Consider the following 144,179-nt stretch of genomic DNA (forward strand, 5'->3'; position numbering starts at 1 on the left):
AGCTTAGCTGCTTCATCTGACCACTTTTTTATAGACCGAGTCATTGGTGCTTCCTGCTGTAATTTTTGCTTGTGAGCAGGAATCAGGAGGATAGAATTATGGTCAGATTTGTCAAATGGAGGGCGAGGGAGAGCTTTGTACGTGTCTCTGTGTGTGGAGTAAAGGTGGTCTAGAGTTTTTTTCCCCTCTGGTTGCACATTTAACATGCCCGTAGAAATTAGGTTAAACGGATTTAAGTTTCCCTGCATTAAAATCCCCGGCCACTAGGAGTGCCGACTCTGGATTAGCGTTTTCCTGTTTGCTTATGGCCTTATACAGCTCATTGAGTGCAGTCTTAGTGCCAGCATCGGTTTGTGGTGGTAAATAGACAGCTACGAAGAATATTGATGAAAACTCTCTCGGTATATAGTGTGGTCTACAGCTTGTCATGAGATACTCTATCACAGGCTAGCAAAACCTTGAGACTTCCTTAGATATTGTTAACCAGCTGTTTTTTTTACAAATATACATAAACCTGCCACTCCTTGTCTTACCAGAGGCTGCTGTTCTATCCTGCCGATACAGTGTATAACCCGCCAGCTGTATGTTATTCATGTCGTCGTTCAGCCATGTCTCGGTGAAACATAAGATATTACAGTTTTTAATGTCCCGTTGGTAGGATATATGTGCTTGTAGTTCATCCACTTTATTATCAATCGATTGTACATTGGCCAATAGTTACGATGGCAAAGGACGATTAGCCACTTGTCGCCGGATCCTCACAAGGCACCCCGATCGCCTTCTGCGAAACCTCCGTCTCTTTCTCCTGCAAATGACAGGGATGAGGGCCTGTTCAGGTGTCTTGAGTAAATCCCTCTCGGCCGACTCATTAAAGAATTATTCGTCCAGTTCAAGGTGAGTAATCGGTGTTCTGATGTCCAGAAGATCTTTTCAGTCATAAGAGACGGTAGCAGCAACATTATGTACAAAGTAAGTTAAAAACATCGCGAAAAAACAAACAAAATAGCACGGTTAGTTAAGACCCCATAAAACTGCAACCATCCCCTCCTGCGCCATCTTTCAAGCAAGTCCCCACAGCAATGTTCAAACTTCTCGTGGAAATCTTTCCCAAAAGAGTGGAGGCTGTTATAGCAGCAAAGGGGGTACCAACTCCATATTAACGCCCATGATTTTGGAATGAGATGTTCAACGAGCAGTTGTCGACATACTTTTGTACATGTTGTGTAATTTCCTTCCTCCTCTGGGTACATTAACTTCAACACAAAACATAGGAGGCTCATGGTTCTCACCCCCTTCCATAGTCAAAGTAATTATGACAACTCCCGGAGGATATCCTCATACCTATCAGAGCTCTTGCAACATGAACTGACATTTTGTCCACCCAATCAAAGGATCAGAGAATGAATCTGGTACTGAAAGCATAATCTCCAGCTAGCTAGCACTGCAGTCCATAAAATGTGGTGAGTACTTGACTCAAAGAGAGACAAAGACAATAGTTGAAAAGTTGTGAACAAACACATTTCTTCAAAAATGAAGGAGAAGCAAGAGCGAGAGAGAGAGAAAGAGATAGTTATATTTCATAGTATTTTTTTCACTTTCACTTACTTACCTAGCCAATGCAGCTAGCTAGTTTAGCCTACTAAACACCCGGCTCAAACAGAGGGATGCAATGTTAGCTAGCTGGATATGGCTATCCAAAACTGGAATTCTTCCAAGTCAAGGTAGGCTTTTGTCTTTATTCATTTTTTGCCACCAGGGCCCGCCGATGTAACTCCTAACCCGTTAGCTGATTGTACGCTGTACTGCATCGTTGTAGCGGGTTTACTAATGCGTTAGTTCTTTTTGCTATGTTGACTATGATGTTAGCTAGCTAATATAGGGACAACGATATAAGCTGTGTGTAGCGGTTAGCGGTTATGATATGAAGGTTTGGTTTGTGCACTGAAGTCCACAAGCGAAGGGAAAAGGTGAGAGAGGAGGAGAGCGCATAGTTTTCGAAAAATAATGGAAACGAGCAAATTGATCATGCTATTTGTATGTGGCTGCTATGAAAGTGAACTGTGTTAGCGTGTGATCAGGGGTGTATTCGATGTGCTGATTCTGTTGAAATCGTTTCTTAAACGGAAGCAAACGGAACGAAACGAGGATAAACATACCTGAATTTGTCCAATAGAAACTCTTGTTTGCAATTGTTGGACTAATGATTACACCCTAGATCAGCTAGATGCAGATAAGAGTGTTGAAGGTGGTATTGAATGTGTCACTGTCTGTCACCTTGATTACAAAAAAAGATTGACCTGTGCAACTACATTGTAAACTATTAAATCCATTAAATCCATTATTAAAACATGGAAAGAATATGGCACCACAACAAACCTACAACAAACCTGCCAAAACTCACGGACCAGGCAAGGAGGGCATTAATCAGAGAGGCAACAAACAGACCAAAGATAACCCTGAAGGAGCTGCCGAGATTGGAGTATCTGTCCATAGGACCACTTTAAGCCGTACACACCACAGAGCTGGGCTTTACGGAAGAGTGGCCAGAAAAAAGCCATTGCTTAAAGAAAAAAAGAAGCAAACACGTGTGGTGTTTGCCAAAAGGCATGTGGGAGACTCCCCAAACTTAGGGAAGAAGGTACTCTGGTCAGATGAGACTAAAATTTATATTTTTGGCCATCAAGGAAAATGCTATGTCTGGCGCAAACCCAACACCTCCCATCACCCCGAGAATACCATCCCCACAGTGAAGCATGGTGGTGGCAGCATCATGCTGTGGGGATGTTTTTCAACAGCAGGGACTGGGAAGCTGGTCAGAATTGAAGGAATGATGGATGGTGCTAAATATAGGGAAATTCTTGAGAGAAACCTGTTTGTCTTCCAGATATTTGAGACTGGGACGGAGGTTCACCTTCCAGCAGGACAATGACCCTAAGTATACTGCTAAAGCAACACTCGAGTGGTTTAAGGGGAAACATTTAAATGCCTTGGAATGGCCTAGTCACCTTCCGCACCTCAGGTTCCTGGAGTGGACCACCACCGGCCTGAGGAGAGACACATGGAAGGAGGGATTAATACGGTAATCTGGGGGAAGCTGTAACCTGTAGCATACCTCGTTCAGACTACTCAGGACTTTGAATGGCCCCACATACCGCGGACCCAGCTTCGTGCAGGGCAGGTGGAGGAGCAGGTTTTGGGACTAGAGCCAGACCCGGTCCCCCAGTGCGAACACCGGGGCCTCACTGCGGTGACGGTCGGCGCTCGCCTTCTGAACGCCGCCCACTCCCCCGGCCGGTCCTGGTAATATGACGACAGAAACCTACCCACATCCTGGTTTACTCTCTCCACCTGCCCGTTACTCTCGGGGTGAAAACCGAGACCCCCAGACGTTCCATGAACGCTCTCCAGACCCCAGATCAGAGACTATATCCTCAGGCACCCCGTAGTGCCGGAAGACGTGAGTGAACAGGGCCTCCACAGTCTGTAGGGCCGTAGGGAAACCGGGCAAAGGGAGGAGACGGCAGGACTTAGAATCCCGATCCACAAAGACCAGGATCGTGGTGTTGCCTTGTGTGGGAGGAAGATCTGTCAGGAAGTCCCCTGACAGGTGCGACCACGGCCGCTGTGGAACGGGTATGGGTTGTGACTTCCCTCTGGGCAGGTGCCTGGGAGCCTTGCACTTGGCGCACACCGAGCAGGAGGAAACATAAACCCTCACGTCCTTGGCCAAGGTGGACCACCAGTACTTCCCGCTAAGGCCCTTCTTTGGACACTGTGTTAACAACCCTCCAGACGAGCTTCAATGCCAAACAACTCTCCTTCTGTGGCCTCCAATTGCTCTTAAAAACAAGTAAAACTAAATGCATGCTCTTCAACCGATCGCTGCCTGTACCTGGCCGCCCGTCCAACATCACTACTCTGGACGGTTCTGACTTAGAATATGTGGACAACTATAAATACCCAAGGTGTCTGGTTAGACTGTAAACTCTCCTTCCAGACTCACATCAAACATCTCCAATCCAAAGTTAAATCTAGAATTGGCTTCCTATTTCGCAACAAAGCATCCTTCACTCATGCTGCCAAACATACCCTTGTAAAACTGACCATCCTACCGATCCTCGACTTCGGCGATATTTTTACAAAATAGCCTCCAATACCCTACTCAATAAATTGGGTGCAGTCTATCACAGTGCCATCCGTTTTGTCACCAAAGCCCCATATACTACCCACCACTGTGACCTGTACGCTCTCCTTGGCTGGCCCTCACTTCATACTCGTCGCCAAACCCACTGGCTCCAGGTCATCTACAAGACCCTGCTAGGTAAAGTCCCCCCTTATCTCAGCTCGCTGGTCACCATAGCAGCACCCACCTGTAGCACGCTCTCCAGCAGGTATACCTCTCTGGTCACCCCCAAAACCAATTCTTCCTTTGGCCGCCTCTCCTTCCAGTTCTCTGCTGCCAATGACTGGAATGAACTACAAAAATCTCTGAAACTGGAAACACTTATCTCCCTCAGTAGCTTTAAGCACCAGCTGTCAGAGCAGCTCACATATTACTGCACCTGTACATAGCCCATCTATAATTTAGCCTAAACAACTACCTCTCCCCCTACTGTATTTATTTATTTATTTATTTTGCTCCTTTGCACCCCATTATTTCTATCTCTACTTTGCACATTCTTCCACTGCAAATCTACCATTCCAGTGTTTTACTTGCTATATTGTATTTACTTCGCCACCATGGCCTTTTTTTGCCTTTACCTCCCTTATCTCACCTCATTTGCTCACATTGTATATAGACTTATTTTTCTACTGTATTATTGACTGTATGTTTGTTTTACTCCATGTGTAACTCTGTGTTGTTGTATGTGTCGAACTGCTTTGCTTTATCTTGGCCAGGTCGCAATTGTAAATAAGAACTTGTTCTCAACTTGCCTACCTGGTTAAATAAAGGTGAAATAAAATAAATAAATGAACAAGGCAACGCACCGTTCACCCGATGCCAGGATGACCAGAGGACGGTGACGTGTGGGCCTAATAGATCAAACGGTCGATGACAGCAGATGGAACGTACAGGCGCCCAGCTGGACACTGGGGGGGAGTGTGCTCTGTGCGTAACGCCCGCTCGACGTCCGTGTCCAGCTCCCACACTACCGGTGCCACCAGGCAAGAGGTCGGAAGTATGGGAGTGTGATACATGGACCTCTCCTCTGTGTCATACATCCGGGACAGTGCATCTGCCTTAGCGTTCTGGGAACCTGGTCTGTAGGACAGAGTGAAAACAAAATGGGTAAAGAACATGGCCCACCTTGCCTGGCGAGGGTTCAGTCTCCTCGCCGCCCGGATGTACTTCAGATTGCGGTGGTCAGTCCAGATGAGAAAACGGTTTTTAGTCCCCTCAAGCCAATGTCTCCACGCCTTCAGAGCCTTGACAACAGCCAACAGCTCCCGGTCCCCCACATAATAGTTTCGCTCCGCCGGGCTGAGCTTCTTCGAAAAGAAAGCACAGGGGCGGAGCTTTGGTGGCGTGCCCGAGCGCTGAGAGAGCACGGGTCCTATCCCAGCCTCGGACGCGTCCACCTCCACTATTAATGCCAAAGAGGGATCCGGATGAGCCAGCACGGGAGCCGAGGTAAACAGAGCCTTCAGGTGACCAAAAGCCCTGTCCGCCTCAGCCGACCACTGCAGCCGCACCGGTCCCCCTTCAGCAGTGAGGTAATGGGAGCTGCTACCTGACCAAAACCGGTAGGAGTTGGCAAACCCTAGAAACCACTGCACTTCCTTTACTGTGGTGGGAGTCGGGCCAATTACGCACGGCTGAAATGGGTCACTCTCCATCTCCACCCCTGACGTGGAAATGCGGTACCCTAGGAAGAACAGACATTTCTCAGCCTTGACGTACAGGTCATGCTCCAACAGTCGACCAAGCACTCTGCGCACCAGGGACACATGCTCGGCGCGTGTAGCGGAGTATATCAGAATGTCGTCGATATACACCACTACACCCTGCCCGTGCAGGTCCCGTAAAATCTTGTCAACAAAGGCCTGGAAGACTGATGGAGCATTCATCAACCCGTACGGCATGACGAGGTACTCATAGTGCCCTGAGGTGGTACTAAATGCCGTCTTCCACTCGTCCCCCTCCCGGATACGCACCAGGTTGTAAGCGCTCCTGAGATCCAATTTTGTGAAGAAGCGCGCCCCGTGCATTGACTCGATCGCACTGGCGATGACAGGCAGCGGATAGCTGTACCTCACAGTGATCTGATTGATACCTCGATAGTCAATACACGGGCGCAGACCCCCATCCTTCTTCTTCACAAAAAATAAACTCGAGGAGGCAGGTGAAGTGGAGGGCCGAATGTATCCCTGCCCCAGGGATACATTCGGAGACATATGTTTCCATAGCCACCGTCTCCTCCTGTGACAGAGGATACACGTGACTCCTGGGAAGTGCTGTGTCTACCAGGAGATTTATCCCACAATCCCCCCGTTGATGAGGTGGTAATTTAGTCCCCCTCTTCTTATAGAAGGCGAGAGCCAAATCGGCATATTCTGAGGGGATGTCTGGACTGGACTTTCCACCGTAGTCGCACCGATGGAAACCGCCACACACCTTCCTGAGCACTCTCGTGACCACCCCTTGAGAGCCCTCTGTTGCCACAAAATAGTAGGGTCATGACAGGCCAACCAGGGTAAGCCCAGCACCACGGGAAACACAGGAGAATCAATAAGGAAGAGACTGATTCTCTCCTTGTGACCCTCCTGCGTAACCATGTCTAGTGGAGAGGTGGCCTCCCTAATCAGCCCTGACCCCAATGGTCGACTATCTAGGGCGTGCACAGGGAAGGGCATATCCACAGGAACAAGGGGGATCCCTAAACTATGGGCAAATGAACGGTCAATAAAATTCCTAGCTGCGCCTGAATCTACTAGCGCCTTATGCTGGGAATGCGGGGAAAACTCAGGAAATGAAATAAACACATACATGTGAGCAACAGGGGGCTCTGGGGGAGCCTGGTGCCGACTCACCTGGGGTGACACGATAGTGCCCTGCCTGCTGCCTTGACTCCCTGAGGAACCCCCGCAGCACCGACCAGCAGTGTGCCCTCTGCGGCCACTCCTCCGGTCGCCCTAAGTGCAGCAACTCCCAGCTCTATGGGCGTTGGAGCGGAGGTGCTGAGGGATGGAACTGACAGGCCCCGATCCGAATGTCCGCGGGCAGTCAGCAGGTTGTCCAGACAGATGGACAGGTCCACCAGCTGGTCCAATGTGAGGGTGGTGTCTCGGCAGGCCAACTCCTGATGGACGTCCTCGCTCAGACTGCACCGGTAGTGATCGATCGGGGCCCTGTCGTTCCATCCCGCGCTGGCAGACAGGGTCCGGAAGACCAAGGTGAAATCCTGCACGCTCCTCGTCCCCTGCCTCAGGTGGAACAGACGTTCACCCGTGAACTCTGCGTAATGGTCCACTCCAGGGCTTTGTCTGAGAGGCAGGAGACGAGGGCGGACATGCTCTCACGCCCTGAAGGAGCCGGGTGGACGGTCGCCAGGTAGAACTCCAGCTGTAGTAGAAACCCTTGGCATCCGGCAGCCGTCCCATCATACTCCCTCGGGTGCGCGAGTCGAATCCCGCTGGGACCGGGTGAAAGAGGGGTGGCCAGTGGGACCTGCTGTAGTGGGGCTGGTGGAGGCGCTGAGAAACCTCCTTCTCTTTCCAAACAAACAATCCATCGTGCTGCTGAACGTGCTCCTCCACTGCAACTGGGAGGGCGTCTGCTCCTGCTGACTCCATTCTTCGGGTGAGTGATTCTGTAAGGAAGTCTGTGTGTAGCTGGTGTATAGGAGTCAGGTGCAGCACAGCAGATATGAGTAAATAAATGGATTTTACTCAACATAAATAAATGCAATACAAAAACAGAGCCCACATTAACGGACCTTCCTACATACAAACAATCACTCACAAAAACCCATGGGGGAACAGAGGGTTAAATAATGAACAAGTAATTAGGGGATTGAAACCAGGTGTGTAAAACAAAGACAAAACAAATGGAAAATGAAAAGTGGATCGGCGATGGCTAGAAGGCCGGTGACGTCGACCGCCGAACGCTGGCCGAACAAGGAGAGGGACCGACTTCGGCGGAAGTCGTGACACCAGCGGAACCCATCCAACTTGAAGGAGCTGGATCAGTTTAGCCTTGAAGAATGGGCAAAAATCCCAGTGGCTAGATGTGCCAAGCTTATAGAGACATACCCCAAGAGACTTGCAGCTGTAATTGCTGCAAAAGGTGGCTCTACAAAGTATTGACTTTTGGGGGGATGAATAGTTATGCATATAGCTCCCTTCAGTAACCACGAGCACAACCGTTCCTTGATTTTAACTGGCGGCTTTATTCTGTAGATTTAGTCAGAATTATCACCTTCCGTGAGAACTATAAAGTAAATGAAAATACAGTTAAGCACACTCTTACAACCTTATCTTACGAGTGACTTATTAGCTTGGTACAACTCTGAAGTGCTTACATACAAAAACAGTTTAGCTGGCGCTATAACAGTATTAGATTAAACACATGAATAAAGGAAAAATACCTCATTGGCTGCTTATTACAGAAGGGAGGAAATCAAGCTTCACACTTATTATTCCTGGCATGAATTCACGCTTCATCCTTAATTATTATAACGTTACCGTCCTAACATATACGCTTCAAACTTTATGAACTACACCCGATGACATGAAAACTTAGCTAACACAGCGCGGGATTGCCTTCCCTCCAAAAGTGTGTTGCTACAATAAGGATCCCCGTTACAACAGTTATTAGCTACGTAGTTCCGCTTCTCTTATCATTTCCCCGCACAGCGGACACGTAAACAATTCAAACACAAAACAACGACATAACCTGTAAGTCTAACTGTCAGTTACACAATTCAAACACAAAACAACGACATAACCTGTAAGTCTAACTGGCAGTTACACTCCCACCAATCACCGGTGATTTCTGTGAAAGGGGTCTGCAGGTTTCTTGATCGGCTTCCAGGAGGGTGACTGTCTTATGGATGGGCCTCTCCAGATAGGTGGGTTTGGTGATGCGTTTACCTCTCTCATCCAGGGTTGAGTCGCTGATCAGTAACTTGAATCTTCTCACCCGGCCATCCTGTCTCGGGTACACTTCTGTAACTCAAGTTTTCTGTTTTTTTGTCTTATTTCTTGTTTGTTTCACAAAAAGTGGTAGGCATGTTGTGTAAATCAAATGATACAAACCCCCCCCAAAATATTTTTTTATTACAGGTTGTAAGGCAACAAAATAGGAAAAACGCCAAGGGGGGTTAATTTCGCAAGCCACTGTACATGAGAAATGAGAGTAGCTGCAAAGTGGGAAGATAAGTACAGAAGGTCTTTAATTAGGCCTCTGAGGAGGAGAGGAGAGTGAGAGTCAGTATGGGTGATGAAAGGGAGAGGAGAGAGAGAGCGAGAGAGAGAGTATATAGGATGAGGAAAGGAAAGATGTGTGAGGGTGTAGAAAGTTAGAGAGAGTGGGGTTAAGGGTGAGAGAGAACAGTAAGGTGACATCAGTCAGTGTTGTCTGAGTCTATGTCTGTACAGGATATGGCTCCCCTGTAACGAACGTCACACACACACACACTGCTTACACCGCAAACACACACCAGGGTTCCGCAACTGGTGGCCCACGGGTGGTTTTATTTGTCCATCCCCAAAGTTTTCTGAGCAAAAAATATACATTATATAGATACAGTGCCTTCTGAAAGTATTCAGACCCCTTGACTTTTTCCACATTCTGTTACGTTACAGCCTTATTCTAAAATTGCTTAAATCGTTTTTTTACTCATCAATCTACACACAATACCCTATGATGGCAAAGCAAAAACAGGTTTTTAGAATTTTTTGAATAAAAAATAACAATTATAAACTGAAATATCACATTTACATACAGTTGAAGTCGGAAGTTTTCATACACCTTAGCCAAATACATTAAACTCAGTTTTTCACAATTCCTGACATTTAATCCTAGTAAAAATTCCCTGTCTTAGGTCAGTCAGGGCCACCACTTTATTTTAAGAATGTGAAATGTCAGAATAATAGTAGAGAGAATGATTTATTTCAGCTTTTATTTCTTTCATCACATTCCCAGTGGGTCAGAAGTTTACATACACTCAATTAGTATTTGGTAGCATTGTCTTTAAATGATTTAACTTGGGTCAAATGTTTCAGGTAGCCTTCCACAAGCTTCCCACAATAAGTTGGGTGAATTTTCCTCCAGACATTCCTCCAGACAGAGCTGGTGTAACTGAGTCAGGTTTATAGGCCTCTTTGCTCTCACACACTTTTTCAGTTCTGCCCACAAATTTTCTATAGGATTGAGGTCAGGGCTTTGTGATGGCCACTCCAATACCTTGACTTTGTTGCCCTTAAACCATTTTTCCACAACTTTGGAAGTATGCTTGGGGTCATTGTCCATTTGGAAGACCCATTTGCGACCAAGCTTTAACTTCCTTACTGATGTCTTGAGATGTTGCTTCAATATATCCACATAATTTTCCGTCCTCATGATGCCATCTATTTTGTGAAGTGCACCAGTCTCTCCTGCAGCAAAACACCCCCACAACATGATGCTGCCACCCCCATGCTTCACGGTTGTGATGGTGTGCAAGCCTCCCCCTTTTTCCTCCAAACATAACGATGGTCATTATGGCCAAACAGTTCTATTTTTGTTTCATCAGACTAGAGGACATTTCTCCAAAAAGTACGATCTTTGTCCCCATGTGCAGTTGCAAACCGTAGTCTGGCTTTTGTTATGGTCGTTTTGAAGCAGTGGCTTCTTCCTTGCTGAGCAACCTTTCAGGTTATGTCGATATAGGACTCGTTTAACTGTGGATATAGATACTTTTGTACCTGTTTCCTCCAGCATCTTCACAAGGTCCTTTGCTGTTGTTCTGGGATTGATTTGCACTTTTCGCACCAAAGTACGTTAATCTCTAGGAGACAGAACGGGTCTCCTTCCTGAGCGGTATGACGGACATGGTGTTTATACTTGCGTACTATTGTTTGTACAGATGAACGTGGTACCGTCAGGCGTTAGGAAATTGCTCCCAAGGATGAACCAGACTTGTGGAGGTCTACAATTTTTTTCTGAGGTCTTGGCTGATTTCTTTGAATTTCCCATGATGTCAAGTAAAGAGGCACTGAGTTTGAAGGTAGGCCTTGAAATACATCCACAGGTACACCTCCAATTGACTCAAATGATGTCAATTAGCCTATCAGAAGCTTCTAAAGCCATGACATCCTTTTCTGGAATTTTCCAAGCTGTTTAAAGGCACAGTCAACTTAGTGTATGTAAACTTCTGACCCACTGGAATTGTGATACAGTGAATTATAAGTGAAATAATCTGTCTGTAAACAATTGTTGGAAAATTACTTGTGTCATGCACAAAGTAGATGTCCTAACCGACTTGCAGAAACTATAGTTTGTTAACAAGAAATTTGTGGAATTGTTGAAAAACGAGTTTTAATGACTCCAACCTAAGTGTATGTAAACTTCCGACTTCAACTGTAAGAATTCAGACCCTTTACTCAGTTCTTTGTTGAAGCAGCTTTGGCAGCGATTACAGCCTTGTGTCTTCTTGGGTATGAAGCTACAAGCTTGGCACACCTGTATTTGAGGAGATTCTCACATTCTTCTCTGCAGATACTCTCAAGCTCTGTCCGGTTGGATGGGGAGCGTCGCTGCACAGTTATTTTCAGGTCTCTCCAGAGGTGTTCGATCGGGTTCAAGTCCGGGCTCTGGCTGGGCCACTCAAGGACATTCAGAGACTTGTCCCAAAGCCATTCCTGCATTGTCTTGGCTGTGCACTTAGGATCGTTTTCCTGTTGGAAGGTGAACCTTCGCCCCAGTCTGAGGTCCTGAGCGCTCTGGAGCAGGTTTTTATCAAGGATCTTTCTGTACTTTGCTCCGTTCATCTTGCCCTCAATCCTGACTAGTCTCCCAGTCCCTCCCGCTGAAAAACATCCCCACAGCATGATACTGCCACCACCATGCTTCACCATAGGGATCGTGCCAGGTTTCCTCCAGACGTGACACTTGGTATTCAGGCCAAAGATTTCAATCTTGGTTTCATCAGACCAGAGATGAAAAAATAACTTTTTTTTTGTACCCCTCCACCACTCCCCTTCTTTGGAGGATAAATATATTTTACATATACACTACCGTTCAAAAGTTTGGGGTCACTTTGAAATGTCCTAGTTTTTGAAAGAAAAGCACATTTTTTGTCCATTAAAAAACATCAAATTAATCAGAAATACAGTGTAGACATTGTTTTATGTTGTAAATGACTATTGTAGCTGGAAACGGCAGATTGTTTATGGAATATCTGTCACGGCCGTCGTTGGAAGGAGACCAAAGTGCAGCGTGGTGATCGTACATATTCCTTTTATTTTAGAAAATGACGCCAACAAAACAACAAACGAAGAAAACAACCGTGAAGCCTACAGGGCTAAGTGCCACAAACAAAGTTAACTACCCACACTGAAAGGAGGGAAAAAGGGCTGCCTAAGTATGATTCCCAATCAGAGAAAACGATAGACAGCTGTCCCTGATTGAGAACCATACCCGGCCAAAACATAGAAATAAAGAAACATAGAAAACAAAACATAGAATGCCCACCCCAAATCACACCCTGACCAAACCAACTAGAGACATATAAAGGCTCTCTAAGGTCAGGGCGTGACAATATCTACATAGGCATACAGAAAGAAGCCCATTATCAGCAACCGTCACTCCTCTGTTCCAATGGCACGTTGTGTTAGCTAATCCAAGATTATCATTTTAAAAGGCTAATTGATCATTAGAAAACCCTTTTGCAATTATGTTATCACAGCTGAAAACGGTTGTGCTGATTAAAGAAGCAATACGACTTCTTTAGACTAGTTGAGTATCTGGAGCATCAGAATGTGTGGGTTCAATTACAGGCTCAAAATGGCCAGAAACAAAGGACTTTCTTCTGAAAGTCGTCAGTCTATTCTTGTTCTGAGAAATGAAGGCTATTCCATGTGAGAAATTGCCAAGAAATAGAAGATCTCGTACAACGCTGTGTACTACTCCCTTCACAGAAATGCGCAAACTGGCTCTAACCAGAATCGCCTCTTCACTGTTGATGTTGAGACTAGTGTTTTGTGGGTAGTATTTAATGAAGCTGACAGTTGAGGACTTGTGAGGCATCTGTTTCTCAAACTAGACACTCTAATGTACTTGTCCTCTTGCTCAGTTGTGCACCGGGACCTCCCAATACTCTTTCTATTCTGTTTAGAGCCAGTTTGCGCTAATTAAGAATTTGTTCTTTACAAAGGTTAAACTTAAAAAAAAATATATATAAATAAGGCTGTAATGCAACAAAATGTGGAAAAAGTAATGGGGTCTGAATACTTTCCCAATGCGCTGTATATATATTATTTCTTGTGTGCAATTTTCATTGTTGGACATAAAAGACTATAAAAACACCAGGAAATCAGCTCCAAGTGATTTTATTTTTGAAAATGTGTTCCTAATTATCCACACGCATTATAAATAGAGATGTGATTGTATAGAAATGTAGGCAAGGTTTGAAATGATTATGTTTTAGTCAAACATTACATCTGTTTGGGATTCTTGCGGTCAATTTGCAGTCTACAAATTATTTGTAATTATAGTCCGGCCCCCTACTATCCGCTCAATAAATAATCTGCCGTGGCTGAATCTAGTTGATGATCCCTGCTGTACACAATTCACACACTGGCTGTGGGTAGACTGAGCACCCAGAATGCAGCAAAGGCACCCTGCGCCTCCAGATCTCGCGCCAATCTTTAGTTGAGCATGTGGAGCATAGACTGGCGCACTGAGAGACAACACGGTAATAAGACACAGTGTTCCTTTAGTGTGAAAGGACCAGCAGGTATTTAACCGAACCGAGAATGGGAGGAGATAAGCATGTGACATTCATGACTATAATATCACACACGCAATCAGGGGTGTAAAGTACTACTTAAGTAATTCTTTTGTATCTGTACTTCACTTTACTATTTTTATTTTTGAAAACTTTTACTTTTTACTACATTCCTAAAGAAAATAATGTACTTTTTACTCCATACATTTTCCCTGACACCTAAAAGTACTTGTTACATTTTGAATGCTTAGCAGGACAGGAAAATGGTCCAATTCACGCACTTATAAAAAGAACATCCCTGGTCATCCCTACTGCCTCTGATCTGGCAGACTCACTAAACACAAATGCTTTGTTTGTAAATTATGTCTGAGTGTTGGAGTGTGCCCCTGGCTATCCGTACATTTCTAAAACTAGAAAATGGTGCTGTCTGGTTTGCTTAATATAAGGAATTTGAAATGATTTATACTTTTACTTTTGATACATCAGTACATTTTTTCAATTACATTTACTTTTGATATTTAAGTATATTTAAAACCAAATATTTTTTGACTTTGACTTTGACTTTTACTGGGTAACTTTCACTGAGTCATTTTCTATTAATGTATCTTTATTTTTACTCAAGTATGACAATTGGGTACTTTTCCCACCACTGACGCACTGAGAATTCTCTCACAGAACCGAAACTCCGGCTACTCATGGAGGACTGTTCAGCTCTGTGTAAAAGGGACTAAGAGGTGCAACACTAAAACAGTTCTCTATTTCTCCCTCTCTCTGTTTATCTCTCTTACACACACACACATGCACGCACACACACGCACACACACATACACAGTGCAGCTGTACCCCCATATACACATACACTACATCTGTACAGTGAGAATGTGTTTAAAACATTTCCTCTTTACTTTGGTTGACTGTCAATTAGACAACAGTGTTATATCATCATGCTATTGCCAACAATATTATTCTCACAGATTTGATGTTAGGAGCCTAAACAATAAACAAAGGCACACACACACACACACTCAATATCCTGTGCCACTTTCAGCACCTGACACCTCGAAAACAGGAAAAGCGTTTCCACGGGACACAGATGTGTGTGTGTGCGTGTGGGTTGAGGGTGGAGCGAGTGAGGGAGCAGTGTTGGCACGCCTCACCGGCTATTTAACCTCACCGGGCCGTAAAGAACAGAGACAGAGAGTAAGCTGGCTCCATCATGTCCTATTATGAGGTACGGTTTCATTCAGTATTTAGACCATGTTAACAAACTTTTATGGGACTTTATATTACTGGAACATTTATTTCAGTTATCATGTTATTCACTTATCAGATTGTATCAGATTCTTAGAGTTTTGCACATGTATTTGCAAGTTTACTCAATTATCATCTCTTTCTTCCTCTCTCTGAAGCACTTTGTGATACCAGAATCGGATTATGACTACAATGACACAAGTTCCGGTTTTGGTTCTGGCTTGGGGGATTTCGGCACTGGATTTGAGGAGCCGTGTGACCGTGAGCTGCTGAGCCCAAGTGTGCAGCGTATCTTCCTCCCGGTGGTGTACGGTTTCATCTTCACCCTGGGGATCACTGGGAACGGCCTGGTGGTGTTCGTACTGGGCTGCCAGCGGAAGGCCCGTCTAAGCCTAACGGACCTCTACCGGCTGCACCTCTCCGCTGCCGACCTGCTCTTCGTTCTGGCACTGCCCTTCTGGGCTGTAGATGCTGCGCTCGGGGACTGGCGCGTCGGAGCGGTCATGTGCGTGGGCGTGCACGTCATCTACACAGTGAACCTATACGGCAGTGTGCTGATCCTAGCCTTCATCAGTCTGGACCGCTACCTTGCAGTGGTAAAAGCCACGGTAACCAGCACCACACACACCCGGCAGCTGCTGGCACGCAGGCTGGTGTATGCTGGCGCTTGGCTGCCTGCTGGTCTCCTGGCCATCCCTGACATGGTGTTCGCTCGGACCCAGGAGGCAGGGGAGGGGGAGATGGTGTGCACGAGGCTCTACCCACCGGAGAACGCCCCGCTGTGGGTGTCCCTGTTCCACCTGCAGACTGTGCTGGTGGGGCTGGTGGTGCCGGGCCTGGTGCTGCTGGTGTGTTACTGCGTGATTGTGTCCAGGCTGACCCGCGGCCCTCTGGGTGGCCAGAGACAGAAGAGGAGGGCGGTGCGGACCACTGTAGCTCTGGTTCTCTGTTTCTTCCTCTGCTGGCTGCCGTACTGCATTGGCATTGCCGTGGATGCGCTCCTCCGCTTGGAGCTGATCCCTCGAGGCTGTACGCTGGAGTCAGGCCTGGGGGTGTGGTTAGCGGTGTCTGAACCAATGGCGTACGCTCACTGCTGCTTGAATCCGCTGCTCTATGCGTTCCTTGGAGTGGGGTTCAAGAGTTCTGCTCGCCGTGCCCTCACACTTACACGCACCTCCAGCCTGAAGATTGTCCCACGTAGACGAACAGGCGCCCTGACATCCACAACGACAGAGTCAGAGTCATCTAGTCTGCACTCCAGTTAACAGAGACAATAGGCTATAGCCTAATATTATGTGTGTGTGTGTGTGTGTGTGTGTGTGTGTGTGTGTGTGTGTGTGTGTGTGTGTGTGTGTGTGTGTGTGTGTGTGTGTGTGTGTGTGTGTGTGTGTGTGTGTGTGTGTGTGTGTGTGTGAGAGAGAGAGAGTAAGGAGAAGTCTGCTGGTCAGTCGTTCTTTCTAATGTCCTGAGATTTTTTAGGTAAATATTTTTTGTTTTGTCACCATTCACTGTTGTTATGGTATTTATGTATGCTTTTTTATGGCTCAACATGTTTGTAATAAAATGTACAAAAACATTATATTAGTCTTCACTAGTTTCTCTCATTGAGTGGTGTTATGGTGTGTGCACGTGTGTGTACGTGTGTGTGTCAGAGAGAGAGCAAAAGAGAGATGGAGTTGTACCTTAATGCTCTTGAATGTGAAATGGGGTACATTCCCATGGTGCAGTTGGCCATTCAAGCGCACCTAAAACAACCTATTGTGCGTGTGGGCAGGAGGGCAGACATGAATTGGTTCTCATATGTTGTTATTGGAGCTGTATACCCCCCACCGACATAGGTAAATGGCTAATAGATTTGTGTGTGTTCGTGTGTGATGATGTGTGTGTGTGTGTGTGTGTGATGACGATGGGTGGTCGGTGGGCCTCATATCACGTTATAATCATCATGATACTCCCCTCACTATTACACAGTCACAGCCCCCCCCCCCACACACACACACACTGAAAATGAAACTAGCTGATATTTTAGACATGTGATTTTGGACCAGGTGTGAGTGAGTCACAACAACAGAAAAACATTAGCGCTCACGTGCGTGCGCGTGTGGGAGTTTGTGAATGCTGGTTCGAATCCCCGAGCAGACTTGGTGAAAATCTGTCCATGTACCCTTGAGCAACGCACTTAACCCTAATTTCTCCTGTAAGTCGCTCTGGATAAGAGTGTCTGTTAAATGACTAAAATGTATGTTGGAGGGCTGAAGTGTGGGTTAGAGGCCAAAGCTGTTGACATGGACAGGAAGCAGTAACTTCTGGCAAGTCCATTAGATAATATCCGCATGCTGACACACAAAATATGTAGCAGATTTAGGCTAATTTTAGGCTAATCCTAAATGCTACTAAATTTGCACGGTGAAATAATGCTTCTCTTGACAACACAAGTCATGTCCATGCTGATACTGACTCAAAGGAAGGCCTAAACAGTTATGAAAATGTGTTAATATAATATGTCCTCAATATATTTGCTACTTATTTGATGCGCAGATTACCTGATATACACACCATAGAAATAAGAATGAATAGAATAGGCATCCCCTTCACTATTTACCACAGCCACAAAGTCATAAACCCTGCCTATTTCTAAAATGTATCTTCTTAAAATTGCATTTTAAACCTAACTCTAACCGTAATCTTAACCTTAACCACACTGCTAACTTCATGCCTAATCCTAATTTAAATACATTTTTATTCACTACTAGTCTTCACTAGTTTCTCTCATTGAGTGGTGTTATGGTGTGTGCACGTGTGTGTGTCAGAGAGAGAGCAAAAGAGAGATGGAGTTGTACCTTAATGCTCTTGAATGTGAAATGGGGTACATTCCCATGGTGCAGTTGGCCATTCAAGCGCACCTAAAACAACCTATTGTGCGTGTCGGCAGGAGGGCAGACATGAATTGGTTCTCATATGTTGTTATTGGAGCTGTATACCCCCCACCGACATAGGTAAATGGCTAATAGATTTGTGTGTGTTTGTGTGTGATGACAATGGGTGGAAGGTGGGCCTCATTTCACGTTATAATCATCATGATACTCCCCTCACTTTTACATAATTATAGCTCCCCCCACCCACCACCCACCCACACACACACTGAAAATGAAACTAGCTGATATTTTAGACATGTGACTTTGGACCAGGTGTGAGTGAGTCACAACAACAGATAAACATTAGCGTGTAAGTGCATGCTGGTTCGAATCCCCGAGCCGACTTGGTGAAAAATCTGTCCATGTACCGTTGAGCAACGCACTTAACCTTCATTTCTCCTGTAAGTCGCTCTGGATAAGAGTGTCTGTTAAATGAATAAAATGTATGTTGGAGGGCTGAAGTGTGGGTTAGAGGCCAAAGCTGTTGACATGGACAGGAAGCAGTAACTTCTGGCAAGACCATTCGATAATATCCGCATGCGGACACACAATATGTAGCAGATTTAGGCTTATTTTAGGCTAAGCCTAAATGCTACTAACTTTGCACTATGAAATAATGCTTCTTTTGACAACACAAGTCATGTCCATGCTAATATTGACTCAAGGGAAGGCCTAAACAGTTATGAAATGTGTTAATATAATACAGTTGAAGTCGGAAGTTTACATACACTTATGTTGGAGTCATTAAAACTCGTTTTTCAACCACTCCACAAATTTCATGTTAACAAACTATAGTTTTGGCAAGTCGGTTAGGATATCTACTTTGTGCATGACAAAAGTAATTTGTCCAACAATTGTTTACAGACAGATTATTTCACTTATAATTCACAGTATCACAATTCCAGTGGGTCAGAAGTTTACATACACTAAGTTGGCTGTGCCTTCAAACAGCTTGGAAAATTCCAGAAAAGGATGTCATGGCTTTAGAAGCTTCTGATAGGCTAATTGACATCATTTGAGTCAATTGGAGGTGTACCTGTGGATGTATTTCAAGGCGTACCTTCAAACTCAGTGCCTCTTTGCTTGACATCATGGGAAAATCAAAAGAAATCAGCCAAGACCTCAGAAAAAAAATTGTAGACCTCCACAAGTCTGGTTCATCATTGGGAGCAATTTCCACGCCTGAAGGTACCACATTCATCTGTACAAACAATAGTACGCAAGTATAAACATCATGAGACCACGCAGCTGTCATACCGCTCAGGAAGGAGACATGTTCTGTCTCCTAGAGATGAATGTACTTTGGTGCGAAAAGTGCAAATCAATCCCAGAACAACAGCAAAGGACCTTGTGAAGATGCTGGAGGAAACAGGTACAAAAGTATCTATATCCACAGTTAAACGAGTCCTATATCGACATAACCTGAAAGGTTGCTCAGCAAGGAAGAAGCCACTGCTGCACATTGCAACTGCACATGGGGACAAAGATTGTACTTTTTGGAGAAATGTCCTCTGGTCTGATGAAACAAAAATAGAACTGTTTGGCCATAATGACCATTGTTATGTTTGGAGGAAAAAGGGGGAGGCTTGCAAGCTGAAGAACACCATCCCAACCGTGAAACACGGGGGTGGCAGCATCATGTTGTGGGGGTGCTTTGCTGCAGGAGGGACTGGTGCACTTCACAAAATAGATGGCATCATGAAGTAGGAAAATTATGTGGATATATTGAAGCAACATCTCAAGACATCAGTCAGGAAGTTAAAGCTTGGTCACAAATGGGTCTTCCAAATGGACAATGACCACAAGCATACTTCCAAAGTTGTGGAAAAATGGCTTATGGACAACAAAGTCAAGGTATTGGAGTGGCCATCACAAAGCCCTAACCTCAATCCTATAGAAAATTGGTGGGCAGAACTGAAAAAGCGTGTGCGAGCAAGGAGGCCTATAAACCTGACTCAGTTACACCAGCTCTGTCAGGAGGAATGGGCCAAAATTCACCCAACTTATTGTGGGAAGCTTGTGGAAAGCTACCTGAAACGTTTGACCCAAGTTAAACAATTTAAAGGCAATGCTACCAAATACTAATTGAGTGTATGTAAACTTCTGACCCACTGGGAATGTGACGAAAGAAATAAAAGCTGAAATAAATCATTCTCTCTTCTATTATTCTGACATTTCACATTCTTAAAATAACGTAGTGATCCTAACTGACCTAAGACAGGGAATTTTTACTAGGATTAAATGTCAGGAACTGTGAAAAAATGAGTTTAAATGTATTTGGCTAAGGTGTATGTAAACTTCCGACATCAACTGTATGTCCTCATTATATTGTCTACTTATTTGATGCGCATATTACCTGATATATACACCATAGAAATAAGAACGAATAGAACCGGCGTCCCCATTCAAGTCAATAATGGCATATCGGGTCTTCACTAGTTACCACAGCCACAAAGTCATAAACCAAATCAAATCAAATTGTATGTCACATGTGCCGAATACAACATGTGTAGACCTTACAGTGAAATGCTTACTTACAAGACCATTACCAACAATGCAGTTTTAAGAAAATACCCCCCCAAAAAAGTAAGAGATAAGAATAACAAATAATTAGAGAGCAGCAGTAAATAACAATAGCGAGGCTATATACAGTGGGTACCTGTACAGAGTCAATGTGAGGGGGCACTGGTGTCAAGGTAATTGAGGTAATATATACATGTAGGTAGAGTTACCCTGCCTATTTCTACAATTTATTTTCATAACATTGTATTTTAAACCGAACTCTAACTGTAATCTGAACCTTAACCACACTGCTAACTATGCCTATCCCTAACTATAAATACATGTTTTAAATAGAGCCAATTTTGAATTTGTGGCTCTGGTAACTATCAATCATTCGTCAATCAAATGTATTTATAAAGCCCTTCTTACATCAGCTGATGTCATAAAGTGCTGTACAGAAACCCAGCCTAAAATCCCAAACAGCAAGCAATGCAGGTGTAGAAGCACGGTGACTAGGAAAAAGTCCCTAGAAAGGCCGGAACCTAGAAAGAAACCTAGAGAGGAACCAGGCTATAAGGGGTTGCCAGTTCTCTTTTGGCTGTGCCGGGTGGAGATTATAACAGAACATGGCCAAGATGTTCAAAAGTTCATAGATGACCAGCAGGGTCAGATAATAATAATCACAGTGGTTGTAGAGGTTGCAACAGGTCAGCACCTCAGGAGTAGATGTAGTTGGCTTTTCATAGCTGATCATTCAGAGTATCTCTACCGCACCTGCTGTCTCTAGAGAGCTTAAAACAGCAGGTCTGGGACAAGGTAGCACATCCAGTGAACAGGCAATGGTTCCATAGCCGCAGGCAGAACAGTTGAAACTGGAGCAGCAGCACGACCAGGTGGACTGAGTACAGCAAGGAGTCATCAGGCCAGGTAGTCCTGAGGCATGATCCTAGGGCTCAGGTCCTCCGAGAGAAAAAGAGAGAAAGAGAAAGAGAGAGAGAGAGAAAAATAGAGAGAGAGAGAATTAGAGAGCGCATACTTAAATTCACACAGCACACCGGATAAGACAGGATAAATACTCCAGATATAACAGACTGACCCTAGCCCCGCAACACATAAACTATTGCAGCATAAATACTGGAGGCTGAGACAGGAGGGGTCAGGAGACACTGTGGCCCCGTCCGACGATACTCGTCGGACGGCAGGATTCAAACAGGCAGGATTTAACCCCACCCACTTTGCCAAAGCACAGCCCGCGCACCACTAGAGGGATAACTTCAACCACCAATTTACTATCCACACGGCACAAACCCGAGGGGGGGGCGCCAACCCGGACAGGAAGATCACGTCAGTGACTCAACCCACTCAAGTGACGCACTCCTCCTAGGGACAGCATGGAAGAGGACCAGTAAGCCAGTGGCTCAGCCCCTGTAATAGGGTTAGAGGCAGAGAATCCCAGTGGAGAGAGGGGAACCGGCCAGGCAAAGACAGCAAGGGCGGTTCGTTGCTACAGTGCCTTTCCGTTCACCTTCACACTCCTGGGCCAGACTACACTCAATCATAGGACCTACTGAAGAGATCAGTCTTCAATAAAGACATTTTGGACAAAACCCACTGAGTCGATGATGGCTCCGAAAGCCTTTTGGAGTGGTTTGTGGACTTTTTCATGTGAATATTAAAGTAATCAAAAATGTGAATATTATCTGCCGTGACTACAAGATCCGATATGAATTCAGGGAACTCAGTGATCATAATGAACAAAGCAAAAAAAAGACAGCCAGCTTAACGAATCATAACGTCTGTGGACGAAACCCCACCCACTTCTGGGTCAGCTGATTTAGGAATGTTCGTGTTACAAAACATTGAACACGGATGTTTGGCACTGGAAACGAGTCGCAATCTCAAACAGAGGAAATCCCTACAAATTTTTGACATTTGTTAGGCTACTGCTACAGCTTGTGTATCGTTATCAGAATATGTCATGCTATGGATCCCACAGTAGCGCCAATGCAACACGAAACTGAGACAGAGTAAGTTGTAACTCATGTTGTTTAACTATCCTTCCAGACATATCCTACTGCTTTCATAATCTTTTGATGTGTTGATGCTATACCACCTTTAAATGGTCTGACTATATAATGTCTGTCAAAACAAGTTTTGTTATGATGATGATGATGATGATGATGGTGGCTGGCAAACTATGACATTGAGACTAGGCTACATAACAACAATGTAGGCTACAACGTAGGTTCGATCTGTGTTCATTGAAGAGCAGTGCAGCAGCGACGCTGTGTGGGGGGAACAAGTAACAGTGAGTGACACAGCACTTTTCATCATGTCCCCTGCATTACTTTAATTACTGCCCCCCCACCTGTCAGCTGTTTTTTAATTATAGGGTCAGGAGTTTTCCCTGGTCAGGTTACGTGGTGAGAACTACTGGTTGTATAACTGTGTCTGAGGTCGCTCAAGGAGTACTAGCTTCAGGTGTGTTTGATAGGCTGACGCTTAGACCTTTACCCTACTCTGTGTCTGCACTGTAGTGATCATGTCGTTAGTGTCATAGTACAGTGTTCATGTTCCTGATGGCTATAGTAACACAATGTCTATCATCTCTCCCTCCAGGCCATACTCTGGGTGGGGTTGGTGGCCTTCCTGGCGTCCGACTTCCATGTCCCTCCTGAAGAGCACAGAGGCCAAGATCCTCTCCTGTAAGACCATGTTAATAACTAAACTTCTTTCTATCTTTTCAGAGGAGCAAAATGGTTGACTTCTTGTTTATATAGTAACACTTCACGTGTGTGTGTGTGTGTGTGTGTGTGTGTGTGTGTGTGTGTGTGTGTGTGTGTGTGTGTGTGTGTGTGTGTGTGTGTGTGTGTGTGTGTGTGTGTGTGTGTGTGTGTGTGTGTGTGTGTGTGTGTGTGTGTGTGTGTGTGTGTGTGTGTGTGTGTCAGGTATACAGAATGAAGTGTGGTCCAGGTTTGTCACGTTACCCAACCAGGACAGGATCTGGACCCTCACGTTGACCAACAAGACCACCCACAAACCTCTTGAGCAAAGTATTCTCACTCTCACCGTCTCCTTGTCCCTCTAGGCTTTTGACATATGAATTAGCTTTTGTCTTGGTATTAACTTCTTGTCTGTCTCTCGGTCTGCTTCTCTCTCTTTCTTTCTGTCTGTCTCTCTTTCTATGCCTCCCTCCCTCCCTCCCATAGCCCCTAAGAAGACTCCTCTGGTGATGGTCCATGGGTTTGGAGGAGGAGTGGGTCTGTGGATTCGTAACCTGGATGCTCTGAGTCACTCTCGGCCCGTCTACGCCTTCGACCTCCTGGGGTTTGGCCGGAGCTCCCGACCCCCCTTCCCCACAGATGCTGCCCTGGCTGAGGAGCAGTTTGTCAACTCCATGGAGCGGTGGAGGGAGTCTGTAGGCCTGGAGAACATGATTTTACTGGGACACAGTCTGGGGGGATACCTGGCAACATCTTACGCCATCCAGCACCCTTCTAGGTGAGAGGCCATGTTTTTATTTATGATGATGTCATAGTATTTATGATGGTATTGCCTTATACTGTACGTCAATCAATAGCTTTGTCTCCTTATGTACAGTGACAGTTCAAAAATTGATCTACACTGCACTTTATTATTAATCATTAGGACCATGATTCCAATTTGTAAGTCGCTCTGGATAAGAGCGTCTGCTAAATGACTTAAATGTAAATGTAAATGATTCCTGGTCAGGAAAAACTCCATGACCAATTTTATTATAGTAATGGAATAATAACTTTGATTGTGTCTCCCCTTCTTTAGGGTGAGTCACCTGATCCTGGTGGACCCGTGGGGTTTCCCTGAACACCCACAGCCAGGGGTGGAGACCCCGGCGGGCCAGGGGCCAGAGGTGGTGAAGAGGCCGCCCCTGCCACGCTGGGTCAAGGCTGTGGCCTCAGTCGTGTCTCTGTTCAACCCTCTGGCTGTCATCAGAGCAGCAGGTCCATGGGGTGAGAGACTTTATTCACATTCAGATCACTTATTCAAAGCTTTCACAATTGTATCATGTTATATTAATACATCCATCGTTCCCTTTTTCTCTTTTCCTTTCATTCTGTCAGGTCCAGGGTTGGTAAATAGATTGCGTCCAGATTTCAAGAGGAAATTTGAGGACTTGTTTGATGATGATACCATGACCGAGTACATCTACCACTGTAATGCTCAGACCCCTAGGTATGTAGAGTCACTTCTTGGCTTGCATTACATATCACCACTATTAAGCTGCATACTGCGTTCACATTCTCCTGAGCCCATAGGGACATGGCCTTACTTTACTAGCCTGAATTTGCCACAGAATTACAAAACATTTATTTCTCCTCAAACCTCTTCCTTTATTCCATGATCCTCTTCCCTCTGTCACTCTCAACCCTCTTTGTCCTCCTTCTCTTCCCTATATCCCCAGTGGGGAGGTAGGCTTCAGGGCCATGTCAGAGACCCTGGGCTGGGCCAAGAGGCCCATGCTACAGCGGGTTCACCTGCTGCCCCCCTCCATGCCTCTTACCATGCTATATGGTTCACGCTCCTGGGTGGACAGCGCCTCGGGAGACAAGGTGGCCCAGATCAGGGTCCAGACAGCCACACGCACTGTGGTGAGTAAGGGGGGGATTTATTTCATTTAAGTTTTGAGGTCTTAGATATACAGATTTAGAGGATAAAACGTATCGTACAACAAGACATAATACGATACCCATGTGATCATTCCTGTCTCCGTCTCTCTTCAGATGATAGATGATGCGTCTCACCATGTATATGCTGACCAACCAATGGAGTTCAACAGAGTGGTCCAGAACATATGTAACGACGTAGACTGAAAAAGCATACATGACTGACAAACCAAGATGTCATAATGTGTGTCTTGGTCTGTACCTCGTTAGTGCCACAGATGCTCCAATGTTGGTGGGAGATTTTTATAAGATGGGCCTATTCCACTACATTCTGATCAGTGGACACTAGTTGGCTAAGTGGTTATGATATATGCCATTTAGCAGATTCTTTTATCCAAAGCGACTTAAGTCATCCGTGCATACATTTGACATGTGGGTGGCCCAGGAGTCAAACCCACAATCCTGCGATTACAAGCACCGTGCTCTAACAACTGAGCCATGCAGGACCAATTGGAATGCTTAGGGCCAGGAACTGACCATGTGACCTGACCAGGAAAAGTCCTGGGCAGGTTACATGGTCTGGTGAAGTCCTGGTTCTGCTCCAATGACTGTCAGGCAAACCATACCCTGCACTGAAGGTCCCCTGTCCAGGTTGGGATGATAGACAAGGCCTTGACAATAGAGTGTTTCCTATTCAATCACTTATTCAGTTGTATTTTATCAGTACTGTTCCTATAAGTAGGGCAAGGAGTTTTTCCATGTAGTCTGGGAAACCTCTAGGATCTAGCTATATGTTATACACAGTAATCCATTGTCATTTAGTTCATATTGCAGCCTTCTGACTAAAGCGAAGTTCACAATTCTGTTATTTGAATGAATTATGGAGAGTCAATGCAATAAGAGTTTGGGTGGAACACTCAATGTTCAGGGTATATATTTATGTTTCTTTCTGTAACTATGGTAAATGCCACTGCAGCATGCTTTATCATGTGCCTGAGTTGGAAAGTAAATATGTGATTGTAATTTTCTCTGTGTCCTCTGATCTTCACTATCAAAATGTCTGTATTTTATACTACTACATGGATTCAATAGAAATGTATATGATTAACGTAATGCTTATCTCTGATCTTGTCATTGATCTGTCAGGCGTCTGTCTCTGTCTGTTTCTCCATGTTGAGGGTATTCAACCATCTGATTGATGATCCAACCATTACTATCCATTTTTCGGTAATTGCTCTGCACCTCATTTTGCTTATTTAAAAAGGGTGAAGTATACAGTTAGTAGATTTGTGCTCTCCAGAAGCTAAGGATCTTGTTACTATGACTGCTCTGTATGCTTGAAATGCATGGTAATATGTATTCACATGACCAGAGGTCAGCCTCTTGCTACCTAAGGTACTGTCCTGTGCAGGAGGTTTATGGTGTTTCTTTGGCACGTAAAAGGAGTGGTGCACACTGATCCCAATATCAACTTGTAAATGTACTGTAGAGATTCAATTAGATGCATGACATGTTCCATTTCCACAGGATAAAGTGTGCAAGACACACCTTTCCCCGAAGCCATACAATTTACATTGATAATAACAGGGTAAAGCATAAACCAAGACTTCTGGATTAAACAAAGAGACTTGGCTGCAGATGGAAAGTTCCGCTACTACAAGTATGCAGTTGCTACAGTGAATAATGGCATCTTTCTGATCTCCTCACACCTTTCCATTCAGTCGGGGCTTGTCTTCCAGGGAGTCATGCACATAACTCAATAGGGAACATCACTCTGTAGTTGTTTTACTAGAAAATACATTGACAATACATAAAAAAAGATACATTAATACAATAAAATGTAACTCTTTAAAACAGTTTACTTCCTTGTATTTTAAGTGCAGTAAAAAACACTAGGAGAGCAGAGGTCAACAAAGGCCTTGGTTCCATCTCTTAATGTTCAGGAGCTGACTCTTTGTTTCATAAGAGCCGTTTAAGGCAAGGAAGCACAATGACCAATGAATGGGCCATAATACTGACTTTAGTTATTTCACATAAACACACACATCGAGAAGGTCATCTTTAGGCATAACCCTCATATAAAATCAAACTAGTGCTTCACCTTCAAATAAGCCATATAAGATACAATTTGACCGACATGTTATGCTACATACGTTACACTTCATCCAACATGTTGATAACATAAATACTTGAACACTAACATAATTGAATACTATAATGCATGTATACAGTGCATTTATCAAATGTTTTGATGACAGCACCATGACATTGTTTTTTTTTAAATACAGTAATATTAGATAATGTACAGCTAGATAATTACATTTACCACAGGATTTTTCATAAACCATTTCAATGGCCCCAACAATAGTTTGATGTTTCTTCTTTATAGGTGTGGACAGCCCTTACAGTAACAGCAAATCCATTTCAGAGCAAAGCGCACTGGTGGTTCTAGGATATTACGTGAGTATCAAAAACATTAGCGCTGGTTAACAATCGTTTACAACTTCATCCAAAGATCAGGATATTTCCATAATTACATGTCAGCATGAAATATCAAATATATCAAACAATACTTATATTCAATGCCTTGGGAGAACTGAATAAAAGGTTTCCCATTTTCTATGATGAGACTTGAATTAAAGGCCAGGTAAGTGGACAGGAGAGAGCTGCAGGCTCCCTCTCATTGGTTCTGGACGTTGATGTCAGCAACGCCGTGCACCTGTGTCAGCTGTTTACAATCCAGAGCCGCTACCAACTTCCTGGGCCCAGCCTGGGTAGGGATGAAGTGTTCTGTCAGAGTCACCGTGGAGTGGCTTCCAACATCACTGAGAGAGCGAGACAGAGAGAAAGGGGGGTTAATATTACTTAGAAGAGGGTCAAAGAGGGGTTTAATACAGAGACAGATATAGATGTGAGTGTGAGTGTAATTGACCGAGAAAAGGCTAATACAGATGTAGGATATAATTTGATCACAGAATTTTCCTGCCAAGCAGGAAATACAAACTTGTAGTTTGAGTTTTAAAAATGCTTTTAAAGTTTTACATTTCCACATAGAAATTTCAGACTTGATTTTCCCCAACAAAATGTATCAACCCCTACAAAAATTAAATATAATCCACATAATAATAATTCACATTTCCTGTTGCTGCAGGATTATTTTCCTGCTGTAGCAAACTTGCTCAAATTAAGATCCTACATCTGTACATTGAGATGGTTACAGTGTCTTGCCCATAGAGATCATGTTAAATTACTCGTTTTCTAATTCTTAATTTTATGATCTTACCCCACAACCACCTCGCGGACCTTCTGCAGGCCCAGTCCCTCCACCCTAAACACCACACCCCTCAGTTTATGTGGCAGAGGGTTGGTGAACGTGATCTTGGCTGCCATCTCCTTACCCACCACCGCGTCCCCTTCAGGCTGAGGAAACAAACACAACATCATACTTTACAGTGTTGCTATTTATCTGGGCACTGACATCTGTATGCAGTCTGTACCATGGCCGCTAGTCAAGACATCGGTACTACTTAATTTCTATGGCATTGCATTTGGTATATACAGTTGAAGTCGGAAGTTTACAGGTTGGAGTCATTAAAACTCGTTTTTCAACCACTCCACAAATTTCTTGTTAACAAACTATAGTTTTGGCAAGTCGATTAGGACATCTACTTCGTACATGACATGAAGTAGATGCATGAATTCCAACAATTGTTTGCAGACAGATTATTTCACTTATAATTCAGTGTATCACAATTCCAGTGGGTCAGAAGTTTTGATACACTAAATTGACTGTGCCTTTAAACAGCTTGGAAAATCCCAGAAAATTATGTCATGGCATTAGAAGCTTCTGATAGGCTAATTGACATCATTTGAGTCAATTGGAGGTGTACCTGTGGATGTATTTCAAGGTGTACCTTCAAACTCAGTGCCTCTTTGTTTGACATCATGGAAAAATCGAAAGAAATCAGCCAAGACCTCAAAATAAATGTGTAGACCTCCACAAGTCTGGTTCATCCTTGGGAGCAATTTCCAAACGCCTGAAGGTACCACGTTCATCTGTACAAACAATAGTACGCAAGTATAAACACCATGGGACCACGCAGCCGTCATACCGCTCAGGAAGGAGACCCGTTCTGTCTCCTAGAGATTAACGTACTTTGGTGCGAAAAGTGCAAATCAATCCCAGAACAACAGCAAAGGACCTTGTGAATATGCTGGAGGAAACAGGTACACAAGTATCTATATCCACAGTAAAACGAGTCCTATATCGACATAACCTGAAAGGCCGCTCAGCAAGGAAGAAGCCACTGCTCCAAAACCGCCATAAAAAAGCCAGACTGCGGTTTGCAACTGCACATGGGGACAAAGATCGTACTTTTTGGAGAAATGTCCTCTGGTCTGATGAAACAAAAATAGAACTGTTTGGCCACAATGACCATCGTTATGTTTGGAGGAAAAAGGGGGAGGCTTGCAAGCCGAAGAACATCATCCCAACCGTGAAGCACGGGGGTGGCAGCATCATGTTGTGGGGGTGCTTTGCTGCAGGAGGAACTGGTGCACTTCACAAAATAGATGGCATCATGAGGTAGGAAAATTATGTGGATATATTGAAGCAACATCTCAAGACATCAGTCAGGAAGTTAAAGCTTGGTCACAAATGGGTCTTCCAAATGGACAATGACCACAAGCATACTTCCAAAGTTGTGGAAAAATGGCTTATGGACAACAAAGTCAAGGTATTGGAGTGGCCATTGCAAAGCCCTGACCTCAATCCTATAGAAAATTGGTGGGCAGAACTGAAAAAGCGTGTGCGAGCAAGGAGGCCTATAAACCTGACTCAGTTACACCAGCGCTGTCAGGAGGAATGGGCCAAAATTCAAAATTGTGGGAAGCTTGTGGATGGCTACCTGAAACGTTTGACCCAAGTTAAACAATTTAAAGGCAATGCTGCCAAATACTAATTGAGTGTATGTAAACTTCTGACCCACTGGGAATGTGACGAAAGAAATAAAAGCTGAAATTAATCATTCTCTCTACCATTATTCTGACACTTCACATTCTTAAAATAAAGTGGTGATCCGAACTGACCTAAGACAGGGAATCTTTACTGGGATTAAATGTCAGGAATTGTGAAAAACTGAGTTTAATGTATTTGGCTAAGGTGTATGTAGACTTCCGACTTCAACTGTATATTTAAATAGAGAACTGAACATAACCAGCATACTGTATACAATACTGTTGCTCAAATATAACTTTTTAAATTCCAATTTGAACCTCATAGGAATCCAGTGACGGGTTGTGCTAAAGCTAAGTTGCGTCTTACCTCGATGTTGAGGTCAGGTGTGCGGAGCCTGAAGTTGGTCTGAGTGGCAAGGACCTGCTGGGTCTCAGTGACCCGTCCAGACAGAGTCAACATCAGAGCAGCCTGGTCCACCAACTGGTTCTGGTAGCTCTGGTAGGGTAGGACCCACTGCATGGTCTTCACTGAGGAGGAGGAAGAGAAATTGAGATTACTACACATACTACAGTACAGGGGTCAGATGAGAGGATTGAGGATACACATGTGGTAACAGCAAATGCAGAGTGGAGACAATATTGTTACTGAGCTGAAAAGGTGCTAGAGGGGAATGCTGCTGGCCTCAGTTGGGTTGAGATAGAAGTTGCTCCAAACCACAGGTCTAGGATCAGATTACCCCAATACCCCATAACAATTAGGAGTATGACAATTATCTGACCCTGTAGCAGTTAGGGGCAACATCCTCCAACTATTCCCCTTCCTGACTCACCTTCATTGGGCTTGAGTTCAACAGGCAGTTTGTTTTTCTGGACGGTTCCCTTCAGCACCCCGGTGTAGTACATGACGGCCACCTGGCTGTGGAGCGTGGTCCTGCGCGGCTGGGAGCTCAGGTTGGTCACCACGATGGTCAGCTGGGCATCTTCCCCCATACGAGGCCCCTCCCCCTCCATCTTCACCTCCACGCTCACGTCCTTCGCCATGGGCGTGGAGTACACATCAGGCCTGGTGCCATAGCGACTGGCCGTCTCCACAGCAATGCGCTCTTCCTCTGATTCTGGTTAGTGGGGGGGATCAGAGAGGGGAGATTATTGTTTGTGTGTGCTAATTTCAATCAAAAACCTCATTATCCCAGGTAATGACAGTGTGATTATCTGACTATCCCTGATGTCTATATTGAAAATGCTGTTCATTGCAGGTGCATGGTTGTTGTTTTTGACCGAGTGTGGCACCTTCCTCATAGCCTGATCTCAGATGATTTCATTTCATTTAACCTTTATTTAACTAGGCAAGTCAGTTTAGAACAAATTATTATTTACAATGACAGCCTAGTTAACTGCCTTGTTCAGGGGTAGAACGACAGATTTTTACCTTGTTAACTCGGGGATTTGATCTAGCAACCTTTCAGCTCTAACCACTAGGCTACCTGTCAACCCCCACTAGGTTACCTAGTCTTGTCTTTACAGGTGAGTGATGTCACCCTTACAACCTGAGTGTTATTCCATGTGTAAATACGGTTACCAAGCGACCCTCTGACAGTGTATTGAAGTGCATGATGACATCACTGTACCTTCGGTGTGTTTGTACATGTGTGTGATGTCAGCGCGCTCATCAGAGCCCACAGCTTTGGTGCTGATGAAGTGTCCCACAGCCTTCTTCTCACTGTGGATCTGAGTGAAGGTACCGTCCAGGTTCCTCTGCCAGTAGATCTTATCACTGTTCACCTGAGGAGACACAGACAGACAGGCAGGATCAGCACCATTCATTCATGGAGAAACAGGGAAAGTGTGTCATATTTGATAAAAGAAAGGAAGTAATCGAAGGTCAGTTTAGCCATTTCTTCTCTAATTTGAGATCTGTGATGTGTAAGATGAAGTATATCTCAATTGGTAGATCATGGCACTTGCAACGGCAGGATTGTTGGTTCGATTCCCAGGGCCACGCATGACTAAGTCGCTTTGGATAAAAGCATCTACTAAATGGCATATTTTATTATTAGTATTTACAACTGATCATAGATCTTCAACCATCTCCTTCCCATAGAGCTCACCTCAGCGAAGACGAAGGGCGTGTCATATTTGTGGTAGACCTGGCCAGTGCGGATGGCGGTGACAGAGGCGGGGCCACAGCGAAAGGTCCCCTGGCTGGTCTCCTGGGGGGTGGAGTCTAGCGCCTGCCAGCCACCCATACCAGGAGGAAGGTCTGGCCTGGACATCCAACAGTCGTTCCATACATGGAAGTTCCTACACAGAGAAGGGGGTTGTTGGGATTACATAGTTAGGGGTATCTGACCGCGCTACAGAGGGTAATGAGTACGGCCCAGTACATCACTGGGGCCAAGCTTCCTGCCATTCAGGACCTCTATACCAGGCGGTGCCAGAGGAAAGCTCTAAAAAGGGTCAAAGACTCCAGCCATCCTTGTCATGGACTGTACCGGAGCGCCAAGTCCAGGTCCAAAAGGCTCCTTAACAGCTACCCCCAAGCCTTAAGACTGCTATTTGCATTGATCCCCTTTTTTCATGCTGCTGCTATTCACTGTTTATTATCTTTGCATAGTCACTTTACCCCTACCTACATGTGCAGTACATATTACCTCAATTACCTCGACTAACCTGTACCCCCGCACATTGACTCGGTACCGGTACACCTTGTATGTAGACTCGTTATTGTTATTTTATTGTGTTACTTTTTTTCTTACTTTAATTTATTTTATTTTTTCTAAAATAAATTAGCAAATATTTTCTTACTTTTAAAATATTCTGCATTGTTGGTTACGGGCTTGTAAGTAAGCAATTCACGGTAAAGTCTACACTTGTTGTATTCGGCGCATGTGATAAATACAATTTGATTTGAGTTTTACCGAAGACGTTTATTTCTATAACTCCAGCCTGGTGTTTTTTATAGAGTATGATTTGTGGCAAGGCATTTCTGTGTATTTAGAGCAAAGCCAAATATACATTCATGTGGCCTGGATTGAAGTGGAGAACTCTTAACTTGCGGCAGGTTAGATGCACTTGACCTGGCCAGGAAAAACTGGGCTCTACTTAATTTGGATTATAACTCACCAAACAGAGTCAGAGTTGAGGTGGTCCAGCGGCTCCATATTCTCATCCAAATACACGTCTGTTGTGAGTGAGACATCTGTGTCATGGGCAGACTGGAAGTTTGTTACACTACGACACGGTATACCCAGACACCTGAGCACTGAGAGATGGAGAGAAGGGGGGGGGGGGGGTTTGAGAGAGCGAGACCAGGTTAAAAAAGAGTGTATATGAAGTCAAGTGACCATAGATGAAGCAAAAACAATGCTAGGGATTAACAAAATTGGCATAGATATGAAAAGCAAGCAAACAGGAGACATCACACAGCCTTAATTGTGCGCGGGTCAACTCTTTGTTCACCAACACCCGCCCGCAGTTGCTAATAACCCATCCCATCAGAGACGGGGAATGATTTTTTGACAGGGGGTGGAGGATTTTTCCCCTGCCTGATATAGATATGTTTCTGCTTATCATTTCTGACATTTTGTTAGGCTATTTGTTAGTTAACTTGTTTATAATCATTAGATACATGCAGCTTCTCTTCTGTCATTATATGTTGCCCTAGAAGACTAAATAAACCCTTGCTCAACAGAATGTCATAAATCGATAGAATGAATGTTTCAATCTAGTTGAAATCGATCAAGTTCTCTGTCATCTCTGTTTCTTTTGCAGAGCAAAGATGTTTAGGGACCGTGTACATAGCTGCGGGAAGCAGGGTGCTGAGGGTGCTGCAGCATCCCCTAAAACATTGGAATAAAAATAAAAGTCTTAATAAAGAATGTGTTAAAATGTAGTGCACTGGGCCTTTACTAGTCCTGTTTTAGGGGACCAATATAATGTCTGTAGCTCAGGCCCAAATACTTTTTCTGCTCGTTCGCAAAAGCATTTGGTGATTAGCATGTAAGCTATTGGGCGAGTGTACAGTTATAGACCTTAAAGCTTAGGCTTATGCACTAATGCCAGATAGCCTAAAATAATGAAAGAAAACCCTTGCTTTCTTTGCTTGCTTTCTCTTCATTCAACCCACCCGCCCTTCATCCACAAAATACTTAATGACCCTAAACCCGCGGCTATAACCAGGGGACTGCGGGTTATGAGTAAACTAGTACGGGCACACACACACCTGTGGTGGTAACGCCAGAGAAGACCCAGCACTGTCCGTATTTAACAGGCTGGCCTCCCTCCTTGTGGTATTTCATCAGAATGTCCACACTGCCACTCCAGGCTGTAGGGGAAACTCCTCCTACATAGTTCCCTGACCAGTTTCCTGCCAGGACCCCATTGTCATCTGGGGAGTTGATCTGATGCATCAAAGGGAGAGAATTAGAAAGAGACAAATCAAATTGTATTGGTCAGTTGCACATGTTTAGCAGATGTTATTGTGGGTGTAGCAAAATACTTGTGTTTCTAGCTCCAACAGTGCAGTAATATCTAATAATTAACAACAATACACACAACCTAAAAGTAAACTAATGGAATTAAGGAATATATAAATATTAGGATGATTACAGTAAGATAAAGTATAGCAGGTGGTTTATCTAACCAGGTATTGAGAACACATCTTTTATTCTACAATAATACAGTAATGGTAATGAAATTGACATCAGCATACCTCAGCATAATTCAGATCAATTGTTCATAAAGATGATTTGACAGGCATAAATACATTGAAAGTATGTGGAGTATGAGAAACATGTTGTACGTTCACTACTGAATGTCATATAAGTTGACCGGTAACTCACCATGGCAGATATGACTCTGACCACGTTGACAGAATCTCCTCTACCAGACGGAGGGATCTCACTCTTCCCCAGCACATAGAGACAGGCCTCCAGCATCCCCTCAAGGAACTGAACAGCACAAACAGGAGGAAACAGACAGACACGGTGAGAAGGAAGAGAGGATGGAGGTCAAAACAAGGTATAAACAGAGGCTGCTTCTTAAATGACTGGGGTTTGCAGAATGACTGGGCTTTGCAGAAAGACTGGGGCTTGCAGAATGACTGGGGCTTGCAGAATGACTGGGGCTTGCAGAAAGACTGGGGTTTGCAGAATGACTGGGGTTTGCAGAAAGACTGGGGTTTGCAGAAAGACTGGGGTTTGCAGAAAGACTGGGGTTTGCAGAATGACTGGGGTTTGCAGAATGACTGGGCTTTGCAGAAAGACTGGGGTTTGCAGAATGACTGGGGTTTGCAGAATGACTGGGCTTTGCAGAATGACTGGGGTTTGCAGAATGACTGGGCTTTGCAGAATGACTGGGGTTTGCAGAATGACTGGGGTTTGCAGAAAGACTGGGGTTTGCAGAAAGACTGGGGTTTGCAGAATGACTGGGGTTTGCAGAATGACTGGGGTTTGCAGAAAGACTGGGGTTTACAGAATGACTGTGGTTTGCAGAATGACTGTGGTTTGCAGAATGACTGTGGTTTGCAGAATGACTGTGGTTTGCAGAAAGACTGGAATTTGCAAAAAGATTTCAATCCAACCACACTTGATTTTCTCCCTGTCTAATACCTGTCCATAGTTCCATGTGCGAGCTCCAATCTGTGTCTCTGTACCGTAGTAGAGTCTTCCTATGTCATTCAGCACATACTCCTTCTTCTCCTCCTCGTCATCCATGTACACTGTGTCAACTAAGGAGAGAGAGAGAGAACCAGGGGACAAAGATTAGGTATGCATTTATTCACTCCTGGAGTTACAGGTGAAATGTGTATGTTTTTGCATGACATTTCTTAAATGTTGTTTCATTCACAGTCCACAACATTGTCATGTCTGTCTTACGTACTAAATTACTATTTTGATAAACACCAGGGAGAGTCAGTGTAGCCAGGAGAGGGTTAACTGTTACTAACACAATGTCTGGAGCTCACAGAGGGGCCCAGCTCATTTATGGGAATAGGGCTGCATTGTATAGATTTCCTCTCAACAAGCGCTCCGAGAGAATGAGAGAGAGAGAGAGAAAGAATGAAAGAGAGAGATAATGGGAGAGAGAGAGAAAGAGAGAGAGATTGCCACCAGCTGTTGTGCTTCCATCATATGGTCCTAAGGCGGTTTGTACAGTAATTGTGGAATGTTAACTTTTATGACAGGAAAGGATGGATTGGGCTACCTGCCAAACAGTGCAATTAAAGACAGATAGCGCTATTCAAACAAAACCCTTTCCAGAAGGCAGAACAAACATCTTAATCAGATGAAACAAAGCATATTTAAATCAATATAACCAGTTTCAATTTATTTTCCTTTTACCAAGTATGTGCATGTACATCTTTAGTTTTAATGAATCAAAACACACATCCTGAAAGTGTTTTAATTCCAGAGACCTCAAAATACAGGTTTTCATTGAACAGTTAGAGACAATGACGGTAAAGCAGGTCAACATCAATTGGCAAAGACCAGAGTCCCAAGCAAAATGGACGTGTGGTCTTGACTCACAGCCAGAGAATGAAACAAATGTTCTCGGTCAAGCAGTGACTCTTTTTGTGATGGATAGCAACACGTTATTGGGCAGTGAGCTATGTGCCCTGCCTATGTGTACATTTACATTAGTGCTGTTCTGAGAGACCAAGAGTCCCAGAACCAGCCTCCTCTGTGTCTGTTCTGGGATCTGTCACACTTGGCCCTGGTGTTTGAATTTGGCTGTCCCTATTGCAATGGAATAACAACATTGAAACACTAGACCTATATACAGCATCGAAGCTGAATTGTGATTCAATGCAATATCTTTCTTTGCCCCACTTGTTTCACACTTTTGGTGAGCACGGGTGGGTGTTGTTTGGACGTCAGTGGCAATGGTCCCAAACATGCAAACCCCGCCCACCCAGTTTGCTAGGCAAGCTAATCAAAGCGCAACTTTTGTCTCTCTATCTACCTCCTCTCTTCTTCTCTCTACCTTCTGCTGTCTCATAACACTCCACTCATCCTTACCTTCACACCATGGGTTGAACAGCATGATGACGTCTTTGCTGGGGTCGTGTGTGATGGCCACCTCCCGCTTAGGGCACTTCACCATCACAGTGAGCTTGTACTGGCCAATCACGGCTTTGGGATGCGAGTTTACGGACAGCTTGATCCTGTTGCCGTTCTGCTTCACGATCTTGGCCTCCCAGATGTGGTCCTCCAGTTCCTCCACCAATTGAATTATGATGTGTGTGCCCTTAGACACCATGGGGAGGGGTCCTGTCAGACAAATTAATAAATTATCAGTTTACAATTATCAGGGTAGTAAAACAAAGCTTCAGGGTGATTTAAGCAGTGTAGTAACAGTGCAATATCAGTGTAATATCCATGTAATAACAGTGTAGTAACAGTGCAATATCAGTGTAATATCCATGTAATAACAGTGTAGTAACAGTGCAATATCAGTGTAATATCCATGTAATAACAGTGTAGTAACAGTGCAATATCAGTGTAATATCCATGTAATAACAGTGTAATAACAGTGCAATATCAGTGTAATATCCATGTAATAACAGTGCAATATCAGTGTAATATCCATGTAATAACAGTGTAATAACAGTGAAATATTGATGTAATAGCATTGTCATAACATCGTAATATTGGTGTAATAACAGTGTAATTCAAATCAAAATCAAACTTTATTTGTCACGTATGCCGAATACAACAAGTGTAGACTTTACTGTGAAATGCTTATTTACAAGCCCATAACTCTTCTTGAACTGCACTGTTTTTTAAGAAAATATTTACCAAGTAGACTAAAATAAAAAGTAATAATAAAAAGTAACACAATAACAATAACGAGGCTATATACAGGGGGCACCGGTACCAAATCAGTGTGCGGGGGTACAGGTTAGTTGAGGTAATTTGTACATGTAGGTGGGGGTGAAGTGACTATGCATAGATAATAAACAGCGAGTAGCAGCAGTGTACAAAAGGGAGGGGGGGTCAATGTAAATTGTCCGGTGGTGATTTTATTAATTGTTCAGCAGTTTTATGGCTTGGGGGTAGAAGCTGTTGAGGAGCCTTTTGGTCCTAGACTTGGCACTCCGGTACCAATTAGTGTAATAGCAATGTAATAACAGTGTAATAACAGTGTAATATCGGTATAATAAGTGTAGTGGTGCCTGAAACCCACCTCAACAACTACGCAATGTACAGGGGTGCTTTTGTAAATTCACTCTGGCTATCTACTTCAATTTCAGAGCACTCTCGTCTGAGTGTGCCAGAGTGCAGAATAACTGATGAATTTACGAACGTTCAACACCTGTTGAATATGGCCGGTGTCGGTAAACGTCAGCACAAAAGCATAATTAAATTGTTGCCAGCAGCACAGTTACAGTCACCAACGCTCTGGATAACATGAAAACAGCCTAACCAGCTCTGCTAGGGCGAGTAAAATGGTCAGAGTGAGGTGTTCTCTCATTTTTGTCTGGAAGTAGCTAGCAAGCTAGCCAAAGTTAGCCAGATAGCTTGGGTGCTTGACTGCCGTTGTGAGGTCAGAACACTTGGATCAACCATAGTCCTCGGCCAGAGCGTCCAGTGTGCGCTCTGAACGCTCCGAGAGCGAAACACTCTGAATTTACAAACCTACAATCTGACAAAGCTCTGAATTTACGAACGCCCAGAGCGCACTCTGGCACTCCAGATTTAATTTCCGAACACACCCCAGATAGATATTGATTGCTCTCTTATCTCTGATGGAAACTGAGCCAACCCACATTGCATTCCTACCTTTCCTGAACATGTCAAAGGGCTCACTCTTTAGTCACAAAAGGACCACACTAAACCAACATTTAAATGTGCATAGAGTAAAACATACACACCCTTAACAGCTGCACATGACTGGCACACACATTCTATTGTAGAGGCAGGAAATCACATTCCTCTCATAACCATGGAGATGGCAATTCCAATACAGTCACACTCTACTTGGCAAATGTCAATGTTAACTATTTATACAGAGTGAATGAGTATGTACATGTGTGCTTGCTTGCCTGTACTTGCATGTGTGAAAGAGCAAGAGAAAGCTCTGCAAACCAGTGAAACGTTTGAATTGAATTTACCTTAAAAGATACGAAATAAGGTAAGATAGTGGAATGACAGTGGTCTATCTTTAATGGTAATATGCAGTCTTATATGCAGAAAAGTGAGAAAAACCACAGTATCCACATCATTGCAATTCATAGTCTGCTGTCCCAGAGCGTGACAGTGCCAAACCAAGTGTAAACCACAAATGTGTCACTGTCATACAGTTCAGTTCAGCTGTGATAAACATAGTGTAGTACTGTGAAAACTCCACTGAGAGCATAGGCACAGAACGTCCTCACAAACATATAGAACCTCATAAAGTATGTGTGCCTGTGTGCGTAGGCCAATCATATCTCTAGGCTGGTGTTTTGCTTTAAGCTAATGGGTTTCTCTCTGTCTCTCTAAGCGCTTGTTGAGAGGAAATCTATCCGAACACTGTCTCTCTCCTAGCATTGTTAGTAAGGCCAGCCGCTGAATCCTTATTAGTCTCCATAGTTTGGATTCCTTATGACGGAAAAATTGCATGTGTCAATTTGCAAATAAACATAGTGTGCAGGAGACCTTTTTCTCTTTCAGACCTCCAAGGTTTTGTCAGACACACTCAGGATGTCATTCAAGGCAACAACTATAGAGCATCCTTCTTTCATATCATATGATTTCCTCTTCTTAGAATGAATCATAGTTGTGAAAGGGAATTAAAGATGTGTTTTTCCTGCCCATATGACTGACAGGAAACTGGGCTATATATAGAGCCTGAGGCTTTGACCCTTCACCTCTGCAGCAGTTTGTATGAAAGAAGAGGAGTTCTTCCTGGTCAGCTCACAAGATCAGGAAAAACTCCTGGCCCCATCAAAACAGCAATATGTGGTGGAGTAAAAGTAATGGCATTACTTGTGAGCTTCAGCCATAATATACTACTAAAGTCATAAATACCAACTAGGGGCTCGGCTAGCGGATAATCCTGAATGAATCGTGAATAATGATGAGTGAGACAGTTACAGACGCACAAATATCCTACTTCCAAGACATACTAAGCTCTCACCACTACAATAACAGGGGAGGTTAGCATTTGTTGGGGGGGTAATGATATTTGTGCGTCTGTAACTCTCTCACTCATCATTATTCACGATTCATTCAGGATTATCTGTAATCATGATAGCATCCACATGAATGTACAAATGTTTAGAAACATATTCTATTCTTATTTACAGTAAAAGTGAAACACAACCAAAACAAACAGCAAATGCATCCAACAAGTTTATAGAGTCACAAGCTTGATTTAGTCATTGTGTGCTAGGAATATGGGACCAAAATACTTAACTTTTTACTACATTAATACACATAAGAGAATTTGTACCAATACTTTTGGTACCCTAAAATTGGGCGGGGGGGGGGGCTGATATTTCTAAACAGTTCACCTGATATAACTGAAAATGCTGGACTACAGAGCCAAAACAAAGAAAGAAATCACACTGTCCCAATACTTTTGGAGTTCACTGTATGTCTTAAGCGGTGTAAATAATGTTCACAATTCTAATGTCACAACTGCCTATGTTCCTTTCTTGTGTCTGGGGAGCCAGGAAACAGCTGGATACATCCTACAACTTGATAGTATATAATGTACTGCTTCATGTAAAGGACATACTGTACTGTACCAAGGATAACAAAATAGCCTTTTTGTGAGAGCCCTCAAAGTCAAACTGACCTGTCTTGAGTTCCAGGTGGAGGTTGTCTGTGTTGGAGTTGAAAGGTCGCGACAGGTCCAGTTCTATCTGGAACGTCTGGCCACGTCGGATGATGAGCTCATTGCCATGGTAAAGGTTGGTGTGATGCTCCAGGCGGTTCTGACCCGTCTTAGAGCTCAGTAGATCCACCGAGCGCACTGACAACATCAGCTCTGAGAGGGAGATTTAACAAGTTAATGCAATGGTCAGTGCTTACTGCTTATATATAGGGCCAGGGGTTTTTCCTATAGGGTTACTATTATGAACTAATGAATTTGACTTGACTGATTCTGTTGCTTCATGTAACCTACCTTCCAGCTCGTTGTCTCCAGTGTGGGGCTGAGGAGACTCGGGGAGCGTGGCCGGTTTCACCCCGTCATCCGTGATGACAGTGTCTGTGATGTCATACGAGCTGCTCTGGCGTCGACAGCAGCAGGGGCACATCTTATGAAACCAACGGCGACAGCCTCCCTGCTCCTTAGAATTAGACTCCGCCTCCTTCTGGTTGGTTATCTGCACTGTGGTCGGGGCGACGCCATGGAAACGGCCCACATCAGAACCACTTACCGTCGACCGGTCTCCTGGCATTCTGAGAGGGGTGATACAGAAGTTACAGACGAGACTGTTAGAGGGGTGATACAGAAGTTAGAGATGAGACTGTTAGATAGATGATACAGAAGTTAGAGATGAGATGAGACTGTTAGATAGATGATACAGAAGTTAGAGATGAGATGAGACTGTTAGATAGATGATACAGAAGTTAGAGATGAGATGAGACTGTTAGACGGGTGATACAGAAGTTAGAGATGAGATGAGACTGTTAGAGGGGTGATACAGAAGTTAGAGATGAGATGAGACTGTTAGAGGGGTGATACAGAAGTTAGAGATGAGATGAGACTGTTAGACGGGTGATACAGAAGTTAGAGATGAGATGAGACTGTTAGACGGGTGATACAGAAGTTAGAGATGAGATGAGACTGTTAGAGGGGTGATACAGAAGTTAGAGATGAGATGAGACTGTTAGACGGGTGATACAGAAGTTAGAGATGAGATGAGACTGTTAGATAGATGATACAGAAGTTAGAGATGAGAGATGAGACTGTTAGATAGATGATACAGAAGTTAGAGATGAGATGAGACTGTTAGATAGATGATACAGAAGTTAGAGATGAGATGAGACTGTTATTTTATTATTCTCTCCGCTTACATCTTTTCTCCCTCCAATCCAGAAACTAGCTTGTTTTCTTTTGAATCTTTTCTCACAATTACCACATTCCTGACTCACACTTTTTTTACAACAGTCTGCCTTTCCCGAAGCATGCCAGGGTAGTTAGCCTTTTGTCCCAGGTCAGACACTCCCCAAATTCCCCAAACACCCCACCATAACTCTTGACTCACTGATTGATACCAGACCCTACAGCCCCACCTAGCCACAGATGTATGTGTGTGTAATCTCTAGAAATGATGGGAAACAATAATCATATTTTCATGACAACGCAGAGCACTTAATTAGTCCCAGTTACATCTAGTCTAGTTCATCTTTTTAGACCGCCATTCATCAAACTGAAAGGTTAGGGGAACCATGAGACTATGAATCTGAGTGGATCCAGGCTAGAGTTCAGGCTTCAACTCTAAACATAATGGGAGTTCAATGTCAAATGTCAGAGGTCAGGTGAGTTAAAAACAAGAGGAACATGAAGCATGTTTAAAGAAGACCACGAGGAGTTTCCAACCATGGTCTCCATCTGTACTTTATCTGCTGTGTCTAAACATAAAAGACACTTTAATGTGTGTAGAGGCTAGTGAAAAAGCCTTTTGATAATTAAGACTGCTAAGAGAGCAAAACAGAAAGAACATAGGGAGAAGCTCAGAGGGAGTAGAGAGAACAGCGAGCGGGTGTAGCAGAGGGGTGTGCAGTCATGGTGGGCTTAGTAACTATAGCACTGTGTGTGTGTGTGTGTGTGTGTGTGTGTGTGTGTGTGTGTGTGTGTGTGTGTGTGTGTGTGTGTGTGTGTGTGTGTGTGTGTGTGTGTGTGTGTGTGTGTGTGTGTGTGTGTGTGTAGCTGAATGCATTACTGCGTGAGTGACTGATTTCGAAACTCCTTAGTCCACATGCTGGTCCAATAATGTTCCCCTCCCTTACAGTCATCCAAATGTCCTAAGAATATGCAGAAAGAGACCGTATTGTGTTTTTGAAAAAGAGCAATACATGTCAGAAGCATTACTTATCATGTAACAATGATGACAAATGCAAATGCCAACGTCAAAATTGATTGCAACATACAATTGGGATCCCACCCAAAACCGCCCTGTCTCTAGCACCACTCCCCGATGTTTCCATGGTCCTCTCTTTCACCCGTGCCTGCCCTTGTCCCTCCACCTGTTTCCCTCCCTCCCGCACAGTGGGTTTGTTTTGGCAGTTAGCACCTTGCTAGCATGATTGGAATGAACACGGGCCACTGAGATAAGAGCTTCTAATTCAATGCACTTTTCCAACAACAACACCCAAATACAATGAGTTGAAGCCTGCTTCCCCAACACACATAAAACATCCCTCAAATTGATGCCTGATGTAGATAACACCCACAATCAGCATTTGTTTAAAAATGAAATGGCATGCAACATATATTCTATCTCCACTTGTTTGAGAACAAAGGTCATTAGACCACATGAGAGGTGAAATGATGGCAGAGGTCATAGGATAAAGGGTAAAAATGCCACATGATTTTTCATTGGTTGTCGAAGCACACCAGCTAGCACATAATGTTTTGAGAACCATTTGTTTCTTAGCGCTTGGTCAGAGTGTGGTTGTCCTATGGTTATTTTGCATACAACCTTCCCACAACTTTCTGGAAATGGTGCAGGATAGTTGCTTGGCTTTGGAACATTCTCAGCACATTTAAGGAACTTTCTTTTCTTGGTACTTCATTACTTTAACAGAAGGTTAAAAATTCAAACATTTACATTTTGGTAATGTTCTAGGAACGTTCTCCAACTGGTTTGACATTGGGAATGTTATCAAATTGTTCAGAGAATGTTAAGAAACAACGTTCTTCTGTGGGAATTTCAGTACTGTAGCATAATGTTTCCTATAGATTTCCTCATGGTTCTATTTAAAGTAAAGTGCTCAAATTGTTCAGAGAATCTTAAGAAAAACGTATTTTTTTTAAACACAAGAAAACTTTAGTAACGTTCAGAGAATGTTTTAATAATGTAATTTAAAAACATATACAATCCGTTCTCAGCATCAACAAAACTCTCTATCTTCTATCTTGTTAAAACTTCTCTAGGAAAGGGGGAAGCATTTTTACGTTTGGATGAAAAGCATACCCAAATTCAACTGCCAGCTACTCATCCCCAGAAGATAAGATATGCATATTGCTAGTAGATTTGGATGGAAAACACTCTGAAGATTCTAAAACTGTTTGAATCATGTCTGTGAGTATAACAGAACTTATTTAGCAGGCGAAACCCCGAGGACAAACCATTCAGATTTTTCTTTTTTTGAGGTCACTCTCTTTTCAATGAGTTTTCATTGGGAAACCAGATTTCTAATTGACCTGCTTGCAGTTCCTACCACTTCCACTGGATGTCAACAGTCTTGAGAAATTGGTTGAGGTTATTCCTTTGTGTAATGAAGAAGTACGGCCATCTTGAAAGAGAGTCTGTTAGATAGAAGCACGTGAGCAGAAAGCTGGCTATAGTTGGTTTTAATCCTGTATTGAACACAGATCATCCCGTCTTCAATTTGATCGATTATTAACGTTAAAAAATACCTGAAGTTGTATTACAAAAGTAGTTTGACATTTTTTGGCAAAGTTTACAGGTAACCTTTGAGATATTTTGTAGTCACGTTCGAGCAATTTGGAAGCGATGTTTTTCTGGATCAAACGCGCCAAATAAATGGACATTTTGGATATATATCGACGGAATTAATCGAAAAAAAGGACCATTTGTGATGTTTATGGGACATATTGGAGTGCCAACAACAGAAGCTCGTCAAAGGTAAGGCATGAATTATATTTTTATTTCTGCGTTTTGTGTCACGCCTGCAGGGTTGAAATATGCTTCTCTCTCTTTGTTTACTATTGTGCTATCCTCAGATAATAGCATTGTTTGCTTTCGCCAAAAAGCCTATTTGAATTCTGATATGTTGGCTGGATTCACAACCAGTGTAGCTTTAATTTGGTAACTTTCATGTCTGATTTAATGAAAGTTTGATTTTTATAGTAATTTTCATAGTAATTAATTTGAATTTGGCGCTCTGCATTTTCTCTGGCTTTTTGCCAAGTGAGACAGTAGCGTCCCGCCTAAACTCAGATTTTTGGATATAAATATGAACTTTACCGAACAAAACATACATGTATTGTGTAACATGAAGTCCTATGAGTGTCATTTGATGAAGATCATCAAAGGTTAGTGATTAATTTTATCTCTATTTCTGCTTTTTGTTACTCCTCTCTTTGGCTGGAAAAATGGCTGTGTTTTTCTGTGGCTATCTACTGACCTAACATAATCGTTTGGTGTGCTTTCGCCGTAAATCCTTTTTGAAATCAGACATGTTGGCTGGATTCACAACAAGTGTAGCTTTAATTTGGTGTCTTTCATGTGTGATTTCATGAACGTTTGATTTTTATGGTAATATATTTGAATTTGGCGCTCTGCATTTTTACTGGCTTTTTGCCAAGTGGGACGTTAGCGTCCCACATATCCTAGAGAAGTTTTAAGTGTGTTCAGGTGTGTTGGCCGCACCCACAAATTGGCCACACCTGATCTTAATGAGTGCTTGTTTCCTTTGAAATGGGGTCTAGTTGACTAGACTAAAATGAACAGCTTTGTATGCGTAAAAAAACATGGCATTTTAGCTCCATCCTTGTGGCGCAGTGGACTAATTCCATGGATAGAGAAGAGAAGATTATGTTTGAATCTGATGCCGTGTCACAATGAAAAAATAACTGTTTGCATGACTAATGCCTAAGGAAGTGAATTTCCATGTATCCTATCTGTGCTTGGAGTTCTAAAAAGTTAACCCAAAATAATCTAGCAGTGTTATTAAAAGTCTTATTGAAACATTCAGTGAAAGTTTTAAGGAGTCATTGTTAATAAGTATTTATTTTTCTTAATTGACTTGTAGAGTTAAATAAAGCTTGAATAAAATAAGAAACTCAAAATAATGTTTACATTCTCAGAGCGTTAATAAAACCTCCCAGGAAAACTTTCAGGGAACCATATTAAAATGTTCTCAGAACCTCCCTGCAAACTAAAAATTAAACATTCCCAAAACAGGCTAAATGTTCACTTCAGTTCTCAGAACGTTATAGCTTGGTTCCTAGGAAACCTATAGCTTGGTTCCCAGAACCAATGGGAAATGAGAAACGTACATTCCCACAACTTCCAAGGAACCAAATGTGCTAGCTAGGCAACATGATGTGAGGGAACAAGACAACCTTATTGGAGGGAGAGAAAAATGTGTTTTATTATAAGCATGGTATCTGAAATATTTCTGTGGACTTATGTTTGCAATTGGAAATACTTAATTTTATGAGCAGAAGAGCCTTGTGACACTGGAGCCAACAGGCCTAACACCCATCAACCCATCCACCCATGTCAAGTGAAACGTAATATTTCTCAGCTGAGCTAATAACTCTGTCTCTATCTACCATTTAAGTGCCTGGTATTTTGCTTAGGCTACATGATCAATAGGCTACATGAGCACTTTCCTCTGCCTGCCTTTTATGAGCTTCTCACTCACTGCACAACTGCAGTGAGTGTCTAACGGTTCGCAAATCAGCAAAACGCATCCCGACTGATAAAGTTGTGGAAAACCTCATCACATGAGTATCCTACCACAGTGTAAATATTTGTCAAGAGTTGTAAGCGCATTTTATAAATAGGTCATCTAAATACGAATTAATTAAAAAATACTTACTTTGTCTTGGGTGATGGCTTCTTGATTCACCAAAAAGGTTTGAGTGCGTTTTAAAGTTTTCAATGGCTCTCCGTTCTTGTATTATCAGGTTTAAAAGTTTTTCTTATCAGGTTTAAAAGTTTTTCTTACCAGTTCCTCTGTCTCTTACATACGCGTCTTAGATACTGGTTTATACGCTCCTTAGGAATGCAAACGGCATTTGATTTGACACACCCTCTGCTTCAAGCCTCCCCTCCCCCCGCCCCTCTCTCCAGTCACCGTTAGCACAGTAGTAGGCTATATCAAATGAACTATTGTAGCCCAGGATGTCCTGTGTGGAGCATCGAGGCACAGCATAGCAAACCCGCAGGTTACGCAATAGCAGGCCGTTTGTTTCCAATGCAGAAAGGGAGGGGAAATACAGGGAAAGGCAGTGGAGGGAATAAAAGAAAGGCATGTGGTAAGAAAAAAAAGTGACATAGGGAAGGAAGTGAGTAACAAAGACTGGTCATCACCCTACCCTACCCTCATCTACAGTGGGTGGACTGTGATGATCATATCGATCACCATTGGATACAGTGGCAGCTGAGTGTAAACTGTCCATTCTAAACTAAGTCAAGGGACATTTTAGCATCTCCAATGTCCGAATTTAACATCTACCCGAGTGGCTGCTTGACATAATACTGTAGGCCTTCTCATTCCCTCTCTAAATTTGGATACAACTCATCACTGTTTCCTAATGCATGTAAAGACAGTGAGTGAGCTAAACAGTAGGCCTACACACAACACACACACACATCCCTAAAAAGGTTAGTATGGTCTCATTCCTTGTCAACTTCCCTTAATGATTTTCGGTTCTGTTTTACTTTACACCCCCGCCTCACTTTTTCATAACTCATGACCTCACAAGCTGGACCCCATCTGTGACAAGAGTTCCTCTGAGTTCCTATTGTGATCCTCTCAGAAGGTCATATCCTGGATCAATATCCTTTTTGGTCATGGTGCTGAAATGACAAGCTGAGGCAGATGGAGAGTTTGAGCAGAATAAAAATAAAGAAGAGAAAAAAAGAATGTTGGTCTTTCAGGATTACATTCAGTCAGAAACAATGACACATGATGACATGAGCACATATCATTTATTAGTCTGTACTGTGCTCTCAAAAAACTCTTCCCACGTTCAACTCATCAGGTAAATGAAAACACCTGTCACCAACACCTGAGTTCCAAGTCTCACGGTGATGTTCCCACCCACTAGGCATAAACTGGTTGAATCAACATTGCTTCCATGTCATTTAAATTAAATTAAGTTTAACCAACGTGGAATAGACATTGATTTGACATTTGTGCCCAGTATGTCCTCACAGAGACCTGTCATGTAGCAGTGGAGGGGAAAGTATGACTTGGCAGGTCGGTGGTTTACTTTATCATCACAAACTGCCCTGCCCTGCCCTGTCCTGTCTAAACTTGCCCTTGCAGAAGGATAAATAATACCTTTAACATCATGTTGACGTGATTGAATGTGATGAAGAAGGTAATAATCAGGATGCACTGAATAGATTCTCTTACAAAACCTTTGTCCTACAAAATCTCACAAAACCACCCACTCTTTAAATCTCAGGTTTATACTCACATGTAAAAAAAAAAAATGAATCCTTGTCTTACTACAGTACACCTAACACAGTCTAGAATTAGAGTTCTTGTGATTGAGGCTGAGGGTCAAGAGTCACGATTGGTATATGCCATATTGACACTTTGTTAAATATTAACGGAGTCACCACTCCCATTACTACTACAGCTGAATGTGTAAGGAAAGTCTTTTTAAAATTCAGTGGTCAACGGCAGCTCAAACATCTTTGGAATCAGGGTGTGACTATGACCCGAAAGATGAAAGCTGACTGCTACCTCAAATCTACTGCATAGAATCTGAATAATCCCTGCAAATATTGGCAAGTAGTGAAAGGTTTGGAGTGCAAAAGAAATGTACAACTTCCTAAACAACTGCTGGTAGACACATAAGCGGTAAGTGAGAGAACCTCTATTTTGAACTCTTTTAATCAGCATTTCCTTGACGCAGGCAAATTATTTGAAAGTGTTAAATGTCAAAATGAGCACCCTGTGAAATGACCTGATACCCCTGTCTATTCCTTCTCCAGATTCTCCTTCTCACCCTTCTCTGTCTCAGAGGTGCGTAGAGACCTGAAGGCAAATTGATGTCAAAATCATCCACTGCCCCTGATGATCTATTCCCCCGCCTTCTACAATTGGCTGCCGACATCATTGCTATGCCTTTAACATGCATCTGCAACCTCACTTTAGAAAGGAATGAAATCCCCAAACTATGGAAATCAGCATATTTGTCCTACCTTTTTTGGAAGGAGGAGATCCCACTCAACTGAACAACTATCGGCCCATATCTAAATTGTCTGTTTTGGCAAAAGTAGTCCCTAGTCAATAAACAGTTTATGATCTACCTTCAGGAAAACAACATTCTGAGTGGCATGCAATCAGGTTTCAGGTCAAGCCACAGCACTGCGACAGCAACCTTGAATGTTTTGAATGATATCCACTGTGCCCTGGATGACAACCACTGTGCCATGGATGACAACCACTGTGCCCTGGATGACAACCACTGTGTCCTGGATGACAACCACTGTGTCCTGGATGACAACCACTGTGTCCTGGATGACAACCACTGTGCCATGGATGACAACCACTGTGCCCTGGATGACAACCACTGTGCCCTGGATGACAACCACTGTGCCCTGGATGACAACCACTGTGTCCTGGATGACAACCACTGTGCCCTGGATGACAACCACTGTGCCCTGGATGACAACCACTGTGTCCTGGATGACAACCACTGTGTCCTGGATGACAACCACTGTGTCCTGGATGACAACCACTGTGTCCTGGATGACAACCACTGTGTCCTGGATGACAACCACTGTGCCCTGGATGACAACCACTGTGTCCTGGATGACAAGTTGCATTGTGTATCTTGTGTTCATAGACTTTTCGAAAGCTTTTGACATTGTCGACCATACTGTCTTTGTGCAGAGTTTGAAGTCTATCGGGATTACTGGTCATGCTATGGAGTGGTTTGTGAACTACCTGTCAAATCGAACCCAGTGTGTTAAGGCAGATGGTTGTACCATAGATCTGCGCTCAGGTGTGCCTGAACGATACATTTGAGGCCTCCTATTGTTTATTATCTATCCATTTTTTTTACCAGGTAAGTTGAATAAGAACACATTCTCAACAACAACCTAGGGAATAGTTACATGGGAAAGGAATGAGCCAATTGGAAGCTGGGGATGATTAGGTGGCTATGATGGTATGAGAGCCAGATTGGGAATTTAGCCAGGACACCAGGGTTAGGCCGTCATTGTAAATAAGAATTTGTTCTTAACTGACTTGCCTAGTTAAATAAAGAATACAAAAATAACACCCCTACTCTTAGATCTTTAGTGACCACAGAGAGTCAGAACACCAGTTTAACATTCCATCTGAAAGACAGATTTGGGATTATTATTTTTTTGACCAGAGGAAAGAGTGTGTCCTACTGGCCCTCCAGCCCCACTTACAGCAGCATCTGGTCTCCCATCCACAAAACAGCCAGACCATGTCACGATCGTGTGGAGGAGAGACGGACCAAAACGCAGCATGAGGAAAATAAGCCATCTTCTTTTAATTAAACGAACGAAGATGAACATGAAACGAAAACACTATTACAAACAAACAAAACAACAAATGATCGTGAAGCTAAATAACGCAAGTGCCCAGACAAGCAACAAACGTTAAACAAGACAACTACCCACAAAAGCCTACTGCCTATGGCTACCTTAAATATGGCTCCCAATCAGAGACAAATGAATGACAGCTGTCTCTGATTGAGACCCAATCTAGGCAGCCATAGACATAACTAGACAACCTAACAATACTCTATCCCATACACATACAACACCCATAGACTAACCAAAACACACACAACATACAATGCCCACCCCAACTCACGCCCTGACCAACTAAACATAATCAAAATAACATAAAAATAGGTCAGGAACGTGACATAACCCCCCCCTCAAGGTGCGTACTCCGAACGCACCACCAAAAGTCTAGGGGAGGGTCTGGGTGGGCATCTGTCCACGGTGGTGGCTCCGGCTCTGGACGCTGTCCCCACACCACCATAGTCACTCCCCGCTTCCGTATCCCCCCCCCAATGACCACCCTCCAACTAAACCCACCTAACTGAAGGGGCAGCATCGGGATAAGGGGCAGCACCGGGATAAGGGGCAACACCGGGATGAGGGACGACAGCTCCGGCCTGAGGGACGGCAGCTCCGGCCTGAGGGACGGCAGCTCCGGACTGAGGAACGGCAGCTCCGGACTGGCTGGCGGATCCTGGCTGGCTGGCTCTGGCTGGTCATGGCTGGCTGACGGCTCTGGCTGGTCATGGCTGGCTGACGGCTCTGGCTGGTCATGGCTGGCTGACGGCTCTGGCTGGTCATGGCTGGCTGACGGCTCTGGCTGGTCATGGCTGGCTGACGGCTCTGGCTGGTCATGGCTGGCTGACGGCTCTGGCTGATCCGGTCTGGCGGAAGGCTCTGGCTGATCCGGTCTGGCGGAAGGCTCTGGCTGATCCGGTCTGGCGGAAGGCTCTGGCTGATCCGGTCTGGCGGACGGCTCTAGCGGCTCCTGTCTGGCGGACGGCTCTAGCGGCTCCTGTCTGGCGGACGGCTCTGTAGGCTCATGGCAGACGGGTGGCTTTGCAGGCTCATGGCAGACGGGCGGCTTTGCAGGCTCATGGCAGACGGACAGTTCAGACGGCGTATGGCAGACGGGCAGTTCAGGCGCCGCTGGGCAGACGGGCAGTTCAGGCGCCGCTGGGCAGACGGGCAGTTCAGGCGCCGCTGGGCAGACGGGCAGTTCAGGCGCCGCTGGGCAGACGGCAGACTCTGGCCGGCTGAGACGCACTGTAGGCCTGGTGCGTGGTACCGGAACTGGAGGTACCGGGCTAAGGACACGCACCTCAGGGCGAGTGCGGGGAGAAGGAACAGTGCGTCCAGGGCTCTGGAGACGCACAGGAGGCTTGGTGCGTGGTGCCGGAACTGGAGGCACTGGGCTGGAGACACGCACCATAGGGAGAGTGCGTGGAAGAGGAACAGGGCTCTGGAGATGCACTGGAAGCCTGGTGCGTGGTGTAGGCACTGGTGGTACTGGACTGGGGTGGGAAGGTGGCGCCGGATATACCGGACCGTGAAGGAGGACACGTGCTCTTGAGCACCGAGCCTCCCCAACCTTACCAGGTTGAATGGTCCCCGTAGCCCTGCCAGTGCGGCGAGGTGGAATAGCCCGCACTGGGCTATGCAGGCGAACCGGGGACACCACCTGTAAGGCTGGTGCCATGTACACCGGCCCGAGGAGACGTACTGGAGGCCAGATACGTTGGGCCGGCTTCATGGCATCCGGCTCGATGCCCAACCTAGCCCTCCCAGTGCGGCAAGGTGGAATAGCCCGCACTGGGCTAAGCACGCGTACTGGGGACACCGTGCGCTTTACCGCATAACACGGTGTCTGACCAGTACGACGCCCTCTTACTCCACGGTAAGCCCGGGGAGTTGGCTCAGGTATCCAACCCGGCTTCGCCACACTCCCCTTTAGCCCCCCCCAAGAAATTTTTGGGTGAGCCTCTCGGGCTTCCAGCCTCTCTTACGTGCTGCCTCCTCATACCAGCGCTCCTGGGCTGTGGCTGCCTTCTTCTCCTCCCTCAAGCGGCGATTCACACCAACCTTAGCCCAGGGTCCTTCTCCATTGAAAATTTGCTCCCAACTCCATTCCTCTTCTCTCCATTGCTTTAGTTCCTTTTCTCCTTCCTCAATCCGCTTGGTCCTGTTGTGGTGGGTAGTTCTGTCACGATCGTGTGGAAGAGATTCGGACCAAAACGCAGCATGAGGAAAATAAGCCATCTTCTTTTAATTAAATGAACGAAGATGAACATGAAACGAAAACACTATACAAACAAACAAAACAACAAATGATCGTGAAGCTAAATAACGCAAGTGCACAGACAAGCAACAAACGTTAAACAAGACAACTACCCACAAAAGCCTACTGCCTATGGCTACCTTAAATATGGCTCCCAATCAGAGACAAATGAATGACAGCTGTCTCTGATTGAGACCCAATCTAGGCAGCCATAGACATAACTAGACAACCTAACAATACTCTATCCCATACACATACAACACCCATAGACTAACCAAAACACACACAACATACAATGCCCACCCCAACTCACGCCCTGACCAACTAAACATAATCAAAATAACATAAAAATAGGTCAGGAACGTGACAGACCAACACTGCTTAGCTTCAGAGGCAAGCCAGCAGTGGGATGCAGAGTGATATGCTGCTGACATATTGAGTCAGCTGTTGTACATTTTTATGCTGAAACCGTTATTCTCTACTCTAGTGGCAGCAGTTTGACTTTTGAAAAGGCTCAAACAGCTCCTACTCGTACAGATTCTGTTGAATGGTGTTAAAAGATCTTTGAGCTTTTTAAGCAAAAGCTCAAACAGTTTTTAACACCGTTTAACAGAATCTGTACGAGTTGGAGCTTGTTCTAAATTCCTCAAAATCAAAATGCATGGTATTTTCCAAAAGTAAACACTGATAACCATGTCATTACTACCTTGGAAGGACATTCCATAGAGTTTGGAAAAGATGACAAATTGAGCTTCACTACCCATGTAGAACCTTGTCAGGAAACTCAAGTTGCGTATTGGGTTTTATTAACGGCACAAGGCTTTATTTTTCTTTGCCGACAAAGGGGGTTGATTCATTGTACTTTTTTTTCTGTGTTGGACTATGGTGATAATATTTATGTGCAAGCCTCAAGCTCTACACTGAAGGCTCTTGACTGTCTATCATGCATCCTTCGTTTTGTCACTAACCAGAGATGTCTAACTCACCTTTGTAAACTTTACAATGCCGGGTGGACATCGCTAGCAACACGCAGACTCAAACACTGGTACATTCTTATTTATAAGGCCATATTAGGAAAACTGCCATTTTATCTATCATCTCTTCTAGCTTGAAACGAAAACACATACATGTACAAGCTCAGATCCTAATCTTGTTTTATGCTGACAGTTCCAAACATTAAAAAAAAGTATTTTCATTATTCAGCCCCCGGGTCTTGGAATTCCCTCCAAGCCAACCTAAAGCCACAGGACCTGGTGTCCCTAGAGGAGTTCAAAGTTCGAATAGATGAACAGGTTGGTGAGTCATGTAGCTGTTTCTAGTTGTCACCCAATATCACTAGTCAGCGTTGCCTTATGTAAGGAAACATGTTGTTTGATACTGTAATGGCCCTGTAATTTCACGTATTGCACTCTAATATTTTTTGACTTGTGTCGTCTAAATGTTCTTTACTGGCGTATTGCTTTTTATACTGATGTATCTTCGTCTGGTTGATGTTATGTGCCTGTTTGTCTGAAACGGATGTGTTGATGCTGCTGCCTTGGTCCAGGTCTCTATTGAAAAATAGATTTGTATCTCAATGAGACAAACCTGTTTAAATAAAGGTTAAATAAAACAAGCATTGGGGAAAGGCCAAGCCAGGGTCAGAGCAGGTATTTCAGGAATTGATTCTATATCACCACTGGACTATCATACTATCAATGTTTCTCTAACAGGATATGGGTTGGGTCAGGGCTGGTATTTACAGTGCCTTGCAAAAGTATTCACCCACTTAGAGTTTTTCCTATTTTGTTGCATTACAACCTGTAATTTAAATTGATTTTTATTTGGATTTCATGTAATGGACATACACAAAATAGTCCAAATTGGTGAAGTGACATGAAAAAATAACTTATTTAACAACATAAAAAAAAAAAATGAATAACTGAAAAGGGGCTGGTGCATACAGTTGAAGTCTGAAGTTTACATACACCTTAGCCAAATACATTTAAACTCAGTGTTTCACAATTCCTGCCATTTAATCCTAGTAAAAATTCCCTGTCTTAGGTCAGTTAGGATCACCACTTTATTTTAAGAATGTGAAATGTCAGAATAATAGCAGAGAGAATGAATTATTTCAGGTTTTATTTCTTTCATCACATTCCCAGTGGGTCAGCAGTTTACATACACTCAATTAGTATTTGGTAGCGTTGCCTTTAAATTGTTTAACTTGGGTCAAACGTTTCGGGTAGCCTTCCACAAGCTTCCCACAATAAGTTGGGTGAATTTTGGCCCATTCCTCCTGACAGAGCTGGGGTAACTGAGTCAGGTTTTGTAGGTCTCCTTGCTTGCACACGCTTTTTCAGTTCTGCCCACACATTTTCTATAGGATTGAGGTCAGGGCTTTGTGATGGCCACTCCAATACCTTGACTTTGTTGTCCTTAAACCATTTTGCCACAACTTTGGAAGTATGCTTGGGGTCATTGTCCATTTGGAAGACCCATTTACGACCAAGCTTTAACCTCCTGACTGATGTCTTGAGATGTTGCTTCAATATATCCACATAATTTTCGTTACGCATGACGCTATCTATTTAGTGAAGTGCACCAGTCCCTCCTGCAGCAAAGCACCCCCACAACATGATGCTGCCACCCCCGTGCTTCACGGTTGGGATTGTGTTCTTCGGCTTGCAGGCCTCCCCCTTTTTCCTCCAAACATAACGATGGTCATTATGGCCAAACAGTTCTTTTTTTGTTTCATCAGACCAGAGAACATTTCTCCAAAAAGTACAATCTTTGTCCCCATGTGCAGTTGCAAACCGTAGTCTGGCTTTTTCATGGCGGTTTTGGAGCAGTGGCTTCTTCCTTGCTGAACGGCCTTTCAGGTAATGTCGATATAGGACTCGTTTTACTATGGATATAGATACTTTTGTACCTGTTTCCTCCAGCATCTTCACAAGGTCCTTTGCTGTTGTTCTGAGATTGATTTGCACTTTTCGCACCAAAGTACGTTCATCTCTAGGAGACAGAACGCATCTCCTTCCTGAGCGGTATGACGGCTGCGTGGTATAGTTATGCATGCTCAAGTGTTCTGTTTTTTTTGGTCTTATTTCTTGTTTGTTTCACAATAAAAAATATTTTGCATCTTCAAAGTGGTAGGCATGTTGTGTAAATCAAATTATACAACCCCCCAAAAAAATCTATTTTAATTCCAGGTTGTAAGGCAACAAAATAGGAAAAATGCCAAGTGGTGTGTATACTTTTGCAAGCCACTGTACTGTAAAACATTGGCCCGTAGCCCATGACAGTCTGAAAGAGCTGAAATATTTGAATAGAGCATATTGAAGAGCATGGGTATTTTCCTCGACTAACCTGTACCCCTGCACATTGACTCGGTACCGGTAACCCCTGTATATAGCCTCATGATTGTTATTTTATTTTGTTACTTTTTTAGTAAATTTTTTCATTTTTTCATTTACTTTATTTAGAAAATATGAACTCTACTTTCTTAAAACTGCATTGTTGGTTAAGGACTTGAAGGGTAAAGCATTTCACGGTATTCTGTGCATGTGACAAATACAATTTGATTTGATTTTGATTTGACTTTGTATCTTTGGAGCCCTGAAATTCATTAAACGGAAATAGGCAAACAATGAATTGTTTAATATAGTGACTTATGGTTTGTTGGGCTGGGTTTTAAGAAGGCAAACCAACACAATGAAGAACATTCAATAGGAGGTGATGGCTTTGGGGATAATTTTGACAGACAACCAAGAGGAGATGTATTGGACATGTATGGAATATATGGAATATAAATATGGAATATAAATATATTGTAGATTAAGGTAACCAAATTTTGGACATTTAAATTAGGGAAATGTTTCATATGTTGTAGATTACCCAGAGAGAGAGAACCTATAGATGAAGAGAACTCAGCAACATTATTAAGGTCAGGAAGGGAGTGAGGGAATTATTAAATAAATTAATAAAACAGATGATCTATGTGCATGTTTTGCATATACAGTACATTTGACATGTTTTATCGTGCTTTATTGGTCATGTCTTTACTGTGTCTAAGGGTTTACGTCAGGGGAGTGGAGGGATCTTCTAATCAAGAGTTCTAGCTACTGCCCTGGTGACATCATACGGGTGATGTCCTCACTGTGAGGCTTACATTAATGTGATGAAATGTGTATGCATTTGTGTGTGAGTCAAGGGATGTGAGACAATGTGATGACGATGATTCTTTTTTCTTTTTATCAACCCATTCATAAAACACACATACTGTATTTGCCAACCATTAACCACTATTCATGATTCACTAAATTGCCCTGGGGATAAAACAATGACACAAAGCCAAGAGCCCCCTGACAGTTTATTTAAAAAAAACACGACTTTTGCACATTGACGTCATCATCACGCCCTAAAAACACAGCATTGCCAGACAAGTCACAGGAGCTACAACGCTGAAGCATCCGTTTAACGTTTTCTCACCACCAAATATGGTAGTGAGAGGTAGTCGCGGGTAGTGGGATAGTATGGAACTAGGGCCGATTTTCTGCTAATTGTCTTATCGACGAAACATATGATCTCAATAAATGTTTATGTTCATAAAACTACAATCTGTTATGGACACAGTTCACAAAGTTTTATAGACTTGACGCTTTGCCAAAGTCTAAAAAATTGCTTTGCTTAGAAACAGAGCAAAGTCGAATTGAATTTGTGCACACACGAACATCAAAGGAGGCGTTCCCTAACGGAAATATGCAATTACACGCTACAACGCGCCAATAGGATCTCGCTAGCTCGTGCTTGGCTTTGCCGACCTCCTTGCTTGTTCTGTCCACTATGGTTCATTTGCTCCCACTGTAAACGACACAGATGAACTATCTTGGGTTAGTTATAAATATTTTTGCCATCGCTTCACATGTGAGTTATACTATTAGCTAGCTTGCTGACTGTATTTTGTAACATTTATATTGTAATATGTATTGTTACTGATTTGACTCATATGGTAAACTTATAAGATATTAATAAAGATCAACAATGTAGGCGATTTGAATAGATAGAGGGTTGTAGCTGGCTTCCACGACCATGGTTTCTTTGTTAGCTACTATAACGTTAGCTAGCTTCACCAGAAGCAGATTCAGATCATACATATTGTAATGAAACAGCAGGGAGCAGGTCTCGAACCCTCGATCTTCTAGCCCGAGGTCCGGCGCGCTATCGACTGTGCCGCAAAAGCATGATCGTGCAGCAATGTCGATTTCCGCGCTTATAAACCCAGGCTCGTTACAATATTCTTCATTTGTTGACCGCTCCTTAAACGAAAGTGGTCAAAATTAGATGTTTCACTTGACAGAAAAATGATCTTGGCTTGTCAGTTAACTCGTAGCTTCCTAGAGAGAGATGAAGGAGGAGATAAAGAGATGCGGTGGAAGAGGAGCGGAAGAAAGAAGGGATGAAGAGAGAAGGATAGGAGAAGCAGGTGAATGAGGAGAAGATGGAGCGAGAAAGAGAGGAGTGGGTGGAATAGGAGGTGAAGAAGGAGGTGCCAGGAAGCGTCTGGATGCTTCTCCCACTCTGGGCTACGTGAAGCACGTGTGAAGTACGTGTCATAACGGTATTGCAACTGAAAGCACTTGTCATAATGGTATTGCAACTGGAAGCACGTGTCATAATAGTATTGCAACTGGAAGCACGTGTCATAACGGTATTGCAACTGAAAGCACGTGTCATAATGGTATTGCAACTGGAAGCACGTGTCATAATGGTATTGCAACTGAAAGCACTTGTCATAATGGTATTGCAACTGAAAGCACTTGTCATAATGGTATTGCAACTGAAAGCACTTGACATAATGGTATTGCAACTGGAAGCACGTGTCATAAAGGTATTGCAACTGAAAGCACTTGTCATAATGGTATTGCAACTGGAAGCACGTGTCATAATGGTATTGCAACTGAAAGCACGTGTCATAATGGTATTGCAACTGGAAGCACGTGTCATAATGGTATTGCAACTGGAAGCACGTGTCATAATGGTATTGCAACTGAAAGCACGTGTCATAATGGTATTGCAACTGGAACTGGAAGCACTTACCTGATTTGTTTAATGAAAGTCTGGTTAAAAAGGCCTCTTCTTTCCAGCTCAGCATGAAGAATAAACCCATAGGGCCACGCAATGCTCTATACTCCCCACTAGATGGCAGTGTGATTGCAAAGAATCACATGATGATAATGCACTGCAACTTCACCATTAATCAGCTCTTAAAGCACATGTCTGTATGGATACTACTGTATCTACTGGATACTACTGTATCCATACAGAGAGAGCTTATAGGCTGATAGCATTGGAGGTAAAATAAATGATATGTTATTGAGTAATAAGTTCAGTTAATCCTCTTCATGTAATCTATTGTGTATAATTGTTTTCAACAATAGGCCTATGTCCAAACATTCAAATTGATACTAATGCCATAAACCCATTATGTCGTACTCTAGCCAAAAAGAGCTTAAGAACCACATGTCATTTTCCTTTTCCCCCTTGACCTGCTATTAATCCACATTAGGGGGGTTTAGTGGGCTTTCAGACCATATTGGTGTTGATTTGCCACTTTTCCTCTGACAATGCAATCACTTAGCATGATGCGTTGTCTCTACTGTATTCTGTGGGGCACGATTCTTATGCAACAAAATCTGCATGAATAAGAAGCCACACTGTACTCCTTGGAAACTCTGTGGTTGTTTATTAGTGTGCGTGTATAATCTGATGTATATGCACAGGGGAAGCCGGCAGAACACTGACCTTTAGGGTACAATGAGGCAGTGCTCCATGAAAATAAATCACAACCATTCCCCTGGGATTCAGAGCAGCATCCCTCAATGCCATTCGACGTCTTAGTTTACTTCAGTACATGGCAGCTATCAGTCCATGAGCATAACTGCCTTCATCTGCATTCTGCTCCATCCCCCTCCTGCTAAATTGCCTCTTTCATAACATACCGCCACACGTACGCACTCACACACACATACACAGAAACAAAGATATGCATATTAATATCATTGTGTGTTTAGAGATGTAGCCTATACTCCAATTTACTAAGAATTAGTTTACTTGTTTTTAGGTGATGTTTTAAAGATTAGTCAGGATATAAATGCTATCTGGCATAGATATTAGTACACCTCTTTCACCTCTTTACCTCTCTCTCCCCATCCCTCCTCTTCATCTACCCAGTCTGTCTCTGTCTTTGCCCAGAGAATGAGTCAGCATAGGAGTGATAGAAGGCATCTGGCATCTGTCACGATTTGAGAGACTGATCAGGTTTCAGTGAAGAATCATGTCTCATTTTCTATAATTTTACACTTTGCTTTACCCCTGTACTCTCCAATTTGAGCTTCTCATTATGTGGTGCGTGTTCAAATGTGATTTCAGTGTGACAGTGAGTCTACAGCTATTTTTGAGTGTGTTACTGTGATTTTGATAATATGTTAATGCATATGTGGTGTCCTTCAAGTGTACAGTATATTTGTCAATTTGTGCAGGCCTGTGTGAGAGAGAGATGTGTATTAAATAGCTCCGACTAGTCCTAGGCTGAATATAATATCCTTTTCCTCTACTTTCTCTTGAACACAGACAGCACCTCACTGCTTATTTCTGTCCCTCTCTCTTCTGGAAAAAACAAAACAACCTACTCCAAAAGATTGAAAAAAAGATAAAAAGACAGATGCCAAAGGACTCTGTGTCTCCTTGACAACAGTCTCCAAGCAACCATCACTCTTCAACCCCCATCTCCCCCTACTCCTCTGTCTGTCCCTTCCCCTATCATCCCTCTCCATCTCAAGAGTTCACCTGGATTCACTTCAGCCAGCCCCCATGAACATCAGTAGTTCTGAGTCTGTAGCTTTGGCTGTGTATTCCCCTCTGAAAGGGAACAGAGTGTGTGATGTTATTTTTGCCCACAAACTAGGGGAAAGTAGAAAGAACTGTGCAATTCTGGGACACAATACTTGCACGGTGGTAAATGCCAGAAGACTTGTCCTTGATGAAGATTTCTAATGGTTTCATTCTGGAGGAGTACAATAACATGTTGACATTGAAGTAATTTTTTTATCCCCCGAAGTGTTGCTGTTGTACTTTTACTTGAAGAACTGACACAGCAGAATTATTTTTTTATCCCCCGAAGTGTTGAGGTTGTACTTTTACTTGAAGAACTGACACAGCAGAAATTTAAACTAGAGCACATATACCTGCCCTCAATAGCCTTTGTATAATTTTTGTAGTAAGCCCTTTAGGATGACTTTGGGCTCTATTCAATTCATATTGTTGTGGAAAATTGTAAGATTATGTTATAATGCTTGTATTGCATTATAATGGTTGTTTTATTCCACAGAATAGAGTATTGTGTGTGTGTGTTCCACTGAGGATGGGCCTCTATGAGATAGCACTGACAGAGGAGATTTACGATGTCTTTGGGTGATAAAACCTAAAGAGCATTCCAGAGAACATGAGCTAATGGTTCTGTTCTATGCCGTACCAGGGAGAGACAGTTCTAGTTTGGAGTAGGAGGGCCAGACACTGGTCTTTACAATGAAAATTGTTGACACAGCAGTAACTGTCTGCTATCTTTTATAGATATCTTTCATACAAATCTTAACCTTTGTGAACTGTTCCTAAGATCTGTGGTTCGTCAGTGTAAGTTGAGAGGGGTGTATCTTGGCTATAAAAGATCTTTGTACTTTTCTGTTGGTACTTCTCAACGGTTCATTAGAAATAGTGAATTGTTGAAAGTCAAATGCTATTGCAAAGCTTATTATTATTAAAGATGTAGTTTAAGTATAACTCTGACTGGTGTGTAGTTTGTAACTCTCCTCATTTGGTAAAGCAGAAATATGCCACCTCAATATCACGGAAGTTTAGCGTGATTGAAATGTAAAGGCAATGTTTCGAGTTAGCGAAGACTGCATTCACGGTAAACACTGCATTTGTTGGCTCCAGGGTGACTGGTGTAAAAAAAAAAGAAAAAGAGAAACAACCCAAAAAACAAATCTATGAGCATGACGGCTCGGCTCAATCAGAGCATTACATTTCTCTGCTGCTAAAGCCACTTTCTACCACTCTAAATTCCAAGCATCTGCCTCTAACCCTAGGAAGCTCTTTGCCACCTTCTCCTCCCTCCTGAATCCTCCTCACCCTCCCCCCCTCCTCCCTCTCTGCGGATGACTTCGTCAACCATTTTGAAAAGAAGGTCGACGACATCCGATCCTCGTTTGCTAAGTCAAACGACACCGCTGGTTCTGCTCACACTGCCCTACCCTGTGCTTTGACCTCTTTCTCCCCTCTCTCTCCAAATGAAATCTCGCGTCTTGTGACGGCCGGCCGCCCAACAACCTGCCCGCTTGACCCTATCCCCTCCTCTCTTCTCCAGACCATTTCCGTGGACCTTCTCCCTTACCTCACCTCGCTCATCAACTCATCCTTGACCGCTGGCTACGTCCCTTCCGTCTTCAAGAGAGCGAGAGTTGCACCCCTTCTGAAAAAACCTACACTCGATCCCTCCGATGTCAACAACTACAGACCAGTATCCCTTCTTTCTTTTCTCTCCAAAACTCTTGAACGTGCCGTCCTTGGCCAGCTCTCCTGCTATCTCTCTCAGAATGACCTTCTTGATCCAAATCAGTCAGGTTTCAAGACTAGTCATTCAACTGAGACTGCTCTTCTCTGTGTCACTCCGCACTGCTAAAGCTAACTCTCTCTCCTCTGCTCTCATCCTTCTAGACCTATCGGCTGCCTTTGATACTGTGAACCATCAGATCCTCCTCTCCACCCTCTCCGAGTTGGGCATCTCCGGCGCGGCCCATGCTTGGATTGCGTCCTACCTGACAGGTCGCTCCTACCAGGTGGCGTGGCGAGAATCTGTCTCCGCACCACGTGCTCTCACCACTGGTGTCCCCCAGGGCTCTGTTCTAGGCCCTCTCCTATTATCGCTATACACCAAGTCACTTGGCTCTGTCATATCCTCACATGGTCTCTCCTATCATTGCTATGCAGACGACACACAATTAATCTTCTCCTTTCCCCCTTCTGATAACCAGGTGGCGAATCGCATCTCTGCATGTCTGGCAGACATATCAGTGTGGATGACGGATCACCACCTCAAGCTGAACCTCGGCAAGACGGAGCTGCTCTTCCTCCCGGGGAAGGACTGCCCGTTCCATGATCTCGCCATCACGGTTGACAACTCCATTGTGTCCTCCTCCCAGAGTGCTAAGAACCTTGGCGTGATCCTGGACAACACCCTGTCGTTCTCAACTAACATCAAGGCGGTGACCCGTTCCTGTAGGTTCATGCTCTACAACATTCGCAGAGTACGACCCTGCCTCACACAGGAAGCGGCGCAGGTCCTAATCCAGGCACTTGTCATCTCCCGTCTGGATTACTGCAACTCGCTGTTGGCTGGGCTCCCTGCCTGTGCCATTAAACCCCTACAACTCATCCAGAACGCCGCAGCCCGTCTGGTGTTCAACCTTCCCAAGTTCTCTCACGTCACCCCGCTCCTCCGCTCTCTCCACTGGCTTCCAGTTGAAGCTTGCATCCGCTACAAGACCATGGTGCTTGCCTACGGAGCTGTGAGGGGAACGGCACCTCCGTACCTTCAGGCTCTGATCAGGCCCTACACCCAAACAAGGGCACTGCGTTCATCCACCTCTGGCCTGCTCGCCTCCCTACCTCTGAGGAAGTACAGTTCCCGCTCAGCCCAGTCAAAACTGTTCGCTGCTCTGGCACCCCAATGGTGGAACAAACTCCCTCACGACGCCAGGTCAGCGGAGTCAATCACCACCTTCCGGAGACACCTGAAACCCCACCTCTTTAAGGAATACCTAGGATAGGATAAAGTAATCCTTCTAACCCCCCCCTTAAAAGAGTTAGATGCACTATTGTAAAGTGGTTGTTCCACTGGATATCATAAGGTGAATGCACCAATTTGTAAGTCGCTCTGGATAAGAGCGTCTGCTAAATGACTTAAATGTAAATGATAGAGCCCTTTATTTTAAGAACAAGATCATTGTATTGGTCAATTATACACCAGGTCTAACTGAAATTTGCTTCCACTTTTAGCCCTTCCGAAAGACACACATACATACACAGGTTTTAGAGAGGTGCGGGGGGCTGCCATCTTGGGTGCCCAGGGAGCTGTTATTTTGGGGGGGTGGTATGTGTCTTGCTCAAGGACACAACAGGAGGCAATGACATCTAGGATTTGATGCCAGCAACCCTACGGTTACCAACTCACTTCCCGCCAGATTTTTCCCGTCGGTCCCGGGACTCGACCTGCCAAACTTCTGGCTGCTGGCTTGCCTCTCTAACTGCTAGGCTACCGTATAACGCTTGTACGCTATTGTCATGTTCACACAAATGAGACAAGAGCATAACACTCATCAAGGACGTCAAACAAAATGTATTTATTCTCTTTCGAAAGACAAGAGCGCAAAATAATAGACAGTGACAAATAAGTGAGCATGTGTAGCTAAATGTATATCAATGATGTTGCCACACGCTGTCAACACATCCAAGCAACGTTTCCAGAACGCTTATTATTGTGTTTGCCTGTGTGGCCAGCCCCCACAGTGCTCTGTTCTATGGTAGTGAATGTTTATGTACATGTTCCGTATGTACGTACTGTATGTACACAATTTCAGCAGGAAAAAAAACTATCTAACATGAAACAACCACAGGTAGGCTAGTTGAGTCTTTCTCGCCATCTCCTCTTATACAGTGCCTTCGGAAAGTATTCAAACCCCTTGACTTTTTCCACATTTTGTTACGTTACAGCCTTGTTCTAAAATGGATTAAATAAAAACAATTCCTCAGCAATCTACACACAATACCCCATAATGACAAAATGAAAACAAGTTTTTAGAAATTTTTGCAAATGTATTAAAAATAAAAAACATAAAAATACCTTATTCACATAAGTATTCAGACCGTTTGCTATGAGACTCGAAAATGAGCTCAGGTGCATCCTGTTTTCATTGATCCTCCTTGAGATATTTCTACAACTTGATTGGAGTCCACATGTGTTATATTCAATTCATTGGACGTGATTTGGAAAGGCACACACCTGTCTATATAACGTCCCACAGTTGACAGTGCATGTCAGAGCAAAAACCAAGCCATGAGGTCAAAGGAATTGTCCGTAGAGCTCTGAGACAAGATTGTGTCTCGGCATAGATCTGGGGAAGGGTACCAAACAATGTCTGCAGCATTGAAGTTTCCCAAGAACACAGTGGCCTCCATCATTCTTAAATGGACTCTTCCTAGAGCTGGCCACCCAGCCAAACTGAGCAATAAGGGGAGAAGGGAATTGGTCAGGGAGGTGACCAAGAACCCGATGGTCACTCTGACAGAGCTCTAGAGTTCCTCTGTGAAGATAGGAGAAACTTCCAGAAGGACAACCATCTCTGCAGCAGTCCACCAATCAGGTCTGTATGGTAGAGTGACCAGACGGAAGCCACTCCTCAGTAAACGGCATATGACAGCCCACTTGTAGTTTGCCAAAAGGCACCTAAAGACTCTCAGACCATGAGAAACAAGATTCTCTGGTCTGACGAAACCAAGATTGAACTCTTTGGCCTGAATGCCAAGCGTCACGTATGGAGGAAACCTGGCACCATCCCTACGGTGAAGCATGGTGGTGGCAGCATCATGCTTTGGGGATGTTTTTCAGCGGCAGGGACTGAGAGACTAGTCAGGATCGAGGCAAACATGAACGGAGCAAAGTACAGAGAGATCCTTGATGTAAACCTGCTCCAGAGCACTCAGAACCTCAGACTGGGGGGCGAAGATTCACCTTCCAACAGGACAACGACCCTAAGCACACAGCCAAGACAACGTAGGAGTGGCTTCGAGACAAGTCTCTGAATGTCCTTTAGTGACCCAGCCAGAGCCCAGACTTAAACCAGATAAAATAAAATAAAATGTTATTGGTCACATACACATGGTTAGCAGATGTTAATGCGAGTATAGCGAAATGCTTGTGCTTCTAGTTCCGACCATGCAGTAATATCTAACAAGTAATCTAACAATTTCACAACAACTACCTTATACACACACAAGTGTAAAGGAATGAATAAGAATATGCACATATAAATATATGGATGAGCGATCGCCGAACGGCATAGGCAAGATGCAGTAGATGGTATAGAGTACAGTATATACATATGAGATGAGTAATGTAGGGTATGTAAACATTATATAAAGTGGCATTGTTTAAAGTGACTAGTGATACATTTATTACATCCAATTATTTATTATTAAAGTGGCTAGAGATTTGAGTCAGTCAGTATGTTGGCAGCAGCCACTCAATGTTAGCGATTGCTGTTTAAGTCTGATGGCCTTGAGATAGAAGCTGTTTTTCAGTCTCTCGGTCCCAGCTTTGATGCACCTGTACCTGACCTCGTGGCTCGGGTGGTTGTTGTCCTTGATTATCCTTTGGGCCTTCCTGTTACATCGGGTGGTGTAGGTGTCCTGGAGGGCAGGTAGTTTGCCCCCAGTGATGCGTTGTGCAGACCTCACAACCCTCTGGAGAGCCTTGCGGTTGTGGGCGGAGCAGTTGCTGTACCAGGCTGTGATACAGCCCGACAGGATGCTCTCTATTGTGCATCTGTAAAAGTTTGTAAGTGTTTTTGGTGACAAGCCAAATTTCATCAGCCTCCTGAGGTTGAAGAGACGCTGTTGCGCCTTCTTCACCACGCTGTCTGTGTGGGTGGACCATTTCTGTTTGTCTGTGATGTGTATGCAGAGGAACTTAAAACTTTCCACCTTCTCCACTACTGTCCCGTCGATGTGGATAGGGGGGTGCTCCCTCTGCTGTTTCCTGAAGTCCACGATCATCTCCTTTGTTTTGTTGACGTTGAGAGTGAGGTTATTTTCCTGACACCACACTCCGAGGGCCCTCACCTCCTCCCTGTAGGCAGTCTCGTGATTGTTGGTAATCAAGCCTACCACTCTAGTGTCGTCTGCAAACGTGATGATTGAGTTGGAGGCGTGCATGGCCACGCAGTCATGTGTGAACAGCGAGTACAGGAGAGGGCTGAGAAAGCACTCTTGTGGGGCCCCAGTGTTGAGGATCAGCGGGGTGGAGATGTTTCCTACCCTCACCACCTGGGGGCGGCCCATCAGAAAGTCCAGGACCCAGTTGCACAGGGCGGGGTCGAGATCCAGGGTCTTGAGCTTAATGAGGAGTTTGGAGGGTACTATGGTGTTAAATGCTGAGCTGTAGTCGATGAACAGCATTCTTACATAGGTATTCCTCTTGTCCAGTATTCCTCTTATCGATCTGACTTCTCTGGAGAGACCTGAAAATGGCTGTGCAGCAACACTCTCCATCCAACCTGACAGAGCTTGAGAGGACCTACTGAGAAGAATGGGAGAAACTCCCTAAATACAGGTGTGCCAAGCGTGTAGCGTCATACAAAAGAAGACTCGATGCTGTAATCGCTGCCAAAGGTGTGTCATGTTTGTTGATGGAATGAGGAGAGCAAGGTGCAGCGTGGTAGGCGAACTTCTTACTTTATTTAAAATGAACACCGAAAAAAGACAAAACGAACGTAAAGTACTGCAGGCTACACAGCAACTATACAAAATCAAGATCCCACAAACTAAAGGTGGAAAAAAGGCTACCTAAGTATGATACCCAATCAGAGACAACGATAGACAGCTGCCTCTGATTGGGAACCATACCCGGCCAACAAAGAAATAGAAAAACTAGAATGCCCACCCAAATCACACCCTGACCTAACCAAATAGAGAAATAAAAAGGCTCTCTAAGGTCAGGGCGTGACAAGGTGCTTCAACAAAGTACTGAGTAAATGGTCTAAATACTTATGTAAATGAAATATTTCCGTTTTTTATTTTTAACACATTTGTAAAAAAAATAAATAAAAAAAATACTGTTTTAGCTTCTTCATTATGGGGTATTGTGTGTAGATTTAAGAGGGGGAAAAACTATTTAATACATTTTAGAATAAGGCTGTAACGTAAGAAAATGTGAAAAATGTCAAGGGTTCTTAATACTTTCCGAAGGCCCTGTATAATCTATATTCCTGTGTTCCTCTAGCAAGCCAATGTGCTCTGACTCAGCCTCAGTCAGCAGTTAGTGGAGTGAGTACTACCAGTCTGTGGGTTCTGCCAGTCGGTGGATTCTGCCAGTCTGGGGTTCTTGCCAGTCTGTGGCTTCTGTCACTCTGTGGGTTCTGTCAGTCTGTGGGTTCCGCCAGTCTGTGGGTTCCGCCAGTCTGTGGCTTCTGTCAGTCTGTGGCTTCTGTCAGTCTGTGGCTTCTGTCAGTCTGTGGCTTCTGTCAGTCTGTGGGTTCTGTCAGTCTGTGGGTTCTGTCAGTCTGTGGGTTCTGTCAGTCTGTGGGTTCTGTCAGTCTGTGGGCTCTGCCAGTCTGTGGGTTCTGTCAGTCTGTGGGTTCTGTCAGTCTGTGGGTTCTGTCAGAGTTTTCCCTGTCAGGTCTGGGCCCTAGTTACAAGTATTCCTTACTTCTATTCATTTAGAGCGATTTACTTATTGCTCTGCAGTAGCTGCATATATATATAGGTAGAGCCTGTAGTTTTTCCTGGTGAGGAAAATCTCCTTGCCCTATTAAATAGGATCATGATTGAGTGCAGGGATGTTTAGCATTGAGTCAGTGTAAAGGAGAGTGTAGTGGGATAAGTGGCCAGATTCCATATAACCGCAAGACTTGAGTTTACATTCACTTTCAAAATAGCTCCTGTAATATATGACCTGCTCCAACCAAGTTCTCTCATCTATGGGATTATTGAGCACTACCTGCTCTAGAGAAAAGAATAATCTCCAAAAGCAATACCTGATATAAAGGGATTATGCAGCAGCGACAATAAATCTGATCGGTATAAAAAGTGCAAGATGAGGCTTTTGTAAAGGGCATTGCATTGGAGATCACAGGGGAGGGATAGTATACCATAGCTTCCGGCCAATAAGAAGTATAATCCAGGGCGTTGTTACTATAATCACATGAGCCTACTGGGCAAGTCTTATCTCTGCAAATCTATTCACTGTGTAACATCATGCTTTTAAAAACAGGGACTTAGGTCTACATTAGATCTCTATCAGTCTCTACATAATCATTAGGTCTACATTAGATCTCTATCAGTCTCTACATAATCATTAGGTCTACATTAGATCTCTATCAGTCTCTACATAATCATTAGGTCTACATTAGATCTCTATCAGTCTCTACATAATCATTAGGTCTACATTAGATCTCTATCAGTCTCTACATAATCATTAGGTCTACATTAGATCTCTATCAGTCTCTACATAATCATTAGGTCTACATTAGATCTCTATCAGTCTCTACATAATCATTAGGTCTACATTAGATCTCTACATAATCATTAGGTCTACATTAGATCTCTATCAGTCTCTACATAATCATTAGGTCTACATTAGATCTCTATCAGTCTCTACATAATCATTAGGTCTACATTAGATCTCTATCAGTCTCTACATAATTATTAGGTCTACATTAGATCTCTATCAGTCTCTACATAATCATTAGGTCTACATTAGATCTCTATCAGTCTCTACATAATCATTAGGTCTACATTAGATCTCTATCAGTCTCTACATAATCATTAGGTCTACATTAGATCTCTATCAGTCTCTACATAATCATTAGGTCTACATTAGATCTCTATCAGTCTCTACATAATCATTAGGTCTACATTAGATCTCTATCAGTCTCTACATAATCAGACACTACATGCCTCTTGGGTGTATTAATTTGTGACCAATTCTTTTCCATCTTGCACATTTTCCAATCACCGTTTTCCTACTTGATTCATTAATCTTTCTCCAATATCACTCTTCATAGTTTTTTTCTCTCTCATTGCGTTATGAGTCGTCTCATATCCATCTCATCTTGCAATTCCGATGACTTCACCTCTCTTTCATTCTCTCCCCCTCAGGTACTGCCTCATTTCTAACCAGGTTGTCCTCTGCTCTCTCTCTCTCTCTCTCTCGCTCTCCTTTGTGTATCTTCCACTAGTCTTTCTTCCTCTACACTTCTCACCATCCTCCTCTTCCTTTCCCCTTCCATTACTTATCTCCCATCCCCCGTTGTCCTCCTTCATTCTTTCCCCTTTTCACACACCTCCCATCCCCTCTCTCTGTCTGTCTGGTGTGTCACATTGCACTGAGGTCATGGCAGGAGCGTGATTTCTGTCGGAGGATCTTGCTGCCCCGGTGTCTGCTCATCTCCCTGTATTGGCCTCGGTCCCTGTCTCCTCGGCCGTAGGAGCGTGGCACCAGGCCAGTCAGGAAGCGCTTGGCCTTGCTGGTCAGGCTCTCCCTGCGCCCCGCCCCGGGGTCCCCCTCCGTCCAGCCTGGCCCCACACAGTCACCCCTGGCAGCCTTCACTGCCCCCTCCAGCAGCTCGGTGGTACCGTGGTCCAGGGAGGCAGACAGCTCCAGATATTGGCAGTCATATATCATGGCACTGGAGTGGGCCTCTGTAACACAGAGAGAGGGGCGAGGGATGTAGCAATAGAGAGATACCATGACAGCCATGTTTAGTGGAAAGGAAAAAAATCCCCAATCAGATCAGTTGGGCTTATCCTAATATCTACTACATATAACAGCTGATTGAATGGAGTCTTAACCTGTTAAGAGCGGAATGAAAATTTGAATGGAGCTGAGCCGCTCCATTAAAGGGGATGAGCTGCAGGGATGAGCCACAATAAGATGAGACCACCGTGAGATCATAGTGTTGTGGTGGCAGTGGCTGAGGTGGGAAGAGGATAGAGGAGGGGAGTAGAGAGGAGAGCGAGCGAGAGAGAGAGAGCAAGAGGGAGAGAGAGAGCAGGGACAAAGAAGGAGAGAGGGAGGAGGGGAGGAGAGAGGGAAGAGGGAGTGACAGAGGGAGGAGAGGAGGGGGTGAAAGAGGGAGGAGGGGGTGTCAGAGGGAGGAGGGGGTGACAGAGGGAGGAGGGGTGAAAGAGGGAGGAGGGTGTCAGAGGGAGGAGGGGGTGTCAGAGGGAGGAGGGGGTGACAGAGGGAGGAGGAGGTGACAGAGGGAGGAGGAGGTGACAGAGGGAGGAGGAGGTGACAGAGGGAGGAGGGGGTGACAGAGGGAGGAGGAGGGAGGAGGGGGTGACAGAGGGAGGAGGGGTGTCAGAGGGAGGAGGGGGTGACAGAGGGAGGAGGAGGGAGGAGGGGGTGACAGAGGGAGGAGGGGTGTCAGAGGGAGGAGGAGGTGACAGAGGGAGGAGGGGGTGACAGAGTGAGGAGGGGTGACAGAGGGAGGAGGAGTGGGGAGAAGGCAGACTAAGCATTAGAGGGAGAAGTAGATATTAAACAACAGTATTGTGTTATTAACGGTGGTTAGAGCTCAGTGAAAGCTGCTGTGGGGAGGACGGCTCATAATAATGGCTGGAACAAAGCGAATGGAATGGCATCAAACTGTTGGATGTATACCATTCCACCTATTCCACTCCAGCCATTACCAAGAGCCTGTCCTTCCCAATTAAGGTGGTAGCGCTTCGACCCTCAATTAGCTAATGAATGAATAACATTATATATATATATATATATATATATATATATATATACAGTGGGGAGAACAAGTATTTGATACACTGACAATTTTGCAGGTTTTCCTACTTACAAAGCATGTAGAGGTCTGTAATATTTATCATAGGTACACTTCAACTGTGAGAGACGGAATCTAAAACAAAAATCCAGAAAATCACATTGTATGATTTTTAAGTATTTAATTTGCATTTTATTGCATGACATAAGTATTTGATACATCAGAAAAGCAGAACTTAATATTTGGTACAGAAACCTTTGTTTGCAATTACAGAGATCATACGTTTCCTGGTGTTCTTGACCAGGTTTGCACACACTGCAGCAGGGATTTTGTCCCACTCCTCCATACAGACCTTCTCCAGATCCTTCAGGTTTCGGGGCTGTCGCTGGGCAATACGGACTTTCAGCGCCCTCCAAAGATTTTCTATTGGGTTCAGGTCTGGAGACTGGCTAGGCCACTCCAGGACCTTGAGATGCTTATTACGGAGCCACTCCTTAGTTTCCCTGGCTGTGTGTTTCGGGTCGTTGTCATGCTGGAAGACCCAGCCACGACCCATCTTCAATGCTCTTACTGAGGGAAGGAGGTTGTTGGCCAAGATCTCGCGATACATGGCCCCATCCATCCTCCCCTCAATACGGTGCAGTCGTCCTGTCCCCTTTGCAGAAAAGCATCCCCAAAGAATGATGTTTCCACCTCCATGCTTCACGGTTGGGATGGTGTTCTTGGGGTTGTACTCATCCTTCTTCTTCCTCCAAACACGTCGAGTGGAGTTTAGACCAAAAAGCTCAATTTTTGTCTCATCAGACCACATGACCTTCTCCCATTCTTCCTCTGGATCATCCAGATGGTCATTGGCAAACTTCAGACGGGCCTGGACATGCCCTGGCTTGAGCAGGGGGACCTTGCGTGCGCTGCAGTATTTTAATCCATGACGGCATAGTGTGTTACTAATGGTTTTCTTTGAGACTGTGGTCCCAGCTCTCTTCAGGTCATTGACCAGGTCCTGCCGTGTAGTTCTGGGCTGATCCCTCACCTTCCTCATGATCATTGATGCCCCACGAGGTGAGATCTTGCATGGAGCCCCAGACCGAGGATGATTGACCGTCATCTTGAACTTCTTCCATTTTCTAATAATTGCGCCAACAGTTGTTGCCTTCTCACCAAGCTGCTTGCTTATTGTCCTGTAGCCCATCCCAGCCTTGTGCAGGTCTACAATTTTATCCCTGATGTCCTTACACATCTCTCTGGTCTTGGCCATTGTGGAGAGGTTGGAGTCTGTTTGATTGAGTGTGTGGACAGGTGTCTTTTATACAGGTAACGAGTTCAAACAGGTGCAGTTAATACAGGTAATGAGTGGAGAACAGGAGGGCTTCTTAAAGAAAAACTAACAGGTCTGTGAGAGCCGGAATTCTTACTGGTTGGAAGGTGATCAAATACTTATGTCTTGCAATAAAATGCAAATTAATTACTTAAAAATCATACAATGTGATTTTCTAGATTTTTGTTTTAGATTCCGTCTCTCACAGTTGAAGTGTACCTATGATAAAAATTACAGACCTCTACATGCTTTGTAAGTAGGAAAACCTGCAAAATCGGCAGTGTATCAAATACTTGTTCTCCCCACTGTATATACACACAGTGGGGCAAAAAAGTATTTAGTCAGCCACCAATTGTGCAAGTTCTCCCACTTAAAAAGATGAGGCCTGTAATTTTCATCATAGGTACACTTCAACTATGACAGAAAAAATGAGAAAAAAAAATCCAGAAAATCATTGTAGGATTTTTAATGAATTTATTTGCAAATTATGGTGGAAAACAAGATTCTCTAGGTCTGAGATTGATCAGAGATTGATTAGTTGCTTAGCCCCCACCTTGTTGCTGCGCCCTCAACTTCCGGACTTGTCTCAGTGCTGTTGTGCTGTTTGTTGCTACTTGACTATTTGTTTTTTGTTTTTTACTTTTTTACTTTTAATACATTTACCAACAGCAGTCGCTGTACTCATAATATACAGGAGAACTATCGCCTTATGGCGATGATAGCCGTGCTGCAAGCCCAGCTTCAGACGCAATCGTTAGGCAAGGGTCATTTAAGTGTAGGAAAGGATGAAACAGCGTCTGTGCCACCAGTAAGTACAGATAGTAGTACAAATCCCCTCTGACAAATCAATTGTAAGTTCTCTCAAGGTTCCGTTTTAGGACCACTATTGTTTTCACTATATATTCTACCTCTTGGTGATGTCGTTCGTATACACAATGTCAACTTTCACTGCTATGCGGACAACACTTGACTGTACATTTCGAAGCCCCAAAATTGCCTACCTGGAAGTCTGTGTTTCAGACATAAGGAAGTGGATGTCGGCAAATGTTTTACTTTTAAACTCGGACAAAACAGAGATGCTAGTTCTAGGTCCCAAGAAACAAAGAGATCTGCTGTTGGATCTGACAATTCATCTTTATTTAGATTTTTTTTAACCTTTTATTTAAATAGGCAAGTAATTTAATAACAAATTCTTATTTACAATGACGGCCTACACCAGCCAAACCCGGACAATGCTGGGCCAAATGTGCACCGCCCTTATGGGACTCCGAATTACGGGCAGTTGTGATACAGCCTGGATTCAAACCAGGGTGTCTGTAGTGACACCTCAAGCACTGAGATGCAGTGCCTTAGACCGCTGCGCCACTTGATAGTTGTACAGTCGTCTCAAATAAAACTGAAGGACCTCGGCGTTACTCTGGACACTGATCTCTCTTTTGACGAACATATCAAGAATATCTCAAGGACAGCGTTTTTCCATATTCGTAACATTGCAAAAATCTGAAACTTTTTGTCCAAAAATGATGCAGAAAAGCTAATCCATGCTTTTGTCACTTGTAGATTAGACTACTGCAATGCTCTACTCTCTGGCTACCCAGATAAAGCATTAAATAAACTTCTGTTAGTGCTAAACATGGCTGCTAGAATCCTGACTAGAACCCAATTTTTTTTATCATATTACTCCAATGCTAGCCTCTCTACATTGGCTTCATGTTAAGGCTAGGGCTAATTTAAAACTTGTTAGGGCTAGGGTCCTTTTTTCTCAATTTCCGCCTGACTGACGTGCCCAAAGTAAACTGCCTGTTGCTCAGGCCCTGAAGCCAGGATATGCATATAATTGGTACCATTGGAAAGAAGACACTTTTGAAGTTTGTAGAAATGTTAAAATAATGTAGGAGACTATAACACAATAGATATGGTAGGAGAAAATCCAAAGAAAAACCAACATATAATTTTTTTGGAGAGCCCATGCTCTTCCAATAGAATGTATAGGTAAAAAATGAAATCTAGCTCCCAGTATGCAATTCCTATGGCTTCCACTGGGTGTCAGTAGTCTTTGGCTTGTTTCTTCCAAAACGAGGAAGAATTATGAGTTTTACCACAGGGATACAGACTTGGAAACTCATGTATGCGTCGTGATGAGGAGGGCACACACCTGCTAATATCGTTTTCCTATTGAACATACTTCTTTCCGTATGAAATATTATAGTTTAGTTACATTTTAGGGTATCTGAGGATTGGATAGAAACATATTTTGACTTGTTTTAACAAAGTTTAGCGGTAGTTTTTGGATTCCTTTCTCTGCATGTTGAACGAGTGGATTACTCAAATCGATGGCGCCAACTAAACAGACTTTTTGGGATATAAAGAAGGATTTTATCTAACAAAACGACACTACATGTTGTAGCTGGGACCCTTTGGATGACAAATCAGAGGAAAATTTTCAAAAAGTAAGTGAATATTTAATCGCTATATGTGAATTTATGAAACCTGTGCGGGTGGAAAAATATTTTGATGTAGGGCTCCGTCCTCAAACAATGGCATGGCATGCTTTCGCTGTAAAGCCTACTGTAAATCGGACAGTGCAGTTAGATTAACAAGAATTTAAGTTTTTAACCGATATAAGACACTTGTATGTACCTAAATGTTTCATATCCATAATTTTTTTCCACCGGGACGCCTAGCCTTATTAATTAAAGGTTTTACTGCTAACCTACAAATCATTACATGGGCTTTGCTACCTATATCTCCGATTTGGTCCTGCCGTACATGCCTAAACGTATGCTACGAACACAAGATGCAGGCCTCCTTATTGTCCCTAGAATTTCTAAGCAAACTGCTGGAGTCAGGGCTTTCTCCTATACCATTTTTATGGAATGGTCTGCCTACCCATGTGAGAGATGCAGACTCAGTCTTGACCTTTAAGTCTTTACTGAAGACTCATCTCTTCAGTAGGTCCTATGATTGAGTGTAGTCTGGCCCAGAGGTGCGAAGGTGAACGGCAAGGCACTGGAGCGACGAACTGCCCTTGCTGTCACTGCCTGGCCAGCAGAGACAGCAAGGGCTGTCCACTGGGATTCTTCCATGTCCTCCCTAGGAGGTTCCATGCCCTCCCACTTGAGTAGGTTGAGTCACAGACGTGATCTTCCTGTCCGGTTTTGCTCCCCCTCGGGCTTGTGCGGTGGGGGAGATCTTCGTGGGCTATACTCAGCCTTGTCACAGGGTTGTAAGTTGGTGGTCTGTTGATATCCTTCTAGTGGTGTGGGGGCTGTGCTTTGGCAAAGTGGGTGGGGTTATATCCTGCCTGGTTGGCCCTGTCCGGGAGTATCGTCGTACAGGGACACAGTGTCCCCGGACCCACCCGTCTCAGTATCAAGTATCTATGCTGCAATAGTCTATGTTCCGGGGGGCTAGAGTCAGTCTGTTATATCTGGTGAAATTCTCCTGTCTTATCTGGTGTCCTGTGTGAATTTAAGTATGCTCCCTCTAATTCTCTCTCTCTCCCTCCCGGAGGACCGGAGCTCTAGGATCATGCCTCAGGACTACCTAGCCTGATAACTCCTGGCTGTCCCCAGTCCACCTGGTCGTGCTGCTGCTCCAGTTTCAACTGTTCTGCCTGTGGCTAGGGAACCCTGACCTGTTCACCGGACATTCTACCTTGTCACGGACCTGCTGTTTTCGAATCTCTCTCTCTACCTCACCTGCTGTCTCGACCTCTGAATGCTCGGCTATGACAAGCCAACTGACATTTACTCCTGAGGTACTGATCTGTTGCACCCTCTACAACCACTGGGATTATTATTTGACCCTGCTGGTCATCTATGAATGTTTGAACATCTTGAAGAACAATCTGGCCTTAAATGGCCATGTACTCTTCTGGCACAGCCAGAAGAGGACTGGCCACCCCTCAGAGCCTGGTTTCTCTCTAGGTTTCTTCCTAGGTTTTGGCCTTTCTAGGGAGTTTTTCCTAGCCACCGTGCTTCTACATATGCTTTGCTTGCTGTTTGGAGTTTTAGGCTGGGTTTCTGTATAGACCTTTGTGACATCTGCTGATGTAAAAAGGGCTTTCTAAATACATTTGATTGATTGAACTCTTTGGCCTGAATGCCAAGGGTCGCGTCTGGCGGTGGCAGCATCATGCTGAGGGGATGTTTTTCAGCAGCAGGGACTGGGAGACTAATCAGGATTGAGGGAATAATGAACGGAGCAAAGTACAGAGAAATCCTTTATGAAAACCTGCTCCTGAGCACTCAGGACCTCAGACTGGGTGAAGGTTCACCTTACAACAGGACAATGACTCTAAGCACACAGCCAAGACAACACAGGAGTGGCTTTGGGACAAGTCTATGAATGTCCTTTAGTTGCCCAGACAGAGTTGGGACTTGTACCCGATCTAACATCTCTGGAAAGATCTGAAAATAGCTGTGCAGTGATGCTCCCCATCCAACCTGACAGAGTTTGAGAGGATCTGCAGAGAAGAATGGGAGAAACTCCCCAAATACAGATGTGCCAAGCTTGTAGCATTATACCCAAGAAGAATCGAGGCTGTAATGACTGCCGAAGGTGATTGAACAAAGTACTGAATACTTATGTAAATGTGATATTTCCGTTTATTGGTTTTAATACATTTGCAAAAATTTCAAAAAAACAATTTTTGCTTTGACATTATGGGGTATTGTGTGTAGATTGATGAGGGGGAAAAAACGATTTAATCCCTTTTAGAATACGGCTGTAACGTAACAAACTGTGCAAAAAGTCAAGGGGTCTGAATACTTTCCGAATTCACTGTATATATACATAGTAAGAGAAAGAGGAGAGAGAAATAACTGTGCCACAGCAATACCATAAATACATTCTATGACCTAAACCCATATCTCAACCACAGGCACCAAACAATACAGTCAATGTTAAGTAGTCCACCAGCCAGGCAAGTTTTCTTCCTTATTCAGGCTCCAATATCGGACAGGGAGTCAGGGCTCAGAATACCGTAGATCGATGGATACAAAACACAGATGTAGCATTTCCACATCGATGACCACATCATTACTGTGGTTCTCTCTGTGTCTCACACACACACACACACACACACACACACACACACACACACTCTCTTCTGGACAACCTATACTAAACAAAAAATGTTTCACCCAAAACAAAAGGTCTCACACCCACACTGTACACAAATACCGACTCTTACAACTGTCCCGATTCAATCACTTTTATTCACACACCCCTGCAACAGCCCCTAGTAGCATAGACACCCCAGTCATTTCTCCTCTCTCTTCTCTGACGCTCCTTATCACAGCCTTCCACACATGGCACAGGCAGTGTCACCCCCACCCCCCCCCCCCACACACACTGAGAGGGGAGAGAGAGGTGTGAGAGTGTGTGCATGTGATTGCCGGCTGGTGTTTGTAAGTTTGTGCGGGTGCGTGTGTGTGGGTGCTTGCATGAGTGTAAAGATAGTGACACCAGTCCTCTGTGCTAGAGAGATAATCCAAATAACAACAGAAGACAGGAGGCATACAGCTGAATTCCCCCAGCGAGGGATAAGATAGGAGGGAGAGCCACGTGTCCATAAACACCTCTACAAGTACGTAGAGGTCACTGCTTTCATTGATAGAATAATAATAAAAGGGTTTTCTGTTGCTTACTGTAGGCTATGTGACTATGAGTTTTGCTATGAGTTTTGCATTGTAATCACGGAAATGTATACAGAGACAGTTGCCATAGCAGTTGCCATACCAGGCGGTGATGCAACCGGTCAGGATGCTCTCGATGGTGCAGCTGTAGATCTTTTTGAGGATCTGGGGACCCATGACAAATCTTTTCAGTCTCCTGTGGGGGAAATGGTGTTGTTGTGCCTTGTTCACGACTGTCTTGGTGTGTTTGGACCATGATAGTTTGTTGGTGATGTGGACACCAAGGAACTTGAAACTCTCGACCCGCTCTACTACAGCCCCATCGATGTTAAATGGGGGCCTGTTTGGCCCTCCTTTTCTTGTAGTCCACGATCAGCTCCTTAGTCTTGCTCACATTGAGGGAGACGTTGTTGTCCTGGCACCACACTGCCAGGTCTCTGACCTCCTCCCTATAGAATGTCTCATTGTCTGTGAATAGGCCTACCACTGTTGTGTTGTCAGTAAACTTATCGATGGTGTTGGAGTCGTTCTTGGCCATGTAGTCGTGGGTGAACAGGGAGTACAGGAGGGGACTAAGCACGCACCTCTGAGGGACCCCAGTGTTAAGGATCAGCGCGGCAGATGTGTTGTTGCTTCTCCTTACCACCTGGGGGCAGCCAGTCAGGAAGTCCATGATCTAGTAGAGGGAAGTGTTTAGTCCCAGGGTCCTTAGCTTAGGGATGAGCTTTGTGGGCACTATGGTGTTGAACGCTGAGCTGTAGTCAACGAACAGCATTCTCACATAGGTGTTCCTTTTTCCAGGTGGGAAAGGGCAGTGTGGAGTGCGAATGAAATTGTGTCATCTGTGGATCTTTTGGGACGGTATGTGAATTGAATAGGTGTAGGGTTTCCAGGATGATGGTGTTGATGTGAGTCATGACCAGCCTTTCAAAGCACTTCATTGCTACTGATGTGAGTGCCATGGGGCGGTAGTCATTTAGGCAGGTTAACTTCGCTATCTTGGAAACAGGGACTATGGTGGTCTGCTTGAAACATGTAGGTATAACAGACTCGGTCAGTGAGAGGTTGAAAATGTCAGTGAAGACACTTGCCAGTTGGTTCGCGCGCATTCTGAGTACACGTCCTGGTATTCCGTCTGGCCCCCGTTCTTGTGAATGTTGACCTGTTTAAAGGTCTTGCTCACAGCGGCTACGGAGAGCGTGATCACACAGTTGTCCAGAACAGCTGGTGCTCTCATGCATGCTTCAGTGTTGCTTGCCTTGAAGCGAACATAAAAGGCATTTAGCTCGTCTCATAGACTCGTGTCACTGGGCAGCTCGAGGCTGGGTTTCCCTTTGAAGTCCAGAATAGTTTGCAAGCACTGCCACATCCGACGAGCATCAGAGCCGGTGTAGTAGGATTCAATCTTAGTCCTGTACTGATGGTTTGTCTGAGGGCATTGAGCGAGTCACTGGTACTTCCTGCTTTAGTTTTTGCTTGTAAGCAGGAATCAGGAAAATAGAATTATGGTCAGATTTGCCAAATGGAGGGCGAGGGAGAGCTTTGTATGCGTCTCTGTGTGTGGAGTAAATTTGGTCTAGAGTTTTTTTCCCTCTGGTTGCACGTGACATGCTGGTAAAAATGAGGTAAAACATATGTAAGTTTTACTGCATTAAAGTCCCCGGCCACAAGGAGCGGCGCTTCTGGGTGAGCATTTTCTTGTTTGCTTATGGCATTATACAGCTCGTTGAGTGCAGTCTTAGTGCCAGCATCGGTTTGTGGTGATAAATAGACGGCTACGAATAATATAGATGAAAACTCTCTTGGTAGATAGTGTGGTCTACAGCTTACCATGAGGTACTCTTCCTCAGGCGAGCAATACCTTTAGACTTCTTTAATATTAGACATTGTGTACCAGCTGTTATTTACAAATAGACACACACCCCCACCCCTCTTCTAACCAGACATAGCTGTTCTGTCCTTCCGATGAAGGGAAAACCCAGCCAGCTCTATATTATCCATGTCGTCGTTCAGCCACGACTCGTGAAACATAAGATATTACCGTTTTTAATGTCCCGTTGGAAGGATAATCGCGAATGGAGTGATTGCATTTTGGCCAATAGAACGGATGGTAGAGGCGGGATACCCACTCTCCGACGAATTCTCACAAGGCACCCCGATCTCCGTCACCTGTATTTTCGTCTTTCCTTCACGCGAATGACGGGGAGTAGGGCCTGGTCTCGGGGAAGCAGTATATCCTTCGCATCGGACTCATTAAAGAAAATATCTTCATCCAGTTCGAGGTGAGTAGTCGCTGTTCTGATATCCAGAAACTCTTTTCAGTCATGAGAGACGGTAGCAGCAGCATTATGTACAAAATAAGTTACAAACAATGAGAAAAAATGAACAAAATAGCACCGTTGGTTAGGAGCCCGTAACGGCAGCCATCCCCTCCGGCACCATTATCCAAAGGTAGTCAACATAATTTCCCGGCCCTAAATGTTTGCTCTTAAACCCACTGGAAGCCATTTCACAGTAAGGGCTCTTTTCAATCTGTATATGTTACAGATTGTGCAATATACATTTAAAGGTCATTTAAGATTGAGCCAACATATTCAGGATTTACCGTGAATGTAGTCTCCACTAACGCAGGAACATTGCCTTTAAATTTAAATCACTCTGAACTTCCATAATATGGATTGAATAGAGCCTAACATCACCAAGCCAAAATGATACTTATGCGTTCTTGAGGTAACAATAACACAGTTCCATTTTTTCTCCCATAAGGAGATTGCAATTGAAAACATGCATCTTCCCATATTGCTCCTCAAAGCAGCCAGAAATAGATTTTTGGTGATCACAGATAAACAGTTTATCTGTGAAATACAGATATGAGCGATAATTGGCATAATACAGAGGCCCAGAATAGATTAACCATGACGATGACCAGCATCCCGGAGTCACCTCTTCACTGTTGGAGTTGAGACTGCTGTTTTGCGGGTACTATTTAATGAAGCTGCCAGTTGAGGACTTGTGAGGCGTCTGTTTCTCAAACTAGACACTCATGTACTTGTCCTCTTGCTCAGTTGTGCACCGGGGCCTACCACTCCTCTTTCTATTCCGGTTAGAGACAGTTTGTGCTGTTCTGTGAAGGGAGAAGTACACAGCGGTGTACGAGATCGTCAGTTTCTTGACAATTTCTCGCATGGAATAGCCTTCATTTCTCAGAACAAGAATAGACTGATGAGTTTCAGAAGAAAGTTATTTGTTTCTGGCCATTTTGAGCCTGTAATTGAACCCACAAATGCTGATGCTACAGATACTCAACTAGTCTAAAGGCCAGTTTTATTGCTTCTTTAATCAGTACAACAGTTTTCAGCTGTGCTAACATAATTGCAAAAGGGTTTTCTAATGATCAATTCGCTTTTTAAAATGATAAACTTGGATTAGCTAACACAACGTGCCATTTGAACACAGGAGTGATGGTTGCTGATATTGGGCCTCTGTACGCCTATGTAGATAGTCCATAAAAAATCTGCCGTTTCCAGCTACAATAGTCATTTTCAACATTAACAATGTCTACACTGTATTTCTGATCAAAGTGATGTTATTTTAATGGACAAAAAATGTGCTTTTCTTTCAAAAACAAGGACATTTCTAAGTGACCCCAAACGTTTGAACGGTAGTGTAGTTTACTTAATAAAAACCTATAAAAAATGTATTGTCATTTCGCTCCAGTTGTAGACATGGCTACTGCGCACTCACTACTTTACCTCAGATGCCAACCTATGTCAGTGAATGATGAAGCCTTTAAGAGAGAAATTGAGTTATTCCGACTAAGTAGTGAGGCTGCCTTCATCGTAAAAATCTCATAATGTGGTTGTTATCGGCTGTGTGTGCATGGCAGGCAACTGTCTCGTGAGCTCTAAGCGGCAGCCAAAAGGGAGCAGTTGCTATGGCTACTCACATGCAGAGATGATATCTGCAGAGCTGATTTCTGAGTGTAAAAATTAGCACGGGATGGAATAGGAGTGATTTTTATTGGGCGGGACAGGAAAGTTCTGCCGTTATAAAACTGTTGCAGGATCAAGACAGTACGGTAAAAAAATTGACAGGACAAGAAGGGACAGGAATGGATTTTCACTCCTGTGCCAACCTCAACCATACTGTACTGAGACATTGCAGGTGTTATGATGAGAATGGTTGGGAAAAGGGGTGGGGGTTATATTGTATCGACTGTAAGTAAGTATTTTATACATTTGCATGCAATACTGTATTATATCTGTACACTGCACTGTAGGTGATTACATGAGAATGGTGTCACAAGGTGGAAAGGAGAGACCCTTAGATTGATTGACAGGAGGCACGTTAAAAATATATGCCTTGGGCACTCATGTGATAACGGTGTGTATGTGTGTTACATTATAGCGAGGATGTCCTCCCTACCCTCTGTGCTGATCTCTCGACAACGGACAAGGTCACTCTTGTTGCCCACGAGGATGATGGGAGTGTGGGGCAGTGACTCCCTGAGGATGAGGCGGAGCTGTGCAGTGCGCTGGAAACTCCTCCTGTCAGTCACCGAGAACACCAGGACAACCACCTCACACTGCAGCGTGGACAGGTCCTGCATCACACACACGCACACACACACATACACATTAATGACACTGATACACACTTGTTCTCTTCTCAACAACCTACATTATGTTTATATAAATATATTTAGCATTTTTTATGTTTTGTTGGATAGCGTAGAGACTGAGAGAAAGAAAGGTAAAGAGTGGGCTGGATTCAAACCCACGTAAACATGTATATTGACCACTACACCACCCAGGCTACAACCTACCTTGTTGTAATGCATGTAACATAATGAACGCTTATATCAGAGGGAGGATTTAAGATGATTACCCAGCTCTGAAATTCTGAATTTGAATCATTGTAAATCAGTACTATTGTGCCAGTTCTTATCCCTCACCACCTGGCATAACGCTTATTTTAATCCTACTTTAGGTTCTCTGCTGAGTGGACTCGCAGGGGCTTTGTCCTAAATCCAACACAACACATTGTGCCCTTGTGAACTTCCTGCTTCAGTTTGAGACTTCTGACCCTTTTAGTGGTGGCCACTCCCCACTGAAGCACTGGGCTTAAATGATGTCTCCCCCCATCTAGTCCTGGCCTGTATAGTAAACTGTGGCTCTGGAGGACAGGCCTCTCTGATTCACTCACTCACTCAGGCACACAGAAGGAGAAGAGCTGCCAGCCCCCTTTCTTAACCCACCATTGCCAGCCCTGTCTGACTGTGTCTGTTTCAGTCTGTGTGCCCTACATCCACATGGATCTGAAGGTAAATTTCAACCCTCTGGAGAGCATCCACCTGAAAATTTCCCAGCTCCTACAAGCCAAAGAGGATTGTACCCCACAGCAGGGAATCCATGGTCTCCGGAACCCACTCCATCTCTCTCTGGAGGAGGGAGGGGAGTTAGCGGCGCGGAAGTGAGCCTGGCCACCTGTCACCGTCAGGGCTTGGTGCAGGGGGAGGAGAGGGGAGGGATGAGAGACGAGAGGAGTGGAGGGGGATGAGAGGAGGGAGGAGATGGGGTAGTGGAGTGGGACTAGCGGGCTTTGTGGAGCAGGGAGAGACAGCCACTAATCTTTGTAAGCAGCCAAGAGAAACACGGCCACATCGGAGAAGGATGGGCGGTGTCATGACAGAGAGCTCTCCAGGGTAACTGTGACAAAATAAAAGGGCTTTCCATCAGTGGGATGCTTGATAACTCAGCACTGTGTTTGTCTTCTAGTCAGTAAGCTCCTCTCTGTTCTGTTCCACTCAGACCATCTGTCATGGTATACTGCCCTCCACACACACACACACACACACACACACACACACATTTATTTACAGCTTGCATACGTGTACTACACTCTCACATGCAATGCACACACACACACACTCAAAGTGAGCTTGTGAGAGTCCGGTAACTTGTCATTTAGCATATGTCCCCATATAATCACCAAAGAAAGAGTACTGATGCACCACGGCCTCCTGAGTAAAAGCCATAAACAGAAACAACTGAAACCTGATGTTTTCACCATGAATCTCATTCAGGATAATGTGTAAATGCAATGCAGGAAAACGGTGAATATACATGACATTAGACATAATTTTGTCAAATATGTTTTGAAGGTAAAAGTATATATATATATATATTTTTTTTACAAAGAAAGCTGAATGATTTCCAATGCATTTCTAGACATACAGTTGACTTGTATGCTTAGACTCTCTGATGAAAGATTCCAAAAGAAAATACAATTCATTCTCTTACTGTATATTATTCTCTCCAAGACAGTCTGCATTCTCTTCCTGTGGTCCATTGTTCTTATTTTAAATGTGTGTTGTTCTGTTCTTGTCTATTAGTGTTCTGTATGATGTAATGTTTCATGTTTCATGTGGACCCCAGGAAGAGTAGCTGCTTCTTCAGCAATAGCTGAATGAACTACCAAATACTGTGTCCCATTGTAACGTCCTGACCAGAGTTATGTGTTTTGCTTGTTTAGTGTTGGTCAGGACGTGAGCTGGGTGGGAATTCTATGTTGTGTGTCTAGTTTGTCTGTTCCTATGTCCAGCCTAATATGGTTCTCAATCAGAGGCAGATGGTAATCGTTGTCCCTGATTGAGAATCATATATAGGAGGCTTGTTTTGTGTTGGGATTTTGTGGGTGTTTGTTTCCTGTCTCTGTGATTGTCTGCACCAGATAGGTCTGTCTCGGTTTTTGCACATTTGTTATTTTGTATTGTTGTTTGTAGTGTTTCACTTGTTCTTTATTAAACATGTTTAACACTAGCCGCGCTGCACTTTGGTCCTCTCCTTCACCCCTGGAAGAAAACCGTTACACCCATGTTAAACTCTGAACTCTGTAAAAACCACTCAAATCTATTTGTTCTAGATACTGACCGCTCTATGCAGACAGACACACACAACAATAGATACTGACCCCTCTATTCAGACACACACAACACTGCTCTACATATAAACTCATCAAAAAAAGAAACGTCCCTTTTTCAGGACCCTGTCTTTCAAAAATAATTCGTAAAAATCCAAATAACTTTACAGATCTTCATTGTAAAGAATTTAAACACTGTTTCGCAAGAATTAATGAACATGCACCTGTGGAACGGTCGTTAAGACACTAACAGCTTGCAGATGGTAGGCAATTGAGGTCACAGTTATGAAAACTTAGAACACTAATGAGGCCTTACTACTGACTCTGGAAAAACACCAAATGAAAGATGCCCAGGGTCCCTGCTCATCTGCGTGAACGTGCCTTAGGCATGCTGCAAGGAGGCATGAGGACTGCAGATGTGGCCAGGGAAATAAATTGCAATGTTCGTACTGTGAGACGCCTAAGACAGCCATACAGGGAGAATGGATGGACAGCTGATCGCCCTCGCAGTGGCAGACCACGTGTAACAACATCTGCACAGGATCGGTACATCCGAACATCACACCTGCAGGACAGGTACAGGATGGCAACAACAACTGCCCGAGTTACACCAGGAACGCACAATCCCTCCATCAGTGCTCAGACTGTCCGCAATAGGCTGAGAGAGGCTGGACTGAGGGCTTGTAGGCATGTTGTAAGGCAGGTCCTCACAGACATTACCGGCAACAACGTCGCCAATGGGCACAAACCCACCGTCGCTGGACCAGACAGGACTGGCAAAAAGTGCTCTTCACTGACGAGTCGCGGTTTTGTCTCACCAGGGGTGATGGTCAGATTCGCGTTTATCGTCGAAGGAATGAGCGTTACACCGAAGTGCTTCCAAGGTTTTCTACCATAAATGTTGCACTTTAAAGTTGTCAAATAATTATAGACACTTGCAGCAGACAGTGTATTTCGATAGGCTTGCCGGTGCAGTAATGAATGGCTCTACACTGAGATCCATTCGCTCACAGCTGGCTCAGACCTCCAGCATCGAAAAAGCCTGGTGGTGCAGACAGGTGTGGTCAGCCTGTTAATAGAGAGAGGAAGTGCTAGAGAACCAACTCACAACCATCAAAACACATCCCATTGGCCCTGAAAGATGGTGGCTGATTGTCTGCATGAGTGATCTACACGGAAGATGGCAAATAGTACAGTAGAGGACATCCAGGTCCCGGCCAAGCATGTGCCGGCTATTTTAGGAAGCTGGATGACTTATTTAAGCCTGACGTCAAGACTCCCAGTCCCAGGGCTAGCTGAAGAGAAGCTCGGAGCGCCGCTGTGGGTGTGTAGATTCTTTGAGCGCTGTGTGTGTGTGTGTGTGTGTACTCTGTGAAATGTTCTGTGATGATGTGGCTGTATGGCGGCTGATAGTGTAGGACTCGGTTGCTTTGACATGGAAGAAAAAGGTACAACTAGCAGCAGGTGTGAATCAGCTGGGAACCAAGGAACCACTCTAAAATCACAATCTAGTTATTTAAATGTTTTCTTATCCTACAAAATACTCCAAATAATTGGTTGGGTTATGATGAGGCACATGCAGCTTTAGTAAAACCAGTGGTTCCCACCGACTCTGCAAGCCAGAAGCTTTGTAGCCCACTGCTTCTACAACTACATGATGTAATCCATGTTGGGGATTTGTTCAGTCCACTGGTCACCATGGTAACCTGGGGAGGGTGGAACACAGATGGAATAGGGGCCTAGCTAGAGTTAGGCAAAATCCTCTGGGGCCAGTGCACACTGCACGCATGCTACGCATACAAGTACGCACACACACCCACAATTCGTTGCAGTGCTGCTGCTGTCAGGGTCAACGTGGCATCAGCAGTGAAAGAAGGGTGTTGGTGAGTGTGTTTGAATGACTGTGTGTGTGTATGTGTGTGTGTGTGTATGTATGTGTGTGTTGTGGCGAGCGGGAGCTGGTCCAGTCTGCTCTCTCTCCTTACTGCTGCTGGGCTGGAGCAGCTCCAAACCCCACTGGCCTGCTCATGTTGCCATGGCGTAACACCTGCACTTGTATAAACATGCAGAGAATAACACATGTAATTGACTTTCAGAGAGATTTAACTACACTAAAAAAGGGTCCGTTCTGAGTAAGAAAGGAAGCACACGAACGAGAGGGGCAAGAGAGAAGGAGAGAGAGAGGAGATGGATTTTAAGATGAAAACTGCATTGTTGGTTAAGGGCTTGTAGGTAAGCATTTCACTGTAACGTCTACACCTGTTGTATTTGGCGCATGTGACAAATACAATTTGATTAGATTTTTTGTAGAAAAGAGAGGGAAAAGATGGAGGGAGGAGAAAGAGACAGCTTTACTGAAAAAAACAAGACCAGCGAGATAAAAAGGAGGTGAAAGAAAGCTTGAAAGTTGATTCCCTTTTAGAGAAATGCCTTGAAATGGAGTTCCCCTGAGCGCGACGACACTACCGATGTAAAAAATCTATATATTTTTTACGTTACAGCCTTATTCTAAAATGGATTAAATTGTGTTTCCCACCCCGTCATCAATCTACACACAATGACAAAGCAAAAACAGGTTTTTAGATATTTCTGCAAATTGCTTGGCACACCTGTTTTTGGGGAGTTTCTCCCATTCTTCTCTGCAGATCCTCTCAAGCTCTGTCAGGTTGGATGGGGAGTGTCACTGCACAGCTATTTTCAAGTCTCTCCAGAGACGTTCGATTGGGTTCAATTCCGGGCTCTGGCTGGGCCACTCAAGGACATTCAGAGACTTGTCCCGAAGCCACTCCTGCGTTGTCTTGGCTGTGTGCTTAGGGTTGTTGTTCTGTTGGAAGGTGAGGTCCTGAGCACTCTGGAGCAAGTTTTCATCAAGGATCTGTCTGTACTTTGCTCTGTTCATCTTTCCCTCAATCCTGAATAGACTCACAGTTCCTGCCACTGAAAAACATCCCCAGAGTATGATGCTGTCACCACCATGCTTCACCGTAGGGATGGTGCCAGGTTTCCTCCAGACGTGATGCTTGGAATTCAGGCCAGAGTTCCATCTTGGTTTCATCAGACCAGAGAATCTTGTTTCTCATGGTCTGAGAGTCCTTTAGGTGCCTTTTGGCAACTCCAAGTGGGCTGTCATGTGCCTTTTACTGAGGAGTGGCTTCCGTCTGGCCACTCTACCATAAAGGCCTGATTGGTGGAGTGCTGCAGAGATGGTTGTCCTTATGGAAGTTTCTCCCATCTCCACAGAGGAACTCTGGACCTCTGTCAGAGTGACCATCAGGTTCTTGATCACCTCCCTTAACCAAAGCCCTTTTTCCCCGATTGCTCAGTTTGGTCGGGCGGCCAGCTCTAGGAAGAGTCTTGGTGGTTCCAAACTTCTTCCATTTAAGAATGATGGAGGCCACTGTGTTCTTGGAGACTTTCAATGCTGCAGACATTTTTTGGTATCCTTCTCCAGATCTGTGCCTCGACTTAATCCTGTCTCAGAGCTCTACGGACAATTCCTTCGACCTCATGGCTCGGTTTTTGTGAAGAGTGAAGAGGAGACTCCGGGATGCTGGTCTTCTAGGCAGAGTTCCTCTGTCCAGTGTGTGTTCTTTTGCCCATCTTAATCTTTTCATTTTATTGGCCAGTCTGAGATATGACTTTTTTTTTCAACTCTGCCTAGAAGGCCAGCATCCCGGAGTCGCCTCTTCACTGTTGATGTTGAGACTGCTGTTTTGCGGGTACTATTTAATGAAGCTGCCAGTTGAGGACTTGTGAGGCGTCTGTTTCTCAAACTAGACACTCATGTACTTGTCCTCTTGCTCAGTTGTGCACCGGGGCCTCCCACTCCTCTTTCTATTCTGGTTAGAGACAGTTTGTGCTGTTCTGTGAAGGGAGAAGTACACCGCGGTGTACGAGATCGTCAGTTTCTTGACAATTTCTCACATGGAATAGCCTTCATTTCTCAGAACAAGAATAGACTGATGAGTTTCAGAAGAAAGTTATTTGTTTCTGGACATTTTGAGCCTGTAATCGAACCCACAAATGCTGATACTCCAGATACTCAACTAGTCTAAAGAAGGCCAGTTTTATTGCTTCTTTAATCAGTACAACAGTTTTCAGCTGTGCTAACATAATTGCAAAAGGGTTTTCTTATGATCAATTAGCCTTTTAAAATAATAAACTTAGATTAGCTAACACAACGTACCATTGGAACACAGTAGTGATGGTTGCTGATAATGGGCCTCTGTGCGCCTATGTAGATATTCCGTTTAAAAAAATCTGCGGTTTCCAGTTACAATAGTCATTTTCAACATTAACAATGTCTACTCTGTATTTCTGATTAATTTGATGTTATTTTAATGGACAAAAAATTCAATTTTCTTTCAAAAACAACGAAATATCTAAGTGACCCCAAACTTTTGAGCGGTAGTGTACATTTGCTAAAATTTGTCATTATGGGGTATTGTGTGTAGATGGATGAGGAAAAACATTAATTTAATTAATTTTAGAATAAGGCTGTAATGTAACAAATTGTGGAAAAAGTCAAGGGGTCTGAATACTTTCTGAAGGCACTGTGCTGTATCTACCTCAAATACCTCATACCCCTAAACATTGGCTCGTTACTGGTACCCGTGCATAGCCATGTTACCGTTACTCATTATGTATTTATTATACCCGTTATTATTTTTCTATTATTTCTCTTTTTTCTCTCTCTGCATTGTTGGGAAGGGCCCGAAAGTAAGGATTTCACTGTCCGTCTACACCCGTTTTTGTCATGAAGCATGTCACAAACACTTTTCTTTTATTTGATGCAGGATCTTAATTTAAACCAGACATTTTTGTATGGGTTGACACATTTTTCGTAAGGGAAAATCAAGTCTGACATTTCATAGTGGAAATGACAAAAACTTTTCTAGCCTTTTTATACCTCAAATACACTACACGTTTTAAATGTCCTGTATTTTAGGAAAGTTGTCCTGCAACAGGATGATAAAATTAAGATCCACATCTGTAGGTTTAAATAATTCACACTTAGTAAACTAGGGAGTACTCCTGGACATCTGGTATAAAGTCCATGTGTACACACTACAGCATTGAGTGTACCATCATCATAGAAGGCTATTACCTGGTTAATATTAGACTATTACCAAGTGTACTTTATCATAATGAAATCCTCAGTGCCCCACACACACGCAGTATTAACACAGATCAGCCTTAGTACAGCTGTGTTTCTCTAGAACTCAAATATTTGAATACGACAAAACAATCTCATTCATGTTCAAATTTTTCTGTCTGATATTTGGAGGGTGGTAATGCCGATTCATGTCTTTATTACATATTTAAATAATTAGCCTGAATGCGTACAGTCCTCTCTCTTCTGTCAGAATTTGGAAGGGATTTTGAATGGGCTTTGAAAGCAATTTCAAGTTTTCTAAGTGAGGGAAATAAAAAGGGCTAGTAAATGATTGGCTGCCACTGCCTCAGGGTGGCGACACACACACACACACACACACACACACACACACACACACACACACACACACACACACACACACACACACACACACACACACACACACACACACACACACACACACACACACACACACACACACACACACACACACACACACACACACACAACATCGCCTTAGACCAGCTGTGCTCCTCTAGCCTCTTTATAACTCAAATATTTGAATAGAACAAAACAATCTCATTCTAAGACCATTTAAAATCCCTTTCAAATTCTGCCAGAAAAGAGAGGACTGTACGCATTCAGGTTATTTATCAAAACATGTAATGAAGCAAATCATCTGCATTACCACCCACCAAATATCTGTACTCTGGAGCAAATCATCTGTATTACCACCCACCAAATATCTGTACTCTGGAGCAAATCATCTGCATTACCACCCACCAAATATCTGTACTCTGGAGTAAATCATCTGCATTACCACCCACCAAATATCTGTACTCTGGAGTAAATCATCTGCATTACCACCCACCAAATATCTGTACTCTGGAGTAAATCATCTGCATTACCACCCACCAAATATCTGTACTCTGGAGCAAATCATCTGCATTACCACCCACCAAATATCTGTACTCTGGAGTAAATCATCTGCATTACCACCCACCAAATATCTGTACTCTGGAGTAAATCATCTGCATTACCACCCACCAAATATCTGTACTCTGGAGCAAATCATCTGCATTACCACCCACCAAATATCTGTACTCTGGAGTAAATCATCTGCATTACCACCCACCAAATATCTGTACTCTGGAGTAAATCACATGAATGTGAAAGCAATTTCAAGTTATCTAAGTAAGAGCTAAAAAAAGGCTAAAAGGCAAATAATCTGTGGCTGCCACTGTCTCCGGGTGGCTTATCTATTCAAAATGTAGCGGCATGAACAGGAATGCAATCAGTGTCATAAAGGCAAAGTGAAATAGATTCAGAGAGAAAGAGAGAGAGACCAAGACAAGACAGACAGTACAGAGAGAAGTAGATGAACATATAGACAGCAGTAGAATGACAATGTAGAGCAGTGGTGTCAAACTCATTTCATGAAGGGCTGATTTTTGTTGGTTTTTGTTATTTCCATTCAATTTGGGTCCAATTAAGGCCTAGACAACCAGGTGAGGGGAGTTTGTAACTAATCAGTGACCTTAGTTGATCAATCAAGTACAAGGGAGGAATGAAATCCCGCAGACACTTGTCCCTCCGTGGAATGAGTTTTGACACCTGTGGTGTAGAGAATGCCTTAAATACCTGTTTCCAGTTGTCATAAATGATCACTGAACTCTCCTCATCGTCAACGGACACTGTGCGCTCGTAGCCTTCTCCTGTAACCAAACATGACACATGAACATACACAACAATGCTTCCACATAAAGTGATACACAAACACATGATAACACACACTCATAAATGGTTTGAGGTGGATATGCAAGAAAACATTCAGCCTATTGATTAAAGTTAACTGAGGCCCATGTCTGGTATTACACAATGATAGGCTGAGGAGTTGGAAGCACATACAGATATGGGACAAGGTTATGGTAGCCTACAGTACGGTGGCCCACATAGAGCATTAAGGTTCCAGAAATAGCTATGTTGCAAATACCTTGACTCTCCAGGATTCTAGGAACCATAATGAATACTTTGTGGTCTGACTCTTCATGACATGTCTCTGGCACCACCTCTTACAGAGCAGTGTGCCCATCACTCTGCTGGAGCATTGATTGGTTGAGTGATTGGCCCAAGACTGCTGTTATTATCACCCTGACCTTTCAGACAGCCTAGTGACACAGAGTGCTTTTTTGGTTTATCTTGTAATTTCTCTGCCTTTAGAGTGCACTCAGAAAATGTGAAAAGTAACTCTCAACCTCATGAATCAGAATGATGTTGGTCTTTTGTGGTGGCTGACATAATGCGATTGACATAAAGTAGATACCACGTGCACACTGCACCCACACTACAATCCACACACAAATATAGACACACATTGAAGAACTTTACCACAGGCTGTTTCAGAGTCCACCGACAGAGATCTGTCTGACAGTCCAGCCAGGGACAGAGCCAGCGATGATTTTCCAACCCCATTCTGCCCAAGTAGTACGATCCTTATAGCACTCCCATGATACCCCTCCGCCGCCTGACCAAATGATTCATCCTGGCAAACAGTGTCACTGATTGGCAGTGTGGATGGTTCGTCAATCCCTGCTATCCAATCACGGTCCTCTGATACGGCCTCCTCCCGCCTCAGCTGGTGCTTGATTGGTAGAGGTGTGCTTCCTCTTCTCAGAGGGGGAGCGGTGGTAAGAAACATACTGTACTGAGAGAGACAAAAAGTAGGTCGTGAGTACACGCCCCAATGGACATGACCCTTATGAGCATGGAGCTGAGTGAATGTTAATGCAGGAGAAGAAGAGTTACATTTGACACAAATAGTTGACACAGTAGGCCTACTACTATGGAAGCAAATGCTGCGTTTAAACACTAATCGGTCTTCTGACCAATCAGATCAGCTCCACGGCTTTCGTGGAGTGAAATGTAACGATGCTTCGTGGGGAGCGGTTGTTGATGTGTTCAGAGGGTCCCTGATTCAAGCCCAGGTTGGGGCGAGAACAGGGATGGAAGCAAGACTGTTACAATGGGACTCTGGGATCCATTAGCAGAAAATAGGTCCAGAACATAAATGTCCATGAGCCCTCCTCCTGCATGTCACACACAAAAGCAGATAGACATGTCTACAGTAAGCTATGGGCTCTATGCAAGCAAAACGTAAACACATACACCTCGTATAGGCCTACCTAAACATTTGTGTGTGTGTGCATATGCAAACACGCACAACACACACACACAGTATCGAGACTTCAGTGTTCTCTGGTTTAAACAACAACCAAAGCCATCAGTTTGTGTTTCTGGGAGCATTCAGCGTGTGTACTGCAGCAGATCAGTCAGATGACCTCCATCTATAGGCTCTATGCAAGCAAAACGTAAACACATACACCTACGTGTGTGTGTACAGCAATTCATCTAGCTGGAGCACTCACCCTGGGAGCCAGCACAGAGCCAGGAGCAGGTGTGCCTGTGGCTGAGCTCCACTCAGTGACACACAGGGATAGAGTGTATTGCTGGACTCAGGCACAGTACCAATAAGAATAATTGAAAGGGTGTAATTAATTAATCACAGTCTTTGTTGTCAAGGAGATGCAGGAGAGCAATAAAGAAAGACACAGAGAAGGATCGACTGACAGGTGAGAAACTAGGACAAACCGTAACACAGAGAACATTGGGCAATAACAAAATACTACAGTACAATACTGTAGGCCTACAGGCAATGCTTTGTTGCTATACTTCTGTTTGCTCATGTTATTACCACTGTAGAACATAAATTGCTCTGGCTGCTAGGCTACTGTTGGTGGTGTTGCCACTATAGTGGAATTATTAGACCCGCTATTATTTCGCCCACTGATGATCACATTTTAGTTTCGAATTTAACATGTCGAGTAATTATACTGTAAAAACATCATAATAATGATCCTAATTTATTATAGAAGAGAGATGAGCCTGCTTATGAAACAAATACTAATTGATGTGTCAGCACCTTTCGGGAGATGACAGACAACGCGGATCGAGAGTGTGAGTTGTGCGCGTAAACATAGTGACAGCTTTGTCAGCGTGCACGTGCTACTAGAATTCCACATATCGCGAAGCTCCCAAGCCAGCTCCGTAGTCTTTCTGCTAAAGACGTTGTGTAGCATACAGCGCACCGGTATGTAGCTTAAAGATGCAATTTGTTATAGTCTACTGAACTCAAAGAAAACGTTTGGCACATAAAAACAGTGAGGTCAGTGCTGACATTTTTGTGTCACCTTACCTGGTCAGTCATCGTGTTCAATTCTTCCTCTATTTTCCACAAATAAAGTCCCTAACTGCGACCACAATCCATGTCAAGTCATTTGCGCTCGGGAAGTATGGATGAGAGAGAACAAAATAACCGCACCAAATATCAATTAACATTGCGAAACCATTCTCCGGCTGGTAATTCCTCCCGAAGCCCCTTGGTCTCGATGTGTAGGTATTGATCGAAGATGAGTGCAGAGCATATGAATAGGTAGCCTGGTCTACACCTGCGCCTGGGAGTGTTATGAATAAGCGGCCCTTCTTGTGCACAGAAAAAAACGTTAGCACGCCCCCTTCTCATCCCCTCCTCTTGTCCCAACGCCCAAGGCTGCCCTTAGTGTATACCTGAGCTACACAGCTCATCTCTCCCACTCTCTTTCTCTCACGCTCTCTTTCAATTAAATTAAATTCAAGGACTTTATTGGCATGGGAAACATATGTTAACATTGCCAAAACAGTGAAGTAGATAATAAACAAAAGTGAACTAAACAATAAAAATGAACGTTAAACATTACGGTCACAGAAGTTGAAAAATAATAAAGACATTTTAAATGTCATATGTCTATATGCAGTGTTGTAATGATGTGCAAATAGTAAAAGTAAAAAAGGGAAAATAAATAAACAGAAATATGGGTTGTATTTACAATGGTGTTCATTCTTCACTGGTTGCCCTTTTCTTGTGGCAACAGGTTACACACATTGCTGCTGTGATGGCACACTGTGGTATTTCACCCAGTAGATAAAGTTTATCAATTCGAATTCTTTGTGGATCTATATAATCTGAGGGAAATATGTGTTTCTAATATGGTCATACATTTGGCAGGAGGTTAGGAAGTGCAGCTCAGGTTCTTGAGAGCCAGATCTGCCTACGGTGGCATTTCTCAATAGCAAGGCTATGCTCACTGAGTCTGTACATAGTCAAAGCTTTCCTTAAGTTTGGGTCAGTCACAGTGTTTGTGAACAGAGCCCCAGGACCACCTTGCTTAGGGGACTCTTCTCCAGGTTCATCTCTCTGTAGGTGATGGCTTTGTTATGGAAGGTTTGGGAATCGCTTCCTTTAAGTTGGTTGTAGAATTTAACGTCTCTTTTCTGGATTTGGATAATTAGCGGGTATCGGCCTAATTCTGCTCTGCGTGCATTATTCGGTGTTTTACGTTGATATTTTTGCAGAATTCTGCATGCAGAGTCTCAATTTGATGTTTGCCCCATTTTGTGAATTCTTGGTTGGTGAGTGGACCCCAGACCTCACAACCATAAAGAGCAATGGGTTCTATAACTGATTCAAGTATTTTTAGCCAGATCCTGGTATGTCAAATTTTATGTTCCTTTTTATGGCATAGAAGGCCCTTTTTATGGCATAGAAGGCCCTTTTTATGGCATAGAAGGCCCTTTTTGCCTTGTCTTTCAGATCGTTGACAACTTTGTGGAAGTTACCTGTGGTGATGATGTTTAGGCCGATGTATGTATAGTGTTTTGTGTGCTCTAGGGCTACGGTGTCTAGATGGAATTTGTATTTGTGGTCCTGGCGATTGGACCTTTTTTGGACAGGCATTTCCTTTGGGAGCTAACATGAGTCTGCAGGTCTCAGCCAAGGTTAGTTTACTCATCACATGAACAACTGTTTACTGAACCACCTCCAACACACTCACTACACCCCAGGGACAATTAACAAGAGCCCCAGTTACTCCCTGTGGTTCATTGTTACACACTTATGGGTCTGATAAAGCAATCTCCTGTGTCTGTCTATCGCTTTGTCTGTCTGGGCCCAAGCCTCAGTAGCAGTGGCAGCTAGAGCGGGGCAGCATGTTATGGTTCAGAGTGAGACTGATGCAGCCTGAATGGGGACTGAATGAGGACTGAAATATAACAAAACCGTTTGAAATAGAAACATTGGATTTTCTGCAGTTTATTTTTATTTTTTATGTTTATTAATTACGAAATTATGAAAAATAAAAATAACATTCCACCCATGAGGCCACTAGAGGGTGATTTGGTCATTTGACTGCAGGAATTGCTGAAGTCTCATCAGTACATCAGAGCGAGCATTGTGTATGTGTGTGCGTGTGAATCACAGTGCAGGCAGATCACTGAGATAACTGCACTCATTAACAGCAAGCTCAGCCTGACAAAACTTGCTTCCTGCTCCTCATGTTAATAGGTTGATTGATTAATTTAATAACAATAGTGTGCAGGATCTTTCCGGCTGAAATAGGTTAGAGGGGTCAAGTGGCAAATAGGGCAGATTTCTGTTTTTGTGCGTTTTCAGACTAGTCATTGAACATTTGGAAGTAAGTGTTCCATGTCATTGCGTTGTTAGATTACACTGGGTTTTGAACGTGCTCTCTCAAACTGAATTTGAGTGCAACTGAAACACACACACACACAAACACACGCACACACATACGCGCTCAGCCTGATGCTAAACAACTGATTATATAATCAATCTCGGGCTCAAGTGATTCCCACCATGCCAATGAATTTTAAATACCACTTTTGCTGTCTCTAAATATGAATTACCTCCCATTCAAATCCAATTAGCCTACTTTAGAGAGTCTGCTTGTCAAACCATGCCATTTTAAAAACATGGGATGCTCTTTGCTATAATATTACAGAGTCAGACCCAAGTATGGAGATTTGATTGGTCATTCCTTGTTAAAATGACATCTCCCTCTATTAATCAATGTGCTCCTATTGTCCCTGTCCAAGTTATTTTGTCCAACCTCCAGATAAAAACAAGCAATTCTCTATTAACACTTATAAGTCAAGGAACGTCTTTCGTCAAGGTTACACGGCTGTTGAAGGAGACTATGCCGACTGAAGGCCTAACAAATAGCCTATATGACCAGCCAGGTCACTCGAGATCCAAAGTGACATTCAACATTCATCCACGTCCCCAGGATGTCGGGAGATGCCTTCAAAACCGGTCAGTCGAGGTAACAGTGAACGCTATTATCATGAAGTAAGCTTGCGGCTTGCTAGGGCGTTGTGGACAAGGATGGCGGATGGGGGTAAACCGCAAGCTTGTTCAATCCCAGCGCAAGGCACTCATGTTAGATATTTTTTTTTACCCTACCCCAGACATTAACCCTTACCTTAAGCAGTGGTGGAAAAGGTACCCAATTGTCATAGTTGAGTAAAAGTAAAGATACCTTAATAGAAAGTTACTCAAGTAAAAGTGAAAGTCACCCAGTAAAATACTACTTGAGTAAAAGTCTAAAAGTATTTGGTTTTAAATATACTTAAGTATCAAAAGTAAATGTAATTGATCAAATATTCTTAAGTATCAAAAGTAGAAGTAAAAGTATAAAGAATTTTAAATTCCTTATATTAATCAAAGCAGACGGCACCATTTTCTTGTTTAAAAAATGTACAGATAGTCAGGGGCACACTCCAACACTCAAACAATATTTACAAAATATGCATTTGTGTTTTGTGAGTCCGCCAGATCAGGAGCAGTAGGGATGACCACATGTTCTCTTGATAAGTGCGTGAATTTCACAATCTTCCTGTCCTGCTTAGCATTCAAAATGTAACAAGTACTTTAGGTTGTCAGGAAAATTGGATGGAGTAAAAAGTACAATATTTTCTATAGGAATGTAGTGAAGTAAAAGTTGTCAAAAATATAAATAGTAAAGTAAAGTACAGATACCCCAAAAAACTACTTTAGTACTTTAAAGTATTTTTACTTAAGTACTTTACACCACTGACCTTAATCATTCGGAATCTACATTTGATGTTTAAACCCCCCCATGACAAACGTTGAATACAGAAGTCAAACTGTGTCAAACCATGAGATATTGTTGATATGACATGCTGTGTGATCTGAATGGGTGTGTGTGTGTATGTGTCGTCAAGTAATTTTCCCTTGAAGGCTTTGACAAGGTTGTACATCTGATGTGCAAAAAGGCCCTTCCCTTGTAGTTTAGAATTCAGTTCATTCATGAACTGATTGCCTCGCCTGGTTCACCAACTACTTCTCTGATAGAGTTCAGTGTGTCAAATCGGAGTCCGGTCCTCTGGCAGTCTCTATGGGGGTGCCACAGGGTTCAACTCTCGGGCCGACTCTCTTCTCTGTATACATCAACGATGTCGCTCTTGCTGCTGGTGATTCTTTGATACACCTCTACGCCATTCTACGCCCCATAAATACACAGCCAGGGGGGTTTTTGCAAATGATATCAGTGACCACTGCCCTATTGCTTGTATTAGAGATACCAGGCTGAAACACTCTGATCCCTGTATAATCTCTAAGAGAAATTATAAACATTTCTCACAGCAAGCTTTTATCCTTGACTTATATCACTCTGAGCTTTTATCCACTTGCTGCTTTCTGGACCCGGTTTTAGCCCTTGCTTTTTTCTCTTCTATTGTTACCTCTATGTCTGATAAACATGCCCCGCTTAAGAATCACAGAGTAAGAAACCGAACCAGTTCTTGGTTCTCTCCTGAATTGTCAGGTCTTTTCCTGCAAAAGAATCGGGCCTGGGCCTTGGCGAGGAAAACAGGTACTCCAGCTGATTGGCTGTTTTTTAGGCAATTGAGAAATAAATGTACTGCAGCTGTCAAAAAGGCAAAATCAAATTACTTCCTTAATGCTATGACAGATTCTGCAGGAGATCCTGCAAAATTCTGGAAAACCGTTAATTCACTGAAATTCTGCTGTTTCTCTTCCTAAGCAAATTACCTCAGACTTCTGTATTCTAACTGAAAAAAATGATATTTGTGATGCTTTTAATAAGCATTTCATCTCTGCTGGTTTTTTATTTGAAAGGAAAAGTGGACTTTGTGGTACTGGCCAGTTAGTTGATTTTTCGTCTTGCTTTTCAACCGTTACTCTGAAAAATGGTAACCCTGTTTTTAGTTTCCAGAAAATAACTGAAGCAGAGGTTCTAATTGCCCTGTGTGCCATTGATACTAAGAAATCCTTAGGCGCTGACAATTTAGACCCGTACTTACTTAAGTGTGCTGCACCTATTTTTGCTGGTTCAGTAACACACATTTTTAATCTAACATTAAGCACAGGAAATATCCCTAAGGTGTGGAAAGCAGCTTTTGTTCTGCCATTACATAAGGGAGGTGACGGTAGTGATTTGGATAACTATCGACCCATCTCTAGGCTCCCTTGTCTGGTAAAGATTCTAGAATCTATAGTCAACAAACAGTTACAATCTTTTCTTTCTGCTAACAGTATTCTTAGTACCAATCAATCTGGTTTTAGATCTAAACACAGTACCACATCGGCCACTATGCTTGTTGTAAATGATATTGCAAATGCCTTAGACGATAGAAAGCACTGTGCTGCGTTGTTTGTAGATTTTGTCAGGTTTTGGCCAGGACTGTTCTGGTTTTTTGTCACTAGATGTCCCCATTGCACCTTTTTTGTACCTTTTGTTTTTCCCTTGCTCTAATTATTGTTTGCACCTGTATGTCGTTCCCTTGTTAGTATTTAATCCCTGTGTGTTCCTCAGTTCCTTGCTCAGTGTTTGTATGTTAGCACCCAGCCCCAGCCCAAGCCTTGTTGTGAACATATATTTTTCTCTTGTTGGATTTTCCAGAGGTTCTCTGGTTTTGTTCTTTTGTATTTTGTATTAGTCTTTTAAGGTTTGTTTTTCCCTTGCTGTTTTTACCACTTTGTGGATTTCTTTGTATTTTGGAAGATATCTATTTTTTATTAAACCACCATCTCTAGTACTGCTGTGTCTGCCTCATCTTCTGGGTTCTGTCGATTTAGTGACTGTTTCTCGCACCGGGTCCTGACAGATTTGTCAAAAGCTTTTGACACTGTAGACCATGCTATCCTTTTGAGTAAGCTGTCATCTATAGGACTGGGCACTGATGCCTGCCGATGGTTTTATGACTATCTTAAAGATAGAACTCAAGCCGTCATGGTCGATGGGGTCAAGTCTGACCCCTTACAGTTACTTAAAGGGGTCCCTCAGGGTTCAATAATTGGCCCACTATTGTTCTCACTTTATATAAACAACATTGGTGATGATGTCAGATATTGTAAATTCCATTTATATGCAGATGACACAGTGATGTACTCTATTGCTCCAACAGCGGACCAAGCTTTAATGCAGTTGGAGTCTGATTTTAGGATACTACAGGGGTCTCTTTTACAGCTTAAACTTGTTTTAAACGCTAAGAAAACAAATGTCATGTTTTTTTCTAGGTCTAAACTCTCAGTTAGAAACACGTTTGTAATCACTAGCTTGGATGGTACTCAAATCAATAAGGTCTCTGCATATAAATACTTAGGGGTATGGTTAGATGATAGGCTTTCTTTTAAAAAACATGTTACTGAATTGGGAAAAAAGCTCAAATTCAAGATAGGATTCCTTTACAGAAACAGGGCTTGTTTGTCCTCTGTAAATAGGAAAAAAATAGTGCAGGCTACTTTTATGTCCGTTTTAGATTATGGTGATATTATCTATATGCATGCATCGGCAAACACATTAAAACCATTGGATGCTATTTACCATTGTGCACTCAGATTTATCACGGGTGATAGTTACAGAACTCATCACTGTATCCTATATCAACATGTGGGTTGGGTCTCTCTATCTGTGAGGCGAGAGCAACATGCTCTCTTGTTTATTTATAAAGCACTTCTTTTAAAACTACCTCCATATATATCATCATTAATTTCCACAAGATGTACTAATTTTAAAACCAGATCACAGATGTGGATTACATTAGAGACTCCTGCGGTCTCCACAGAGTTGGGTAGGACTGCCTTCAGTTCCTTTGCACCTTATTCATGGAACAAACTGCAGATCCAACTTAAGTTAGACACTCTGGTGTCCCTTGCCCATTTTAAAATGCTTATGGAGGATCAATATGATGTTGTCTGTGATTGTTTCTGTTGAATTGTGTATGTTTTGAAATGTTCTTGTCTGTATGTCTAAAACTGTACATGTCAACATGTTTACACAGGGCACAGCCGTAAAAGAGATCCAGGTCTCAGTCTGTTTTCCCTGTTAAAATAAAGATTAAAAAAAATAAAAAATAAAAAAAATATATACCTCTGGCCTTTCTTTAGACACTGTGTTAACTAACCTCCAGACGAGCTTCAATGCCATACAACTCTCCTTCTGTGGCCTCCAACTGCTCTTAAATGCAAGTAAAACTAAATGCATGCTCTTCAACCGATCGCTGCCCGCACCTGCCCGCCCGTCCAGCATCACTACTCTGGACAGTTCTGACTTAGAATATGTGGAACTCTACAAATACCTAGGTGTCTGGTTAGACTGTAAACTCTCCTTACAGACTCACATTAAACATCTCCAATCCAGAATTAAATCTAGAATCGGCTTCCTATTTCGCAACAAAGCATTCTTCACTCATGCTGCCAAACATACCCTCATAAAACTGACCATCCTACCGATGTAATTTACAAAATAGCCTCCAACCCTCTACTCAACTAATTGGATGTAGTCTATCACAGTGCCATCCGTTTTGTCACCAAAGCCCCACATAGTACCCACCACTGCGACCTGTACGCTCTCGTTGGCTGGCTCTCGCTTCATACTCGTCGCCAAACCCACTGGCTCCAGGTCATCTACAAGTCTCTGCTAGGTAAAGACCCGCCTTATCTCAGCTCACTGGTCACCATAGCAGCACCCACCCGTAGCACGCGCTCCAGGAGGTATATCTCACTGGTCACACCCAAAGCCAATTCTTCCTTTGGCCGCCTCTCCTTGCAGTTCTCTGCTGCCAATGACTGGAACAAACTGCAAAAATCACTGAAGCTGGAGACTTACCTCCCTCACTAGCTTTAAGCACCAGCTGTCAGAGCAGCACACAGATCACTGCACCTGTACATAGCTCATCTGTAAATAGCCCATCCAATCTACCTCATCCCCATACTGTATTTTTTAATTTATCTTGCTCCTTTGCACCCCAGTATCTCTACTTGTACATTCATCTTCTGCACATTCTACCATACCAGTGTTTAATGGCTATATTGTAATTAATTCGCCACCATGGCCTATTTATTGCCTTACCTCCCTTATCCTTCCTCATTTGCACATACTGTATATAGACTTTTTCTACTGTATTATTGACTGTATGTTTGTTTATTTCCTGTGTAACGCTGTGTTGTTGTATGTGTCGAACTGCTTTGCTTTATCTTGGCCAGGTCGCAGTTGCAAATGAGAACTTGTTCTCAACTAGCCTACCTGGTTAAATAAAGGTGAAAAAAATAAAATAAAAGGGCCATGATGTCCACGGGGAAGGCAAAATCAGCCAACCATTCTTTATGTTGCAGTTCAGGGAATTCCACATATTTTCCTTTTATTTGCAAAAACTTAGCAATCTCCGACTTCAGGTCCCACACCCTTTTAAGCACCTTCCCCAAACAGCCATCTCACGTTTGTGTGGTATGCATGACCGGACTCTGTCTCTTCCAACAGTGAGACTACCTGTGGTTAACAGATTTTGCTCTTATGAAGTTTATCACTTTAGTGACTGTATCCACAACATGGTTCATTTTCAGAACACATTAACAGAGCACCTCTTGATGAATGTAGGAAAATACTTTTCTGATCTGGGTTCAGCTCAGCTACTTGATCTTGTATCCTTTTCAAAAGGCCAACATTTTTTCCTGTCAAGTTTGGGCACACATCAGTGGTCACACTGGATAACCTTTCAAAACTCAGTTCCAGCTTTGCCACACACTTATTAACCTCCTCCAATAAATCTTTCCCTGTGGTTGTGCTCTTCGTTGACTGCACTGAAGCAAGCTCCTCTGTAATTTCAAAGTCTGGAGTTATGCCTCGTAAGAATATCAACAACTGTGCCGTGTCACGTGCATCACTGCTCTCATCCAGGGCCAAGGAGAAATAGGTGAAATCCTTTAACTTGTCTTTCAACTGTTCGTCTTGACAGGGAAACATTTTTAAACAGCTCTTCCTTGTCGGGGCAAAGTATTGCTGCAGAGTCAATGAAACATTCTTTAATGAATTTACCCTCAGTGAATGGCTTGATATGTTTAGCAATTTTATTTGACAGTACATAGCTAGCTCTCGCAATTCTGTTGTTCGCATGAATGCAGTTTTGTGAAAAGTCCCTGCTGGTTTTGCAACTGAGAAAGCAACTCTTTCGGTGCACTTGTCCTCTGCTCAGAAGACATATTCCTATATTTCTCTGCATGCTTCATCTGGAAGTGTCGGGACAAGTTGTAGTCTTTCAAGACAGTGATGCTCTCTTTGCACACTAAGCACACAGCTTTCCCTGATACCTGAATAAAGACATATTTCCAAACAAGGGCACTGCGTTCATCCACCTCTGGCCTGCTCGCCTCCCTACCTCTGAGGAAGTACAGTTCCCGCTCAGCCCAGTCAAAACTGTTCGCTGCTCTGGCACCCCAATGGTGGAACAAACTCCCTCACGATGCCAGGTCAGCGGAGTCAATCACCACCTTCCGGAGACACCTGAAACCCCACCTCTTTAAGGAATACCTAGGATAGGATAAAGTAATCCTTCTAACCCCCCCCCCCCCCCCCCCCCTTAAAAGAGTTAGATGCACTATTGTAAGTGGTTGTTCCACTGGATATCTTAAGGTGAATGCACCAATTTGTAAGTCGCTCTGGATAAGAGCGTCTGCTAAATGACTTAAATGTAAATGTAAATGTATTTCGATGTCCACTCTTGCTGGAACACCCTGCATTCATTGTCTACTTTGTTAGCGTTGAAAAACTTAGCTTTGACCTTTTTTTTGCACAATTTCTAGCTAGCTATTATTTGTAACTGTGACATGTGTCAGCCTGTCAGTCACGGTCTGTCCTCGTACAGTTGTCATTTATACGTGCCTTCAAAATAAATGTCCCACAAGCGATGGGAGTTAAATCATTACACAAAGGCGAGTATTCATTGGGCTTTTAATTTGAATAACAAATATGTTTTTCAAAACTTTATGATCACAAATTCTTTATGTGATCTAAGCATGATTCCACGGGCCACATTGAGTCAGGTCGCAGGCTGCACGCAGCCCCCAGGGCCGACCTTACACTAAAAGGGCATTGTCATAATTTTCACAATTTCACAGTATTTTTCCAATCTCAGTGTGTAAATATATATAAAACAGAGAAAAAATATGTTTTTGACTGCACTGGGCCTTTAAGATTATGCACAGCATGCAATTAAGGCCCAGTTAGATGAAGGATCAATGGTATGTCCACTATATCAGTATTCTTCATGATTGTATTATTGGTTTGGGAGGCATGTTTATAATACTAACTGTGTTGTTCAAAGATTGCATAAATGGTTCTCACCTGTCAATCATGTTGTTGTCTTCTCTGTGAGAGTAACCCTAACAATATATTTCATGCCCTTCTGCCTTCATTGCTGTAATTTCATTCCACACACACACTTTACCACTTGATCAGCCCCCTGAATTACGCTCTCTGCATTTTTTTCTTCCTCTCCCTCTCTCTGCCAGGCCCCCCACCTAGTCTCTCCTCCCTGTGTGAGGAGTCTGAGTTGCTAAGTGACAATTGCAACGTGATTGGAAATCTAAGATTCTAAGCCTCTGCTTTTATGACACATCACATGTATGATGCTTTAACTCTTCTGTTTAAAGTGTCTCAAACACACACACAGTGACATATGTAGGCTTAAAACCTCTACTTAATCACCCTCCCGGATCCGGGTTCATCCTCATCAGAAAAGCTGACTAGCATAGCCTAGCCTAGCACCACAGGGATATCATATAATATAATTTCATGAAATCACAAGTCCAATACAGCAAATGAAAGATAAACATCTTGTGAATCCAGCCAACGTTTCCGATTTTTAAAATGTTTTACAGCGAAAACACAATATATATTTATGTTAGCTCACCACAATAGCCAAACACACAACGCCATTTTTTCACCGCAAACATAGCTTTCACAAAACCCACAAATAGAGATAAAATTAATCACTAACCTTTGAACAACTTCATCAGATGACAGTCTTATAACATCATGTTATACAATACATTTATGTTTTGTTCGAAAATGTGCATATTTATAGCTACAAATCTGGGTTTTACAACGCAGCCATCGTCACAAATAACACCAAATTGTCCGGAGAAATTTTACGCAGCGACGTAATCTAACCAAAAAACTCATCATAAACTTTGCTGAAAAATACATGTTGTACAGCAAATGAAAGATACACTGGTTCTTAATGCAACCGCTGTGTTAGATTAAAAAAATTACTTTAGTACAAAGCACAGCATGCAATAATCTGAGACAGCGCCCAGCCATTCTCCGCCATGTTGGAGCCAACATATTCCACAAAAATACGAAATAACATCATAAATATTCTCTTACCTTTGATGATCTTCCATCAGAATGCAGTGCAAGGAGTCCTAGTTCCACAATAAATCGTTTTTAGTTTTAGAATGTCCATTTCTTCTGTCGAATTAGCAACTTTGGCTAGCATGGTGGAGCGCACATGTCCATGAACGCTTGGCGCATGGAACGAAAAATTCCAAAAGTTATAATAAACGTCGAATAAACTGGTCAAACTCAGTTGAAAATCCATCTTTATGATGTTTTTCTCATATGTATCCAATAACGTCCAACACGGAGCATTTCGTCGTGTCTACCTAACGCATTGTAGAAAATAATATGGTGCTCTCTGGTGCGCAGCAAAATACTGCCAATATGGCAGACCTGTCACTCCAAAAGCTCTCATTCGGTCTCACATCAAGCTTGACACCCCATTCAACATTCTACTGCCTGTTGACATCTAGTGGAAGGCGTATGAAGTGCATACAGATCCATAAATACAAGGCAATTGAATAGGCAAGGCCTTACACAGAGACCCATTTTCAGAATTTTCACTTCCTGTTTGGAAGTTTGCTGCCAAATGACTTCTGTTTTACTCACAGATATAATTGAAAACAGTTTTAGAAACTTCAGAGTGTTTTCTATCCAATAGTAATAATATTATGCATATCGTATGATCTAGAACAGAGTACGAGGCCGTTTAATTTGGGCACGATTTTTCCCCAAAGTGAAAACAGCGCCCCCTATTAACAAGAGGTTTTAAAGGTATAGCCTGTTAGAAGAAAAGTAATTGTGACATAAACTGTGTAAGCATGTATGTAATCAAAATCGGTTGTGTAATTGCATTGTGTGTGTGTGTATGTGCTCATCTCACTGGATCAGCCTGAGTGGCAAGGTGTGCCGGGAGGAGGCGAGGAAAATGTGGTGGATTTCCTCTGACAGTAGGAGGGCATGGAGCTGACGCACCGCTGGGCAAGACAACAAGAAGGAGAGGGGTGGGTTTCAGCAGGACGCTAAACACACCAACATGATGTCCGACAGAGACGCTACCTCCCAGAGTAGAGACTCCTATGTGTCGGGGAAGCAGACGAGTTGAGGTAGGAAAAGGGCAATGGGAGACCCCTTCATGCCTGAATGATTGTTGGCTGATAGGCGAGGCAGCAAAGCTGACGTTGACGAATTCCAGGGTGTAGTAAGGCAGCCGGATGATGGCGAAGAACAGCGTGGAGAGGATCAGGAGCGCCGTGGCCTTCTTGTTGCGGCGGTCTGCAGTCATCGTGCCCCGGCAGCAAAGGAGGTGGTTGATGATGAGTCCAGAGTTGAGGGCAATGCAAAGGAGCAGCACCACGTAGTAGACCAGGAAGGCTGGCACCAGGAAACCCAGCCACAGACTACATACACCCACCGTCAAAATGGATATAGGTGGGGAATGGCCATGGTGACAGAGACTAGCGAGATCACTGCCACGATGCCGGCACTAAAAGAGCGGGAGAGAGGAGAATATATAGCGGAGGTGGGTACAACTGAGTGTAGATGAGTAGTGTAATTCCATAATTCCTATACTTCCACTTCAGTGGGGCTGGTGGTGTTCTAGCAGGTGGGGCCCCTATGCGGTACCTGAGCATCGACAAGGTTTCCAGACTAAATACTGGATATGCACTCCGGCCGTCAGGGAGGTGATGAAGCCCGGCAGTATATTTTACAGCATCAATTTTGAATTTGGAATGAAATTGTGAAATATGGTTACTTTCAGTCGATCTGCTTGTCCATAGAATTCAGTTGGAAGACTATTGTCCCTGGTTGGATTTCTCTTTTTATTATTTTAAATATAGGATCATTCACGTAATGCTTTCAATGTTTTCATCCATTCCGCGCAAAATAAAGGTTAGGTCATGTCTTGCCTTCAGGTCTTGCCACCAATCTCCTCCTTGTGCGCTATTTTCGATAGTGCCCGTTATTGTTAACTTAAAATTCACCCTGTGAGAAGGATGCAGGGGTGACCAAAACAATGAACAAGCTGGCTGAGGTTTTTAAGCCAATATTTCTCATTCAATGACTATACTATGAAGTCACACAGATACGGTCCCCTAGCTCCCAGTCCTGGGAGCTGTCGCTGAGAGGGACGCAGGGCAGGGTGGGCAGGGTGAGCAGGGTGCCCAGGTTGGCCAGGCTCAGGTTGAGGAGCAGCACGGAGTTGGGCTTGGAGCGTCGCCGTGGGTTACACATCAGCACCAGCCACATAAGCAAATGACCTCCGACCCCCACCAGGAGGGAGAGCACTCTGACCAGGAGCAGCACCAGGGAGAAGGAGATGGTGGTGTTGGTGAACACCATGTTGAAGAGCAGGTTCACTATGGCCGGCATGGTGGTGGGAGACACTGCACTATAGAGGAGGGGTGATAGGAAAGGTGGAAGGAAAGGTTATAGGAGGGGTGGAAGGAAGGGTGATAGGAGGGGTGGAATGAAGGGTGATAGGATGGGTGGAAGGAAGGGTGATAGGAGGGGTGGAAGGAAGGGTGATAGGAGGGGTGGAAGGAGGGGTTACATCTCAAGGATGATCAATGGAAACAGGATGCATTCATTTTTATCAAATCCATTTTAGAATAAGGCTGTAACGAAACAAAATGTGGAAAAAGGGAAGGGGTCTGAATACTTTCCGAATGCACTGTAGATACAGTATCTTGGTGAGAAATTTCATTTGGAATGGGAAATGTCCTGGAATTAGTCTCTCCTCCTTACAATACCCCCAAAAGTTTGGAGGGCTCTCTTTACCCTACTTTAAACTCTACTATTAGGCATTCCAGCTGAGGTCACTGACTATTTGTCTTGACTCTTCATCTGATATGCCTTAGCGGAAAATAAAGGAAGTCAAGTCACATCCAAATAAAATTCAGGATCTTCCTTCTTCTGGGATAAAGCAAAAAACGTCCTAATCTTTTATGGGATCTATTATAAAAAATAAATGGACTGTTTGGTACCAAATCAATAATTATCTGGGCACAACTTGCAATTTTAATGAGTCATCACCTTTTTGGAATAACAATTTTATTTTATCTGGCTTCATGCCCTTTACATTCCCTCATGGTCTCAGCAAGGTAGTGAAGGCCATCTTCAACATGCAAGGGCTTCTTTCCTTTCAAGGTCTGAAAGTCATATTCTCTCCCTGGTTCTTCCTGTTTTTTGTATTATATATATATTTTTTATTATCTCAGACTCCGTACAGCATTGAAAATCTACGGTGTACCATGAGACACCAAACCAAACTCCCAATCTTTATTGAATTCACTTTCATGTCCAGTGGTGTCCTCATTGTATGATAGGTTAGTAACTCATAATATAAAACATCTACTTGTTATGGAGATCTGGGAGAAGGACCTACAAAGTGCAGGGTATGAATGGGATTGGACCACGATATGGGGCAATATTTGTACCTCTTCTAAGAGACTTGCCCATCAACTTATTAATTTCAAATTTACTCAAAGGTTTTATTTTACCCAGAGCAAAGGCTCAAAATGAAGCTTGTGGATAGTGATTTATGTAATACATGTACCCAATCTGAAGTGGGCAATTAAATGCAAAGGTTTTGGAGCTGTGTACAGGTCAAGTCTCTTAGGGTTCATGTTGTTATTGTTTTAAATTGTATTCTTGGCAGGATCCTACCGGATCCTACCATCCCTCCTCCTGCTGGATTGTAGCCCTAGCATTTCCTTATCTTATCAAGAGAGGCGGATTGTTATGGCTGCATTAACAGCAGGCAAATAAACTATTCTAAGGAGTTGGTTTGAACCGGGTATTTCCCTTTGCAGATGTTGGTTGCTTATGTACTTGGACATTGCGCAGCTGGAAAGATCCACTGCCAGACTGCGTGTGGCCAAGCCCAAAACTCTGGTCAATTTGTCACATGCTATCTCCCACGGGCAAGAGCTAATTTAACAACAATGTGAGATAGCATTACCCTGCTCTGTCTTTTTCTCAGTTTACCTATGCGGCTCTGGGTTGGTTGGGAATTACATTTAAATAAACCGTTTTAATTGGGAAATACTGAAAACTATTTGTCTTCAATCTATTTCGTTTAGTCGTTTTTCATTTGCATGTTGTTTTAGATTTTTTTTTAGATTTTGTTTTGTTTCTTTTCCCTTATTGAACTGTACATTGTTCTAACATTAGAGAGGCACACAAATTGATTTGAGGGAAGAATCAGACATGTTTTAATAATTTATATTATTATCACATTTATTATTAATCTATTAATAGTTTCCGTTTGTCTGGTGCTGGTTGGCTGCAACCTATTATGGCATCTCTCAACTGAATCACATCACAACATAGGCCCGCACACGTCATCACACAAACACAAAAAGACATCACATCTGCTCTCAGGGAAAGCAGCAGTGCAGCAGCACAGCACGGACACAGACTGTTCAGACTACCCATCAGCCATAACAGCATTATGTGTCTGAATGAGATTCAGGCTGAGGAAGGGAACAGGAACAAGCTGACCACTGGGAACCGACTGTTACTGTGGTAAACAACCTCCAGTTTTACCTTGTCAGCTTGATGAGTGAAGACACCTACCTGTGTAGGTCCCCCCCGGGAGACTGAAAAGATTTGGCATTGGTCCCCAGATCCTCAAAAAGTTCTACCGCTGCACCATCGAGAGCATCCTGACCGCCTGGTATGGCAACTGCTTGGCATCCGACCGTAAGGTGCTACAGAGGGTAATACTGCCCAGTACATCACTGGGGCCCAAGTTTCCTGCCATCCAATACCTATATACTAGGCGGTGTCAGAGAAAGGCCCAAAAAATTGTCAAAGACTCCTGTCACCCATGTCATAGACTGTTTTCTACCACACGGCAAGCAGTACCGGACCGCCAAGTCTAGGTCCAAAAGGCTACTTAACAGCTTCTACCCTCAAGCCATAAGACTGCTGAACAATTAATCAAATGGCCACCCAGACTATTTTCATTGACCCCCACCCCCTTGACTAACCTGTAACCCCACACATTGACTTGGTACCGGTACAGGGGGTAAATATTTTCTTAAAACTGCATTGCTGGTTAAGGGCTTGTAAGTAAGCATTTCACGGTAAGGTCTACACCTGTGTGACAAATAAAATTTGATTTAATTTGAAGAATGGAACATCAAACATATGGAAACCACGTTTGACTCCATTCCAGCCATCCCATAGCTCCTCCTCACCAGCCTCCTCTGCTAGAAATACACTGGACAAAAGTATGTGGATAACTGCTTATCAAGCATCTCATTCCAAAATCATGGGCATTAATATGGAGTTGGTCCCCCCTTTGCTGCTATAACAGCCTCCACTCTTCTGGTAAGGCTTTCCACTAGATTTTGGAACATTGCTGTGGGGACTTGCTTCCATTCAGCCACAAGCACATTAGTGAGGTCGGGCACTGATGTTGGGCGATTAGGCCTGGCTCGTAGTCAGCGTTCCAATTCATCCCAAAGCTATTCGATGGGGTTGAGGTCAGTGCTCTGTGCAGGCCAGTCAAGTTCTTCCACACTGATCTCGACAAACCATTTCTGTATGGACCTCACTTTCTGGGGCATTGTCATGCTTAAACAGGAAAGGGCCTTCCCCAAACTGTTTCAACAAAGTTGGAAGCACAGAATCATCTAGAATGTCATTGTATGCTGTAGCATTAAGATTTCCCTTCACTGGAACTAAGGGGCCTAGCCTGAACCATGAAAAACAACCCCAGACCATTATTCCCCCTCCAACAAACTTTACAGTTGGCACTATGCATTCGAGCAGGTAGCGTTCTCCTGGCATCCCCCAAACCCAGATTCGTCCGACGGACTGCCAGATGGTGAAGCGTGATTCATCACTCCAAATGAATGTGTTTCCACTGCTCCAGAGTCCAATGGCGGAGAGCTTTACACCACTCCAGCCGATGCTTGGCATTGGGCATGGTGACTTTAGGCTCGTATGCAGCTGCTTGGCCAAGAAAATCAATTTCATGAAGCTCTCAAAGAACAGTTCTTGTACGGAAGGACGTTGCTTCCAGAGGCAGCTTGGAACTCGGTAGTCAGTGTTGTAACCGAGGACAGAGGCGCTTCAGCACTCAGCGGTCCCGTTCTGTGAGCTTGTGTGGCATTCCACTTAGTGGCTGAGCTGTTGTTGCTCATAGACGTTTCCACTTCACAATAACAGCACTTAAAGTTGACCGGGTCAGCTCTAGCAGGGCAGAAATGTTATGAACTGACTTGTTGGAAAGGTGGCATCCTATGACAGTGCCACGTTGAAAGTCACTGAGCTCTTCAGTAGGGCCATCCTACAGCCAATGTTTGTCTATGGAGATTGCATGTCTGTGTGCTTGATTTTGTAAACCTGTCAGTAATGGGTGTGGCTGAAATAGCTTAATCCAGTTATTTGAACGGGTATCCACATACTTTTGTATATATTCTGTACATTGGGCCTAAATTGATTTGTTCCACATATTGGTACATTGAAATAAAATCCATTCTCCATTACGTACATTTAATAATAATAATATTCTGTAGGCAGACCAATACATACAGATATGCTATATCTCTGGTTGAATAACTGAGATGATGCAGAACCATCTGCGGGAAAATAATCATCTCAAATTTGTTAAGTTCCCCAGCAAAAAATGTCAAAATTGTCACTCTAACAGAAGGCGTAACAAATATAAAGTCACTGACCACAAACAAAACAAACAGGTGGGTTTATATGCTCCCGAGTGGCGCAGCAGTCTAAGCCACTGCATCTCAGTACAAGAGGCGTCACTACAGTCCCTGGTTTGAATCCAGGCTGTATCACATCCGGCCGTGATTGAGAGTCCTATAGGGCGGCACACAATTGGCAAAGCGTCGTCCGGGTTTGGTTGGGGTAGGCCGTCATTGTAAATAAGAACTTGTTATTAACAGACTTGCCTAGTTAAATAAAGGTTAAATAAATAAACATATAGGAGGGGTTCTGAAAGACACTCATGCGGGTGTCCGCTGCAAGTTGACTAGAAACCACAACGGGGACCTAAAAGACACCCACCATGAGCACCCACTAAATTTGCCCAAGAACAGGGAAACAAAATTAAAACTCACTCCAAACTTAAAGACAGGAAGCAAATCAAAAAGTGGAGCAAAACAACAGGGAAGATCAGATAAATTATTGTTTGTCGAAATCTACTCGAAATCTACTCATCTACTCTGCTTCTCACTGTCACAAACACACGGCGGTTGGAATCAAACATCTCAAATTTAGACTCAGACCAAAGGACAGATTTCCACCGGTCTAATGTCCATTTCTTGTGTTTTTTGGCCTAAGCAAGTCTTTTCAACTTATTGGTGTCCTTTAGTAGTGGTTTCTTTGCAGCAATTCAACCATGAAGGCCTGATTCATGCAGTCTCCTCTGAACAGTTGATGTTGAATGTTGAGATGTGTCTGTTACTTGAACTCGGTAAAGCGTTTATTTTGGCAGAAATTTCTGAGGCTGGTAACTTTAATGAACTTATCCTCTGCAGCAGAGGTAACTCTGGGTCTTCCTTTCTTATGGCGGTCCTCATGAGAGCCAGTTTCATCATAGCACTTGATGGTTTTTGCGACTGCACTTGAAGAAATGTTCAATGTTCTTGAAATTTTGCGGATTGTCTGACTTTCTTGTCTTAAAGTAATGATTCATTTCTCTCTGCTTATTTGAGATGTTCTTGCCATAATATTGACTTGGCCTTTTACCAAATAGGTCTATCTTCTGTATACCACCCTTACGTTATCACAACACAACTGATTGGCTCAAACGCATTAAGAAGGAAAGAAATTCCACAAATGTACTTTTAACCAGGCACACCTGTTAATTTAAATGCATTCCAGGTGACTACTTCATGAAGCTGGTTGAGTGAACGCCAAGAGTGTGCAAAGCTGTCATCAAGGCAAAGGGTGGCTACTTTTTGCTTTCTCCATGATTCCATATGTGTTATTTTATAGTTTTGATGTCTTCACTATTAGTAAAAATAAAGAAAAACCCTGGAATGAGTAGGTGTGTCCAAACTTTTGAATGGTACTGTATATATTGATGTATGGTAGCTGCTGACAAAGATACTGATGTGTTTATATCATATTTAAAATGTTAACCCTCTGAACAAATGTGTGAAAAACACAGCAAAAATGAAAGACTGAGTGAAAGTAGGAGAGACAAAAGTGATAAAATATAGAACAGAGATATGGAACGAGGTGAAAAGGGGGATGAAGAAGGGTGAGGAATACAGACTAATGGAAAACAGACGGCTAAAATAACTGTGCATAGCTTTAGACACATTGACCTCCGGCTGAACTGAATTACAACAATTTATGGCCACTATTAAATCATCTCAACTTCACCGTGTTCAACATTTTGTACGTTTAACCAGGATTGTTTATTTAACACTTTGCAGTGATAATCCAAGGGGAATTCACTCTTATTCGATCCCATAACCATTACATGACATTATATAACTATGACTTCAATCATTATAACATACAGTTGAAGTCAGAAGTTTACATATACCTTAGCCAAATACATTAAACTCAGTTTTTCACAATTCCTGACATTTAATCCTAGTAAAAATTTCCTGTTTTAGGTCAGTTAGGATCACCACTTTATTTTAAGAATGTGAAATTACATTTACATTTACATTTAAGTCATTTAGCAGACGCTCTTATCCAGAGCGACTTACAAATTGGTGCATTCACCTTATGATATCCAGTGGAACAACCACTTTACAATAGTGCATCTAACTCTTTTAAGGGGGGGGGGGGGGGGTTAGAAGGATTACTTTATCCTATCCTAGGTATTCCTTAAAGAGGTGGGGTTTCAGGTGTCTCCGGAAGGTGGTGATTGACTCCGCTGACCTGGCGTCGTGAGGGAGTTTGTTCCACCATTGGGGTGCCAGAGCAGCGAACAGTTTTGACTGGGCTGAGCGGGAACTGTACTTCCTCAGAGGTAGGGAGGCGAGCAGGCCAGAGGTGGATGAACGCAGTGCCCTTGTTTGGGTGTAGGGCCTGATCAGAGCCTGAAGGTACGGAGGTGCCGTTCCCCTCACAGCTCCGTAGGCAAGCACCATGGTCTTGTAGCGGATGCGAGCTTCAACTGGAAGCCAGTGGAGAGAGCGGAGGAGCGGGGTGACGTGAGAGAACTTGGGAAAGTTGAACACCAGACGGGCTGCGGCGTTCTGGATGAGTTGTAGGGGTTTAATGGCACAGGCAGGGAGCCCAGCCAACAGCGAGTTGCAGTAATCCAGACGGGAGATGACAAGTGCCTGGATTAGGACCTGCGCCGCTTCCTGCGTGAGGCAGGGTCGTACTCTGCGAATGTTGTAGAGCATGAACCTACAGGAACGGGTCACCGCCTTGATGTTAGTTGAGAACGACAGGGTGTTGTCCAGGATCACGCCAAGGTTCTTAGCACTCTGGGAGGAGGACACAATGGAGTTGTCAACCGTGATGGCGAGATCATGGAACGGGCAGTCCTTCCCCGGGAGGAAGAGCAGCTCCGTCTTGCCGAGGTTCAGCTTGAGGTGGTGATCCGTCATCCACACTGATATGTCTGCCAGACATGCAGAGATGCGATTCACCACCTGGTTATCAGAGGGGGGAAAGGAGAAGATTAATTGTGTGTCGTCTGCATAGCAATGATAGGAGAGACCATGTGAGGATATGACAGAGCCAAGTGACTTGGTGTATAGCGAGAATAGGAGAGGGCCTAGAACAGAGCCCTGGGGGACACCAGTGGTGAGAGCACGTGGTGCGGAGACAGATTCTCGCCACGCCACCTGGTAGGAGCGACCTGTCAGGTAGGACGCAATCCAAGCGTGGGCCGCGCCGGAGATGCCCAGCTCGGAGAGGGTGGAGAGGAGGATCTGATGGTTCACAGTATCAAAGGCAGCCGATAGGTCTAGAAGGATGAGAGCAGAGGAGAGAGAGTTAGCTTTAGCAGTGCGGAGCGCCTCCGTGACACAGAGAAGAGCAGTCTCAGTTGAATGACTAGTCTTGAAACCTGACTGATTTGGATCAAGAAGGTCATTCTGAGAGAGATAGCAGGAGAGCTGGCCAAGGACGGCACGTTCAAGAGTTTTGGAGAGAAAAGAAAGAAGGGATACTGGTCTGTAGTTGTTGACATCGGAGGGATCGAGTGTAGGTTTTTTCAGAAGGGGTGCAACTCTCGCTCTCTTGAAGACGGAAGGGACGTAGCCAGCGGTCAAGGATGAGTTGATGAGCGAGGTGAGGTAAGGGAGAAGGTCTCCGGAAATGGTCTGGAGAAGAGAGGAGGGGATAGGGTCAAGCGGGCAGGTTGTTGGGCGGCCGGCCGTCACAAGACGCGAGATTTCATCTGGAGAGAGAGGGGAGAAAGAGGTCAAAGCACAGGGTAGGGCAGTGTGAGCAGAACCAGCGGTGTCGTTTGACTTAGCAAACGAGGATCGGATGTCGTCGACCTTCTTTTCAAAATGGTTGACGAAGTCATCAGCAGAGAGGGAGGAGGGGGGAGGAGGGGGAGGAGGATTCAGGAGGGAGGAGAAGGTGGCAAAGAGCTTCCTAGGGTTAGAGGCAGATGCTTGGAATTTAGAGTGGTAGAAATTGGCTTTAGCAGCAGAGACAGAAGAGGAGAATGTAGAGAGGAGGGAGTGAAAGGATGCCAGGTCCGCAGGGAGGCGAGTTTTCCTCCATTTCCGCTCGGCTGCCCGGAGCCCTGTTCTGTGAGCTCGCAATGAGTCGTCGAGCCACGGAGCAGGAGGGGAGGACCGAGCCGGCCTGGAGGATAGGGGACATAGAGAGTCAAAGGATGCAGAAAGGGAGGAGAGGAGGGTTGAGGAGGCAGAATCAGGAGATAGGTTGGAGAAGGTTTGAGCAGAGGGAAGAGATGATAGGATGGAAGAGGAGAGAGTAGCGGGGGAGAGAGAGCGAAGGTTGGGACGGCGCGATACCATCCGAGTAGGGGCAGTGTGGGAAGTGTTAGATGAGAGCGAGAGGGAAAAGGATACAAGGTAGTGGTCGGAGACTTGGAGGGGAGTTGCAATGAGATTAGTGGAAGAACAGCATCTAGTAAAGATGAGGTCAAGCGTATTGCCTGCCTTGTGAGTAGGGGGGGAAGGTGAGAGGGTGAGGTCAAAAGAGGAGAGGAGTGGAAAGAAGGAGGCAGAGAGGAATGAGTCAAAGGTAGACGTGGGGAGGTTAAAGTCACCCAGAACTGTGAGAGGTGAGCCATCCTCAGGAAAGGAACTTATCAGGGCGTCAAGCTCATTGATGAACTCTCCAAGGGAACCTGGAGGGCGATAAATGATAAGGATGTTAAGCTTGAAAGGGCTGGTAACTGTGACAGCATGGAATTCAAAGGAGGCGATAGACAGATGGGTCAGGGGAGAAAGAGAGAATGTCCACTTGGGAGAGATGAGGATCCCAGTGCCACCACCCCGCTGACCAGAAGCTCTCGGGGTGTGCGAGAACACGTGGGCAGACGAGGAGAGAGCAGTAGGAGTAGCAGTGTTATCAGTGGTAATCCATGTTTCCGTCAGTGCCAAGAAGTCGAGGGACTGGAGGGAAGCATAGGCTGAGATGAACTCTGCCTTGTTGGCCGCAGATCGGCAGTTCCAGAGGCTGCCTGAGACCTGGAACTCCACGTGGGTCGTGCGCGCTGGGACCACCAGGTTAGAGTAGCAGCGGCCACGCGGTGTGAAGCGTTTGTATGGTCTGTGCAGAGAGGAGAGAACAGGGATAGACAGACACATAGTTGACAGGCTACAGAAGAGGCTACGCTAATGCAAAGGAGATTGGAATGACAAGTGGACTACACGTCTCGAATGTTCAGAAAGTTAAGCTTACGTTGCAAAAAATCTTATTGACTAAAATGATATAGTACTGCTGGCTGGTGAAATAGGCTAGCTAGCAGTGGCTGCGTTGTTGACTTTGTTTGAAAGTGTAGCTGGCTAGGTAACCTCTAACTGGCTAGGTAACCTCGACAATTACTCTAGACTACACAATTATCTTGGATACAAAGACGGCTATGTAGCCAGCTAAGATCAAACAAATCAAACTGTTGTACTGTAATGAAATGAAATGTAATACTACCTGTGGAGCAAAGCGGAATGCAACTACTCGCTCCAACCCGGAAGTGCGTATCGTAGAGGGAGAGGCAATAGAAGTGTTGTTTCTTGTATTATTGTCTTTTGTGTCTTTAGAGGACTGCTTCACCTTAATATCCCCTTTCCCTTTTCTTCTGTCCTTATTTTGTCCCACTTTGTCCCTTCTTTGTCCCTTCTTCTCTTCTGCCAACTAGACACTCCTTGTTAGCTAGCTAGCTTCTTCCAGGAATGTCCCTAGCAACTGCCTAGCAACAGGTAAACAACTTAGCTAGCTAAGAAAACGGTATAATTTTATGAAAAATTGTTACTTTTTCAAAAGCCTTTCTTCTTTGTTTGCTGCTTGTTTGGTCTCCTATTCAGTTTGCAGTTTTCTTTTGATTTTTTTTCGATGTACTTTACTCTAAAAAAAACATTTAAATTTCAATATTTGTAGGAGCTCATCTTTTCAGCTGCTGCTGCTTAATTTGGAACTCCGGAACATGAAATGTCAGAATAATAGTATTTCATCAGACCAGAGGACATGTCTCCAAAAAGTATGATCTTTGTCCCCATGTGCAGTTGCAAACCGTAATCTGGCTTTTTTATGGCGGTTTTGGAGCAGTGGCTTCTTCCTTGCTGAGTGGCCTTTCAGGTTATGTCGATATAGGACTCGTTTTACTGTGGATATATATACTTTTGTACCTGTTTCCTCCAGCATCTTCACAAGGTCCTTTTCTGTTGTTCTGGGATTGATTTGCACTTTTCGCACCAAAATACGTTAATCTCTAGGAGACAGAACGCGTCTCATTCCTGAGCGGTATGATGGCTGCGTGGTCCCATGGTGTTTATACTTGCGTACTATTGTTTGTACAGATGAACATCGTACCTTCAGGCGTTTGGAAATTGCTCCCAAGGATGAACCAGAATTGTGGAGGTCTACAATTTTTTTTCTGAGGTCTTGGCTGATTTCTTTGATTTTCCCGTGATGTCAAGCAAAGAGGCACTGAGTTTGAAGGTTGGCCTTGAAATACATCCACAGGTACACCTCCAATTGACTCAAATTATGTCTTTTAGCCTATTAGAAGCTTCTAAAGCCATGACACCATTTTCTGGAATTTTCCAAGCTGATTAAAGGCACAGTCAACTTAGTGTATGTGAACTTCTGACCCACTGGAATTGTGATACAGTGAATCATACGTGAAATAAGCTGTCTGTAAACAATTGTTGGAAAAATTACGTGTTTCATGCACAAAGTAGATGTCCTAATCGACTTGCCAAAACTATAGTTTGTTAACAAGAAATTGGTGGAGTGGTTGAAAAACGAGTTTTAATGACTCCAACCTAAGTGTATGTAAATTTCCGACTTCAACTGTAATTGGTGGAAACATAAATGAATATAAAGACAAGAGTGTGCATACTGAAATAACAGTAGGACGATTGATAGACTGAAGGACTGTAGCAGAAGGCAGAGAAATCAGGTTGTTTATAGGTGTGTCACACTCACCGTGACCAGGGTCCTGCTCAAGGGAAAATCCATCCTTTCACCATCAGAGGCTTTGCTGCGTACAAAGAGAGAGAGAGAGAGAGAGAGAGAAGAGGGCAAACACCTGTGTCCTTCCCTATATTGTCCCTCACTTGCCTCCCACCCTCTCACATACACTGTACACTCACATATGCGCATACACATGTGCGTACGCACACACACACACACACACACACACACACACACACACACACACACACACACACACACACACACACACACACACACACACACACACACACACACACACACACACACACACACACACACACACACACACACAGTGTAGTTCACAGGTAATGAGCTGTGGCTCAAAGGCAGACGTCTTAATCTAGTGTACAGTATTTTTCTGTCTGACCACTCAATAAAATTATTATATCAAATCAAACTGTATTTGTCACATGTGCCGAATACAACATGTGTAGACCTTACCGTGAAATGCTTACTTACAAGCCCTTAACCAACAGTGCAGTTGAAGAAAGAGTTAAGAAAATATTTACCAAAAAACTAAAGTAAAAAATTATAAAAAATATCACAATAAAGTAACAAAAACGAGGCTACATACAGGGTGTACCGGTACCGAGTCATTGTGCGGGGGTGTACAGGTTAGTCAAGGTATTTTGTACATGTAGATAGGGGTGAAGTGACTATGCATAGATAATAAACAGCGAGTAGCAGCAGTGTAAAAAAACAAATGGAGGGGGGGTGTCAATGTAAATAATCCGGTGGCCATTTGATTAATTGTTCAGGAGTCTTATGGCTTGGGGTTTAGAAGCTGTTAATGAGCCTTTTGGACCTAGACTTGGCGCTCCAGTACCGCTTGCCGTGCAGTAGCAGAAAGAACAGTCTATGACTAGGGTGACTGGAGTCTTTGACAATTTTTTGGGCTTCCTCTGACACCGCCTGGTGTATAGGTCCTGGATGGCAGGAAGCTTGGCCCCAGTGATGTACTGGGCCGTACGCACTACCCTCTGTAGCGCCTTACGGTCAACAATTAGTTAATTTATAGTTGTTAAAGGAGTCCTACATCTCCTATTTTCACGTTGTCCACCTCTTTTCCCCTGTTCTTTCTCTATCCCTTCTCCTTTTTCCCCAAACCCTCCCGCATCCCCCACATGCTGACATTTCTATCTCTCTGTCTATCTCCCATCTCCCTCTCTCTTCCCCAGCATATGTTTCACTTCTGTTATTTTCTCCCTTTGTCCCACTCCTACTGCTGACCTTTCTTTCTCTCAGACTCCCTCCCCCCTCTCTCTTCCCCTCCCTCCCCCTCCCTCTTTCCCTCTCCTCTGTTTGGTCCTCTAACCCAGTGGCAGTCTAAGATAAGAAATCCACCTTTTGTTAAGTAAACACTTCACAAACAAAACATCCAGGTGTGGAGGAGAGAGAAAGAGAGCGATAGAGAGAAAAATAAGGAACATATTATACAGTAATATACAGTATGCTCACCGTACTGTCAAAAACATCCATTTGATACAGTATACGTCAAGAAACGACATATACTGTGGGAGACAGCAAGACAAGTGTGTTACCTAAACAATATTTATTTATGTCATAAATATGTCATAAATAAAGGAACGGAAGTTAAGCGAGCTTCCCCACATGATGTGTGTCATTTAAACTCATTATGAACCTTCCGCTGTTTACACACCATTGTCAAGTGCATCGCCAATATAACCTATCTGCCACTATCACTTTCCTCTGCTGCTCAGGTGTGTGTATGTGTGTGTGCGTGCAAATCTGTGGGTGGTTGTGAATATTAAAAGTTTCCACTTAACTTGACAGGAAGCATAATGGTTTAGAATTATAGCTACTATTCTTCACAAAAGATCCAAGTCTAAAATGAACACACACAACTAACTCATATCTTCACTGGTTCCCCAAACCTAAATTGAGCTTTGTTCTGGCCTGAAAACAATTTAAATTGAGCTTTTCCATTAAGAATAATGATTTTTCATCAAGGACTAGGCTAAATGTAGCCAGTATCTTATCTCCAATTCTAAATGCTTGCAATGTATTGAGGTATAAATGCCAAAAGCAACCTGTGTGTGGTGAGTACAACTCACATTGATAAAGAGCGCCACCAACTGGTGGTGGTCTCCAAAAGTGGCCCTGTATTTTTCCATCTCCACGCGCCTTCCAGCTGTAAGTCACAATCTTATTGATCAGTAAACACAAATCCAAAACTAAGTGACTTTCTGCCAAGCCTGTTAAGGGTCATAACAATAACCAGATAGTGATGCACTGAGAAAGAGATTCATTGATAGCAGACCAATAGTGGAAGCCATCGTTTCAACAGATAATGATTCTACAGATAAAGTGATGAAAGATGGGGCATGCATGTTCTACCCTGATGAACGCATTGACATTTTATATGAAATCTGTCAAGGTCACACAGAGATTATATGATTTATTTGTGGCATCTAAGGTATTATTGCATGGCCCTACTGAAGGGAATTCATCTCATCTTGAGGGGACAATCATATCTGGCTTCACTAGAATGACAACTCACTGTTTGAAAACAGATCACTGGCGTGTAGGCTATACTCTATAATAATTAAAGTTCAAGTAGTTTATTTGCCATTTGTAGGTATTAAAAGCAATAGATACATGTACATTGGAATTCTTTGTTGTATCGATATATAATATAGACCATACACTGCGTTCTTCAATTGGTAATTTTGACAAGACATGTATGGTCAAGAATAATTTTGGTCTTGACATGCCTTCAGAAAAGTACAAACCCCTTTACTTTTCCCCCATTTTGTTTTGTTACAGTCTCGCCCCTCCCAAAAAAGCAGACATTGAATATCCCTTTGAGCAACGTGAAGTTATTAATTACACTTTGGATAGTGTATCAATAAACCCAGTCAATACAAAGACACAGGCGTCCTTCCTAACTCAGTTGCCGTAACGGAAGGAAACCGCTCAGGGATTTCACCACGAGGCCAACGGTGACTTTAAAACAGTTAGAGTTTAATGGCTGTGATAGGACAAAACTGAAGATGGATCAACAACATTGTAGCTACTTCCCAATACTAACCTAAATGAAAGAGTGAAAAGAAGGAAGCCAGTATAGAATACAAATATTCCAAAACATGCATCCTATTTGCAAAAAGGCACTAAAATAATACTGCAAAACAATGTGTCAAATAAATTTAATTTATGTCCTGAATGCAAAGTGTTATGTTTGGGGCAAATCCAACACAACACGTCACTGAGTATCACTCTTCAAATTGTCAAACTTGGTGGTGGCTGCATCATGTTATGGGTATGCTTGTCATCGGCAAGGACTAGCAAGTTTTTGGGGGAATAAAAAGAAACAGAATAGAGCTAAGCACAGGCAAAATCCTAGAGGAAAACCTGGTTCCGTCTGCTTTCCAACAGAACCTGGGAGACAATTTCACCTTTCAGCAGGAAAATAACCTAAAACAAGGCCAAATCTACACTGGAGTTGCTTTCCAAGACAGCATTGAATCCTGCTGAGTGGCTTAGTTACAGTTGACTTAAATAAGATTGAAAATGTATGGCAATATTTTGCAAATGGCTGTCTATCAACGATCAACTTAACAGAGCTTGAAGAACTTTTAAAAGAATAATCTGCAAATATTGTACAATCCAGGTGTGCAAAGCTCTTAGAGACTTACCCAGAAAAACGTAGCTGTAATCGTTGATAAACGTGATTGTAACACGCATTGACTGAAGGGTGTGAATACGTGTGTAAATTAGATATTTCTGTATTTCATTTTCAATAAATGTAATTTTTTTTCCCTTTGCCATTATGGAGTATTGTGTGTACTTTAAAAATACGTTTTTTTTAAATAAATTCTCAATTCAGGGACTAACAACAAAATGTGTAACAAGTCAAAGGGTATGAATACTTTCTGAAGGCACTGTATGCACCCTATATTCTGACAGTAAGAATGATTGTGTTGTGACTTTCAAAGTAACTTTTTTCAATTCAAGGTGATACCAAGAAATCTCATTATCAGCTATATAGGGAAAGGGAGATACCGAGTTAGTTGTACAACAATGGATTCAACTGAAATGTGTCTTCCGTATTTAACCCAACCCCTCTAAATCAGAGGTACATAATATTTTTACAATCATGAAACCCCGTCATGGGATTATGCTAGAGTAACTGTAAGGCATTTTCAGGTGAAAGCCAACACGTCACGAACAGCCATTTGATACGGGTATTCACTTGAGTCTAGATTGATGGGAAAGGATGCTGCACGGTTGCGGTTACTTCCTTGTCAAACTAAGAATTTTAGGTTTCAAATGAATTGTTGCAGAGCACGTTGTTGGCAAGGAACTGATTGTATGGCATTTAGATCAGAGGTGGCTGGTGGAACTTAAAACTGTGAGGACAGGCTCATAGTAATGGCATTGTCTCAAACACAACACCTGGTTTCCAAGTGTTAGATATCATTCCATTCATTATTTTGAGCCGTCCTCCCATTACCAACCGCCTCGGATTTAGATTGACATCGCTTACGGGAAAAGGTATTTAGACTCTGTTTACTGGAACAGGTGATGCTACTGCCTTGTGTATACAAGAACAATTGTGAATTATAACAGTCAACGCGTGGCATGTTGGCTAAGAGCTGATTGGAATGAGACAGAATCACTTGACTGGAAAACTGTATGTAGGCCTCCTGTTCATTAGGGCACACCATAGCATAAAAAGTTTACAATTAATGCTGGTGGTTTTTATAAAAAAAAAAAATTAAACAAATGTGGTACATATTTATTTACACAACATGAATATTAATACAGGGCAAGATTAACAGGATTTCCTGTAGACCCGAGACACTATTAAATTGGTATTCCATGAATTTCTGGAAAAGGAAAATAAATAATTAATAATACACACATTCAAGATCAGTGGCCCAAAAAATAAAATCACTTAATGAATTAATGTTAGGGACGAGAATGTTACAAACAGCACCCCCACCCCCATACCCCAAATACTTATGTCATGCAATAAAATGAAAAATATATACTAAAAAATCATACAATGTGATTTTCTGGATTTTTGTTTTAGATTCCGTCTCTCACAGTTGAAGTGTACCTATGATAAAAATGACAGACCTCTACATGCTTTGTAAGTAGGAAAACCTGCAAAATCGGCAGTGTATCAAATACTTGTTCTCCCCACTGTATACCCAGGGTCGTTACAGTATATTTTGTGCAGAGTTGGATGGTGAACCGTGCATTGCATGACGTGCAATTTTGTACTGTTTCTATCAGAATAAAGCTCCATGACTGGTGCTACAAATTGGAGTTTGTGTCGATGATCGATTGTACACAACTCAAGAAGAGTACTGTTACAGTGGTGCCGTGACCGTTCTTCTGGATCGGATCATCCTTCGCTGGATTTCCATCTCAGAACTTCGCCGTGGTTGCCGTTGAAGAATCAGAATCAGAATCTGGATCCAAGATGGCGTAGCAGTGAAGACGTGTTTTTGTTTCGTCCTCTCGTGTACTTTTGTATATATTTCAATTTTATTTTCGCTCTTTTCCATTTTTTATTCGATTATACCTTCCGGTAACCTGCCTCACCCAATGTGATACGGAATCTTTATTATTTTTAATTTTAGAACACATTCAAGAACCACCAGAAGCTAACAAGCTAATTAGCTACAAGCTATGTAGTCATTGTTAGCCACTGCTAGCGGCTTTTACCTTCTGCACAGATACCAGCCCTGTTTTTAGCCTGGATAATACTCGCCGGTCTACCAGTATTGGACTGTCTCTCCACTACAATGCCGGATTCCTGCCGTAATCCTTGGACCACTACTTCTGATCTTCACAGCTAGCTAGCACCCACCGTGGCACCCAGTACAGAAGCCATCCGTGAGCCAGGCGCATCTCCCGGCTAGCAAACTAAATTCTACAATACCTCTTTCGCCATCTGGCTTGGATCCTCTGTCGACACGGCGCCCCGCCGCACCACCACGACTGGTCTGCCGACGAATACTCCAACCGCTGTGCCTTCAACCGGCCTCCATCGGAGCAGATGCTCCTACTAGCCCCGGGTTACTAACTTTAAACGCTGTGTCGCCCGCGTGCTAGCGTAGTGGCGACCACTCCGCGGCTTCCCTGTTCAATCTACTGCTGCCCCCTGGACACTATGATCACTTGGCTACATAGCTGATGCCTGCTGGACTGTCCATTAATCACGGTACTCCATTCTGTTTATTTTTTATCTGTCGGCCCCAGCCGCGAACTCAGGCTCTGTGTGTAGTTAATCCGCCCCTCTCTGCCTAGTCATCGCCATTTTACCTGCTGTTGTTCTGTTAGCTGATTAGCTGTTGTTCTCTCACCTGTTGTCTTAGCTAGCTCTCCCAATCAACACCTGCGATTACTTTATGCCTCGCTGTATGTCTCTCTCAAATGTCAATATGCCTTGTATACTGTTGTTCAGATTAGTTATCATTGTTTTAGTCTACAATGGAGCCCCTAGTTCCACTCTTCATACCTCTGACACCTCCATTGTCCCACCTCCCACACATGCGGTGACCTCACCCATTATAACCAGCATGTCCAGAGATACAATCTCTCTTATCATCACCCGGTGCCTGGGCTTACCTCCGCTGTACCCGCACCCCACCATACCCCTGTCTGCACATTATGCCCTGAATCTATTCTACCACGCCCAGAAATCTGCTCCTTTTATTCTTTGTCCCCAACGCTCTAGGCGACCAGTTTTGATAGCCTTTAGCCGCACCCTCATCCTACTCCTCCTCTGTTCCTCGGTTGATGTGGAGGTAAACCCAGGCCCTGAATGTCCCCAGGCACCCTCATTTGTTGACTTCTGTGATCGAAAAAGCCTTGGTTTCATGCATGTCAACATCAGAAGCCTCGTCCCTAAGTTTGTTTTACTCACTGCTTTAGCACACTCTGCCAACCCTGATGTCCTTGCCGTGTCTGAATCCTGGCTTAGGAAGGCCACCAAAAATTCTGAGATTTCCATACCCAACTATAACATTTTCCGTCAAGATAGAACTGCCAAAGGGGGAGGAGTTGCAATCTCAGAGATTGCCTGCAAAGTAATGTCATACTTTCCAGGTCCATACCAAAACAGTTCGAACTTCTAATTTTAACAATTAATCTCTCCAGAAATAAGTCTCTCACTGTTGCCGCCTGCTACCGACCCCCCTCAGCTCCCAGCTGTGCCCTGGACACCATTTGTGAATTGATCGCCCCCCATCTAGCTTCAGAGTTTGTTCTGTTAGGTGACCTAAACTGGGATATGCTTAACACCCCGGCAGTCCTACAATCTAAGCTAGATGCCCTCAATCTCACACAAATCATCAAGGAACCCACCAGGTACAACCCTAAATCCGTAAACATGGGCACCCTCATAGACATTATCCTGACCAACTTGCCCTCCAAATACACCTCTGCTGTCTTCAATCAGGATCTCAGCGATCACTGCCTCATTGCCTGTATCCGCTACGGGTCCACGGTCAAACGACCACCCCTCATCACTGTCAAACGCTCCCTAAAACACTTCTGCGAGCAGGCCTATCTAATCGACCTGGCCCGGGTATCCTGGAAGGATATTGACCTCATCCCGTCAGTTGAGGATGCCTGGTCATTCTTTAAAAGTAACTTCCTCACCATCTTAGATAAGCATGCCCCGTTCAAAAAATTAAGAACTAAGAACAGATATAGCCCTTGGTTCACTCCAGATCTGAAAACCCTCGACCAGCACAAAAACATCCTGTGGCGGAGTGCAATAGCATCGAATAGTCTCCGCGATATGCAACTGTTCAGGGAAGTCAGGAACCAATACACGCAGTCAGTCAGGAAAGCAAAGGCTAGCTTTTTCAAGCAGAAATTTGCATCCTGTAGCTCTAACTCCAAAAAGTTCTGGGACACTGTAAAGTCCATGGAGAACAAGAGCACCTCCTCCCAGCTGCCCACTGCACTGAGGCTAGGTAACACGGTCACCACCGATAAATCCATGATAATCGAAAACTTCAACAAGCATTTCTCAACGGCTGGCCATGCCTTCCTCCTGGCTACTCCAACCTCGGCCAACAGCTCCGCCCCCCTCGCCCAAGCGTCCCCAGCTTCTCCTTTACCCAAATCCAGATAGCAGATGTTCTGAAAGAGCTGCAAAACCTGGACCCATACAAATCAGCTGGGCTTGACAATCTGGACCCTTTATTTCTGAAACTATCCGCCGCCATTGTCGCAACCGCTATTACCAGCCTGTTCAACCTCTCTTTCATATCGTCTGAGATCCCCAAGGATTGGAAAGCTGCCGCGGTCATCCCCCTCTTCAAAGGGGGAGACACCCTGGACCCAAACTGTTACAGACCTATATCCATCCTGCCCTGCCTATCTAAGGTCTTCGAAAGCAAAGTTAATAAACAGATCACTGACCATCTCGAACCCCACCGTACCTTCTCCGCTGTGCAATCCGGTTTCCGAGCCGGTCACGGGTGCACCTCAGCCACGCTCAAGGTACTAAACAATATCATAACCGCCATCGATAAAAGACAGTACTGTGCAGCCGTCTTCATCGACCTGGCCATATTCTTATCGGCAGACTCAGTAGCCTCGGTTTTTCTGATGACTGCCTTGCCTGGTTCACCAACTACTTTGCAGACAGAGTTCAGTGTGTCAAATCGAAGGGCATGTTGTCTGGTCCTCTGGCAGTCTCTGTGGGGGTACCACAGGGTTCAATTCTCGGGCCGACTCTTTTCTCTGTATATATCAATGATGTTGCTCTTGCTGCGGGCGATTCCCTGATCCACCTCTACGCAGACGACACCATTCTGTATACTTCTGGCCCTTCCTTGGACACTGTGCTATCTAACCTCCAAACGAGCTTCAATGCCATACAGCACTCCTTCCGTGGCCTCCAACTGCTCTTAAACGCTAGTAAAACCAAATGCATGCTTTTCAACCGTTCACTGCTTGCACTCGCCCGCCGGACTAGCATCACCACCCTGGACGGTTCCGACCTAGAATATGTGGACATCTATAAATACCTAGGTGTCTGGCTAGACTGTAAACTCTCCTTACAGACTCATATTAAACATCTCCAATCCAAAATCAAATCTAGAATCGGCTTTCTATTTCGCAACAAAGCCTCCTTCACTCACGCCACCAAACTTACCCTAGTAAAACTGACTATCCTACCTATCCTCGACTTCGGCGATGTCATCTACAAAATAGCTTCCAATACTCTACTCAGCAAACTAGATGCAGTTTATCATAGTGCCATCCGTTTTGCTACTAAAACACCTTATACCACCCACCACTGCGACCTGTATGCTCTAGTCGGCTGGCCCTCGCTACATATTCGTCGCCAGACCCACTGGCTCCAGGTCATCTATAAGTCCATGCTAGGTAAAGCTCCTCCTTATCTCAGTTCACTGGTCACGATAACAACACCCACCCGTAGCACGCGCTCCAGCAGGTATATCTCACTGATCATCCCCAAAGCCAACAGGTTGCTGAAGATTGTCTAAAGAGACAGAAGAAAAGTGTTGAAGACCCATCTCGTGAGCTCACAGTCATGTTCATCAAACATTGCCCTAACGTTGAACTGTCGCTTATCTTTAAGTGCATGCCATTACAGCAGTGGACCGCTGCAGATGTTCATGAGAGGTTGGATGAATACAGGAGGGAGCAGAGGTACTCTCACTTATCTAAGGTGACCCTAGCCATCGCAACAATGAAGCAGGAAGTTGGTGCTGTCATGCCAATCACCATGCCTGCTGTGAGGCCCCACATAGAAGTACCTAATGCGTTGCCTTACCCAGCCCAGACTATTCAGGGCTCAGCTGAGCCGATGGACCGTATCCTTGCAATGCTGGAGCGTGTGTTGGAGCAGAGGCCACAACAGTCTGACCGTCAGTTCCAAACAGGGATTGGAGCAAAGTGAAGCCTAATGGGCCATGTAACGTGTGCGGGGATGCTGGACATGATACTTACTTTCAGTGCAGGGCCAATCACCTCTGCTTTCTTTGTCATGTAGCTGGCCACGCACGCTCTGCTCTCAGTGCCCCAAGGCCGTAGCTCTGAGCACAGCTGGTGGAGTCCCTACAGTAATCACTGCTCAGCTCCCGGAAAACTAGTAGGCCTGCATGTAGAAGGGGAGAGTGTTGGGCCTTTTGTAGAGTCCCCATCGGTGAGAGCTGTTGATTTGGAGTCTGTATATAAAAGTGTTTGTGACGAAATGGAGACTGAGAAGAGTATCATAATGTAGAACACACAGAGACTTTCCCCATATGATGATTTATTCTATGCCAAGGTGTTAATAGGACGAGAAGTAGAAGTGAGAGCTATGCTTGACAGTGGGTCCATGGCTTGTACCTTGAGCTCTAGGGTCATACCTGAACTTTTGCATGCAGGAGTGTTGAAAAGTCCATCATTGAGTCCTACAGAGGTAGTCTTGGTTGGTTGTGGTGGGTTGAAGACGAGGCCTTTGGGAGTATGTGAGCTGGAGATGGAGGTGTACGGATGTAGAGTTGCCGTGCCTACACTGGTGGTTGAAGGCCAGAGTGATGACCTCATCTTGGGCAGCAATCTCCTAAAGCACTTGATTCGCCACCTGAAGACTAATGGAGATCTCTGGAAGAGGGTTTATACTCCTGTGTGTGACGGGGGTGAGGAGAGCAAGCTAATCAACATTATGGCTAATGTGGAGAGACGGAGAGACAGTGAAGTACCTGACAAAGTTGGAACTGTGAGACTAAAAGGGGCTGTGACTCTAGAGCCTATGCAGGAGCACTTAGTCTGGGGCAGACTACGAAACACTGAGAATCTATCAGCGGGCAGTGCTGTTCTCATTGAGCCCAGCAGTTCAAGGTCAACACGGGGGGATGGGTGGCTCCCTGTTAGAGTGATAAACCCTTCTCAGAAGACAGTGACATTGAGACGAAACGCCACTCTAGACGATGTCTTTCCTTGCATGGCTCTAGAGGACTTTGACTGTTCGTGTGTGAATGATGATTCATCAGCAGCTTTACAGCAGCAAGTGCAGAGAACGGCTGATATACTCACTGACTGCCAAGATGACTTGACACTGACTGATGACGGTTCCAGCCAACTTCACGATACTGACAGACCTGACAGTTCAAGCAGTCCTGAGGTCTTACGTGACTTAGGTTTGACTGATATTGATGTCGACTCCTATCAAGTGTCTCCTGCTGGTAAGAAGAAACTCATCCAGCTCATAGCTGAGTACCAGTCCATTTTTTCCAGGCACAAGTTGGATTGTGGAAAAGCTTCCGGATGTCTTCACCGCATTCAACTGAGTGATGAGAAACCCTTTCGGATGCCCTACCGACGCCTTTCACCAAATCATTATGAGAAGCTCAAGCAAGCATTGAATGAGATGGAAGAACGTGAAATCATAAGGAAGTCTAGTAGTGAGTTCGCCTCTCCACTTGTCCTTGTATGGAAGAAGTCTGGAGACCCGAGACTCTGTATCGATTTTCGTTTGCTGAATGCTCGCACCATCAAAGACGCTCACCCACTCCCTCACCAGGCTGACGTGCTGACCGCTTTAGGTGGAAATGCTTTTTTCTCGACAATGGACCTTACCTCTGACTACTACAATGTGGAAGTGCATGAGGATGACCGGAGATTCACAGCTTTTACATCGCCATTTGGATTGTGCGAATACAATCATATGCCACAGGGGTTATGTAATAGTCCTGCAACTTTTATGAGGATGATGCTAAACATCTTTGGGGATCAGAACTTTCTTAGCTTGCTGTGTTACCTTGACGATGTCTTGGTCTATTGTGGTGGATTAATTTCTGTATTACCAGAGGAGAGAGAGAGAGAGAGAGACAAACTTCACACACCAGTCAGAGTTATACTTAAACTACTTCTTTAATAATAATTAAGCTTTGCAATAGCATTTGACTTTCAACAATTCACTATCTCTAATGAATTGTTGAGAGTGTCAACATAATGGCAACTGAGATATTTTATAGCAAAGATTCACCCCCCTAATCGACATGATAAACCATAGATAATAGGAACTGTTCACAAAGAAAGACTTTTACTTGAGAGAGGAGTATCCCATAGCCAGATAGCATTCGCTATAAATTATCGTTCAGTTTGGTCTCTAAGACGAGGTTCTCGTTCCTGGTACTTCATAGTACAAAAACACCAACTCATCCAATGGCATATATCAATTATCAACTCTAGATACTCCCATATCAAGTAAACCCCCTCTTGACCCCACTCCTGGACAAGCTCACTGAGGGGAGTGGGCCTCTAGGTCATACACTATCCCAGGATAAGTGTAAGATGAGAGAGGACCTACAATGTTTCCAGACACTGCCATACACCTCCCCCAATGGGAAAAGGAGGGAGTGACTTGTGGAGACAAGTAATTGGTTCCCCATTAATCACGCCATCCCGTCACATGGTTTAAGAATAGGTAAAGACACATTCACATATGAAGACAATGTTCCATTCTGTCCTTTTCCCTTTCTGATATTCTGCATAGCACCAGGGACATGTGAAAGACAAGCCTGACCTCTCCCCTCTCTGGGCCCCAAGTCAATGAGCCCTAGCTGAGGGAAAGTGCAACTGCCAACACTATAGTCCAAAGGGATACATTCTAATGACAAGTATCTCACATAAGCATATTATGCAAACAAAACATCTTATCTATGTTACCCAACTAATTCTGATTCATCCTTGGTTTCTCAAATGATTGCCTCGTCTGGTTCACCAACTACTTCTCTGATAGAGTTCAGTGTGTCAAATCGGAGGGTCTGTTGTCCAGGCCTCTGGCAGTCTCTATGGGAGTGCCACAGGGTTCAATTCTTGGACCGACTCTCTTCTCTGTATACATCAATGATGTCGCTCTTGCTGCTGGTGAGTCTCTGATCCACCTCTACGCAGACGACACCATTCTGTATACTTCTGGCCCTTCTTTGGACACTGTGTTAACTACCCTCGAGGCGAGCTTCAATGCCATACAACTGTCCTTCCGTGGCCTCCAATTGCTCTTAAATACAAGTAAAACTAAATGCATGCTCTTCAACCGATCGCTGCCTGCACCTGCCCGCCTGTCCAACATCACTACTCTGGACGGCTCTGACTTAGAATATGTGGACAACTACAAATACCTAGGTGTCTGGTTAGACTGTAAACTCTCCTTCCAGACTCACATCAAACATCTCCAATCCAAAGTTAAATCTAGAATTGGCTTCCTATTCCGCAACAAAGCATCCTTCACTCATGCTGCCAAACATACCCTTGTAAAACTGACCATCCTACCAATCCTCGACTTTGGTGATGTCATTTACAAAATAGCCTCCAATACCCTACTCAATAAATTGGATGCAGTCTATCACAGTGCCATCCTCGCTTCATACTCGTCGCCAAACCCACTGGCTCCAGGTCATCTACAAGACCCTGCTAGGTAAAGTCCCCCCTTATCTCAGCTCGCTGGTCACCATAGCAGCACCCACCTGTAGCACGCGCTCCAGCAGGTATATCTCTCTGGTCACCCCCAAAACCAACTCTTCCTTTGGCCGCCTCTCCTTCCAGTTCTCTGCTGCCAATGACTGGAACAAACGACAAAAATCTCTGAAACTGGAAACACTTCCCCACTAGCTTTAAGCACCAGCTGTCAGAGCAGCTCATAGATTACTGCACCTGTACATAGCCCATCTATAATTTAGCCCAAACAACTACCTTTTTCCCTACTGTATATATTTATTTATTTATTTTGCTCCTTTGCACCCCATTATTTCTATCTCTACTTTGCACATTCGTCCACTGCAAATCAACCATTCCAGTGTTTTACTTGCTATATTGTATTTACTTCGCCACCATGGATTTTTTTTGCCTTCACCTCCCTTATCTCACCTCACTTGCTCACACTGTATATAGACTTATTCTTCTACTGTATTATTGACTGTATGTTTGTTTTACTCCATGTGTAACTCTGTGTTGTTGTATGTGTCGAACTGCTTTGCTTTATCTTGGCCAGGTCGCAATTGTAAATGAGAACGTGTTCTCAACTTGCCTACCTGTTTAAATAAAGGTGAAATAAATAAAATACAAAATAAAATCCGCCACACTATGCGCCCACTGAAGATCTGGCTATACAGCGCCTGGAAATGTTTTTTGAGCGTCTCAAGGCTCACAACCTGAAGTTGGCGCCAAAAAAGTGTAACTTTCTGCAGAGGTCTGTGAAGTTTCTGGGGCATATTGAATTGAATTTGCAGACGTGTTGCTGTGCGTTTTGTTGCCAACTTTACTTTGCTAGCTGACAACTTTACGTTTATATTTTTAGTTTTTCCATCACAACTTTTTTCCCTCATTCAACTTTTTCACTCCGGACGCTTTATCTGGACATGGTTCGTCAGCACCTTCAACAGCCGAAGCTAAGTAGTAACTTTAACATGATGTCTTCTAACTGCATTCGCTGTACTCATAATATACAGGAGAATGATCGCCTAACGGCGAGGATAGCTGTGCTGCAAGCCCAGCTTCAGACGCAATCGTTAGGCAAGGGTAATTTCAGTGTAGGAAAGGGTGAAACAGCGTCTGTGCCACCAGTAAGTACAGATAGTAACGTTAGTATAAATCCCCCCGCACTGTCCCCGCAGCCGGACAATTTTCTCATGGCTTCTGGAGGGAAATGCTGTTGGAATGCTCAACCGGTGTCGCTCATTCAGCCGACAGAAACTTTCAACCGGTTTTCCCCATTGAGTAGCGAGTCGGAGTCTGAGGCCGAGTCTTCTCTTGTCTCTACTCCTCCCGTTACGGGGTCTGAGACGCCGAAGGCTCCCACCATTAGCTCTGACAAATTGAAAACCCTAGTCATTGGCGACTCCATTACCCGCAGTATTAGACTTAAAACGAATCACCCAGCGATCATACACTGTTTACCAGGGGGCAGGGCTACCGACGTTAAGGCTAATCTGAAGATGGTGCTGGCTAAAGCTAAAACTGGCGAGTGTAGAGAGTATAGAGATATTGTTATCCACGTCGGCACCAACGATGTTAGGATGAAACAGAGGTCACCAAGCGCAACATAGCTTCAGCCTGTAAATCAGCTAGAAAGATGTGTCGGCATCGAGTAATTGTCTCTGGCCCTCTCCCAGTTAGGGGGAGTGACGAGCTCTACAGCAGAGTCTCACAACTCAATCGCTGGTTGAAAACTGTTTTCTGCCCCTCCCAAAAGATAGAATTTGTAGATAAACAGGACCAAGCCTGACCTGCTGAGGAGTGACGGACTCCATCCTAGCTGGAGGGGTGCTCTCATCTTATCTACAAACATAGATAGGGCTCTAACTCCACTAGCTCCACAATGAAATAGGGTGCAGGCCAGGCAGCAGGCTGTTAGCCAACCTGCCAGCTTAGTGGAGTCTGCCAATAGCACAGTCAGTGTAGTCAGCTCAGCCATCCCCATTGAGACTGTGTCTGTGCCTCGACCTAGGTTGGGCAAAACTAAACATGGCGGTGTTCGCCTTAGCAATCTCATTAGGATAAAGACCTCCTCCATTCCTGCCATTATTGAAAGAGATCGTGATACCTCACATCTCAAAAAAGGGTTACTTAATGTTAGATCCCTCACTTCAAAGGCAGTTATAGTCAATGAACTAATCACTGATCATAATCTTGATGTGATTGGCCTGACTGAAACATGGCTTAAGCCTGATGAATTTACTGTGTTAAATGAGGCCTCACCTCCTGGTTACACTAGTGACCATATCCCCCGTGCATCCCGCAAAGGCGGAGGTGTTGCTAACATTTACGATAGCAAATTTCAATTTACAAAAAGAAAAATGACGTTTTCGTCTTTTGAGCTTCTAGTCATGAAATCTATGCAGCCTACTCAATCACTTTTTATAGCCACTGTTTATAGGCCTCCTGGGCCATATACAGCGTTCCTCTCTGAGTTCCCTGAATTCCTATCAGACCTTGTAGTCATAGCAGATCATATTCTAATTTTTGGTGATTTTAATATTCATATGGAGAAGTCCACAGACCCACTCCAAAAGTCTTTCGGAGCCATCATCGACTCAGTGGGTTTTGTCCAACATGTCTCTGGACCTACTCACTGCCACAGTCATACTCTGGACTTAGTTTTGTCCCATGGAATAAATGTTGTAGATCTTAATGTTTTTCCTCATAATCCTGGACTGTCGGACCACCATTTTATTACGTTTGCAATCGCAACAAATAATCTGCTCAGACCCCAACCAAGGAGCATCAAAAGTCGTGCTATAAATTCTCAGACAACACAAAAATTCCTTGATGCCCTACCAGACTCCTTCTGCCTACCCAAGGACGTCAGAGGACAAAAATCAGTTAACCACCTAACTGAGGAACTCAATTTAACCTTGCGCAATACCCTAGATGCAGTTGCACCCCTAAAAACAAAAAACATTTGTCATAAGAAACTAGCTCCCTGGTATACAGAAAATACCCGAGCTTTGAAGCAAGCTTCCAGAAAATTGGAACAGAAATGGCGCCACACCAAACTGGAAGTCTTCCGACTAGCTTGGAAAGACAGTACCGTGCAGTACCGAAGAGCCCTCACTGCTGCTCGATCATCCTACTTTTCCAACTTAATTGAGGAAAATAAGAACAATACAAAATTTATTTTTGATACTGTTGCAAAGCTAACTAAAAAGCAGCATTCCCCAAGAGAGGATGGCTTTCACTTCAGCAGTAATAAATTCATGAACTTCTTTGAGGAAAAGATCATTATCATTAGAAAGCAAATTATGGACTCCTCTTTAAATCTGCGTATTCCTCCAAAGCTCAATTGTCCTGAGTCTGCACAACTCTGCCAGGACCTAGGATCAAGGGAGACACCTAAGTGTTTTAGTACTATATCTCTTGACACAATGATGAAAATAATCATGGCCTCTAAACCTTCTAGCTGCATACTGGATCCTATTCCTACTAAACTACTGAAAGAGCTGCTTCCTGTGCTTGGCCCTCATATGTTGAACATAATAAACGGCTCTCTATCCACCGGATGTGTACCAAACTCACTAAAAGTGGCAGTAATAAAGCCTCTCTTGAAAAAGCCAAACCTTGACCCGGAAAATATAAAAAACTATCGGCCTATATCGAATCTTCCATTCCTCTCAAAAATTTTAGAAAAAGCTGTTGCGCAGCAACTCACTGCCTTCCTGAAGACAAACAATGTATACGAAATGCTTCAGTCTGGTTTTAGACCCCATCATAGCACGGAGACTGCACTTGTGAAGGTGGTAAATGACCTTTTAATGGCGTCAGACCGAGGCTCTGCATCTGTCCTCGTGCTACTAGACCTTAGTGCTGCCTTTGACACCATCGATCACCACATTCTTTTGGAGAGACTGGAAACCCAAATTGGTCTACACGGACAAGTTCTGGCCTGGTTTAGATCTTACCTGTCGGAAAGATATCAGTTTGTCTCTGTGAATGGTTTGTCCTCTGACAAATCAACTGTACATTTCGGTGTTCCTCAAGGTTCCGTTTTAGGACCACTATTGTTTTCACTATATATTTTACCTCTTGGGGATGTTATTCGAAAACATAATGTCAACTTTCACTGCTATGCGGATGACACACAGCTGTACATTTCAATGAAACATGGTGAAGCCTCAAAATTGCCCTCGCTAGAAGCCTGTGTTTCAGACATAAGGAAGTGGTGATTAGCTGTCAGGCTACTGTTGACCCCTCATCTGGTGCTTTATCAAGACATGAAGTTGAGGCTGTTCTTCATTCACAAAGGTGCTGGGTGGGTGAAGTGGGCTCACATGCACTGCTGTTGCCACAGCTTCCACAGGCTGCTATGCCATCAGAGCAGACCGATGTCGATGTTCTGCCACACGTCCCACTGATGAGTAAGCAGCGTGATGACAACGTGATCAGCAGAGTGATCTTCTGTGTGGAGAGGGGGAGAAGACCATCCCTGAGAGAGCGTGCGCATGAGAGTGTTGAGGTTTTGTGACTCAGAAGTTGGGACAAGTTGACCATGAAGATGGGTGTACTGTATCGTGTTTCGAAGAATGTGGTTACAAAGAGGAAAACTTATCTGTATGTGGTTCCAGCCTCCATGAAAGCAATGGTGTTGAAGGGTGTCCATGATGAAGCTGGCCACCAGGGCCAACTGAGAACAGTGTACCTGACTAGACAGAGGTTCTTCTGGCATGGCCTGGAGAGGGAGGTAAAAGCATATGTGAAGTGCTGCAGGAGATGCGTCGTGAGCAAGACTCCTGATCCGGAAGCAAGAGCTCCTCTTGGGAAAAGAGGGTGTCAAAGAAGGGAGTTGCAAACATAGGATCTGTGCTCCAGTATTCTCTTAGGGAGTTCTTCTTCACTATCCCCATGAGAAGGACTGTCACCAGGACGGTATACATTTCACTAATTGTCGTTGTCACCATTTAGCGAGTTTCCCCCTCACCTCACTGGCTCTCTCTTCACCTGTAGCTCCAAGGCATAGCAATTGGTCTCCTCTACTATGTCTCCCACCAGCTCCTCTGTCAGAAACAACTTGAAGCACTCTGCCTCAGATGGAAATGGCAAGGGGCGTTGCGCTCCAGACCGGGACTCATCAAAGCAAACAGCAGAGCCGGGAGGGATGAAATGGCTGGCGGCCTTCCAGATACCACAGAACTCCTGTACTTCATCCACTGTCGGTCTGCCTCCATCACCACCAGCATCTTCAAAGGGACCTGGGACTTCGTCAATGGACAAGGGGTCCTCAGATTCTCAATGGCTACAAGGTTGGGGGGCAGCTCCTCACTGTCACTGTCAGAATCTGATTCCTGACATTCATTGTCAGAATTTAAAAAAATATCAAACATTTCTGCATTTGTTTGTTGTCTCCTTTTGAAAGACATTGCTAATGCTACATCTTAGCTCACTAGCTACATACATGAACAACAACACTGAACGGTTCAGAGTGGGAGTGAGAGATTACGTGATTGACTGCCGGCACGCGCCACTTGTATCAATAAATCACTATATGAAAATGTTTTTTGTTGTAATTATTAATATATTTACTGTTATGTTCACGTTTTCAAGTTCCGGTGACAAATCACGCATTCCGATTCTTGCATAGATTGTAATGGGCACATATTATGTGTGTAAAATACTTTTTTGAAGGTTGTACTGATTATGATTAGCTAAGATAATTCCAGCTGTGTGGAGCCATGTGTGTTGACATACAATGCATTCTGGGTTTCACGTAATCGTCTGTCGGACCAAAGATGTTATTACAAAATTAGGTGAATAAGGGTTCACCAATTTTTTGAGAACTTCCGGAAGTAAATGGTGGGATGTGAACGATGGAAGATGACACACCCCCTTCAACATGCATACTATAAACCGACCAAACTCATCTTGTCTTCTCTTACTTTCTTTGGTTTCTTTGAGGAAAAAAAGCATGGCAGTGCGCAGAAACTACCCATCGTCGATTACTTTCAATTTCTAGAGAGTGTTTTACTCAATAATTTCAATCAATGGTGAGCTCACCCGTGATGTGAATAATTATAAATAGTAATTGCTATTAGCTAAGTCATATTGCAGTTAATGTCAGCCGAGAGTTATAAAAACATGACCGCTTGTGTTATGTCAATCTTTCCTCAGTTAGCGCTAGGACAAATGTTGCCTACATTATTGTGTTATGCTGTAGATACTTCTGTGAATGTCTGAACATTGCATCCAAAAATAAACTGCTCACATTCTGGACATAACTTTTTAAGGACTGTGTTTGTGCAAAATGTTTCTGAAATAACAGTGTGGCCAGCTCAAATGCTGGTTGTTGCGTCATTCGAAACTGGCCGTTCTAAATAAGCTTTCTAAATAAGCGCTCTAATCACACCGGTTTGATCGTAAGCTACAGGGACCACTGTAGACTGATCACATCCGTGTGTTGGTAAGTGTGAAAAGGTTAAGGTTGTGTGCGGCTGCTCTGCAATATTTTCATGAAGCTCCCGACAAACAGTTATTGTGCTGATGTTGATTCCAGAACTCGGTAGTGAGTATTGCAACCAAACGATTATTACACGCTACAACCTTCAGCACTCGGCGGTCCCGTTCTGTGAGCTTGTGTGGCCTACCACTTCGTGGCTGAGCTGATTTTGCTCCTAGACGTTTCCACTTCACAATAACAGCACTTACAGTTGACCGGGGCAGCTCTAGCAGTGGCATCCTATGACGGTGCCACGTGGAAAGTCACTGAGCTCGTCAGTAAGGCCATTGTATTGCCAATGTTTGTCTATCGAGATTGCATGGCTGTGTGCCCGATTTTATATGCCGGTCAGCAATGAATCCACTAATTTGAAGGGGTGTCAACATACTTTTGTATATATAGTTTACATAACATGCACATTCATTTATACTGACTACACAAACCAGTGGCGGTCAGTGCCGTTTAAGATGAGGGAGGACGATTTGTTTTTCATGAGTGGCCTTATTTCCATTACAGCATATTGGATGACTCTCATTCATATTTATATTTTCATATAATTATTTTAATGATTACTTCATTGGCAAAGTGGGCAAACTTAGGCAGGAAATGCCAACAACAAACAGTGAGCCATTGTATTCATGCATAAAAAAACTAATAATGAAAGAAAAGCTTTGCAAGTTTGAATTATGTAAAGTTAGTGTGGGAGAGGTTTAACAATTATTGTTATGGATCAATAATGGCAAACCTCCTGGCATTGACAAGTTAGATGGAAAGCTACTGAGGATGGTAGCTGACTATAGGCCCTCCTATCAGTCATATCTTTAATCTGAGCCTAGAGAAAAGTCTTTGTCCTCAGGCCTGGAGGGAAGCCAAAGTAATTCCACTACCCAAAAGTGGTAAAGCGGCCTTTACTGGTTCTAACAGCAGACCTATAAGCTTGCTACCAGCTCTTAGCAAATTGTTGGAAAAAATTGTGTTTGACCAAATACAATGCTATTTCTCTGTAAACAAATTAACAAAAGACTTTCAGCATGCTTATAGAGAAGGGCACTCAACATGTACTGCACTGACACAAATGACTGATGATTGGTTGAAAGAAATTGATAATAAGAAGATTGTGGGAGCTGTACTGTTAGATTTCAGGGCAGCCTTTGATATTATTAACCATAACCTGTTGTTGAAAAAACTTGTGTTATGGCTTTTCAACCTCTGCAATATTGTGGATTCAGAGCTATCGATCTAATGGAACTCAAAGGGTTTTCTTTAATGGAAGCTTTTCTAATGTCAAACATGTAAAGTGTGGTGTACCGCAGGGCAGCTCTCTAGGCCCTCTACTCTTTTCTATTTTTATCAATGACCTGCCACTGGTATTAAACAAAGCATGTGTGTTGAAGGGGTTAAACCAAGGCCTCATACCTTTTAAAGGGTTAATAAATTGTGTTATGATAAACTGTAAGGTCTCCTCTCAGGAGACCTCTGTGTGTGTGTTAAAACCTGTTTTGAGTGATATGCCCTGCAGACACTATCAGAAGGCAGAAACCACCTCTGCTCATATTCCTCCTGTCTGGGTCCCACCGTGACTGTCTGAGGTTCTGAGAATACAACTGGTTTTCTGAGAACACAAGGCCACTGCAGGCTTGATGGAAACTGCCACCTGGCAGAAGATGCTTAGACTTATCTGTTGTGAAATGTCAATGGGGAGGATATATAAGTTGCAGGATGTCTTAGACACCTTGCAGAACCTGGGGAGAGCTATCATATACTGTACTCTGTACCAACTTCTGCCTACAACTGTATTACTAAAGGATCATTTTAATACTTAAACAAAGAGTCTGTTTCCTTTCTACTATCAATATATACGTTTGATAGTTATATAGACCTGGTCATCTGTTGAAGAAATTGACCAACAGCGAGCTTGCCAGGAGCGAGTGACCACTTCGCTGGACTGACCGTTGATCCACGTGCAAACGCTACAAAATTATAAGGTAAGCAGACGCCTGTTATATCTAAAGTCTGTAATGAAGACTGACATGAAAATATAATAACCATCATAACCGTAAAAATATACATCGAGACACATACAGTATATATACACACAGAAATTCCCAGCCGTCCCGTCTTCAGTCAGCTGTTTGTATAATTTAAAAAAATAGAATATATATATACTGCAAATTTATAAAAGATTAAATAAAAACTGTATATCACATTTACATAAGTATTCAGACCCTTTACTCAGTACTTTGTTGAAGCACCTTTGTCATTGATTACAGCCTCGAGTCTTCTTGGGTATGACGCTACAAGCTTGGCACACCTGTATTTGGGGAGTTTCTCCCATTCTTCTCTGCAGATCCTCTCAAGCTCTGTCAGATTAGATTGGGAGCGTCGCTGCACAGCTATTTCAGGTCTCTCCAGAGATCTTCGATCAGGTTCAAGTCCTGGCTCTGGCTGGGCTACTCAAGGACATTCAGAAACTTGTCCCAAAGCCACTCCTGCGTTGTCTCAGCTGTGCGCTTATGTGTCTTTTACTGAGGAGTGGCTTCCGTCTGGCCACTCTACCATAAAGGCCTGATTGATGGAGTGCTGCAAAGATGGTTGTCCTTCTGGAAGGTTCTCCTATCTCCACAGAGGTACTCTAGAGCTCTAGATCATTCTTGGTGACTGTCGTGGAAATATTCGCTCAATCGTATTTCACAAATACCGGAGCCAGTGAGTTCAAATAGACTTCTATTACTACATAATAAAAATCGAGCTGGTTCATGAATACAACTCCCTTTCCAGTCTTGGCACACACGTTTTATACATTATTCCTCCTTACATCACACTCACAGTAACTCCTCTTAAGTTAGGTCAGAGCCAAGTCACAAACACACACAGCCATTTTTTCAGCCAAGGATAGGAGTCACAAAAAGCAGAAATATAGATAGAATTAATCGGAAGCTCTCTGCCAGACCACTCAGTAAAAGAGCTCCTATGAGCCCCTCCTTTATAGTAGAATCCTTAAACCAGTATCTAAAGACGGTGACATCTAGTGGAAGCCCTAGGAAGTGCATGCACATCCATAACTAACAGGGATTTCAATTGGCACTGTTTTGAAAATCGATTTCTCACTTCCTGTTTGGATTTCTTCTCAGGTTTTTGTCTGCCATATGAGTTCTGTTATACTCACAGACATAATTCAAACAGTTTTAGAAACTTCAGAGTGTTTTCTATCCAATACTACTAATAATATGCATATATTAGCATCTGGGACAAAGTAGGAGGCAGTTCAGTTTTGGCACGCAATTCAACAAAAGTAAAAATGCTGCCCCCTATCCCTAAAAAGTTTTAAGGACTCATCCCATCTGGCATTTAGCCCCGTTATCTTATTGCCTTGCACTAAGTTTAGTTTGGTTTCATATTAGAGCATGGAACCCGTAGAGCCACAGAAATAGACAGACCTGTTCTCGACTTAAGACAGGTGCATACATGTAGGACTCTAGCCACAGTCCTCGGTACTTTACAAAAATAACCAGACATGTCATCCTGCTAACTCCTCTGAAAGGGACACCCATGTTCTGAAAAAAAAACAAGAGGTGTAACCATAGCAACAGTACATAGTACTGGACTTCCGGCGCCGACAGAGATGGCCGCCTCGCTTCGCGTTCCTAGGAAACTGCAGTATTTTTTTTTTACCACAAGCATTTCGCTACACTCGCATTAACATCTGCTAACCATGTGACAAATACAATTTGATTTGATTTGATTTAGGAGGCCATAACACAGTTACAGGAATAACCAGTCGTGTCCAACCCCAGACAGGTGCATGTCTAATGGTGTCTAATGACCCAGAGCACATATAGAGTACACTCGTTTTGCTGGCTCCTTTTGAAATAAATAATTGCCACATATGTACTGGAAAATTCACAATATGACCTCCCTGCACCGGGTCACCTTCAGTGAGTCTCATCTTTCCATATACTGTAGTGGTCATAATAGTTTGTAGGCCAAACCGTTCAGACGCTACAGACGTTTTTGAGAGAAGATTGATTTTCGGGATGTCTCCTGGTAGCCCTGCCACTTTCCACCGCAGATGCAGAAGGCTGACATTGGTGGTTTGAGACACAGCCCATGCAATATCTCTATCTTAAACAGATGGATTTTGATAGGGTTGTTCTTATTATGTTAATTTGATTAATATGTGAGATACAGTTGAAGTCGGAAGTTTACATACACCTTAAGACATTTAAACTGTTTTTCACAATTCCTGACATTTAATGCTAATAAAAACTCCCTGTCTTAGGTCAGTTAGGATCACCACTTTATTTTAAGAATGTTAAATGTCAGAATAATGGCAGAGAGAATGATTTATTTCAGCTTTTATTTCTTTTAACACATTCCCAGTGGGTCAGAAGTTTACATACACTCAATTAGTATTTGGTAGCAATGCCTTAAAATTGTTTAACTTGGGTCAAACATTTCGGCTAGCCTTCCACAAGTTTCCTACAATAAGTTGGGTGAATTTTGGCCCATTCCTCCTGACAGAGCTGGTGTAACTGAGTCAGGTTTGTAGGCCTCCTTGCTCGCACACGCGTTTTCAGTTCTGCTCACAAATGTTCTATA

General features: G+C 43.7%; 4 protein-coding genes and 1 pseudogene across 4 annotated transcripts; 2 read left to right on the plus strand and 3 right to left on the minus strand.

Annotated features, from left to right (window-relative positions):
* Positions 1–15,051: 15,051 nt before the first annotated feature.
* Positions 15,052–16,761, plus strand: LOC139550395 (C-X-C chemokine receptor type 4-like). Its single transcript, XM_071361271.1, has 2 exons — positions 15,052–15,162; positions 15,341–16,761. Exons 1-2 carry the CDS (start codon positions 15,148–15,150, stop codon positions 16,445–16,447), a joined length of 1,122 nt encoding a protein of 373 aa, XP_071217372.1. The 5' UTR covers positions 15,052–15,147; the 3' UTR covers positions 16,448–16,761.
* A 5,677-nt stretch (positions 16,762–22,438) lies between these two features.
* abhd4 (abhydrolase domain containing 4, N-acyl phospholipase B) lies at positions 22,439–26,355 on the plus strand. Its single transcript, XM_071361274.1, has 8 exons — positions 22,439–22,626; positions 23,219–23,304; positions 23,548–23,652; positions 23,809–24,100; positions 24,401–24,588; positions 24,700–24,811; positions 25,041–25,227; positions 25,360–26,355. Exons 1-8 carry the CDS (start codon positions 22,583–22,585, stop codon positions 25,447–25,449), a joined length of 1,104 nt encoding a protein of 367 aa, XP_071217375.1. The 5' UTR covers positions 22,439–22,582; the 3' UTR covers positions 25,450–26,355.
* A 651-nt stretch (positions 26,356–27,006) lies between these two features.
* LOC139550396 (protein-glutamine gamma-glutamyltransferase K-like) lies at positions 27,007–47,127 on the minus strand. Its single transcript, XM_071361273.1, has 14 exons — positions 46,932–47,127; positions 41,314–41,591; positions 40,984–41,175; positions 37,218–37,469; positions 35,808–35,926; positions 35,040–35,147; positions 34,421–34,598; positions 33,322–33,460; positions 32,307–32,499; positions 31,827–31,980; positions 31,029–31,313; positions 30,566–30,726; positions 28,526–28,662; positions 27,007–28,067 (listed from the first exon to the last, which is right to left on the minus strand). Exons 2-14 carry the CDS (start codon positions 41,588–41,590, stop codon positions 27,923–27,925), a joined length of 2,340 nt encoding a protein of 779 aa, XP_071217374.1. The 5' UTR covers position 41,591; positions 46,932–47,127; the 3' UTR covers positions 27,007–27,922.
* A 17,187-nt stretch (positions 47,128–64,314) lies between these two features.
* On the minus strand, positions 64,315–95,034 carry LOC139550398 (GTP-binding protein REM 2-like). Its single transcript, XM_071361275.1, has 5 exons — positions 94,738–95,034; positions 92,874–93,189; positions 92,127–92,200; positions 82,874–83,051; positions 64,315–70,409 (listed from the first exon to the last, which is right to left on the minus strand). Exons 1-5 carry the CDS (start codon positions 94,747–94,749, stop codon positions 70,084–70,086), a joined length of 906 nt encoding a protein of 301 aa, XP_071217376.1. The 5' UTR covers positions 94,750–95,034; the 3' UTR covers positions 64,315–70,083.
* An 11,878-nt stretch (positions 95,035–106,912) lies between these two features.
* On the minus strand, positions 106,913–108,406 carry LOC139551232 (QRFP-like peptide receptor; annotated as a pseudogene).
* Between the last annotated feature and the right edge of the window lie 35,773 nt (positions 108,407–144,179).

The sequence above is a fragment of the Salvelinus alpinus genome, chromosome 23 (assembly GCF_045679555.1).
Source record: "Salvelinus alpinus chromosome 23, SLU_Salpinus.1, whole genome shotgun sequence".
Taxonomy (NCBI): domain Eukaryota; kingdom Metazoa; phylum Chordata; class Actinopteri; order Salmoniformes; family Salmonidae; genus Salvelinus; species Salvelinus alpinus.

Excerpts from the sequence above, each read along its gene's own strand:
- abhd4 (XM_071361274.1), top strand. The coding sequence starts at position 22,583 with ATGGATCCCACAGTAGCGCCAATGCAACACGAAACTGAGACAGA. Across the intron at positions 23,653-23,808 it reads CCACAAACCTCTTGAGCAAA|CCCCTAAGAAGACTCCTCTG; the intron begins GTATTCTCACTC and ends TCCCTCCCATAG. Across the intron at positions 24,101-24,400 it reads GCCATCCAGCACCCTTCTAG|GGTGAGTCACCTGATCCTGG; the intron begins GTGAGAGGCCAT and ends CCCCTTCTTTAG.
- LOC139550396 (XM_071361273.1), bottom strand. The coding sequence starts at position 41,590 with ATGCCAGGAGACCGGTCGACGGTAAGTGGTTCTGATGTGGGCCGTTTC. Across the intron at positions 35,927-37,217 it reads GTTCAACCCATGGTGTGAAG|TTGACACAGTGTACATGGAT; the intron begins GTAAGGATGAGT and ends CTCTCTCCTTAG. Across the intron at positions 34,599-35,039 it reads TCAGAGTCATATCTGCCATG|ATCAACTCCCCAGATGACAA; the intron begins GTGAGTTACCGG and ends TTGATGCATCAG.
- LOC139550398 (XM_071361275.1), bottom strand. Across the intron at positions 83,052-92,126 it reads TTTATGACAACTGGAAACAG|GACCTGTCCACGCTGCAGTG; the intron begins GTATTTAAGGCA and ends TGTGTGATGCAG. Across the intron at positions 70,410-82,873 it reads TCGAGAGATCAGCACAGAGG|AGGCCCACTCCAGTGCCATG; the intron begins GTAGGGAGGACA and ends TCTGTGTTACAG.